Raw genomic sequence first — 144,179 nt, forward strand, 5'->3', positions numbered from 1 at the left:
ATGAGAAATTCTCCCCCAGCCTCCAAAACTTGCAAAGAAAGCAAAACAGCAATAGTATTTCATAAGCGCAAGTTCAAAAGAGCTGTGTCATGATGATAAAGAAATGATTACTGTTTACCATAAGAGATTTCCCTGCAGAGGGTATGCGAAGAGCTATCAAGACCCATCACACAACAAAGCTTAGGCAAGCAAAAATCTGACTTCTTTATGCTTAAATCCCATGCTCAAGTACAAGAAGGAAGACGACTATCACTGAAAGCATCTCCAGGCCAAAGCTACAGCAAAGAAAGAGAGCAAGAGCTGTTTCTGAAGGAGTGTCTGTGTGGGACCCACCATGCTGAGCTGTCTTCTGCAGCGCGCGCAAAAGCACACGTGTAAATAAAGCTTCCTGCTGGATTCATTGCTGGTACATGCAGTACTGAGTGCTAGCAATATACATTCTCAGATACTCATGAACTGTGAATCATATCTAACTTTTTGTGAGTTGTTTTTTGTTGGTTTTTTTTTTTTCCCTTGAGTAGTAGCATTGGATTTTTGATGTTGCTCTATGTGCTCCTAAAGGGCCAAAATCTGAAATACTTTACTTGGGAAACACATCTGCTGTAATCTGTTAGAGCCAAGAATTTACAGCTGAGAGATTGTTTTGACCCCAGAAGAGTGATTGAGAGACAGAGAAATTAATTGTAACTTTAAATTTAGCCTGAATAAAAAAAGCAAGCGAGAGAGAATGTTTCTTTTTTTGGGGAAATGTCATTTCACTAGAGAGTTAAGGCTTAATAAGGTCTGGAACCTGGGCTTGCCCCACAGAAAGGACTATGTCCAATAGAGCAGAGTTGTGCTTAGTGAACGTGGGGCCTCTCAGTAGAAACTTAAGTGCCTGCATTGATTTCCTACAACAAGAAACTGCAGCATTCCCCAAGTTCAAGTTAATTCTGTTTGATATTGTTTATCTGGCTAAGACACATTGACGTGGAACATTTTTCAATATAAGAAGATTTAGACTCCTATTTGTGACCACTGTCAGAGAGGATTCCTGTATCATTTGGCTGAAAGCAGGCAGGGGAAGGCAGCAGCCCGTGAGGATTGCCTACCATTAATAATGCTGTATATTTCCAGCTGTTGTTCCTGAATGTCACTCTGACATATTCCCTAAATAAGTCTCACCATTTAACTGACACAAGCACAGGTGAGATTCATAATAAGGTGCTCAGGAGTCTTAAGAAGGCTTTCTCACTCACTTCCCAGCACTGCATGGGCTTCCACAGGGACAAATCTTTTGATAGACCTCAAAAGCCTCTCATAAAATGTCTTGCATCTTTCATATTTTTAACACAAGTTTTTCCTTGCTTGCTGTGGCAGGCTCAACTATCCCCACCCACTACTACTTCTATTTCAGGGAGCTGTTTTATGACTAATTCCTCTTAAAGACTATGGTGTAATAAAGATGCTAAGAGACTTAAACACAAGGACCACAAAAAACCTTGGCAAGCAGAGAATGGAGCCCTAAACATTTCTGTGCTCAAATTCAGTATAGAGTGCAGGCATGAAAGGCAGAAATTGCCCATCATTCCCCATTCTTATTGCTGTCCTCCGTCCCCAATCCACTTGTGTTTGTTCTGTAAAATCACACTTGACAATCTTCATCCTGGTGAAGTTTTTCTTCTGGATAAAAAAAAAAAAAAAAAAAAAAAAAAAAAATGGTGATAATTACATGTCCTGTTCCAGGCCAAGCAGCTTAAGTATCTTGAATGTCCATTCACATTCACACAAAATCTGCATGCTTCAATATAATGATGTGGATCCTGCTTTTACTTTTGGATCTTGATAAATGATATCAAGTATGAAAAATTTCTTCTGTCCCACATTTTAACACTACTTAGAAGCCTTCTGATGTCCTGTAAGAACAGAATAAGTAATACTTTTATTACAAGCCAAAATACTTTAAAGATTAAAAAATAGTTTGTATTAAACTTGATCTCAGAAAGAAATAATCTATATACTTCCCATGGTATTTTAATGAGAAAAAAGCTGTTTGGGTTCTTAGGTCCTTCAGAATACAGGAGATTTATCAGGTAGCTGTCAGACAACCCTAATTCTGTAATCAACAGGTGAAGAAGCAGTGGAACTGTCACGACGCTTAATTGACTTCTTGGAGTAAGACACTCATCTGTAGGGAAGTTAAAGATGAAAGCCTGGAGCGAGGCCGGAATTTCTTTTTAAGAGTCTGAAATGAACTAGGCATCATTCACTTCACAAACCAAACCACTAATGTCATATCAGTATGTACATGCCAGACCAAATCCCAACAGAAGTCTTCAGTGGAACTATGGATACTAATCAAAATTCCAATAAATGAAGCTCACTCAGCATTTTCATAATTCATACCAGGTCCTCAGAACACTCTGAAATTTAAATGCTTTAATCACAGGCTGCACTGCAGTTCTCTAATTAGCAAGTGTTCATGGAATGTGCTGCTCTGCAATAGGACACATCCTACAACGGCTTATAATATGAGTGGGAAGGTAACAGACACATTTAATAGCACAAATTAACTTGATGGTAATGAGGAAGCCTCTCTGTCAGTAATAACGCAAATTAAATTATCTACTACCTCACTAGTGATGAGCAATAAATAAGAAAGGTACACAATTGCTTACAAATAAAACAGCACAAGATCAGCTTAAAGATGTCGGTCTTGAAATCTCCTTGGCATAGCAGCATTCGTTCCCTTAACTCTGACACCATTTATTTGTAGGTAGACTGGATCTTCAGCATTATCTTAATTAAGCTTTTAAAATTTAATTTCCTTTTTCAAAGGAGAGTATCTTGGGCAATACACAGCGTGTTTTCATTAACAATGCAACAGCTTCAACAGTGTACTTTCAAGATGAGCAGAAAACAACAACAAAAAGCTCTATCAGCAGATGGCCTGAGAGGGGGGATGGGACAGAGGGGCACTGTGCAACACAAGTCTCTGGACAGTCACCTAAAACACAACAGGTTTCCCAAAGGCAGTCAGCCACTAAAAGATCAAGCTGCAAACTATGTTTCAAGGACACATAGTTTATTTAAATTAAACTTTAGGTTTGTAGGCAGATGTTAAAGACTGCAAATATTTGTATCAAGAGTTCTTTTCAGGGTTTTTGACATTTTAAGATTCAGCTGAAATTAGACCCTGCTGGTTTTTTGCTTTGAAAACAACTGAAGAGACTAGCAGATTATTTTCCTGAAATTAGTTGAAACAGAGCAGGGTTATCTACTGCTGTAGCTCATTCAAAGAGATTCGGAGACAACTCTTGGCAATTCAGCAATTAATCGTATTAACTGCAGATGCAATACCCTTACTTGGCACTCACTAGAACTGCAAATTCAAAAAGATCCAAGACAATGAGTGATCCAAATAGGTAAAGCACGATGAATTTTTAAAAACTTTTTTAAAGTGCAATGAATCTTTGGTGTCAACCAAGACTGTAAAATATACTTTTTTCCCCCCCATAACTTCCTTGGACCTTCCACTTAAATGCAGAAGGTATAATATCCCATGAGTCATGACTGGGAAACAAAGATGACCCAGAAGCAACTGACCTTAAAATTTCACAGCTCACACAATACAACACTGATGTACTTTGAACAACTGCAGATAAGGTTTGCTTCTATCATGTGCTAGTGTTTTAGCTTGTGCACTTAACATATTATGCAATCTTTTGCAGTTAACATAATATTGTAACCAAGTATGTAAGTGCAAAACAGTTAAATTAGCAATCTTTCAGCAAGCAGACAATACAAAAACACTGCTAGTAATCTGCCAGTCCTCTGTTAATACAAGTGATGTTAGAATGAAGATACAAAATAATGCTGGTCAGAGCAGTTTCATCAACAAGATAAGCCTAACAATGACAGCAGACAGAAGAGTAGTAGTACATTCTCCTCAATCAGGGTTTTCAAGATTTACTGGAGAAATAATGTTTTAGCAGTCCTAGTCACCTGGAGCATAAAAATAAGTACATATAAATGTATTCAGTAAGAGCAAACATGTTGATGTTACCTTTTTTTACAAGGTGAAAACTCAATAAATAAGGAAACCAAGTAATGCATAGTTCACAATACTATATAAGATAAAAAGAAAAAAGTAATGGCCATAGCAGACATCAATAACTTCACTTAATGGTGGCGGGCAAAGTTGTGTTGCTGTAATTTAGGGAAGATTAGTGTTGTGTTAGATGCAGTAGACTTTAAACAATACACTCCTTACACAAAGTCCATACTTCTCTTCCCCTGATTACCAGAAAGATTCCTGCAATAGTCCTGTTTTTATAGAGCCATATTTCTTTCTATATGAACAGCAAGAGACATCGTCTTAAATACTGGAGTATTTTAAGTTGTTCTTTCCTGTTTAATAAGGACAATGAAACAATTTACAGATTGTTTCTGCTGGAAGGAAAAGCTATTTTGCAATAACTAGTTTGTAAAGTAATGAAACTAGGCAAACACTGGAAGAACATAACAAAAAATATTGGCTGAATAATATAATAGTACTATAATAAGAATATATAATAAACATATTATGAAATAATACAAATATTGGTTACACAATCAACCAATATTATTATAAATATAGTTTAACTTTCATTTAATATTGATATTTGAGTGATCTATCCATAAAACATATTTATTCAATATTTTCAAAATTTCCCACAATATAATGTAAAAATAATATAATGGTTATATGAATATATTATGTAATATGTTGTTATGTAATTAAATAATTATTATATTGGTTCAATCATAGTTCACTGCATGTCATTTTTCTGTGTTTATTAAAGGTGAAAAGAATTCCAAATTATTTATTCATGCTCATAATCAAAAGAGATTTCCCTATCCTGTGATCCTATTTCAGTCACATCAAACTCCTTTCATTGTTTTATGAAACTACAGAACTACAGATCCTTAATTCTGCTAGATTTGGTTTTAGACATATTCCTGGATGTGATGTGGACAATTGAATCACAAGTACTGAAGCTGTTGGTCTTCTATGAATAACAAAATTTCGATTAAAGACTCACCAGTGCTAACAGTTGTTTGTTAGCATACTTGTATAAAATTTAGGTTTTTCAATATCTTGTAGAAAATGGCCTTCATACACCACATTATACTATCTGCAACATCTGACTGGGAAGACAACTTCTAACTCACTCATTTAAGAAATAGCTTGCCAACTCAAGCAGCACTTGAAATAAAAACAGGAAGGGACAGGAGTATGGGACAAAGGACTAAAGTGAACCTGAAGACACTTCTGAAGGAGTACTCTTTGTCACATAATGGAACGAGTGCCTCAAGTAGCAGACATCAAGGGTGTAGCTATCATGTGTACTATTTCCTTTTATTCTCAAAGAGAAAACTGGAGGAAAAGTACTTAATGAAAAAAACCTGGTGAAAAAACATGAGCAAGTATAAATGGAATATCAAAGAGCTATAGCAGAAAACAAGACTGAGTTTCAATCAGTTCAGAAGTTATTAGCATAAATCTCTTTCTTTCCTTCAAATGTGATGAAAAGCAAACTTTTCAGCTATGGTCTGTAGTGAAGCTTCCCTGGTTGTAACACCACTTCTAAGAATTTGAGACATATATTCTAAAACTGCCCACTAATTAAGAGCAACTAGGAAGAAACCTTTTAACATGCTACTTAGAAAAAAAAAAACCAACAACCAAAAAAACAACAAACACCAAAAGTTCCAGAAGAAAGCCTTACCGCCTTATTCTACGTCTTCCTTTACTGCATTTCAGGTTCAATACTAAAGCACATTCTGTTTCAGCTTCTTTGTTTTTCCTGCAGTAGATTTAGCCTAGAAAGGAATAACTTCTCTGGCTGAGTGAATGAAGAAATTGCTTTTTCTAATTTTTACTTTTAATTAGAATAAACAAGCTAGGAGCACAAATGTTCTGCTGCAGAAGATGAAATTGCATGAGGACAGCAGAAGCAATGCTGTTCAACACCAAATCTTCATGCATCTAAAGCTCAGCAGGGTTATGTGGGTGATGTTTTTACCATTCCTTTCAGTACTACCTTAAGCAAATGACTGAGGTCTCTCTGGTATGATAACAGGTCCTGGTCAAAGAAGGAACTTTAATCTGTAAGACTGAGATCAAAGGTTCAGGGAACTGGAAGTAATTTGCCCTCCTGGCCATACAACAAGACCTTACTTGCCATTCCATAGCATTCCAGGATACCGAGGAAAGACAGGTACAACTTGGGCGTTCTTGTAAACAGACATACAAGCACATGGTTAGCATGCCTGACATCTTCAATGAAGTCTGCTGCTTCCCTGTCAATTCTAATCTGCAATTACCATTTTTGCTTTCTACCATGACATTCTCATGGGCTGTGTTGCTCAATGTGGTGTCACTCTGGCTCGTACAGGCAGTAAACTCACAGGTAAAAATATCAAGATTGCATCTTGCTCTGCACAGCAAGGCAAGCAAAAGAAATTGTAAATCCATAAATCCATCCATATTCTAGTCTCCTGAGTTTAGATTATAGATACAGATTTATGAAGTCCTCTTATTCAAAGTTATGGCCTCAATTTTGCAGCTTTTAGTTTCAAGTGTAATCTCATTCCACTTAGATAATTTAACATGGCAAGGTAAACATATGCTGTTATCTATTATCATGTGCCTATTTACAGAAGCAAAGACAGGCCACAGGATACAAATATAATTTCTTCCATAGCTGCCCGCGTCCTCGTCTTCCCCACCCACCCACCCCCATCTATGCACATTCAATTTACAGCCATTATTGTTTATTTTGCTTAGTAATGATCTGATAAGGCAAAAGGTCCATGACCTTGGTGACTCGCTGTTACTCAAACACAGGCCAGTAAGGTGAGTTCACACCAGTACTATTTCTTTCCAAAGAAATAATTTGCCAAAAACCTTTAACTGCCACACAGTTACACAGGCGTTGAGTCTGTAACTTCCTTTTAACATTTCTTAGGCAAACCAGCAGCATATAAAACCCTGCTGCTACACTGAAGAACAGTTAAGTATAGGCCAAGAACAAAGCAATTGTGCTTTCAAGGCTATGCACAGCCTCCTTGCCACAGCCTGTCATCTCCTCTTGATATGAGAAAGAGACTGCACGGCAAAGAAAATGTGCAAACCGGCTATAATAAACAGGCTTTTTATCTAAGAGATGATGATATTCTATTTAAGCTGGAAGGGACCATGACAATGAGAATACATGCACATCTGTTAATGTCCACATGGCTTATTGGTAGTTTAATGTGCTTCAAAGTATCAGGAAAGTATGTATTGGGGATGGATGACCATCAAGTCAGATTTTCTGACTTAACAGGTCACACAGCTTGATTTTAAGGGACTTTTTCATGTATTTTTAAAAAGTTTTTATTTCTGAATCACATACTGACTCTCATAACAAACCCCTGTAATCTAGTCTATCATCACAAGGAAGACTTCAATATTTTATGTTTTCAGATTATTTGACTACAGTATATACAATAGACAGTAAATTTAGCCTTAAATCTTAAATGGCAGATGACTGCCTTCCCTAAGAGACTGCCTGCGGCCTTCAGACTTGTGTTTTCATAACTCAAATACAGGCTAAACTCAAGATTAATCCTTGATTCTTTTTCAAGTAACAAAATAGAAATCTATACTCCCCTTGAGTCCACAGTGGCCGACTGAAGGATTTCTTCCCAAGTCAATTAGCAATATAAATTCCACCCAGATAAATGTATTTAGGTGTGTGTTGAGATCATGAACCTTATTGTTCCACCCTGTCTTGTTTTCAAGCTTCCCACTAATCTGTTGCTAATAGATACAGGTGCCAGAATTGTTGTCTACAAAGGCTTTTCCCTATAATGGAAAGAATTTGTGCTGCTGTCGTTTAGCACTCATGTTCCTAAGGTGCCTCTTATGCTAACATGTGGAAGACATTATAAACATTTTGTACCTTCACAGAGAGAAATGCCAGTGCTTCTGGTTGCCTGCTCATTGCCATCTGTGTACCTGCAGCCAGCCAGGTCGATCTGGCTCACTTCAGAGCCCTGTCGTTTAGGTAGTATCTTGTCACGCAGTAGAGGATCCTGAATTCTGCAGAACTGTAGTTCAGCTACAGGTCCCACGACCTCCTCCAGCGGAAATTCTCTTTCCTTCTCACTAACTTGCCAGCACTATGTTTAAATGTGGAACTTACACCCAGTGCGCAGCCCTGCCTGGAGGGACCTGGTAGCTGTTGTAATTATGCTGCAGGGAGGCTAATGAGGATACTGACCTTGAATGAGACGGCTTCAGTGCCAGCAGGGAACTGCACAGCTGAAGCACTGAGGGAGCCCGCTCCCTCTGAAGGCAGTGCAGATCAGCATCTTGCAGAGCCCGGCTATTCAGGGCTGCTGTCCTTTCTCACACGATGAAGCTTCCAAAGCCTCTCCCCTACCCGAGGCACGCTCCCCGAGCAGTGCCTTACCACTGCCTCCCCTCAAAGCACAATCCAATACTAACTCATTAAGAATGGACGCTTAATGTGGCCTTGTGGCTCTATAACCCACTGTAATTAATTTGTTATTTTCACATCTCTGACGGTTTTGGTACAAGCAGGCAGTATTCTCTGGATACATTGTTTCCTCAAGTCTTGCCACATATGTCTGTTAGCTACTGCTTTGTATTACTAATGAGTCTAAACAACACCTTGAGGCAAATCTTGATTAGCATGTTAATTAGGATATTCCTAGCAGGCACTTTGGGTGATAGCTTACTTCCAAACACCAACAATAAAACGTGTTCAGATTAAGACATCAGGTTGAATTATAAAGATGGACACACTGGAAATGCTCATGAAAAATCAATCTCCTCTCACCATTCCCAGTCCCTTTCCCTAACATCTATAGTGAAAGCCCTTGAAAAGCTAATGCTTGCACAGAACTAGCCAGGCACTGGCTTCCCAAGCAACCTTGGGTGACTATTGGTCTTTCTCATCCTTTACTGTACACGCAAACACAGATACAGAATGGAGAGCTATGGCGAACAAGACTAGTCTGCTGCTCTGAGCTCCTCCCTGCTAGCTGAGACCTGATGCAGCGTGCAAGCTCACAGAAGGCTATGGGAATATTTCCAATGATTCTTGCAGGCTTTGAGTGATGCCCAAAGGCCAGATTATGAAACACAGTCTGCTTTTTTTGCTATACAATACAATATCCTTTATACATGCAACTCCCAGCTATGCAAAGCCTGTGCCATCCACCTATCCCCATATCTCATTGCACGACACCATTGACATACCTGACAGTGAAAGATGCGGAACAAATCGGTACAAAGCAGTGACCTCCCAGCATTGGTTTAAATGAGCAAGATGATCAGATATGACCTCTCACACACAAAAATTCCTCTCCTCTCCTTTCCCCTTCTTTGAAAATAAACATAAGGCAAATAATCCAAGCCCATACTGGTTTAAGTACTGTTTATTTAGCTTTTTTTAAAAAAAAATAAATCCACCTTTACTGTTTCTCATATTGCTGTCATAGTGATAAGGTTCTTTCAGCACACATCCACTACACAAACAACAGTGATGAAACACAGTTGCAATAAGAACTAGTCTCCAGCTGAGTGAAGAATGCTAATTTTTTATTGTACATGGGTTAGTGAGGAAGGGAAAATGCCCATCATTGGTCTCAGTTGAATTATTTTTCTTTTCAGTAAGATATTTTTAATATGGATGAATTCTCAGAGTGTCTCAGTTCTCGCATAATTTCCCATTGAGCAGTGCTTTAATCTGGTATTAGTCTCAGTATTTTCAATGGGGTTACACAGATTACAAGGACTTTTGCAGATAACTATGCACTAAGATTAGGCAAAGCTGTGTGATATTATCCCACATGTCTACCCTAATCAGTGGAGGGAAGTTTCTACCCTGGAAACAATGCCATGTTTGTCAGTGATGTATTACAACATATTTAATTAAACCAGGGCTGGAAATTGTTTACATAACATACCGGACTGTGAAAAAAAAGATTGTTGAAAAGAGAAACAGCACCCATCCTGTCATTTCCACTCCAAGGATGGTAATCCCCAATAGGTCGTAATACTGCAAACATTACCACTGAGTTTACTGGCCGGAGCTCCAGGGCCATTACTCACCACCACTTCACAAAGGGAGATTCATCTCCTTTATCCTAAGGCACCTGTGTACGGACAGCTCCTGCAAACCAGTGGCCCTTCACCTCCATCTCCCTCCACAGCAGACAGTTTGGATGGTCAGCTTTGACCAGACAGATAACATTTAGGAGGCTAACGTTAAGCAAGATCCTACCCTTGGTATGCAAGAATCCAGCTGGTTTTAGCAGAGAATGGATGAAATCAATAAATCCTGAGGTCTTCTTTCATGGTTCAGAACGATTATTTTCACTGTCTCCATTTTGATCAATTTTTCTTTCTATCTGGAGAGACATAGAGTTTATGGAAAGTTTGGAAGTCGGGGGGGGAGGGGGGGAGGGGGAAGCAAAGAAAAATGCAACCACTCCATTTCTATCAGGCTAAGAGAAAGAGGAAGGAAACTGAATTATAAATGTATCTACATTAGTTATTTTCCTCTTTGAAAGTAAGATTTAATTACTCTTTTAAGAGTGCAAAATATATTATGCATGATTTATTTATGAAACAGAAAGTACTGCTGCACAGGTTTATGTAATAAATACCTATATGAAATTTACTTTAGAATAATGACAAATATATGCAATATTTGAGAAGGTGCTGTTCTGCATATTAAGGTATTAACATTTACTGTTTGCCTGTAGACATTTGTAAAGCAAGAAAAAATAGAACAGTGGAAATACAAAACATCAATATTATTGACTTTTTAGCAGAAAGGTATTTACATACTGCTTCTGAGCCCTATCCCACAGTAAAACATAGTGCTTTAATGCATATGCAGAAGAAAAGTATGTTTTGTAGAGGTAAAAACTGGAAAATGAATGTGGCATTCCTACATATTCATTGAAAAGTAGCTCCAGGGGATATAGATATACATAGAGTATAGGCATTGGACCTGTATACTGGTATAAATTTGAAACAGAATCATGTAATTTGAAATCCTAATTAATTTTAGAATGCACCTGGAAGAATTGAAGTGTAACAGTAATATAATTTTCAGTGTTGAGGATTCTTTCAGAACTCATTCAAAATATTTCACAAAAAATCATTTTTCCTCCCTCCAGATTTCCAGATTTTCCATATTTTTCCTCAGGGGAAAAAAAAATTAAACAAACAAAACCAAAATAACAGACACTTTCTCATCTACCATCAAAGCCCAACAAAGCTGCATGATAAAATGAGAAATATGGGTTTGTCCCTGAAGTTTCTTAGTGTTTTCTTGATCTCAGGTCTCTTTACAAAATGTGGGTAATGGGAAGATTACTTTATTGTTTGCTAATGCCTTGTCTTTCATAAGCTTGATGGGAAACTATGAGAGAAAGGCAGGTGGAGCAATGGCTTTCTTGAAGTCAAGGGAAAAGCCTGGAACCTAAATTTTACCCAGGCTATTCATTAATTTATATGTTGCAATTCTTAGCAAAGGTTTTTTCAAGTTGTGCTTCCCATGCTCTTTGTAAGAGCAGCCTATTAGTGTCAAACTGTAATAGCGTCAAATTAGGTGACATGAGCATTCAGGCCCTGAAGCCAAGTATTTTTGCATTACAGCAAAAATGTGCGTGGAAAAGGAACAGTGCAGTCCCAGCATGTTGGTAACTGTGGTTTTATCTGTTCTGTTGTACTGATTTACTAAGAAGAGAAAGGCAAGATAAAGTCCTTAGTATCTATGACCTAGAATCACAAACCATTTAGGTGACTATATCCCTGTCAATGAGATATAGGCTTTTTTAATGTGTTTGTGAATGTGAAACAGCTCAAGTGAGAAGAATCCTGGATACCAGTTCGGTTTCCCAGAAAACATAAAGTATATATTGGTTTCAGAAGCTACTTGGGTCTACTTCAAAACCTACTGAAACAAGTAGGAAGTGTCCTACTGGCTTCAATAAGCACTAGTAAAGATAGTGTTGCCTCCAGCCTAATTGCCTGTTGAGAGTGCAGTGGATTATCCAGTAGTTTAGGATTCCTGAAGATTTCAACTTGTTTCAGTAGTAGTTTTACAAACACAGAAACATGCGGATGAGAACGCTGCCATCACCCACTCAGAGCGGGGATTATTCCTTACATTTTAAGAATCTTAAAACCAGTCTTCTTTCACCAACGAGGACAATAAATACCCATTTTCCACAGATTTCATACTTAAGAGACGCAAATGAAAGAATTATGGTAACACTACATATGCAGTGGCATAAAGCTGCAGCATGTTTAAACACAATATCATCATTTGCTTTTAATTATTAGACGGAGAAGGGAAAAATCCTGATTTCTTGTCGGCACTAGATTATGCATAAGGACAGTCATAACATATATTTATCAAAATATATTTTAATTTACAGCCACTAATGAGCAGTTATTTGAATAGACCTCTATATAAGTATACAATATTAAATAACTGGTTTTCAGCATGAGTGATACTGTGTTATTTTTATGGAATAACTCACTAAAAACATTGAGGATGGAATAAAAAAGGCAGACTTACTTAAAAGTTTAGGAAGGTACTTGTTTTAACTGAAGAGTGCCCAGTGCATAGACAGCCTTGTTGAAAATCTGTAATAAAGAATATTCCTTAATTATCACTGTAACCATTAGTGGTCCTATATAACGAAATGACTTAGACTTCGTTCTGCAGATAATTTAAGAATTATCCTTCATGCTGGTGCAGACCAACTACAAAAGCCTACTGAAGTTCTCTTCCTTGTTGGCATATGTTCTTTCTTCTGTTCTCTATAATTACTATGCCTCTAGTATACACTTGAATACACTAGAGACAAGAAGAGGAAACATAAAATATTTAATACTAAACCTTCAAGATGAGTACACACACATGGATATACATAAATCCGCTACTTCTTATTAAAAACTTGTACCTACTTTGTTATTTTAGACTGAGAACCCTACAAAAGAACGTTTCCTTATACCTTAGCAATGCTACAGGGACCATAAGTGAAAAAAAAAAACAACACCCACCCATGAAACAAACTACCATTAAAGTTACTTTCCAATTTCAACCTTATCCAGAGCAGATGGAGCAGAAAATCATACTTCCCGTGTGGGGGTCTCTCGCCTGTCATTGAAAGGCAGCACAATATTCTAGCAATCTTCAGATAGCATTTGTCTCAGGATATTGTAAGCTACTAACATTGATTAAGAAGCCCCCAACTATATATAATCCATGCCAAGGTTGACACAAAATCAGCTGCCCATTCAGAGCCAAAAATATTTATTTTGAGGCCCTGGTGTTTGCTCTCCCCAGCAGATACTGAATGAACAACTATTAATTACATCATGTATTTATGCCAGTGTTCTTCCCAGTTGGAGTGCAATTCAATGCATTTCTCTTTGCACAGCACACAACAGTTTTCAATCAACTAGAGGGAAAGATAAAGCAAGAAATTGTTACCATTCTCCTCCTCCCGGCACTTCTACTTGAAAAAATACTCTCCAGTGAAAAAAAAACTGTGGAGTGCACGTATTCCAGCAGGCTCACGATGGGCTCCTTCAGTCTTACTAACACAGAGGTACAAAGAAGCTGTTCTATACCAATATCTACAAAAATTAGAGGACTCTTTTTATATTCTTCTCCTTAATTTTCATTCCGGTCTGCCTCTTTCCCATTTGAGATTTGACACATAGCTTTAAACTCAAGCCAGAAAAGGAGGAACAATTACTCAGTATCTTTCCAGGAGGAACTCAAATACCGTGATTTTATGATGGAGTTCATTTTTTGGTTTTGTTCCTCCCTGCTGCCCCTCCCAGCTAGCATTTTCCTATTAATTTGAACAAGCAATCACCTACAAGCTACCACAATACAAACACTCATCAAACATCACCAAACCCCAAATATTCAACTGTTCCTTTCCTCTACATTACTCTGGCTTTTATATGAATGCATGTTTAATCTGATTCCAAACCATAAAACTCCTTCTGTTTCAGTGTTTTCAAACTTCTCTCACTGTAACCAAAGCTGTGTTACGCTTTCTTTATCAGGAAAGCAGACTCTTCCTCTCAGCCAAAGTTCAAATCCCCAATCTCCAGCTGTCACTCAAGTGGCTGCACTCTAAAACTCACGACTCCTGTCATTCAAGCAATCTAGGGGGCACAACATCCTTAATGCTGCTCTCTTGACCCTTGTCAAGCCAGCAGCTGTGTTTCTCAGCACAACAGATTAACCTGCTACTCATGCTCCTTTCTGCCTCTGGCTGCATCTGACTTCTCATCTCCACTACGAAACACGTAAATCTCCAGTCACCGCAAAACTGTGTCAGTCGGCTGCAAGATTTTACCCCCTCCTCCCCCAGAAAGCAACGTGGTTTCAATCTGGGTTCATTTTTACCTGAATTACTGAAGTCGAAGGAGACGAGCTTGGATATCCAACTTCACTCCCACTTAGGTATTCATTGCAATAAGCTTAGCTTCCAAATCAATGACTTTGGCACTCCTGGGGAATGAAATGAAGTTATCACAGTCACTATCTGTGCTGAGAGTGCGGTGACAATCACTCCCACACTGTGGAGTATGGGTACCTCTGGATAGTACATTGGGATGCTCTTCTCAAGTTATTAGAAATATTTTAATGAAAATGTCAATAAATCTCTTTTCCAGGTTACAGCTGCCTTAAGTAGCAGGGAAGTGGTGGCAAAGAAAAAGCTAATTAAGCAAGTATTGAAGGCATCTTTTACTGCCTCCCACATTAATGCTTCATTAAGGAAGTGGAACTGCTTTTGGACTGCAATGATAACAGAATGCACATGTTCAGGAGAGCATAAAGGATAATATGAAGTTCAGGACAATACAAAACACAGGTTTAAATGATAATCAGCCTTAAATATAATCTAAAAGCTGTATTTTATTTCCAAAATATAAATATCGAGAAGGGAAACCCCATATTTTCTTCATCAAAGCCAACTATAGCCTTAAATATAGAGGATTTTTTTTCCTCAGACCATGCAGGGGCAGGTCAAATGGAATAAGACACATGTGAGTAACAGTTTTGCTTCCTTATGATCTTCACACGCAGAAGCTGACAAGATGACTTTACACATGCTTGACATCTTACCAATGTTTGTCACTTTCTCCTGTAACAAATCTTTGACAAATAGCTGAAGTAGCAGTGTTTTCACAAAAGGTGACTTGGTTATCATGGTTTCAAGAGAGTTTTCCATAAAAATGAAACTTGAGTAAAGACATGGTTAGGCTGTACCAGCCCAGGAGACCTACCCCATGAAACTGTTCTTTGCATTTGTCCAACTGGAGAGACTTGTGTGCTATCTGTTCACAGTCCACTAAGGATTTATAATTTTTCAAGGTGACTGTTTTGAGTATAGAGGCTAACATTGCTGGGTAAGAGAGACTACATAGGTCTCTGGTAGATGGAGACCTTTAACCTATCATCAAATCGTGTGCTTTCTCACACAACGAATAAGAAAAGTACTTTCAGGCCTGAAACATCCTTGACGTGAAGCCACACACACGTTCAAATAAAAACTGGCTTCCATGGGTTTTGTAGAGGCATGCAGATCAACCCTAGCCTTTACGGAAATATTTCTTGCAATCTCTTGATCAAAACTGAATCCACAGATTTTACTTACATTTAAAATTCGCCATACTGAATATTTCCTTTTTGTCGATTCCTCACAGTGAAAAAAAAAACAACAAAACCAACCAAACATTAATCTATCAACTATTACCTAAATATTTTTATTAGATTCTGAAACTCAGGAATTTCTCATATAAGATACGAAAGGACCACAAGAATGATCTTTGTGTTCCATAGAGAGCAGGTAACAAAGGTTATGAACACTAGCGGTTTGATGCCCTTACATTTTTCATATTCATTAAAAATAATGTAGGTATGTGTTTACTACACCCCACACCAAGGCAGCGTAACATCCTGTGTAATGTTTTAGTACAAGATTAGCATTCAAAACACAAGACTGACATGACTACCATCTGAAATATCTTAGAACAAAAATTAAAATCCTTATCAAGACCTGTTAATATAGGATAGACAAATGCTAAGCTGTCCTGCCAGTTTTTTACATGTGGTTCCCTTTTCCTTCCTCACTGAAGAGAATGGTTTCCAATGCAATATCATAACAGTATTTTTTTATACATTTGGTAAACATACATGAATGTTAGGATCTCTGCAGCAAAGAAGGGAGAATATTGAAATGAATGAGAGGTCTTTGCCCATGCATACAACCTATATTCAGGGATACTTAATGCAGGAAGGGGGCTGCCAAACCCGGAACCTCTGTAGTCAGTGTTTGCCACCTTCTAGAGTGCAAAGATGAGCTCTGCCTGCAGAGACAGCTGCTGTTCAGTCCCTTCTGTGTTTTAGAGGAGGGGATGTCACCAGGAGAGATCTCATTTCTAGAGGATTTCTAGGCTAGAGGATGTGACCTGAAAGCTTTTACTAAATGAAAATGCAAGGCTCAGAAGCTTGGATCGTGCTAGCATGTAGGCCAACAAAAATGCAAGCAAAAAAAGCCCATTTCTTTTCTGCTTTGGTTGTAAGGTATAGGTTAAGTTTTCACCTTTTACACTCTTAATGTCTCAACTAACCACAAAGCTAACCATCATTATACAACACTGGCACACTGAGGAAATCTGCTGGTGTAAAGGCTCTCGGTTCCACCTGTTCCTGCTAGCTGCACATTTGGCAGAAAAGCCTGAGCAGATCAAGCAGTGCATATTCTGCTGGTGATGAGGCTACGTAATCCTCAACAAAGCAATCAGAACATTCATATGTAAGAATGTACTTTCCATTATTTAATGCAGTAGGCAGTACTACTATTGTTTTTCATCCGAATTATAGCTGTATGAAATGAACTGGACTCATGTACTAAGAACATTTATGTTCTTGTTTCACTGTGGACAGCATACATATGGCAAAATTGGACATGCGTGTTCATACATGGAGAAGCAGGATTGAAACTCCTTTCAAACACTAGTAAGGGGGACTTTTACATACAGATCACAGACATTAATGCATAGAGAGTCCTACAATTTAGCCTTTGCTAAGGATAATAAAATTGGCATTACTGCATTCATTTTATATGAAGAGAACATATATGAAATAATCATGTTCAGGATGGCTTTACTGTGTCTATATTATTAAGGGCATTTGAGAACATAACTAAGAAACTATTTTCTGGATTAAAAATGTCCACTCCCTACGGCATTACATGACAGAGAAACAGGTTCTTGAAACTTACTGACTGTGAACAATTCACTTAAACCACTGCGAAGCCAAAAGTAACAGACCAAATCACTTTCCAGCCAACATGCCACAGTGTCATTGCTTGAGGAACTGAAACCAGCAGGAACACTGCAAGGACAGAAAAGGTAGCAGGCTCATCCCTCCAAGCCCAGCTCTCCTACAGGCAGGGAGATGGATATCGCTTTTGTTCTGCTCTCTGTGAAACCAAATTAGTGCTCTCTGGAGCTGAACTTGCTAGAAAAGGGAAGACTACTCACTAAATGACATACAGGAGCTGAATCTCTTGCTGATGCCAGGTGGTGCAGAAGCTCAGCCGAAGAAAGCTCTGAATCTCTGCTCTAATATTTCATTAGAACATAAACTAAACAAACTTTGAATATAGCAAAAGCTTTGACCTAACAGCTCAGAGAGGAAAAGATAAAACCAGTCCCTCTACTCATGTCCTCACTGGGCAAACCTCCTCCAGGCCTGCTCTTAGATCAAGCAGCTTTCTGTGCCACCTCTGGAGACACCAGCTTTGTGCGATATCACAGGATCCCTATAAAAAAACTCTTTCCTTCCTACCCTCCGGGGCCTGGCAGAATGTCTGCTTCTGACTCTTGTCAACAGTATCCTAGCTTGCCTCTCCACTACAGGGTCTGTGCTGAGCGAATCAGTTCCACACAAGTTGTGTTGTGTGCACCAGAATATCTCCTGTGTGCGATGCACATTTGCGGAAGACATCATCTTGAAGATATGGTCTGAACCAGTGTGCTGAATAAATCCAGGTGAGGCACGCTGGACTATCCTCCCTCTGCGGTCTTCTGCCTTAAAAACCAAACCAACAAACAAATGAACAAACACCAAAAAAAAAACCCTAGCAATAGAAACAAACAGAATGGGTGGTGTCTGCCAGATCTACTTATATCAATACTAACGGCCGTTCAGGACCTTGAGATTTCTGGTGCTCTGTATTCTGTCTGGGTTCTTCCTTTGCCAGCACAGTAAGTTTAATTGGCACACTACTGTGTGCCAGGGGCCATGCTGCTAATCCACAAGAATTCGGCAAAGACGACAAAGTTTTAACACTACAAGCAACAGCTTTTATGCATTAGATGATTTACAGCCAGCGTTGCTTGAGTGAAGGTTTATTTCTCATAGACCTGCAGCATAGTCCTATTGCAGCAGAGAGCTAGCCATCTGACTGGATATAGTCACATATGATCAGAGCAGTGCGTGGCTTAGTATAGACATACACAAGGACTTATATACCAGACAGATCTTTAACACTGGCCAATAACATTACCCAGTTGTTTCTTATCACTGCTGTGAAATCATCTGTAAAGACAGAAGCCCCTGTGGTAGTGGGAATCGTGCCACACAGATGCTGCTCTATGCTGTTTCAATCCTTTTGTCAGTCTTTAATGTGCCTTTGTTCCTCCACACACTGCAGAAGAGAATTGAACAGCTGGTGATTGTCTCCAAGTTTATATCTAGCTTTTATTTAAAAATTTCACAGTGCCTCCAATCTTCCCAGCAGACTGAAACACAGAATGAAAAGCCTTACTTACAATATACATTCCGCCTTTGCTTCTGTACCTGGCATTCTGCGCGCAGGTTGCTGGATTCCCTCTCTCCAGCACTATTCCCCAGTGTCCTTGCTTTCTTGCTAGATGGATTTAGAAAGCATCCAACTGGACCACTAACAGATGGCCTGCTGTGACTTCAGGCACCTGTTGAACCAGGTGTTACCTTATTGAAGCTATTACAGATAATTCAATCCATGCTATGATGCTTTTTGAGATGCTAATGATCACTCTGATTTAAGGCAAAATAGCATGAAGTTTTTAAAAGCCATATGCTATCACTGTTGTATACATAAGGCCAGCTATTCAGATTGGTATAAATAGGCGTAACTCCAAGGAAACCGATAAGAATAAGATGATTTGCATTAATATGACCCATAGTCTGCAAGTAGGTCTTTTACACTGAAATTTATTCCTGATGAATACAAAATTATTAACCTGTGGAAGTGGCTGCTCTTATCACCTGAAGTTCATCTAACTACAAGAGGGGGCCCCTAGCTACAGGGCAATTCTGTATAAAATGTGCTATAAGCAATTTCTAATACTGGATATACTGGAAGGCATCACAACACACTGCACAGACATCTGATACACCACTGCCACTTCTGAGTGACCCAGGAAATATCAGCTTTATTCAGCGTGCCTTGTATGATAAAGCAAACATTCCAGTGAAGGGAAAGAAATCCTAGCTTTTCCCAATGTGCAGATTGTAACTAGCCCTTATATATGATGCCATTAGTAGTCTCTAATAAGCAAATTCCAGCATTTAGCAAATTACTTGGGTGTAAAGGGGACTGGGGAAGAGATCCTGCTGACTTTTCCTCCAGTCCTGCCCTGTCCATTTCCCTGGAAAGTTCCTGGAATTTACCAGCCTCAAGATTCTGCAAGGTCACAGGGATGCAAGAGTTTATCCACATTGGTTTAGACCTTAGCAAGTACAGCTGGTGCTCCACAATCAAACATAACTGAGAAAGGAACAGGACATTCTCTACAATTTTCTTTGCTATTCAGACACAGTTTGCCTATAAACTGATGTATATGCCACAAGGTTTGACAGTGGCGTGAGACTTACATGAGAAGTTGTCTTGGGAACACAGTGATGTGTTGCACTGCACACTGTGTCGCATGGTTTTCCGCTACCTGAACATCATACCCAGCATATAGATTCCCAGCACCATTTGGGAAAGAATTTGGAAACCAGTAGAGATGCCTGCGGCCAGAAGCATTGACAGCAGGTGGTTTTAGCTAGCAGCCAGTGCTTCTAACTACACAATATATTTGCACTACAGCATCAAAGGCTCTGTAACAATGCATCAAATTGGCTCATTACAAGGCAAAGGGGAGACACTGATCTAGCTAAGAAAACAAGGCATTCCAGTTGGTACTTAGTAGCCCCTGTCCATGTTACTAAATATGGAAAATTTTGACTGGTCATGGTGTTGAAGGCCAGAAGTGGAAAAGAAAAATAATCCTCTAAATGCATGATGAAAATAAGAATTTATGAAATTATTCAGACAAAACTTTCAGATTCCAGAGGGTCAATGGGATTCACATCTGCTTGTTTTGTTTTTGCTATGGGATTTTTGTTCATTAGTCCTGCCCTGCTCCCACATGTGCAGAATGTGATGGAGCAGCTTTTCCCAAGCAAGGATGCCTCCAGCCAGCTCTGGTCTGGCACCCATGGGTGCATTACTGGGGTGGCCAGGCTGTCGTTACTGCCAAAGAATGCGACTGACAGGAGCAGGGTCCCCACCACCTCAACATCACTTTTACTCTACAGTGACACAAACTGAAAACCTCTAAACCTCTGTTCCTTCCCATGCCCCTGTCTCTACCTCTCACTCTGTTTCTGCCTGCTTTTGGCTGGACCTTCTGCTTAACTGCAGGTTTAACCCTGGCACATTCTCTCACTTCCCATGCTTTTCAGGCAGAGAATCCAGTGAATCTACAGCATATAACAACCTCCCCCATCCATGTCCCATTATCCCCACTACAAGAATCCTGATGAGCCCCTTTAGGCCAGACTTTGGCCCATTTAGCAGTACTGAAATCACATCAACCAAGCAGAGTCTGTGCTGAAAATTTGGCCCTTTAAAAATATTAATTCGGTTAGAGAAAGGCAATTTTATGGAAAGATATTTCCAATTGTTAATTTTTGCTATAGCTGTGTTATGTTACCTCATTGAAATTTAATTGCTAAAGGGTTATAAGAGCCTAGAAACAGACCTAGCATCTGTCTTTTTTTAATGTCTCAATTATCACCACAGTAATTTAATGGCACCGTGTTAGAGAATCACCATTGACATGCTAATGAATGGCACCATGTTCACTTATATTAGCTCTATTTTTAAGAGGTTATAGGTTGAAGACAGACATTTTATGCTTCAGATATCACTAAGGCAAGCCATATCACATTTATCCCATTTTACTTTTGCAACTGAAATTACATATCTTTAAAATGTTCACTGAACAGTGAACTGCCAATGGGTTAAACTGGTCAATTACAATTATGTACTTGCTTCTTTAGATCAAGATAAGTAACACAAATCCTTTCAACCCATTTATTACTTAATTTGTCTGTCAGCATTTACTGTTGAAATTCCCTTCTGTTTGTTTTGTGGCTTTTTCCACAAATAGATATGCCCTTTACTATTAGCTTTTTAATTGAACAGCCTTGCTTTATCATAAATGTTTTACATTATTCTTCTCCTTTTGCTGAACCACGTTTACCTATCAATATTTTTTCATTTATTCTGCAGAAACTCTGTTGCTAACTAAAAACTCCCAAATCTATTACATCTAAATGATCACAGCGATTTCCATAATAAGAGATGCAATGATGTACACTGAGCTATTTATCTGCGAGCTTTTCAAAACATCTTATATGAATTTCTATAGATAAGTAATAAGGGATTGACTTCATAAACACAATGGAACAGCCTTCTGAGATCAGCTAAGTGCTAGTGTTATCATCAGAATTGATTTTGCATGGAAAGCTGCATCCTGACAATAATGTGAAAGGATTTCTTACTTCAGCAAAATTACCACCAGACTGGAGAATAATCCTGTAATATTTAATACTACAATATATTTAAGAACCTTTTATAATTAGTTTTGTTCTGTCATCATGCACGTTTTCAGCAGTTCCACTGCATAGCTTAGCTCTGCCATGAACAATTACAGAGACGATGCTGCAAACAATTTAGGTGTAGGGATTGACTAGCGTTTCAGAACGTCTCTCACCTCTCCTGGCTTTTCAGTCCCACTCATGTTGCCAGATACTCAGAAGAGTATGCTTGAAGTTACATCATCATCATCATCATCAAAAAAAGTTTCATAAGTGTATTATCACAGAGAGTGTTTCCTCAGAATGATCTCTCCTCCGTTTAACCTACATAGAGAGGATGGGATTGCATCCTGGAGCCCTCAGCGCTGCAGACAGTGGCCATTGCGCCCCCTGGTGTCCACATCTCCCATACCAGCATCGCGAAATAAAATATCATCTCTGCAGTTTTCTCTGATCTCCCTGGCAATGGGTTAAAAAAAAAAAAAAAATCACAAAAGCCTCTAGCCTCTACATCCATGCACAGGTTCTAGGTCCTTTCCCATGTGATTTTTACTTTGTGTTGGGATCGTTGTGTCCACCTCTGGGGGAGAAAGAGAGAATCCAACCCTGGGCTTCTCTGCAGGGGCAAGTCTAAGGGGTCTGGGACAGGCAGCCAAAAGCTGCTCTTAATTTCTCTGGCTCTCACCATCTCTCAAACGATAATATGTGGATCCAATCTTCTCCTGCCTGAGATATTTCCCTGGCCAAGTGCCAGGCTGTCCCTTTGTGGCTGGGCTGCAGTCTTTTAGGAGAGCTGCCACTAAAATGAGCTTTGTAATCACAGTCAGAGAAGCAGTGAAAGTGGAAGGAAAAAATGGTCATGCCATTAACTCTTTCTTATCTGCCACCACAGGAGCTTACAAATTGCCTCACAGGTACAATTATCAATTATCAAGCAGATTAAATTCCATCAGGCAACTTGCGACATCTATCTCAATGGAAATCCTACAGATGCTTTTTTTAAACTCCTCATTTGCAGAAAAGCCCACACTCTGCCTGGACTTTGTTATTCTGGCAAACTGATCCATGAAGAACTTCACAAGGGAATTGTGGTAGACACTTCCTCTCCTCCCTTACGCTGCTTTTGTTAGTCAAAGGACATACACAGCAGAATAAGCTACGACAGAAAAATTAAGGGAAGCCTGCCTAGATGAGCTTAGGGTATAGTCTAGCGAATATTTTTCCCGTAGTACCCTGTTGATTGCTTGAAGGTGAGCTTGTAATACACTCACTGGCTATAACTATGGTTTATATTTGCTCATATTACTCTTTATTAAGCCACTGCAACCGTGAGTAGCTTGATATCAGACATTAGAGGGATTGCAGCCATCTTCACACTATTTAAACCTGAAGGGTGACACATGATCCTTAAAAGAAAAATTAATTATCGCAGGAGGAGTCCAATCTATCTGTAGGTATCTGTAACTGAAGACTTTGAGAGACAGGACAGAGAATAGCAATGAATTAAACTGTGATCCACATAACATTGATCTAAAAAATGATGGATGATACAGCTGACTGCAACTCCTTTAAGGGTCTTCCTACCCATGCTTTGCAGGGTTAGATTTATATTGATACTCACGAGTATTCATTATATTAACCTTCACAGTGACCTGGTCAAAGGTCCTCATACTGATTGACTGATGTCAATGTGCCATTCTAACTAGCTAAGGAACCTCTCACCTAGACTGATCGGGATTTTACATAGGTCAAGAGGAATTGAAAATCAACAAGAACATTCCTAATTCGGATCAATTATCTCATGAGCTAGAAGTAAATCACTGTTGGATAGCTGAACAGTGCCTAGTTAAATGAAGTTCAGGACCTGTTCTTGTTCCAGACGTGGTATACAAAAGGCTAGTTAGGGTATTTGTAAGCAAAACTTTGGCCAAAATTCAGGTAATCTTTTTTCCACTTACTTTTTTTTTTTTTTTTTTAAGTATCTATAGCTTTTGTGAAGCAACCCAACAAATGGAAAATATAAGCCAAATTATCCCAGAAATTGATTTTCATTCCATAGAAGGCAGTTGATAGCTCATACGTTTCTACAGGATTTCTATCAAGCATAGACTACTTTAGCTAAGCACTAGAACGGAGTTTTTCACAGAATCCAAGTTCACAGAAGCTACTTATTTTAAGGAAGGCAGGCAAGACCTTAGACAAGCTCCCAGAGCATACTCAAAATCAGCCTTGTTACAATAGTGCACCACAGATGGTCACAAATCCAAAAACTGATGCATGTAGAAGTTTCTTAAGCCATACCACATATAAAATAACAATGTCGGGGAGATAATCATACTTTCAATGTGAAATTAATTTTTAAAATATTTGATTCTATCAAAGAGCCACAAGTGTTCTTTATTATATTACAGCTAATTTTAAAATTTTCTAACCATATTTTATATTTCATCTTCTATGTCAAGGAGGTTAATTCTCATGTACAAATTCACACAGCTATAAATTTCTTTTTGTTTTTGTAGTAAGCTATTAACGTCTCTAGATCAGAAAACTTGGATGAATTATATATTCAAAGCAGTCATCTTGTGATTTTGTGTTTTACAACCAGGCACAACCAAAAAACTCTCCAGAGTGTTATGATACTACTTTTTTGAAAGGAGAAAAACTCAGAAGTCTTAGAAATAAATAAATAAGCAAAAGAAAACACCACAAAAGTAGCTGTATTTATCAGTGGCAAAAAGAAAAGTGATTTTTAGCTCTCTAAAGATGTCACTTATTTAAAAGACAGAAAGAAACTATTCTAACTTTACATTAAGGCACAGTAAGGTCGTCTTTGGAATACCATGTATTTTCTACTAGTTTGGATTTGAATATTTCTCTTCAGCGGAACTGTACCAGTGTACCCCAAAGGCATTATGCCTGATATCTCCCAGACTTTTCAGAGATGACAAATGCTTACCACTCCTTTCAATTTAGGGGTGAGGACACAGAGGATTAAAGATAAATAGACTTTAAAGTCCTGCAGATCCATGCGCAAACCACACACGCGTTCTATTTCTCAACTTCAAATTTAACAAAGCCTGTTATAAATTTCATGGCCAGAGCTCATTATCATTTGCATAATCAGGCCTACTATGCACATGAGCATATTCAGCTCCCACTAGCTCCAGCAGGAATCGAGCACTCATGTTAAAGTCCCAGATATCTCAATTCATCTGAGTGCTGAAGTCCCAAGTATCACATCAACAGTCAGAAGCTGGAATTCAACTCGACAATCACCCTTTTCCCCTTTCCTTCTGAGAGAATACGTAATGGTTGTAGTAATGTACAGTAGTACGATTCATTTTGCAGCTTCTTGTCTATTCAAGAAAAAATTAGTACAAATTGTCTATTATGACTCTATATGAATCCAGACTGCATATGTCTATGTTCTATAGCTAAATGAAAGTCCAAATCAAACTCCAAAATATTTTCTTCCAAAAGGAAAAAAGTATTACAGTGTGGCAATGACAACTGGAGCAACAGCAGCCCAGCTGCAGGCTTGGGGGTGGGTATGTGTGCTTAGGACTGGTTTCATTTTCCTCTGCAACATAGTGTGTCAGCAGTGCTCTCTGCTCCTCAGGACCAAAACTCTGACACCACAACCTGCTGCTGAGTAAAACCCTCTCCAATTCTTGCAGTTAAAGAAAAGCCTCCTACAAAACAGTTATATGTATCAAACTTCACCTGTGCAGAACTCCTTGCTGTTGACTCCAGTTCTGCAGCTCTGGCTCTTAGGATGTTGATTGTACAACTCCCCTCACTAGAGAAGATTAATGCGTATTTACTTTTATAGTATCTCTGAGAGTAATCTAGTGCCAAAGGGTGAATTTTCCTCACTGTGCAAGTGTTTTAATTAAAACAAGCCATGTAACATTCAAGCGTTTGAAAACAAACCAAACCCAAAGCGTTAAAGCAGAGCAATCATCACCACGAGCGGGTTGGCAGGGGGCTGTAACCCACGGTGCCTGCAAACCACAGTGCCTGCAGCAGCCCTACGAGCTGCACGCTCGCCACTGCCTGCCTGGGCTGTTCGAGTGAGTACCGCAATCTCATGCTTCATGGGGAGCACTTCAGGGGACTGCTCTGACTGAAGCCAAATGCAGTTATCTGGAGGTTCAGAGGTGGATGATTGCTGGACCAGAAAATACAGGAGAGCTCTCAATGACCACAAGCATCCAAGCAGAGGAAACAAAATTTTAGTCTTGCAGACACAAAAGGCTTCAAAACAACACAAGGGTTTAGGGTGCCTGATTTTCTGCACACCAAGGGCTTGTATTGATTTCACTGATAGATTTTCATAAGAAATTTAGACTTGTGTAAACAGGTATCACAAAACAAACACATATTTCTTACTGCTGCCTTCCTGCCTTCTTGGAATTAATTTTGATACTTAAAAGGGAATTTAGACCATGTAATAGCAGAACGAAAACAGAGGTAATGAAGGGCACTACAAAGGAGAAACAATTATGCATGATAAACACTCTCATGTTTTGAGCAGAAGTTCTGGGAACTTGAAAAGATTAGATTAAATCCAGCTCATTTAGTCCAATAACTTACGCAGAGTCAAATTTAATTGTAAGAATAGGTATGTAATTTTCAGCACTTGTTTTGTGTAGTGCAGAATACATTCAAGGATCAGCAGGTTGCAAATTTAAACACTTCAATTAAAACATATTTGTTACAACATTACCACAAAAAGAATTGTGAGTAGTCTGCACAGTGTGTTTTGGACAGAGATTTGAACTCTTCTGAGCAAGGCTCTCAGGCTGCCTTGAAGAAGACTATAATCAATCTCTAGTGTTTGTCCAGTGGGCTTTGGAAGAGAAAGTAAAGCCCGAAGGATGCCAATATTTATATCTGAGAAATTCAATCTTATGTGACAGTGACACTAATCACAAAGAAAATACAAAACAAAACAGAACAAACCAGCATACTTCAGTGGTTGATTTTTCTTTTCCCCTCTGTTGCAACTGCTCTATTAAATTTAATGAAGCTCTCCCTAAGCTTTTCGAAGCGGTGAGCTCTGAAGAAACAAAGAAGGGAAACAGCAACACATAAGGAAGGATTTTCCTAAACAAGCTATTGGGAAATATGCAGAAAAATTCCAGCGTAGACAAGTTCTTGCACTGCAAGTCATACAGAAAAGCCTACATTGTTCTGATCAGATGGTGTTTCTCCAGCAGTCCATCTGGTAGAACACTATGTTTAGGTCCCTTGGGGTAATTCTACCACATGCTCTTTCCTGTGAGACAGTTTATTAATTTTTTCATAATGTATTTATTCTATGAGTTGCATGGTAGCACCTACTGGTAGATACGTGAATGTCACTGTGTCCTTGAATTTATAAAGGCCTCTACATTATAGCCATACTATGAAGCCAAACATTCTGCTTCACCATGGAATCCATCAGTTATTCCATGTAAGACTGCAATTACTGGCATTTTGCTCCTGTATTTGAGAGTTTCATATTACACATGAAAATTCTGTAACAGTCAGACTCCTGGCCATAATAACTCATACTTTCTGTGAAAAGGGGAATTTTCCTTGAGAAGAAATCTCTACAGTGATCTCTTAAAAATAAACAAGCAGTCTCTTTTTCTATCATTTCATTTAATGGTGATCTGTGTTCGTGAATTATTTGACCTACATATATTCTCTGTTCAATAAGGACAGCTTCAGAAAAGCCTGCACCTTTTCTAATAGACATGAATTAAGAAGAAAAAAAAAAAGTATAATGACTACAGAATTCAGTGATCCAAATCGCAGAAACAAGCAAGTGTTGCTCAGACCTTCCACCATCATATCTGTATAAAATATAGGAATTAGTGGAGTTAAACAAGGTTGAACTTACCCCAGTGACATCTCTTAGATCAGCCAACTCTAAAGGGCATTGCTTTGGGACAGCAGGTTTCTTTCACACCAATCCCATGGGTAACTAATAATGTAAAGAATATTACCCGAATATTACCCTATCCGTTCTGTTTCATTACACGTATCTTTCCACCCACATGCAGTAAAATAGCGAAGTGATATATGATCATTGGTTGTCATTAGCAGGCTTCACTCATGCTGTCAGATCATGTCAGAGGAGGGTGCAAAATAAAGGAAATGTGCAGACTCAGTTCACGTAAATGATGCACCACGTCTCTGTCAAGGGTGGGTGCAAATGCAGCTGTTCCATTTGTTTCTTGAAAACTTTTATAAAATACCAATATTTCTGTGATTAAATCCAGTGAACAGAAGTATTGAACATAAAGCGATTATAAGAACACAGCTGAACCCAGCTGAAGCAAATAAATTGGAATGCCAGCAGATTCAAGACAGAAGTACTCACCTAAATCTATACAACTGGTCATTATCTACAGATTAGAATGAAACTGGTTTATCTTTCACCAGGCAGTGGTGGAAAAAGGCAACATTTCCGTGGGTTATGCTTCACTCATTTTGTGGCATGAACTAACAAATTCCATTCCCAGTATTCAAAATATCCTTGTTTGGCTTATGCAAATTACCCTGGAAGGCTAGTACCCCAGACAGCTGTATTTTAGGTGAAAACAGCTGATATTATGTTATGTGAGACAGGCTTATTCCACACAAAAGGTTTTGAATATTCTTAAAATACAGGCATTGCTGTCTCCTTAAAATTTACACAGTGACTTTCAGAAGTTTTATGAAACAGTGAAAGGACTATTGATTTCTGCTGTAATTTGTAATTACAAATATTGTAATTTGTAAATTAGAATAACAATAACAACAGTCTAAAATTTCTTTTGTCTTTATAACAGATTATTTCAATGGAAGTTGAATCCATTCAACAGAACTACATTTAAAGGGACTGCATGTTGGCATATGGATAGTGAGACAGAAGACAGAGGTTATTCTTAAAGTCTTCCCTGACCCAGGTACACTTTGAAAATAATAAAAATATTATGATTTCATCTTGGACCAGCTGATATTTTCACAGAAACACAGACACATTTTGGACACATGAATTATTGCCAGGTCTGAAATAGAAACAGCTATCCAAACTGATGAAGGGCTTATGTGCCAGAAGATGGCCAGCCTTTTTCAACCCATTACATGCTACTTTGTACCTTTATTTGCACCCCTTTTCTACCCTTAGATCATCATAAACAACTCTGTTATAATAGTTTACCTTTGTACTGATGTGGCATCTCAGACATCTAATGAATAAACAGCAGAATACTTGATATATTTACATGAGTTTTCAGGATTATGCAGAACATCTTTTTTCTTTTTCTTTTTCTTTTTTTTTTTTTTTTGTTGTTGTTTTCCCTTTGGAAGGGAGGAGACAGAGGAAATAAACATTTCCAACACGTCATGTTTGGAAAAAGAATATTCCAAATGTAACCCAAGCATTGCTGATCCAGTACTGTCTTCCTCAGTTTGCCAAGAGACAAACAATGCAGACAATGCCACGTTAGCTCTGCCAGTGCTCAGCCTGGTGGATCATGACCCAGCTTCAGCCTGGAAACCGTGCAGCCACATCATTGTGGCTCTCTGCCCACTGAATTTAGCATGGCTTATTAATTCAGACACAGCGCTGTACTGTGCTATGCACAGCAGTTGGTGGGCTCCCAAATCAATGTTAACAAGCAGCATGAATCTGTCCATAACCATCTCTGTAGTCACACCTGGAACATAACAATGTGACTGAGAGCAGCACTAGGTCACAGCACAGTTTAACTTAGCTCAGTACCTTGCCTCCAACGGTGGCTAACTGAGATTGTAAGGGAAGAGGACAGGAGTGGGGCAAGCATATACAACATATCCCTCATAAATGCTCACACCTGCAAGGATATGAACTCTTCAACACCTATTAATCCACCCACTAGTGCCATTTCAAATGACTGATTTATTATTGCTCAGATGGGGTGCTTCAGCAGATACAAACTGGTGTCATTGTGGAAGACTGATTTTTTTCTATAAGCAGCTGTAAAGTTATTAACATACTAAAGGAACTAAAGGCAAGTGCCATTTTTTTTTTTTTCTGACAAAGAGATGAAGCTTGAAATAATTACACTAAAACATACCTCCTGGATGTATATTGACTTCAGACTTTTGCATTAAGGACTTGCCTGTGGGGAGGAAAAAGTCTTCATAGTATGTTCTGGCATCCTGGTCTCATTAAGACAGTATGCACTCCTTTTAAAGGGCAGCACATATCTGAAAAATCCAAAGCAGTTAATCACTCCGCTCTGAGAAAATCTTTCTAGAGTTTAGTCTCTGATTAATTAAACTAGTATAGACAGAAAAATAACAACAAATCTTTAAGCTGTGACCTATACATAAGGAAATAATCAATGTTAAAAAAGAAATTACATTTTTACATGTTAGCCACCAGAATAAAAAAAACCCAAAGCCTAGAAATGAGGAATAAACTGTCTGTAGCTCAAATCATATAAAGCATCATGTGTTTGCCTTATTCACGATATATGACATACCTACTTCTTACATAGTTAAGTGGTTTTCAAAGCTATTCAAAAGGAGAAGTTGTCATTTGTACACCAAGACATATGGGGGACGATCTCTTGCCTGTGTTCACCACTTATATCAGAGACAAATCCTTGGACTGAATCAAAGTTTGCCCTATCATTCAATTCAGTGCTCTTTCCACAAAGTTACATGGTCCACTGTCCATTTACAGGAAATAGTGTGTAAGTTCCCAAAAATTTATAACATACTTGCCCACTAAAAAGGGTGTTTCACAAAGGCCAGGTATTGTGCACAGCTCAGAGTAGCTACCTAGGACTTCCACATTGCTGCAACTGGGATGTGCTGGTTCAGCTGCACGTGAACCTCTTGTAGCATTGCTCACATGGAGTAAAGGTTGCTCTGTGAATAACAGCCAGGCCAGTCTCTCATGTGTCTCTAATTTCTGCAGATTAATTGGGTGAATGCCAGTGAAGAATCAGTAAGCCTAGTCTGGTAGAGAGTCAGTGAAAGCAATTCAGATGAAAAATGTATCTGTGTCTTTTTAAAATCAGCTAAAATTTGTTGCTAGACATTTCATTTTACTCAGCTGTGAGCAGTAAGGTGGTAAATGTTATCTTAATTCATATCGACAGAGCTCTTCGTCCTCTGGCATACTCAGCTGCGGTTGCTGAGCCTTTCGCGGAGCCAGGCCCTGCAATCTGCAGTCAGATGGGTAACTACAGGGAACGGCTGCCTGGCTTTTAAGGATAGAGAATATCCAAAAGCCAAAATAAACCATCCTAATCACCAGAGGCTGGGGGAACACAACAGACCAGTTAACTAAGCTTGGATTATCTCTGCTGGTTAGTTCTTACTCCATACTCGTTGGGCCTCAACTTTAATCTGATCCATGTGCAATGGAACAGAAACAAGGATCACATCCAGATGTGCACATCAGCAGATACCATAAGCATCTAACACATTTGGGTGTTTCTTTCCACAGCGTGGTGCTACCATACAGCCTGATAAATGCCTCTGCCTTTTCCTGTCTTCATGCAAACCCACCACATGCCCCATTTGGAAAGGGAAGAGCAGCCAAGACAGTGGTGATTTCACCCACCTGTGATTGTCCATGGTCTGGCAGAGATGGAGCTGAGGTTCCTGCCCATTCATCCCCCCATTCCTGCACTCTTCTATTGCCCCATGCCTCTGTGCCACTGCTTATGCTCAAGAAAACAAATACAGGGGAATTCCTTATCCCATTACATGGATGCACAGTAACAGAAGTTCTCTATGAAAGATAACAGCTGTTCTTTCTCGCCTGCTCCACAACAATGCTGTCAGATATCCCCAATAAATGTTCTTTATTCTTGTTCATGCCAAAGCTCACACTGCACAAACATTAGTTGTGTGGATGGGAACTGACATAACCATTCAAGTCAAACTACAGTGGCAAATCTTTCAGTGCTTCTGGGTTCGGCAATTGGTAAGTATAAATCTAGAGCTTTTGGTGATACCTCTTTTAGCCGTCTGTTCTGCAAGGGCAGACTCAAATTTATGGAGACATCCAAAGTGCATTTTGTGAAAAGAGGGAAGTATGAGCATGACCTCACCATCTGATAAATGCTCACAAACCTTTCTCCCTTTGGTATTTTGCACTTCTTACCTTTTTGGGCTAAGACAAAAACTTATCTACATACCTGCTTCCCTGTTGCTTTCTTGATTTGGTTGTCCTTATCAAACATGAAAACTGAAAGTAAATTCAATCTGCTTATCTTGTTGACATTTAGACTGCATTAGAGAAAAATTTATGTGATAGTGAGTATGCCAGCCCCATAGACACTGTCTATATCTATCTGCAGGCTGAGCAGAAATAACCCAAAGTATCAAAGACAACTAGCAGTCACAGTAGCGTTGGACAGTTACTCCACAGCGAATACTTCATTCAGTACATATTTTCCAGTTTATATTTCCTGCTTCTATTTGTGCTTAGGAAACGTTTTCCCTTCAAATATCTGGCATTTGTCCTTTTGTACAATATATATTCATCACCTTGGGTGGCTTGCAGCATTTCTTCCAGCATGCCTTTGTAAAGTATTGGACTCAAAATGAAGTCACATGCATTCCCCTCTACAAGCAACCTCTTTTTACTCAGCTGTATCTGCTATACACAATTTGTTTAAATAATTCTTGGTAGAAGTTTATTCCAAATTTCATATACTTCTGATCCTGTATGTAATGTGTCTTCTATGCACTTATCTATCTTTTCTGGTCTTGATCATGAAAGCTCAAAGTAAAAGACTACATAGAAAGAAAAAAATTCTGTACACTTCTTTTAAAAATCAAAAAAATTAGCTTTGACTCTTCATACACAAAATCACATGGAGAACCAGGCAGCAAAACGATCCTGTTTAGCTGCATTAATCCTAGGAAAAAGTCAAAGCAGGTAGTTCCTACACCAGGAACAAATAAAGGAAAGGTTTTGAACTCTTTCCTCGCCTATTTTGCATCCACTGTATAGTCATGAAAGCTATAAGAACATTCAGAGTAGGGTATAAACTACGCTCCTGCTTGAGACTTTTGTGAAGAGAGGCCAGGCTCTGAGGCTGCGTACTGGAGGTACCTTCGGCACACCAGAGAGAGGAGTTCCCTTCTTTTGCACCACAGGGAATGTCCTGGCTCTGTCTTTTATTTTGGTAACTTCAGAAGCTACATGCGATCTCTCAGTGCCACAGTGCCATTTAGGATCTGAAATTTCAAAGCTATTTCTTTTTCTAAAAAACAAAGAGATGAGGATATCTAATCTGTTCAGATTCTGCTCATTGAAAAAACAATGGCTTTTTCAACATGGATCTTTCAAAAAAAAGTCCAAAAATCTAACAAACCAAAAAAGACAAAAGCTCTGTGTAATAAACTAGAAAACAGAAATGTAGTTTTGTCAAATAATCCATATTTTCCTGTTTCCAGGAATCCTGTTAAATGGACTTGTTTTATTGATTTGATCTGTGGTGATAGAACAGATTTCAGCAATGTGAAACGGCTGTTATGTGGGAAGTATAATCTTATCTCTAGAAAAACAAAGGCTCCCTGTCTCCAAAGCTGTCTAATCGACATTTTTCATGGCTTGGCCTTCATTCTGTAATACTACCAGCAGTAATGTTGTCCTGTTCCTAAAATAAAAATTTTAAAAATACCTTATTATTTTATAAAATGTCATTAACTTTTCATTTTAATTTCCAAAATCACGCCAGAACACGAAATGGCAGCTACAAATAAATTAAACCAATGCATACGTCAAAATGGCAGATCTGCATTTCTTTATTTACAGGCTGAACAATCACATTGTGCATGTGGATGGGGGGTGGGGTGGGGAGAGTGGATATGTATATACAAACACACACACACAAAGGCAGATATACATACACAGCATACTGAAGGTTGGAGTAATGTCTCCATTTTACCTAGAAAAAGATCAATATTCTATAAATTACTTTTTATGTATTTGTGTACAGCAATACATCACAAATAGAAATAACTGATTTACACATTGTAAAATACAACTAAGTTTTGAGGTTACAAGTCTGGCAAGCATATATTCTACATCCAAAGTAGTTTTGTCTAAGGTTCCCTGACATGTATCTATCAGAAAATTACCTTTTGTATTCTGCCTCTCAGCACGATAGCTTAGATTTCAGCAGAGGACAACTGGAGGACATTATGCCAGCTTCTAAAACAAATGGAAACACTGAATTACAGTATATGGTACTAAAAAGGAACATTTCACTAGCATGTACTTGTCCAAAAAAAAATTGTGAATGTCAAATCTTTAGCCACAAGGACACCCAAGACATAAAGGAATTAAACAGATGTTCTACATGCTGAGCAGTGAAACACGGCAATGCTAGATTCTTATCTGCTCCTCAAATGAAATGCCTTTCCTATTTGGTCCTTTTATTCTGCCAGCTCCCATTTCCACACTGCCACAAACATGTGAGTTGACTTGTACATACATGTCTAACTGGGTGAGCTCGGAGCACTTGGTATGCCAGCAGTCCCTTCGGCCACACAGGTCTGACAGGACACAAAGGGCATTGAGCTCCACTTGCACTGAAGCTGGCAAGAGTAACTATCTATAAACCTTTGAAAGTCTGGGGCAAATGACTTCCAACCTTTCCTTAAGTTCCTCCACAACCAACGGTGACCTCATCCTGGAATGCCTCATTCGAGACAAATGTTTCATCAGGTCTTGCAGTGTTGACTACCCTGCTTGAAGTAGACAGGCTGGTTTTATTTGTTCAGGCAAAAGTACGATAGTAAGCTTAACAGCTTCTTTCTCTTGTCTTCACCCCCACTTGGAACCACACTACTGCAACATGATCTAGCAATGTTTTTCAGTTGTGTTGCATTTCCAGCAGTTCTCCATTGCTTTCAGCCTCAGGATAAAAAGCCCAAGGTACTTCTATGTCAAAATCTTGGCGGTGCAAGTGGATGTGCAAGATGCAAGACTTGAAGACACAGAAGAGGCAACACAGTGAATCTCTTTACTCAACTACTTCTGAAGCTCCAGTGACTAGAAAGCCTCACTCCACAGAACTTTAACATTCATGTGAATTAGTGTAATTATTGTCTCTCGTCATCTCTTCTGTTGTGAGAGTCTGGAATGGATCGTACTAACTTGGTATATACAGTTGCACTAGTGTGTCTCTGAATCTTTCTATATGAACTTAACAACAATATGAAAAAACCTCCTCTTTGATTAATTTTGTTGTATGTGATGCAAAGGTTTAAAGCAGATATTAAGCAAATTTCAAAATTCCTGTGTTTTAATGAATCAGACTGAGATAAAGCAGCTTCTTTCCACACCTAAATTATACCTTGAGTTCTGCAGAAGTTTGTCTACTAGGATATCCTGTCCAATTAGTCAGAAATGTGTAAGTGGAGCCAACAGAACTAAACCTTGATGAAGGGGAAATATATGTGGTAAAATGTCTCAGATTATCAGACAATTAAGTGATTTCACTGGCTGACAAGAAACAGAACTTTGAGGGGGGTATTCCACAGTTATTTTCAACAAGTGATGAAATAGTTATAAATATAAAATACTATATAGACAGGACAAAATGCTTTTTATTTAATGGTTAGCCACAAAGTAAGTCTGTCTGCAGAGTACACTTCAGGCAGATAACAGCAAACACTCTTCATGTTTCAAAAAGCCCATAGTTCCACTAACCTAACACTGAGATAGTATATGCTGCATCTCAGCAGGAATGGAATGGCTTGAAGTTAAGGACCTGCATGTAAATCTCCAAGCATGTATCAGGGGAACTACAATTTAGGCAAAGAAACATCTGACTTTTTTGTTACACATCCATTTTGCTATTGGATTCTGAAAAGGAGTTTCCTAATCTGCTTCATTTTTCATAAACAGCTAAGGCTCCCTGAATCTTTTAATCAAATAGATTTCCGTAATCATGATATTCTGAGGCTCTGCCACATAGGAAAGTAATTCTTAGTGCCTTGGTTTTACTGCACATAGATTACAATCTTGTAAGAGGTTCATGCGTCTTTTCTAACAAAGTCAGCAGTGCAGTTCAGTTATAAATCTCTAGTCCCTGCTAAGCTTTTGTTGAGATAACAGTTAGTAAAGACTTATCCTCTGAGATTAAGATTCTTTTGGCATGTATTTACCTATGTCACACAAAACAAACTATGCATCTGAGATGGACAGCTGGCTGCCTGCCACCCATGAATAGAAAAGGTCAGCTAACTCTTATGGCTTATAGAAAGGATAGATACAGAGCAAAAGCAGAGCTTTGTTCTGTGATTTCTAGCATACATGTTGTGAAATCACCAAGAGGAAGCCGGGGCTAGGATCAGCTGGGGGCTAGCATGCACAGCTCGTCTAAGCTCCTTGTAATCATTGGGATCTGCATTATGTATGCAGCAACCTGACATCTTTGCTAAGAAAATTCCTCCTTTACTAATTGCTGCAAGCCAGATATAATAATGAATTCAAGTCACCTGAGCTAGGCACAGCTTTATGTCTGTTGTAGGTTCTCAGACTGAGGTGCAGCAAATTCCATTAGGCACTGAGTTACCTTTCACATGGAGAGTTAAACTCCTCAAGCATCCAAAATCCAAAAGTTGGATGTTGTTGGAATTTAGTAAATAAAGAAAGGCTCTTGACAAAAGTGACTGGACAGAGGGTAAGACAGGAGAATAAGGCCTTCATGCAGCGCTACAACAAATAGTACCTTCTCCTTGGAAGCTCTGCCTGTCCTGCCCAATGGGCAAGAACATACATTTTTCTTTCAAAACATCAAGCAAACCTTACTAAATAGAGATCTGTCCTGAGAAGCCATAGTTTTAAATATTCCAGACAAACAAGGTAAACAAATTCAAATCTCCCATTGGTTGGACAAATCCTCTAGCCCTTACACCAGTACATGGAAGAAGAGCAGCAGTTCTTCCTTAGGGTGCAAATTAAAGAATGAGCAGCAGGAGCTCAAGTCTTCCATCCTTTACTAGGAGCATTCTGAGAAGCCCACCAGGAAACCTCCAAGAGGATTTAGAGCAAGACACTGTCTGAGTTTCTGGCTAATCAGCCCCGAAAAATATGAAGTAGTTCTTGGCATGACTGTAGGCATATTACGGACTTAATGGAAAGGTGCTTTAGGCATCTGCAGGGTCAGTTACACCACAGTGTACAGGGCCATGTTTTTGGAATTAAATACACTGATTCTGCCAGAGTCTCTTTGTGGATCTGGCTTAGTCTCCTCTGCACAAAACAGGATAGATGTTGCCATACTGCTGGCTTGGCCAGAGTATTGAAGTGGAGCTTACATTTTAACTAACATTTTTATTCACCAAACTGTGATTCTCAATCTCATAGCATGTGATAAAACTGAATTTTAAAAAGTATCTAATGAATACCATTGAGTTAAATGTAATAATTAAAATAATTAGCATATTATTTACTGCAACTGATTATAAACTTCATTATTTTCTACAGTCTGTATCAGTGTTTCAGTCGCTCATAAGCATAGTCAGGTAGGCTAATTTGACAACATCTTTGCTGTTTTGTTTCACTCATAGCAATTAACCTCTCAACATTCCTCTTATGTAGTTAATGCACATCTAAAGTGTCCAACATGCACTATTTCCCCAAAGTGCTATGTTGCTTCAGCTTGGCCACTGGCCAACTTTTTAACATCCACCTTTACCTTTCGCTTAGCATTTCTGATTGCTACTGCAAGAGAGAAAAGATAGTAAACAACACCTGGGAGAACTAAAAAAAAAGTGACATTGCATAGCCCACCTGGGGATATTTACAAAGGTGTCAAAAATAATAGAGTTTTGAAAATTGTCCATGGAAAATCTAGCCCAGCAAAACTTTTGAAAACCTTGACCTTTTATGTTCTTTAGGAATTGCTATTAAATTATTTCAGTTCTACCTTACATTCTATGCTGTAAAAAAAGGAGAGTCTATTCACCAGATTAAATACTTTATTAGTCAAAAAGCAGTCTAATCCAAAACCCATGTCAAGGCTAAAGGAAACCTTTTTAATTATTTCACTAGTCTTTGGATCAAGTTCACTTACTTTCAGGAGGATTTTAAAATTGAAATGGATTATTTCTCTTTGCCCAGAGGTAGGTTACATGAGAATGAAGCACAGCATGATAACTGATTACTAGAGCAGTCTAGGAGTGAAATATGAAGTGTTAGCTGGATTAGTTGATGAGTTCTTTATTGCTTCTTTTTTATATGAATAAAAAAAGATTTCTCTGTAAAATTATATCCAGTTGGATTTCACAAATTATAATGGTGACAAAAGTTTTTGGTGATCTCGGATGCCTTAATCATCTGCTGATTAGTCAGGGAATAATTATGTTAAATAAAATAATCTAGTAATAAAAGAAATCAGCCTTCCATTCCCCTCAGACTCTACTCCCTACCACACTAGCTTTGCTCCTATGAAGCTTCACCCATCATCAGAGTCCAGGAAGAAAGAAAGGACCTGCTGATTCTTCTAAAAGTTCAAGGCCTTTCCTGTTCCGAAGTTTGAGTACTCACGGATTTACTACTGAAGCTATTACAAAGCAAAAGAGTTTTTATACATTTGAACTGCAATTTAGTATTTTGCTCAGAGGTTTCACTGAAAAGAATCTCTTTCACCTCCCCAAATGTACCACATCATACCTTCCTCTCAGGATGATGCAATTTGACAGGTGCCACTATAATATGTTTCCTAGACCAGTTCATCTTGGTGCACAATGACACGAGGGGAAGAAAATCACCAGAAAAAAGGATCTAAATCATTCTGCATTCCTGTCTAAGAATCAGTGTAAATGAATAATTACGAGGACACACAGAGTGAGAAATGTGCTTATAAACCCAACATTCACAAGCGGTATGCCTCACCTGTGGACAGCACACGACCTTCAGAATGATGTCTGTGCTCTTCCCAAGTACAAGCAGTAACTCTGTAAAGAAACCCACATAAAAATACACACTTAGACTTCAATCCCGTGTCAGTCTCACTGGCACTGAGGACAAAGTTTGGGAGCACAGACCTGTAATGGGTCAGATATCCACTACTAAAAATAAGCAAGTGAACATGTTGCAGGTCATTATTAATAAAGTATGCAGAATTATAGGCATGTAACATATAAACTCTTAGATGCTACCTAAAATTGAGAAATTGACAGTCTAGGAAAAATCTGGGTTTTGAGTGAAGACCTACAAGAGCCTGAATACCGTCGGTTGCACTACTTCCCCCTCCATTCTGCACAAAGTTGCCAATGGATTAACTTTCAGGAGCAGTGAGCATGGTAAACATTCATCAAAGACCATGCAGTGCTATAGATTTTAAGGAACTCATAAATTCAAGACCACAGGGAACTACTATGGTTATATTTGAATTCCTTCTGAAGAGACCATGTCATTTCACCTAGCCACACCTGCACCAAAGAAAATTCTCTGCTTTATATTGAAGCTAGAGACCTTAAACACTAAAACCAAGGCTCTCATACTGAGATTTTTATACCAAGAAATGTGAAGGCTCCACATTTTTCAGCATGGTTTCATTTTTCATGGGGGAAAAGATAAACTTTCAAATTGAGAGGAAAACCTGCAAACCTACCCCTACAGCAATAATTAACAACCTTATGTTCTATAACATGGGAAAGGAAAGAGATATCAGAATCTAATTCCACAACAAAATACAATGCAGGGTTATAGAAAATAAGGATTCTCAGAATCAATTTTAGATGAACATAGGTCTTCTAGACTTAGTTAATGAACTTATTTTGCATTATTTGTAATTATTTTTAAGAAGCTGCCCCGGGGTTACTTTCCCTCCTCATTCTTGTTTCTCTTCCTTAAAGAGAATTTTGGGTGTTTTTTAAGGCAAAAATAGCAGCAACCGCCAGATCTGTCATCCTGTTATGCCCTCACAGGAACAAACCTATATATCCTTCTATGTGCCATTAATCATAAATCTGAGTAGCTGAAGATCAGTTTTCTATGACAGAATGCACTGAACAGGGCAATTTGGGGGGGGGGGGAGTAGGTGTATGTGAGTATAAAAATATATATACACACATATATAGGTATGGGGCCAAGATAGTTCTAGACACTAAACATTTATTCTCTGAGGAGGAATAAATTTGAGTATGACCTTTCATTTTCATCTGGCCTTTCAAAAGACATGATTAAACTCTATCTCCTGGCACTGTAATTGATTTTTCCCAAAGGACCATTTATCAGAGAATAAACTGGGTTTAGACCTTGAAGTGTATATTTTGTGGCTTTTACATATCAATTGGTATTTTAAGAGAAGCCCTCCATTCCAAAAGCACTTCTGAGAATACTGCAGAAAAAAAAAAAAAAAAAAAATAACTCAGCCAGAGTCCCTGGCTTTTTGTCAATACACCATTCCAGCAGAGCTTGTCAGCTGAAAGATTAACTCTTGAGAAGAGCTAGATTCAACTAACAAGCAGAATTAGATACTACTAACAAGTTATCTCAACAAAGAAGAGGCCCAAGAAGATCTCGTTTAAATCACTGCACAAGCAGATGACAGTTCATGTAAAGTTTGGGCTTTAACAACAAAGGCACAAACCCTCCTTCCCCTTTGTCAGAGCAGGTGGAGACACTTCACAGCATCCTACCGAGCTCACTGGTGCATGGAAACCTTTTATTTCCCTCCAACACACAGTACCATAACATGAAGGCATATACAGCCATATTCCAGTTAAAAGTCTATAATAGCACAAAAATCAAATGTTTGATTTTAATTGTTGTCTGGGGATTACCATGCACACCAACCTGGTCTGAAGACACACCTGTTCTTAGCTTCCTGTAACTCCCCGAAAGAGCTGTGGATTCCTTATGTTTGGTTACAGACATCCTGTTTAGGGACAGGAAAAAATGTTCATATATTCCAACTTTGAGCCAGAATTCCTTAACTCTGAATGCTTTCATTAATTCATTTTAACACTGTTTTTAAACAGGGTACTTACAGGAATGGGAATCACATCATTTTCATCAAGCAGTCCAATGCTACAATGTACAGAATCAGACACAGGATTCACTAGTCCTAAAAACAAGACTTAGTACTCTAAATGCATTAAGAATAACTCCACTGTTGCAACTACAAAGTAATTTAAGTTAACCAGAAAGTAATTACCTGTGCAGTGCAGCAGAGGTAAAGTGATATCTAGATTTAAAATTAGTGTTAATTGAATTATACATCTGCTGTGGGAAAAAATAACTCCCTTAAACTCAAATTACGTTCTCCCAAATGTCATTATACATAACACAGTTGCGTATTCTCAGACAATCATAAGACAAATATTATTTCATCAGAAGGTAGAGCTACTAGGAATATTTACGGTAATGAAATACAAGAACATATAGATAGACAAAAGACTGGGGGACAAATACTACCCCTCTGTAGTGACCGTTCCTTGATTCCAAGACTAATAAGAGGACTCAGGAAGGGAGCCAACATGACATTTGAGCACATCCTTAGCCCTAAGCTTGTGAGTTGTCTCTGCGTCATCATGCTTAAGAGTTTTGACAAAGCCAGGCATTGTAGAAGCGGTAGATCCTTTTTTGGAGATAAGTGATATCAAGCTGTCTGTGTTATAAACCATTGAATTAAGAAACTTTCAGGGCGATAATAAATACACCTTTAGTATCTGATCCTCTCTCTTGGAGAGGGCTACTTAAGTCCACTGACTTCGTGTCATGCCTGGACTCCAGATCAGCACCAATGGTTGCCTGTCAGGAGATACTTGTAGCTTCTCGCAATCCTCTCAGATTCATTGTCATGCAAACAGTAGAAAAAATTTGGAGTGCAGAAGGAAAGATATAATGCAGACGGATTTGCAGAGGTGTGTAGCACATCAGATTAGGGAACATTCCATTGTTAAATAACACTTCAGTTTCCTCCAGCCGATCTCACAGCAGTGTCAGCGTTGGTACGCTCATTAACAGGAGGAAAAGCCAAGCTGCTGAAGTAGAAGCGACCCACTGGTGGGATCCGCAGCCATCTGGAGGCAAAGCCTGGAGCAAGGCCTGTGTAAGAGTGCAATAAACTATACCAAATTTCTGACAAGTGCACTAAAGGGGGAAGGTTATAAACTGAGGAGAAAATCCCAAAAGACTCTACTTATGGAACAACATTAGTCTGAGGCAGGTTAGTTCTAAAACCACATAGTAACAGAGATGAAAAACGTACTTTAAAACTTGCTTTGCTTTCCAAATGAATGATGAGTAAAATTTACTGTTTAAATGCACATGGGAAAGGGTTACTTTACTGGGTACGCTGGCCTGCCACTGTACACTTGTAGGGGCCCTTATACCCTGTTCAGAGTTGGGGACAGCTCTGATTTAGCAGTCACCAACTGGCAGTAGGGACTGCTACACCAGAGCTGATTCTCAAGCACAAACAGTTGTGCGGATTAAACTAATTGAGGTTAACTTTTTTTCCTAACTCAATACACAAAAAGCTCTATCTTGCCTGGATTCAGCCAGGAGATATCATGACAACACCTACTGCAGTAACTGCCCAGTATCCTACTTAAAATATATTTTTATAATTATGTTCATAAAACATGAACGAAAGATCAGAAACATATAAGACATTGGGGATGAGTAGGGTTTTCAGGATCTAGGAATATTTTGTTGACACTAAAATCAAGCAAAAGGAATTAATTGGGTGGAAGATAGGATGACAAGATGATTCGATCCCTAGAGACGTACAAATAAATTTGAAAGAATGTTAAAAAAATACTGATTTGAAGGCTATGTTTTTTAGGAGACCCATGTTCCAAGAAGTCCAAACCTTAACTCTTCCTCCATCTAGCACAGTAATTTACAGGGTTATTTGAGAATTAATGTGAAGATCTTTTTTTTTAGAAAAGTCAAAATTTCAACATAAAGACTTTTCATCTAACTATAACTGAACTGGATCTTTAGTATAATTAAATGTTCCTGATCAAAGGAAAACATAAAACCCCATCTTCAAAGTCAGAATGATAAGAGGTTTTCAGTAATGTGCACCGTATCTTTCTAGTCTGGATGAGAACAGCAGTTTTGACTAGGTACTCCGTGGCCTATTACATAAAACAAACTGACATCAACTATTTCTCCAAAGAAGGAAGTACGCTTCAAACCGTGTCTTCACAGATGTTCGTATCACTATTCTCACTATGCACACCCACCAAAACGGAATATGAAATAATTGCCAGAAAATTAAAAATTACTGTAGAAGTATGACAGAAGCACTGACAGGATACAACACTGTGAATCTCACGCTTGCAGTGCAGTAAGGAACTCAGAAGAAATAGGATATGATCAGTAGCTGCTCTGTATTGAGGTTGGATTATGAGTGAATTGAGGTTGTTCATTCTAACAGGTGTGCTAAATTCAGCGAGTACAAGTATGCAAAACTATACTACTTCTTAGAGAAAAAATTAACCAGATTGCAAATCTGATGGGAGAGAGAGTAATGTCTAAAAAGAGGACCACATATTCAGTTCAGGTTAGTTGAGTCCTGACAGATCCAGTGCAGCTGTGTTGATTTATACCAGCTGAGCATCAGCCTAGCATATCATCTAAAACAGGACCTTGAATCTCTGCAGAGAGCCACCAGCATTTCAAGACTGATGACACGTTTTCTACACCTCAAAGCAGACATTCCTGAGAGTATAGGCACTAGATGATACTAGAGACCTTGAAATACAAGGGACAGGATGAAGCCAAAGGCCTCCGGCATCTAAATACAAATGGTCAATTACTAAAAGAATGTAACCCTGGGAGTTGGCTAGAACTGTTTTTAGGACACAACAAAGAGGGGAAAAAAAAGTGGTATCCAGCATATATAAAATGACTTATACAGTGAAAATGCAAATGTCATAACAGGAAAGCATAAATGTGAATCACAACCTTCATAAGAACAGAAGTGAAGTATTCCAGCACTGACCCCCAGGGTTAAGGGCACTACAACAGTTCAATGCAGCTGCTTATCTGCAGAAGGCTCTTGCACAACTTTGGTGGAGAAAATTGTGCTTTTTGATTTTCCAATTACCATATTTTCCTACTTCAGCTTTTCATATGTAGTGTATTATATTTATTTACTAAGTAATTAGGTAGAGTAAATTAGAATTTTAGAGAGTGGTGTGTGTATAGATACATGTGTTTTCTGCTCCAATCTTACCACATGACAACGTGATTAATATCAGCACACCAAGTAAGAGTAAACCTTATAAATATTTAATCTTTGTCCTTATAAATGCATTAATAAAGTAGCATTAATAGATGTAAGAATGCTGCAACACTCCACCTCTTAGCCATTATTTTTTTTATATATATAGAGTAAAATCATATTGCATAAAATATTTTTAGCACATCTTGTAAAGAAAGCAAATAATGCTAGATAAAATGTGGAAACATTTAGAGCAGCTAGAAGCAACCTTATCATCTCATAGGATTGCCCTACATCAGAGGTCAGGAATCTGAACTCAATGATCTGTGAAGTTCTGCATGTGCAGACAATCTTTTATAAAGTTAGAATTTTAATTTAAAGTTCCCTTTTCTAATCCTCCACAGATTTTTATTTCCACTCTTAATTAGTATGCTGCTGTTCGACATGTGAGCAAGGATGTTTAGCTGGTGGGCTAAGGTGAGAACAGACTGCCACTGACAAAAGAATCCTGGACCACAGTGAGAAAAGCGTGTTTCAATTATTTAAGTGTAGAGATGTACAGCCAACATCTTCAGCAGTGTTATGACTTTTAACTCATTTTAGCTAAACTGGCTTCAAAGGCAGTTGTGCTTCTAAACACTTTTGTGCACCTGGGCTGTTCTCTGGGGCTGCAGTTGTCTCTACCAAGATCCTCAGCTGGTCAGCAGCAGGGAGCCGGTGTAGACTGCCCTGATCAGCCAGCAAACCTGTAGAACGTAACCAGCTGTTCTTCCTCCCTTATCCCAAAGGCAAACTGCCAGAAAAACCTTTCATTGTGTTTCTGAGCTGTTCGTTGCAGCCATTCAGTACCTGAGAACACCTTCTCGCCTTTCAAACTTAAAAACAGACTATCTTTTGTTAGCCTATTATCATTTGGCATATGTCATACTTCAGCGAAATTGGTTTAGTCTTATAGAGGCTGATGGCACACAGCAAGCCTGTTGATTGCAATACCAACATAAAGATGACAGCAATACAAGCAGGAATATCTCTAGAAGTTTGTTGGTGCTTGTTCTAGACGTTAAGACGTGCAAGTTAGCTGTTCACTGCAGCATTTTGATATCTGATTTAAAAAAAAAATACTCTTCTGCATCAGATACTCTTCTCAGGAGAAACACACGGGGGCTGGGCGGGGGGTGGGGGTGGGAAACCTGCACACTTTGATATTAAGAAGTAGCGGGTAATGTTCAGCTGTTCATACTGCTCACTTGGTTTCACATTTCTGTATTTGCTTCCCCCCAATGACAGAGATTTTTCAGTGCTAGAGGATGTGATACACTGTTCTGCACTGCTGCACTCTGGATAGGGAGGAATGCTTTAAAACTATCGGCTAATGTCCGTAGGCAGCTGGGGAGCCATCCTTCCCTTTACAGAATCTTTGCACACAGATCCCCTTTGGGGAAGATATGTGGCACAACCCTCAAGGCTGCCAGCATGCATAACCCTCCTGTGATGGAAAATCAAAACACCAGTGTCCCCCAGCAAATATTATACGCTGCCTTAGTGTTCCAGACTCTGAAATTCAGCTTTAACTCCGACACCTACTCTCCCCTGAGCTGGCTTGATACAGCACTTGAGTCACAGAGAGGCAGGCAAAATGACCTTGTGAATAAGAATCTACTATTGCAAACTTTCTAGTTAGAAAAACTCCACTGCCATTTGCCTTCCAACCCAAATATCACTCCATGATTTCCCACAGTGGCTGAACTGGCGTCAAAGCTCTTGTCCAGGAGGCAATTTGGTCTGCACAAATTTAGTGGGACTCACCCATGTGCAGCAGGGAAGGGAACTGCCTTCAGGTGCTCGTGGTTCTTCTGGCACCATAAAGCAGCAGCCAAGGAGATTATACCTCTGACCTCAAGAACTTGGTTCCTCACCTTATCTTACCTTCATTCTGTCTGCCATAAAATCACTATCCTCGCTATTGTGCTGAACCAAAAAATAACTACAGTAGGTATAGTGACTATATTGTCATTCTGCAAAATAAGAGTTAAATGTATCCCTCCTAGCAAGCATATGAATTTCTTGTGATGTGAAAAACAGAGAGGCAGGTAATATTGAAAGCATTAGGCACAACAAATGGCACTTTTTTAGAGGATTAAGTCTATTCTTCAAGTATGTTGTCACATGGGACTGAAGGTCAGTTAGCCAGAGGCCTAACTTTTTCAGAGATCAATTCCATACATATAACATCATTAAAATCCAATCAGGAAAGTAAAATATTTCAGCTATTCTGAACATATTCTATCCTGCATTTCAGATATTATTCATATCACTAGGGTAGCACTGTGGATTCGGTTTAGTTGATTACATTAAACCAACATTGTTTAAAAATTCAAAACACTGTAAAACCCTGCATGTTTCTGCTGCCTGTGTGAATAAGTTGGAGGTCACTGCAGTGGAATGACTGCTGAAGTTGACAGTTATGTCTGGAAACTGAAGATACTGTGCCGTGGTCTGCCTTTCATATCCTTGAGGAATACTTTGTAAAGCATACTTGATGCAAGTTAAGGAGATGAGGGATCATTTTTGTGTATGTGAATCTTGTTCTTGCAAGATCAGTCCTGCATGCCCAAGTTATTTTAGTGAAAAATTCTGCTTAACTGAACTTCTGTGGCACAGCAGCTGCACACGATGGAACTGTCCTTCAGGGAAGCTCCCAGTCAGGAGTAACCCTAACTGTCCTACAATACCAGGGCTGAGCAGAGAAAAAATTTGGCTTCTAATCACATGGTAGGCAGACCCAAATCTACTGTGTAAGTATCAGTTAAATCAAAGAGGACACATTTCTTATTGTCTGATGCAAAAATTCCTACAGAATTGCTGTCAGAGCCCCATCATTTTCTATTACATTGCTAAACCACCACCAAGATAAAAAGCACTTGAAGAATCGTGAAGGATGCAACATCCACCTGATAAATTTCTTACAGTTCTTATAAGGCTTTTTTTTTGTTTGCTTTTTTTTCTCAGAACACAAATCAAATAAAAGGAGCACTGAAGTTAGAAAAGAACACTCACCTGGTTTTCTGATTTTCCAAAATCAGCAAAGCAGCTGCAACACCCTCATTGAAAGAGGACAGTGAAAGGCCTGACCCAAATTCACTGAGTTTCTCCAGGGCTTAGACAAGGCCCTAAGAATATGGAGAAGAGAAAGCAAATGGAGTTTCTCGACCTTTGTGCAATTATTTTCAGCAAATCTTCATTTCATTTTTTGATGAAACTCTTTCAATTACTGGGAGCACAAGTACATTAGAAGGTATGGCACATCTATTTAAAATGACGTGTTGCAAGGTATAAACAAGGTGATTCAAATTGAATGGGTTCACATTAACTAACAACTGGCACCATTTGATGATCAAGTTAAAAAAAACAAAACATGTGGAGTCAGTTAAGAAATCAAATTGGAAATACCATCATTTTATGAACCACATTTAACATCTTCTCAGACATACCAAAGAACAATCCAGTTTCCAGAAATACCATTTGTTGGATCTCTATATTCCAGGAATATTACACAGGCAATGCTTCCCATCACATACGGAAACCACTTCAGACAGAGACTCTGCCGTCATTACAAACCAAACCACTCCCAGCTCAGGCAGGCATGACCTTTTAAAAGGGTACCTGCATGTCACCTCACTATTAAGTACTGTATTCATAACCTGCCCACCATTCTCCAATCTAAAAATATTGCCTAAGTCATTTGTTTCCTTTGCTAGTCTCATAATTGCAGTCAGTTTCTGCAGCAGATTCTGACATTCTCTTGTTTGCTGGCTGAACTCATTCTGTCATGAAAGGTCAGAAAGCAAACTGCTTCAGAATGTCAATAGGTGTTTAAAGTATTCCATCCTCCTGAATTTCTCATGTGCTAAACCATCAAGTGTTGATTTAGAGGTCATTAACTTTAAGGTAGGCAACTTGAGCCCATAAAGGGAAAATTTTCTCTTTACCCATTGAGTACCCAATTTGAGTCCAGGTCACATTGACCGTTAACAGCTGTTCAGGGTAAGATGAAGACTATTGCTCTTCTTTAATCCCCCTTAACAGTTCCGTGATGTGTATTTAATGTATTTATGTTTCAGGAGGCTGGCTTGTTTAATACATGAGGATGTTGCACTACAGATCTATTTAATCTTACCTTCCCCTCGTTTTCCACAGTGGTGCAAAGGAACTCTATTACAAGTCAAAATAAATCATATCTAATGCAATATAACATTTGTTATCTGTGTATTTCAAAGACACTTGACAAATACAGTTCAGGATCATTATTTCTAGTAAGAAAAAAGAAACTTGTCAAAAGCTGGCTAGTTCACTAGCACTGAAACCAGGAACATAATGTGGGTCCAGTGCATGGGGTCAGAAAAGCTCAGTTGTCCAAGAGGAGACTAATAGAGGCAAAATGAGTGATGAATGTATAATTGCAACATGGTAGCAAACCAGTGAGTAGCTGTGGTTCTTAGAACTATAACCACAGATTTTGAATGAAAAATAAGTTTCTGCAAATCACACTTTTCCTTATTTGATATAATAAAAATGAAGAGGAAAATTAATGCTAAATTTAGACCATCATGCAAACAATATTTAATAAAAAAAATACTAAACTTAACCATGCATTCCCAAATTCAAATTCCTGGTTTACTGAAATTCCTTAAGCATTTTGTTTGCATTTTTTATTAGGTTTCCTTTTTCCTTTAAAAAGAGAAGAACGATGAGAAACTGTATTATTTTTCTCATAGTTTTAGACTAGCTATAGTGTTGTCTTTAACATTTCTTTGAAGTTAAATAATCTTTGATGGAATTGAGTTTTGAGAGCTCATTTTGAATTCACTCTATTCATCAGAATAGCTGAAAAAAACCCAACAAAACAAACAAAAAAACCCCCACCATGTAGAAGATCACCTATAAAACCCATACATTTAAAAATTTGGTTTGATAAAAGAAACCTACCAGAAAAATCCCACTGACAATATAATGAGATAGTGGGGAGCTGAACACATATTTTAAAGCTTGTGAGCTTATTTTCCTTTTTTCTCTCTAAAAAAAGTGAGCTCTCTATGTTGATTTTCTTCCTTTTTCCAGTATGAACGAATAACAAAATGAAACATTTGTTTTCATGTTCTTAATCACTTAGTGCATGTTTGTTTTAAAAACACTAGCTTCAAAAAGGCTGAATAAGACCCAGTTTTGCAGAAACAAACAAGCACCAAAATGTCATGATCAAATAGAGGAAATTTCAACTCAAGAGGGCTCCTTGTTTGCAAAGTGAGGAGCAACTGAAAATGGAGTTTACAGTGAGGCAGCATTTTCAGCACAACTTTCTATTTGATAAATAAATGATAGATCTCTCAATGTACACTACAGTGGTGTAATTGAAAACAAACCAAAAAAAGCTAGCTAGTCTCTGAAAAACAAACCGGAGATTGAATAACGAAGTAATCGCTGAATACTACTTCAGTTTGCCATGCAGTGTCTGTTGCTTTTATCCAGCAGCATGCAATTTAAACATTTTTGCTTATTTCCTGTTTCTTTTCTTTGCAAGAACAGATAAACAGAACTGGCTATTAGCCTCCTTCTCTATTAGTATGCCATATGCACGCTGTGCTCCAGCTGTCATGTTAAAAATGCATAAGGCTAAATTAAAATCTGCTGCAAAGACTTCTGCTGGTAATCAGATAACTCTCTATGTAATATCTGATTTAAAATGATAATATTTTTCACATATTTTATATCAGTAATATAGCTGAAGGATAAAAGAATACTACATTTTGATAATTATCCTTTATGGACATTCTGTGTCATGTTATAAATGAACTGTATTTCTCAATAGCATTTAAAAGTGCGAGTACTGAGTCATAGCTTCAGCTGGTACAAGCAGTAGTGAATCCAGCAATTTTCACCAGCTTGAGTGTCATGATCAAAAGAGAACAGCTTTTCTCTTTGGAAGGAAAACAAACCTTTGAAAAATAGTTATCAGACTCCTCAGTAAATGTGGTGAAATGAACTATGATGTTCAGCCAAAATCAGACCAATTACCAAGTGGAAACAGTGGACTAACACCCTCTGTTTTTTGGGAGATGATGATGCCAGGATGGATTGTTGCTTTGGTCATCAGGAGGGAAGAGCGGAAGGAAAAGGAAGCTGCTAATTTAAAATGCACATGGTATTTGATAAGGTTATGAATTCCAGAAAGTTTTTCAGTCCAAGAGTAGGATTTCTGAAAGCTAGTTGACCCGAGAGGGAAGATGAATCTTACAGCTGAGGCAGCATAACAAGACTCCCTTATACGTGATACACATCTTCAGACAAACACAGTTTAACTGGCTTAGTCACAACCTTGCCTACCCTCTTGTCCACAGCAGGGGGACAATGAAAGAAGTGTGTCATCGTTGTTGGACTCCTTTTTCCATCTCTCCCCAATGTCCCACAGAGGGCACATGTGGTTGCCTCACTTTCTGCATGTGGCCTCGTCTGAATTATCCCATATGCTTCTCAGCATCCCTAAGATGTTTGCTGGGAATGTCCTAGCAGCAGTGTTAGTGACGGTAGAGATTATTTTTTTCAGGTAACATAACACTAGAAGTGGTGTTCTTCTTCCACAGCCAGTCATGGAAGTTTTCCAAGCACCACTATGTCACAGTGCTGCAGAAGCAAGGAAGAGCAGCAGCAAGGATCGGACCCTGTGCACTCAGACCTGCTGCTGTGCCCAGCAATGGCTGCAGCGCTGAGCTCTCCGTAGCCTGGCTTCACTGACGGTACAGGGCTCTGTGACTGGCAATCCGCAGGCACTGGGGACCATTTGCTTACCGTTACTGGGTCCCCACAGTCCAATAGCAGACTTGGGACAACAGGTCTCGTAAAATAGTGCTTTTTGAGGGATTTATAGAATCCTTCCTTTGCAGACAAGGAGGCTATAACCTAATCCATCACCCCAGGTGTTCTTTGGCTTTGTTTTTACACGTGGGAAAGAAACCCATCAAAACTACTGTTCAGCTGAACAGATTTAGTTTTTTTAAGCAAAATATTATTATTATGGGCCATCTGTATATCTGCACAGAGGCTAATAATTATCAAGTCAGAAAATACTGGGCATATCTAGATAATAATTCTAATTAAAAAAAAATCCTTGGAATACTGCATAGCAAAGTCTAACAATTCTCCCCTCCAAGTACAGGAAGTAAATCGCTAAATACATGATTATTCCATTTATTGTAAGAAAAGATAAGTACAGTGCATCAAGCAGTTATCAGAAATGGATTAAAATCAAGAAATTCCTGTGCTGTGCATAATGAAACATTATTATCTCGTTTTAAAAATACATATGAAATTAATTTTATATTGAGTAATAGGCTAGCTTCATTATGCATTTTATAAAACCAGGTATTTTAATATCTACCTTATCTATATCTACAAGCTGTAGCTTCTGACTCAAGAAAAATGTCCACATCAATCTGAGAACTGCACATAATAACACAAATAGAAACTAAACCATAGGTGATTTAAATATGTCAGTGTAATAAAGCAGTGTTGGAACATCCATCATTTCTGAGACACAAATGCACCGATAACTTAAAACTACTCTCGATTACTGAAACTAATCACACCTGAAAACTCCATCTAGACACATTTCACCAATGCAGGAAAAATTGTCATCAGCCTTTCCTTGATAATTTAAATGTGTGGCAACTCAATGACACAAAAGTTATTTTCTATTGTCATGGTGTATCTAACCTAGGGTACAGCACTGGTGCAAAAGAATGAACTGAACAGCGCATTGCCAAGAAAAATATATAAAATACCTCTATTACACATAATACCATGGGAATCTTCTGCTATTGCTATCCAATGCTTTAGATGCCACTATAAATAGGATGAGCCCTAAACATACCCGATTTAAAACAAGCGATACAGTGTTGACCCTGCTGCCCTCTCAGTAACAGGCAGTACAGTGACATGAGCTTCCTCGGTACCTGCTTTTCCTTTTCGTATTGAACCCTGTGATCAAGAATGAAATTTTAAATCCTTTTACTTTGATGTATTGATTGAATACATGGTGATAAATTCTAGAAGTCTCAAGTTAAGCCTTCAGTGCCAATGCAGACAGAATTTGTACTGTATGGGATGGGTAGCTGGCAGACCTGAGAAACGTAGCTAGTGTACTGTGGAATTGCAACATATGCAGATGTGGACAACATATATACTCAATAGCCATTTAGCAAAAGGCTCAAGACTTTTCAAAAATCACTGGCACAGCACAGAAAGCAATAGACTACCTCTCTATTGCTAAATCATTAAACACAGTTCGTTAATGAATCTGTAATGAAACAGAAGACCAGGATTTTACATTAAAGCAAAAGCATTTAAATTTGCCTTGAAAGCAACAGACAGGAGTATGTGGGACAGAAAATCGGTACTTCACAGTAATTTTAGCCCAAGAAATTGATCTGGACAAACACAACTCCAACAGCCAGACCTGAAAATTTCAAATTGGTCAGACAGTCTTTTATGTCATCTAATAGTTAAACTAACCTTGCTAAGTGTTTGGAGGAATTACTATGTGTCTGTTACATAGGGAAAACTTGCTTCTAAATTATGTTAAAAATAAGTATGTCATCTCCTTGACATGATTGACTTTGACAGCTTTTTTTCAGAGGAAAGACCAATTTAGGGAAGTCTCCTGAGCAAAGAAACACTGCCACTTTTTGTAATAGGAACTGAGATGGAATAGTAACATGGCATCAATCCTACAAGCAAACCTGTCCCTTTCACATCAGTGACTGACACGCCAATTTCCAGGTCCTGAGGGACTCTACGATTTGCTCCCTTGTAGCCTTGTGGTTGGCTTTGTCTAGGTTTTGGGTTATTTTGACATTTCTATTCACCAGAAGATTAAATCAATCATTGCAATAATAAGCTTCTTTTTTTCACTGGGTGCACTTCTACGTTTCTTTCTGCAGTATGTCCTGGAATCATCCTATTGTTACACTTCTAAAAGAAGTTTCACTTTCTTATTCACCTGTATAATATAACATGCAGCCTAACACAGCCATCTACCTTATACATCTTGCACATTGGCTTTCCATGGTATCTGAAGTAGTCCAGTCTAGGAACATTTGCCTTGCAACTTAACCAGATCCTAAACTGTCTGCAGTCCCCTAGCTCTTTTTTCCCCATGAGAACGAAGCTCAGACCTGTTCTTTCAGATGCATCAAGGTTTCTTGCCTTTTTTCGTTACAAAGAAGGAAAAAAAAAAAAAAAACCCACAACCCAAAACCAACCTGAGAATTCTAGGAGCAATGATACCTTTACCTCCTCACCCAGGAATCTACATTTGATGAGATGACAAGAGCAAGCTGGAAGCTGCTGCGTACTTGGTGGTTAGTCAAGGCATCTACATCAACACAAAAAGGCAAGAGTTCCTAGAACCTCAAACTGCCTTTCCTTGTAGAGCCGAAGTAGGAATTACCTCAAACCAAAATATCAGCAGAAAGAAGCTTCAGAACAAATCAAGAAAATGAACAATAATGTATAGCTTTCACTGATTCAATAGTTCTATTTTCTAAACTCCTGTGAATTCACTGATGTTTGCTACATATGGCAACTACCTTTTATTTTAGTTCCCTTTCTACACCCAGTAACTCTTTCTAACACAAACATCAGACCTTCTTCCTGTCTCCTATCATTCTCTCTGATGTTCTGTATCTTGTTTCATTCTCTGAAACTGCTTGTCATTTTCAGCCTTCAATTAGTCACGTAAGTAGTAGCAGCAACTATTTTATTCATTTTGTTTGAAAAGAAAAATCATGGAATGTAATGATGCTGATTTATCTTTTCAAATTAAAAATAAGAAGCTTGGGAAACAGTGCCTAGCCATAGTATTGCAGTATTGAAAAATGTAAGCAATTTAATTTTTCCTACTGTTTGTTCTACTGTTGCTACACAAGTATTCTTTTAAGTTATCAGCTCTCATGTCTAAATTCTAATTCCAGTGGTATAATTAGAAGCCATAGAAATGCAGTTGAATTACTTAGTCTCTAGGAAAAGATAAGTAATGTGATTACACTGTATGTATGTATGATTATTAAGTGAACATTTGTATGGTATAAGACCAAGAACCAGAAAAATAGCCAAAAAATCTCATTACACAGTATAATTTCTCCAGATGTCCACCCAATTCAAAGTCCATAAAATGTTGTCCATTTTCTAGGTCTTAGAATACGTTTCATGTACAGGTTGTTATTAAGTGAATAAACAAGTTTAGCTGTGTTACTTCTTCACTGTCTCTTCACTGTTATATGCAAACTTATCAATATACTAAATTTCTATTTTTAAAACTTGTGCTTTGTTGAACAAAGACTTACATTGCAGATCTTAATTTCATCTTTTTTCTTTGCAATATGTCAGAGGATTGCAAGTAAATCAGTAGCTCTACTGCTTTTTTAAAACTTGGAAAACACACAGAAATAAAAATGTTTGCACTTCAATAGAACTTGATGAAGACTTCTAAAAGATGTGACTGACATAGCTGCATGCAAGAAATCCACAAAATAATTATATATGGATAACATAAGTAATGGGAAATAGAGGAAAATCATTATATAGGTCGCAAAGAAACAAATTGAAATATTCTACATAGCTTACAATGGAAACAATGACAGAGAAAGAAATACTTTGTTGCATTTCACTAAACCCTCATTTCAGGGAATTTTATTAAATCCATACAAAATCAACAAAACCTATATTTAATTATTTCAGAAAAATGATTGTTTTCTAGCAAGTAGAGAGTGTGTTGAATAAAATTTAAAATAAAAAAGACATACTAAAATGAAGATGTGAATTTCTACTGTAATCTTACATATTTTTTACCCCCCAAAAAGTGTTAATGCTTCTGACAAAGAAATTTCTAGCCAGTAACTTGCTTTTCCCAAGGCTGTACTAACTATGTCACGTTATTTTTAGCAATTTAATGGAAAGGTTTTTTTTCCTGGATGGAAGAGAACCAACAATAACATTGTCAGAGCTTCATCCTGGTGTCTAACTCATGACCTCGTGCACCATGACAGATTCAGGTTTGAGCACAAGTAGTTCCATTTAGCTTAATAACTTCTTGTATAAGAGCCCAATGCCAACGTTAAAGAATATTTCTGACTTTTTCAGTTAAACATCATAGAATGACTTCATATCAGAGTAATGCATACATTTTTGGAACAAGTACTAGATCCTTGGTTTCAGTAAAGTATATCTTATTCCTACTAAGTAAAACTATTAAAAACTATAAAGCTATAACCTCTGTCACAATAAGACCACAATACAAGATGACCCATTTCCAAAGAGCAGACCGGATGGCAAACAAATTTATGTCGTCGTTACGTAGGCATATCAATTTCCCAATATTATGTAGTCTCAACTGTCATTAATCATCTGACATTCTCCTTAATCATTGGCTAATTCTTTATGAGCATTTTGCAGGAACTTTTTTTTTTAAAAAAAATGTTCATAAGAGGGGCCTCCTATGGTCATCACATTCTTTGTATTGGGGAACTGCACAGAGAATAACATGGTAATTAATAAACAGGAACAGATATTTTTAAAATCAACATCATCAAACATCAGACACAGAACAAAGTGTTTGTTTTTTGAGGTTCTGCTTTAAGGGATTCTTCACAATGACAAAAATATATGACAGACTGTAAAATACTCACTCAGTACTTCAGTTTCTCAAAGTCAAAAGGATGTGAAACCGAACAGTCATGCACACATCAATAATCATAGTATCCGTGAGATACTGCTGAGCCTCTCTAATGTTAAGGATTATGCATTTTAAATTTGCTGGTAGTGAATTAATTACATTTCTTGTAATTAATGCATCTTGTTAATTCATAACTTGTGTAAAGATTTCTTTAGCCAGCTTGTGAATTTAGCTGTTCTGACACAAAGGTAACTCAAACAAAATACAGAAAGAAACCCAGGCAACTAGAACACATAAATAAATATGGTGGGGGAAGAATTCTCACCAGTTTGCAGCATGCTTGAGTTACTGCTTTGGTGCTCAGCATGTGATGCTGAAATATGAGATTTAACAATTCACTGAGATAAAAGGGCGATTCACAGTTCCTAGAATTACCTCCATTAAAACCCCCACCAGCACCACCAGCACCACTTATTTCTGAGCATAATCTCTTCTTCAGGTTTGCTACCAACATGATAGGTATTTATGCCTTCCTGTAGATAGATAATACTCAGCTGACAAAAGGGTGAAGCATTACTGAGTTTCCTCATAAACAGCTATAATTCTGTTAAATGGGCCTTATGGCTGTTGTGGACAGACCAATAATTCTAATAATTTTCTTATTACCAGCTGCTTCTTGCCTTCAGTAACATTCATTTTCAGCCTTCAGAAGTGACAAAGAGGAAAGTCTATATTGAAAACTGACAGAAATGAACATGAGAGTAAGGGTAAATTAATATATTAGCTAAAATAACAGCACTACCGTTATTGATGTGATAAATTTTGTTACTTTAAATAACAAGATGGATGCCATTCTGAGAGCACTCTGGGCAACCAGAACATTAACAGGTATAGACAGGAGGTTGCAGGGTTCTGACATTTTTATTTCTAATCTTATTTCATGGGCTGACATTAGGATTTTGTTACACTCATTCAGAATCTTACTTGAAAACAGCCCTATTTTAAAGAAAGAGTTGGATAATTTACAAGGCAGAAGTGGAAAATGTGGGATGTGGGATCTGAATTAATCTTGAACAAACCTTGGGATGTCAGATATATCAATTGGCCTGTACCTTGACCTACTAAATGCTAAGCCTAAAGCTGATTTAAGCCAAAAAAATATAGTCAGTGAGTATACAGACAGCATTCCAACACAGACAGAGGAAACAAGAAAAGCTTAACACCATCTTTTAGAGACCCGCTGTCAAATTATCAGTATAGTACTACAAAAAAAAATAAAAAATGAGCCAATAGATGAGGAATTGCTTCATACAGGCAGAAATTTTAGATGGGACATATTGGATACACAGGCAAGAGAAAAACCATGGCCTGGAAACCATCCCCAGTGCACTAAAAAAGGACACTACAATCAGTTCTCCCCATTGCTATTAGCAGCATGGGAACCTCTGCGATCTTTTCCTCATCCATAGTAGTCTGTGTGTCTCCTAAATGGCAAAAAATATTTCTCTAATGAGGCCCCATTCATAACTTAGTGACACCAGTAGAAAATTTCCAGTTGAATGCAACAGCCTTCAGATGCAGCCCTGTCTGTAGAAAGGCTTGTTCTGAACTGAGTGTGCCAAAACAGAGACTCATCGTGATTATCCTTCATCTTGCCAAGGCTTCAGATTTCCTGTAACGGGCCCAAGCAGGCCTTGAAGTCAACTCTGACCGCCCAAATCCCCTTCCCATTTGGAACAGTAAGAAAAAAAAGCATGAACAGCTACAGCTAGTTTATACCTCTCGTCCCACCAACAGTAACAATTTCAGCTGCAGAGGGATTTTTTTCTAATGTCATGCTGCTACTGAGGGCACATGCATAATGTTTTGTTTTATTTTGGTTAATGCTTATTACTAATGTATGTAACGTGGTAGCTCATTATAAATTCAATTAAATGTTAATGTAAACATCTGCTCAACTTCACTTGTATACTGATATATCAGACCAAGAACTAAAATCGTTACCCTGTGAGTTGCTTTTACATTATGCACCCCTCCAAGGAGAAAGGGACAAGGGAAAGGAACCTGTTATGTTGACACTGGGTAACTACAAACTTCTCTAAATCATTAACACTATAAAAGATAGCTGCTTCAAAGCAACTGAAATTAAAGGTACAACAGTTGAAACACTTCTTGTTTGACTTGGGAGTACCAATGGCTAGTAAAAGCAGAAATAACAGCCTCAAAGAGACTGCAATGGGAAGTATCACAGCATGTGGAAACAGGAAAGTGAAGCCACTTACACAGGCAGGAATGGTTACACGCACTGAACATGTTCAACTTGTCAAAAAATGACATAATTCTCAGACACAGTTACAGGTCAGTTATAGAGGAGTCACCCTCAGGAAGCAGCATCTGAGTAAGGCACATAAATAATAGTTTCAGCTGTTCTAGCACATATAAGCAGCAACAGAGATGGCCAAACAAGCAACAGTACTCTTGGACTGTGCAGCGTTTTTTAAATATGTCCCTCAGTTTGAGAGATGCTAGGAATTATTAAAGCAAATGTGCTGTATTCTACCATACACCACAGCAATTATCATCTTCCTCTGAATGTAATTGCAATGCTTGATTTCAGCCAAACTATCTAAAATTTACACAGACCTTTATAAAGCAGAAAAATATTCACCTGAACTGGTCATGGATGATAGTACCATTCATCACATCAAACACAAGGGCCATCCACAGCTATCTGGTGTGCTGGAAAGCAAAAAGGGCTTCCACTATACAGTAGTCTGTGAAAGCAACAATTTCAAAATTAAATTACTGACAGGTGCTGACAGATGCATACGCACTGGCTGACTTACATGAGCAATGTAACCTTCTAGCTCCCATGGAGGCACCACCCTTCTGTCAGGTGAGCAGCTGTGGGGCACGGACTTACCGGGCTCCCTAACAGTTCTGGACTGAACAACGCAACACTGCCCCAGAGGTCCTCGTGCTAGCTCAGAGGCAGCTGCATACCTGCATCACACTGTAAAGAATCACTAACACACCCCAGAAGCATTATATCCACATGCATTGTAACAGTGTGTTGAACTTTAAAGCTCCAAAAGTCTTGATATCAAAAAGCTATGTGTGAGGTTTGTTTCTCCCAGCTACCCAACTAAGTGGCTGGAAGGTCTGACAGCAAAACTCTGCTCAGAGGTTCAATCCTATTTTTCCCCTCCTTCTCCAGTACTGTGCCTTTGATTGGCAATCTCCATCAGAAGTGGTGCCATGCAGTTCTACTAGTTGTTGCTCTGCCTAATTCTTGTTAAGTCTGAGGCAAGTTAAGATTGGAGAGAAGTCGGTGTATCAGAAGAACATGTGGGTTTTCATGGTATCTACTGACCTACTGTCACTGTAGCATGTAGACTAACAAGATGGAAATGGTCAGGATAGATAGTAAACTAATGGTAATGGATAGTAAACTAAAAGAAGCATTTTAGGTTTCACAGGGTATAACATTTAGAACACTGTCATAACTGTACTAATTGTGTCCCTCTTGGGAAGCTAAAATGGAGCATCAGTGGTCTCTAATGGCAATGCTGTGAAGGTTGGTGAAAATGTTAGTGGAATGATTTGAGGACTTCTAAATTAATTAAATTAGTGCTTATATAATTAATAGGATTACTCTGACTCTGCACGTTAATAGGATTTTTCCTTATCAATTCCAAGCTTAAGCGTTATGAAACTGCATGTGTCTATAAACCTCCCCCAAGAACTACGTGAATCATGACAGTAGTCTAGTCATAATCACGAGGTGGTTTCTCTGAAAACCCCCTTCTGAATATATTTATCTGGTGTTTTGTAACATCCTCTGAATAAAGATATACACCCAAAACACATAAATGTTTTCCAGCGTTTTCTGTACACCTTTACCCACTCTAAACTGAACTATCCAACCATATGCATTCTTTACTGAAACAGGGCTGGCACTGAACACATAATACCAAGTTGTGTCCAAGGCTACATTTAAGATTACTCTCTCTCTTTTATTTTCCTTTTTTTTTTTTTTTTCTTCCCTTCAACCAATTTCCAATCCATTAAACTGCTCTAATTTTCTCTTTTCTGCAACTATTTAACTTGGATATTAACCTTTGTGGCTGGCCACAATCTCTTAAACACATTTCTTTGCAATATACTTTCCTAGGTTGTCAGAAACATTTTTCTTAGAAAAATATGGAGAAAAAACTAATAAACCTTAGTATAGCATCTTTGCTCCCATTTTTAGCTTTTCATCAACCATGAAGCTCTCATATGAAATCTCTGATAAAATAAAAATATATTTTGGTCCAAGTACATTATTAAATCAAAGGAGAAAAAACCCCACAGCTGTTCATTATTTACAGCATTTACTTAGATCTCAAGTACGATCTTGAGACCAAGCAGACCAACACAAACATCCCTGATGTGGTACAGTAACTCTGCCTCTATTTCCTCAGCGGAATCATCACCAAAATCTTTCATACGGATGTCTGCTTTAGGAACTTATGTCCTCTGCCAGTGTGTCCAGGAAAAAGCAAAACCATCACTATCGGGCTACTCTTTTTACACCAGATTGGAGTCTGTGCACCTCATCCACTCCCCATCCTACCTGTAGAATCTTCTAGAAACAGTTCCAATGGACCAACCAAGTCTGCTCTCCTTTTCAGTCATTCCATACCCAAGCAGAAATTTCCAATTATCTCTTCATTATAAAGGTGCATGATCTACTATGGGAGTTGGTAATTAATTAACCCACAGATTGTGCAAAATATGTAAAATTTAAGAAAGGATGAACATCACACAAATCCTTTGGAACAGAGGGTGCTCTTTTTTTCCCTAAAAAAACCAAACCCAAACCCAATTGCTGAAATACCCTGTTACGCCTTCTTGATCATAACTGTGGAGGTGAAAACAAATGTTCCAAAATGTTAAAGGCAGGTTGGTTCAACATATGGCCTCTATTTATTTATTTATTGTTAATTTAAATCACATGAATTATTCACACATTGTTAACTTCACAATTCTGCACTTCTTCCTGTTGTCTAAACCAATAATAATGGATATTCAGACAAAATCACCTTAGTTAATGTCATGGCTGTTACTAATATTTCTGATTTTTCACGTAGAATTGTTTTCTGCTAGAAGTTTCATATATTGAAATATTCCTCTGCAGAAAGAAAAAAAAAAGAAAAAAAGAAAAAGAAAAACCCCAAAACAACCAAAAAACAAACCAGAAACCCAAAACAAAGCCACCTTAGCTGGGTAAGCTATGTTATACTGAGAACACTATCAACCAAACAGAAAATTCCAGGCTATGTAAATCATTCCATCTCCAGTATACTGAAGTGTTTCAGCCAGTTTATCTTATTTCACAGTCTTGCACTTTTCATTGACTGCAAACTTGGCACCCAGTTTCAGTAAGTTTGAAATCCTACCACTGGTGCTCAAATACAACTCTGTGAAGGAGTTTGGGGGCTTCGGTCTCTCCCAAATCTAGTACATGCAAAAAGTGGATTTGTTGACATTCATAAGAATGCAAGTTTCACTTTCAGTGATGAAAACTATTGTGCAGATGTTGGATTGCAAATGAGTAGTTTACCTGTAACCACAGAGACTGCTTATGTGAACCTGATTCACTTTTTTTTCCTGGTTAGAACAGACCTTGTTAAAAAATTAAATTTAGAATTCAAATTAGAATCATATTACTGGTGATACATGTTGTTAGGTATTTAATCAAATTGATTATGAATATTAGCTAGGAGTCTGAAACAGCAGAAATGTCAAACTAGTTCTACAAAGCTCAAACTGATGACAGAAAATATTTCAGACTGATTTAGTGCATTTTCCTCTATAACATTTGTTTAAAAAGCATAGCTGCACTCCTGGGAAAAATAGAAAAAAGTTAATTAGCCCACACTTATCATTTCAAATCCACTTCAAGCAGGCCAAAAGCTGAAGTGCCAGGGAATTAAGCCATCTCATCTTAGAACCATTGCATAGAATCATAAAATGGTTTGGGTTGGAAGGGACCTTAAACATCACCAAGTTCCCACCCCCCTGCCATGGGCAGGGACACCTTCCACTAGACCAGGCTGCTCCCAGTCGCATCCAGCCTGGCCTTGAACACTGCCAGGGATGGGGCATCCACAGCTGCTCTGGGCAATCTGTACTAGTATCTCACCACCCTCACAGTATAGAATTTATTCCTAAATCTACCCTCTTTCAGTTTGAAGCCATTACCCCTTGTCCTATCACTGCATGTCCTTGTAGAAAGTCCCTCCCCAGCTCTCGTCGGCCCCTTTATGTACTGGCAGGCTGCTGTAAGGTCTCCCTGGAGCCTTCTCCAGGCTGAACCCCAACCCTCCCAGCCTGTCTTCACAGCAGAGGTGCTCCAGCCTCTTATCATCTTTGTGACCCTCCTCTGGACTGACTCCAACAGGTCTGTGTCCTTATGCTGGGGGCCCTAGAGTTGAACACTGCATATTCACATAGAATAGGTCTTGCTAATTGTGTAGAAGAGCTGTTATAGTAACGAGGGAAGTATCTTTTTTTTTTTTTTTTTTTTTTTTTTACCTCTGTCAATAATAGCATCGATTCTTCCAAACTCTGAACAATATTTGTGAGATTCTCATAAGGACAAATCACATACAGCAACTCATCCATGCTTCTTCTTAAACTATGCACTCTTCTTTAACCTGATCCTTACACCTTTTATATTGCTCTTTGGTAGCTGAGTACTTTTAATCACACAGACCCAAGCATGATCATGAAGTTAACTCATGAAGATTTTTCCACCTCAATCATTTGCCATTGAAGTGATTCCTAATTTCTTGCCCTGTAGTAACATAGGGATGTGGCGATGTGGAAGATCACGTGTTGTGACAGAAACGTAGGAACTAAGTAGAGAACCGCCCATGAAGGAGCTGGCTCTGCTACTAGTATATAAGTGCCTGTGTCTTTCAATAAACTGCCATTTTGCTTTCCTCTCCATGAGAGTCTGAGAGCTGATGGTCCCTCAGGTGCTGCGCTGAGGTTTGGACATGTCATAAGCTACTACACTTGCCCCTTCTTTTTTCTGCTCTTGTGCCCTTTTGCAGAAATATTTACATCTGACCTCTACACACTCTTTCAGAAACAACCCTTCTTCAATTTGCAAGGTTGTGCAGTCACTCTTCCTAGTGGAAGGGAGAAGTAGAAATAATTTTTTAAAGGATGCTTGACCTCAGCAATCAGACCACATAGAAATTAATTAGCTTGCTGGCAGAGCTGAGTGGCATAGGACTATATTTACTATAGTTTTGTTGTGGTCTTAAAAGCAAAAAAAAAAAAAAAAAAAGATTAAATCATTCAAATTACATAAACAGAAGCTGAAGTTTGTTTGATATTTTCTTCTTTGGCATAATTAGGCTTCAAAGCTCATAATTTATGCTGTAGATCCACAATGCAGTGCTATGAACATTTGATGTGAAATTAATGAACGAATAAGGAAAATCCTAACCTGAAGATCTCAGCACAGCACAGTCCCTGGAGTTTTTCTTTGTTAAGCACCAATGAGGCATAAATCTCAACTTAAGTTTTTTCCTGTGCTCTTTGTGTTCCTTGGGTTTCATCATAGTGTAATTTAAGACTTGAGTAAAGAGCATGTGGAGAGCTTTAGAGGCTGCTGCTCACGTTAGCAAAGGCTGAGCAGATGCCCAGATTCAATTCAGCAGGGGTCGTTCATATGCTTTGCACTAAGCAGATATTCTTTTTTTTCATTTCAGAGTATCTGAACGAGACACAAGAATTGCTAGTTGGAAAAATACACTACCCCATAGAAAGGGATAAAGGAAAAAGGAAATACTTTAGTTCGGTCCACGAAGATGAGGTGACTACCCAAAAATTCAGAAAGAAAAACCAAGTCAACTTTGGGGAGAAATTTTACAACTTGTTCCTTGCAAATCATGAAATCATGCTTCCAGGTAGCTTTTTTTTTTTTTTTTTTTTTTTTTTATCCAGCTGTTCACACAGTTTAGGGGATTGCAGATTTATTGAAAATAGGCAATTAGCAGCTCTGGCTTTTATGTTGACTCAGGGGTCTGGCTTGCTCCTCTGCTTCCTGGACAGTTCACAGTGACTGTACATTGGATATAATCAGGTGCAAGGCAACAAACTCTCCAGTCAGAAAGCTCAGGCTTAGTAAGACTTGCTTACATTCAGTTTCCACTGTTATGTGTAGACCGGGGCACGTGGCTTGAGCATCTTGGCTCTGTGAACGTGAACCAGCAGCTGAGCAGTTACCACAGGCAATACAGGAACAGCCTCCAAGGGAGAACGGGCTGCCAGGAACCAGAGCTGACAAGCCTGCTTGTCGGATCTGTAAGAAACAAGGTTTCAGTTCAAACAATATGTCCCATAATAATCCTCCAAATTCAGCACACTTTTCAGGAGAACCCCACTGAGAAAAAGCCTCGATCAGCTCCAGCTCTTAACGTTCAATATTTAGAAGTAAAACAGCTTTTCCTGTGTCTTAGGAACAGCGTTCCCAGACAAGCAGGTTTATAGCTTATAGACAATACAAAGCAGCAAACATCTGAATTGCACGTCCTACCACTTAAAGACTGTCAAATATTGCCTGCTGAAATCCATAAAGGACCTGGGTTGGAACATAGCCTGTACCACTCACTGGCAGGGCAAAGCCCTTTCTAGAGGCTGCTGCCATTTTCCAGCCAGACTACATTTCTCAGTGAGTGAAAAAAGGCACGTTCTAGCACGGCAAAACAGTTTGCAAGTGCGATGCACTGTAAGTTAAAGTGCCTGCAGGAAGAGGCTTACACTATTCCTATCCCTATAACCAACTTACTATCTCAAATCTTCTCATAATTCTACAGTCAAAGTAATTCTTCCAGGCAACAGTGTACAAAAGGAGCATATTATTCAAAGCATGCGTTCAAAGACAGGCATGAAGAACCTGCTCTCATTTATGAGAGAAGGCAAAGACAGCCCCACGCAGCTTCCCTGTGTTGCCCCACCGGTTTTTCATTTTTTCAATGTGCATTTTCAATGCATCTCTTTAGTACCATTGTGGCCACAGATAAAACCTCCTCTGCTTGTATGTGCTTGGTAAAAAAGAAAACAACATGAAGCCAAGTGTATTACTGGCACATTAAATTTTCCCTTTTAATGTATATTTTATCATATGTCTGTAAATAAAGACATTTTAAAATTAATTTATTGTTCTTCTCATGTGTTTCTGATTCAAAAAATCTGACTTGAAAATTGAGGTTTCCAGTTTATTTTTAAGTAGATCCAAAGCAAATCGGTGCTGTTTCATGCATTTTGTCTACTGAGAAATTGAATCAACTTGAGCAGAAACACACCAAAAAGTAACATGAGAAGAATACAGGAAAAGGGAAAAAATGGTGTGATAATTACCACAGATATATATTGACCCTATTATTAATCTCTGATGTTATTCACAAGACAGAGTAGCAAGCTTATTAGCAAAAATGTAACCTTATTTTTATTTGTAATAATTATTTTGCACTTATTTGCAGTGAAGACATGACAAAGTAACATGGATTTTGTACATCTGTCTTATGGTTTAGGTGATTAAACACTGGGAAAGCACCAAGCACAGATGGATTACAAGCAGTTATACAAACGCATATTTGATCTTGTATTAAATTGGAAGTTCTAAAATTTGAACCTCAAGTGCTAATTACATATTTCATCTCACTACAAACTGGAAACAAAACATCACCATCTGGAAAAAATCCATGATCTGTAACTTTGCATGATATTCTGGTTTCATTATTATTACTTCTGGTGCCGCTTCATAGATTCAGGTAACAATGTTTAGTAATAGCAGTAAAGTCTTCAGAAAAAAATTATCCCAACAATCATTTCTCAACTCATTTCCTTTCATTCCCTGTCCTGGCAGAATCCAGTGATCTCATTAATTTTGAAAACTCATATTCTTGTGTCCTTTTTTGTTTCTGGTGGAGCACTGAACCATTCTAAAGAACAAGCCATTTGAGAATTTCACCAAATAATAGATTTGATTAACAAGAGAAAACAATAAATGAAATTCAACATAGAAATTACTTGTTTCAAAGTAGCCATTTTAAAAAGTTCCTTGGGCACTGCCTAAGACAAATTCAGTGGACAGCTTAAACATCTCCACTAGTGACTTTTATGTGTATTTCAACACATACCTGGTAAGTACCAAAGGTCATTGGTATGGTCACAATTTCTATTTTAAATGATTCTATTAAATCCTACTGTTTAGGTTAAATAGTTTAGCTAACTTGTACTATCTTCAGGTAGAAGAAATTAATGGATCCATGATTCCACTCTCTAATTATGCTGAAAAGTAGGTTGACTGACTTATTTTAAGGAAAGCATGCTGAAAGTAAACTGTTTGTCCTGAACTGAAGATCATGCACTTGAGATGAAAAGAAATGTTATACCTTATTATTTTTTTTTAGATTTTCTATATTTGAGGTGAGTCACTTAAAATTTAAATTAATCCACTTTTCAGTTTCTCTGTCATACAGCAGAGCTCCTGAGTCTAGATCTGTGCAGTAAGGAATGGTGTTAAGTTCCTGGGAACCATTTTGAAGTTTTTTCATGTTGCAAATTGACATGACAATGACAAAGCAGTATTATCGTGGAAATAAATGTAAAAAAATATAAAATGTGTAAAGATATATATTGTAACACCTACACTCCTCATATACTGAGGAAATACAGAATTTTTACATAAGATATGTAAAGATATATGTATACATATACATAAGATATATGTATATGCCACATAAGTGGCATATCTAAATAATGAATAAAATTAGAAACTTTTTAAAACTAGAATTCTACAAAATAACAGAGATAGCCTACAATATATAGGTTTAATTTTTCTCCCTTAGATTCTACACAACAGCGTATTCTTGGCATAGTGCCATCACTTAAAATCAAACACATGATGTGTAGACTGAATGCTCTTAAAAACATTTCTAAAGGAACACAAATTAAAGGATTCCACATCTTCTCTTCTGTACAAATGAAAAGACTTTACAGTATAGTAGAGCAGGGTTAAAAGCAATACAAGGATGCTGCTGGAGCTATAAGCAATAATAAGATACACAGTATAACCGTCACATAGACAAATTGTTTACATGCAGCAGAAACGAAAGCTGCCAGAAAATCCTTTAATATTCCTAGCTACTTTTTTTTAACCAGCTCTCACCTGGTTTTGATCATGTTCAAACATCTGTTCTTGGCATGAAGTAGCAGATGATAATTCAAACCTCTGTCATATAAAATAAGTTTGCCATAATAAATTCCTAATTAGTCCTTTTTATGTTTTAATTGTCAATTTGCCCCTCAGGCCTCGAGGACCACAATTTACGCTAAACTTCATAACAGTTTTTAACACACAGCCTTATATTATTTTTTTCTTTCATTTAAAATCAACAGCATTTTAATTCAGTTCTCAGAGCACAACATTTTTTAAAATGTTACTTAATTTCCTATCTGGTCATTCATACTTCAATAACAAACAACTGTCGTGTATGACACATTTTTGCTAGCTCATTATTTTAATCTTTGAAAGTAATTTTATTATTGAAAAATTACAATTTCTGTATTTTATTTCCACTTGCAGATAATATTGATCTAAATTTTGTTTCATGCTGAAGATACTTTCTGTGACTACCTGCAAAACCAAAGAGGAAGAAAGCTCTTCAAAGAGAAGAATAATTGCACATATAGATTATATTCTGCTTCTCCAAAAACCTCTTGATAGGCTATCTCAGGAGTCATGTCTTTACTAATTTCCTTTTGTCCCCTGTCCTGGAAGGACCTCACTTACAGAAAATGCATGTTTCTGTGGCATTTATGACCAAGTTTGGTTTGGAGCACTGAAGGCCAGTTATCAGCTAGGTCAGCTAGATTCAATGGCATGTAATCAATTTGTAATGTATTACATTACAAAATTACATAACAGAGGACAAGACCTCAGCTGCTTGATGCTAGGCATGATTCTGGATCCTTGCATGGAAGTTCTTTCTCTTCATGGCTAACTTTGCCGTAGGCTGATAAGCCACTCGGGTTTCAAATTCAGTAGATATCCCCACGTCAGAAGAAGAAATATATGGAAATACAGAAGAAAAAACGTTCCCTCTCCAAATCTCAAACTCAAAACATGGTAATCATAAAAACTTCCTCTGTTCCAGAATCCTTATGATGAAGGCCAACCTTCAAGCACTTGGAATTCAGCTGATGTGGTGAAATATATGTTTAGCATAAAGTACACAGGCTGTGTTGTATTCAGAGTGTTAAATACTTTGGAATGACCCCAGGAATACATTAGCAGAGAATGTAAGATAAAGAATGTTACTGTGATGTAGGAGTGGCTCTGGAAAAGGAAATCATAACACACTCTGAATTTGAACGAGCTGTAACTGCTGAGAGGCCATGAGAATCCCTTCCAGCTAGACCACAATGCAACAGTATAGGCTTCAGAAGAAGAACAAGGTGGGTGCCGCTACATCTCCAACTACAATGAATGTATCTGACATCCCATCTGAGGCTAACAAAAGCACAGGTTTCAATTTCTATAACTTGCAAACTCAAAAATAGCATAATTAAATATTTTAATTTACAGCTATTATCTGCCACAGTTGCACCATTTGCCTTTGCAGTGCTTTTAAGATTTTGAGCAGCACACTAGTCGCTAGAGACTGCAGGTGTGTTTCAAATAAAATTGTGTTGTTTTGTGGGTTCCAGGACACACATTCCAGTGCTACTCCTTGGCATTTTTATTTACAGAACCAAATTTTCTTACTTTTCTTAAACTGTCTTTTAACCCAGATATTCTGCAAAGTATATATGAATGCCTGAGTTTACAAGTGCAAAACTGTAGCTTGAGTATTTGTGGTGTATTTACCTCATCACAGGATAATGCTGCCAAGTGAGTCGGTAGATTCAGTACAATCCCTTCAAGGGGAACAGCCAATCCAAGCAGTGTTTTCCACCAAGTAAAAACTAGTAATCATCAACAAAAATGGAATATGCATTTGGTCTGGCCGAAATTATCTCTGTACATACCTACACCGGCTAAATTCCCTTTCTGTATCCTGATAAGCACCACAGTTATATATCTAATGAATGCTGTAGTAAACCAGAACGATCTGGCACCAGACTTGCTTCTCATGGCTATTGGACATCCACTATCTTTAAGAGGATGTTTATTATGAAATTCAAAGGCATAATGACAATTTATGTAGACATACTGTTGCTGACTTTAAATTAGCTGTCTTTGCGGCAGACGGCAGTGTTGCTATGGCAGCATTGCAGGCCACAAAACCGGCCTAAGTTCAGGTTTCTAGTGTCCCTTAAATTCTTTGTTGCCATGGCTGCACTGCTACAAGTACTAGCTAATTTAGCAAGTTATAATCTGACTTTATGAATTGCAATCTGTTTTTTAAATTGCTCTATAAGCCTATTCCAAGACTGTGAGGACAAATTCTAGGAAGTAGTTCTGCCTACTATTCCCCAGTCTTCCTAAATGAGATGCTGGCTGAGAAACCAGATCAGCACGAGCTCCTGAAAAATAAACAAATGCCATTCATACAACTCACATGCTTAGTTTACCATATTTCTTAGTAGAAACGCTATCTGACCATATGTAGGAAAAGCCACTGGTGTTTACTTCCCTCTGTCTGCATTTCATCTAGTTCATGCGTTCACCGTAACAATTGGTATTACCATGTGTGAAACAATGTGTTTCAGTGAAACAAGTATCAGATCTAGTGTGTAGGAAAAGGGGAAAGTTTTCTTTGCTTTAAATATCCAAATAATCAAATAACTCTATAGGGAAGTCAGGAAGAAGATATGCCACAGTCCACAGGATCAAACAAAATAAGGCTAAACTCTGGAAACTAATTTTTGGTTTGTTTGCTTTTAGTTAGTAAACCTCAAACTTGACATGCCACCTAATAAATGCAATTTATCATCAAATTCAGAATATCAAAACATCCAAACTGATATAAAGCAGATAAGATCTGTAGCTTTTCAAACTGTAGACTGCAGGAAAAAGAGGGAAAATGAGAACATCATCAATATTCCACCTTACCAGAAGATTATGATAATATTAGCCAGATAAGATTCAGAGGTATTACAAGATATAAGAGCATCAAATTGGTTTAATTTTCCCTCAGTTTTTACTTCCCAAGTGTTCACAACATTACTGTCGCTATTAGTAGCATTACTGACTCCTGAGTGCACTGAGTGACTTTGATTTTGGACTGAGACAAGATTAGTATTTTCTTTGATAATTTCTAGCAAAGTTTAGGATGCAATACACCATGCTTATACAGTCCCATATCTGTTTAGGGTGTCAAAAAATGGATCTGCTGCTAGAAAAATCTTCATGAATAATGGGAGTCTCAGTCTTTCTAATTGATGAGATTTGAGTTTGAGATTAAATTACTTTCCATAATTATTCCAAAATTACTCCACTAAAAATAGTTTGTAACAAAACTTTTATCCTTTTGTCTACTTTTTCTTTCCTCTCCCTAAAAGATCATAGTTCTAAATCTGAGGAAAATCATTCCTAATCTAAATGTTTACACAATATTTTTTGTTTAAAAATAATGTGCAATTGTTTTTAAACATTACTTTTTAATGGATATCAAGATAACCAGCTTTAAAATACATGTGTTCATAGCATTGCCTATGTTGTAGAGAATATAATATAAACTACTAATAAATTATCTTTTTTTGCTAAAGTTATGTCAAAAATTCTGCATGACAAATCACTGCAGAACTGCCACTTCCATTTCTAAGTAAAAATAAAGGTTAATCCTTTTAGAAGAGAGCTGATCAGTATTTGTTGCTCATATCATAAATGCGCTTGTTTCCATTAATTATGCTTTCTCCCTTGCTTAAGCATCATGACTATAACTTTGCTATACACAGTATGCTTAACAAGCATGAAATGTCTTTGTAGGGCACCATGAAGGTCGCTTCCCCACTTGTACAGTTCAGCGTGTGCTTAGGTGTAAAATAATTAGCGTACAGTAGTGTCTTAAGACACAGTCTTCTAAGGAAAGGGAAACCTCATATTTGACCCAGACTCCCTCTTTCCCTTTAGGATAATTATACCTTTTCTTTTTACAGTTTATCTTTCTGATGCCTCTCGTTCACTGGACCATATGCTATGTCAGGGTTTTATATGTGTTTCTTCTGTTGTGCAAGAAAAGTTTCAGCTTCCTTCCTCTAAGATTGAATCTCAAAATCAAGAAAACTTATTCACTGTTGTCTATATTTATAACCTAATGCTGCAGACTATAACCTTGGAAAAATAAAACAAATGCAGCATTATAAAACACATAATTTTATTCTTCCCACTAAACAATATGAAATTTCTTTTTCTTTACCAACGCTGGCAGATAGAAAATTTACTTAGATCTAACATTCCTTCATGTATCCACAGAGGCCAAAGCAACCAAAATAATTATAGAGAAATAGATCAGTATTTAAAATAAGAGATATAAAGGTGAGTTTACTTCAATTTTGAGGTAGAAATATTTTGAGGCTAGTTCAATAGGAACTGAGAATAAGGATATCCACATCATGAAATGGTTTATGTTGGAAGGGACCTTAACATCACCTAGTTCCACCCACCTGCCATGGGCAGGGACGCCTTCTACTAGACCAGGCTGTCCAAAGCCCATCCAACCTGGCCTTGAGCACTTCCAGGGATGAGGCATCCACAGCTCCTCTGGGCAACCTGTTCCAGTGCCTCACTACCAACACAGTGAAGAATTTCTTCCTAATATCTCACCCAAATTTACCCTTTCAGTTTGCAGCCATTCCCCCTTGTCCTATCACTACAGGCCCTTCTAAAAAGTCTCTCTCTAGCTTTCTTGTTGGCCCCTTTAGGTGCTGGAAGGCTGCTATAAGGTCTTCCTGGAGCCTTCTCTTCTCCAGGCTGAACCAGCCCAAGTCTCTCAGACTGTGTTCATAGGAGAGGTGCTCCAGCCCTCTGGTCATCTTTGTGACCCTCCTCTGGACCTGCTTTAACAGGTCTGTGTCCTTTTTATGCTGGGAACTCCAGAGCTGAACACTGCATACTCCAGGTCGGTTCTCACAAGAATGGAGTAGGCAAAGCCAGCTGGCCATGCTTCTTTTCATGCAGCCCAAGATTTGGTCAACTTTCTGGGCTACAAGTGCACATTGCTGGGCCATGTTGAGCTTCTCATCCACCACCACCAAGTCCTTTTCCTCAGGGCTGCTCTCAATCCATTCTCCACCCAGCCTGTATCGATACTAGAGGTTGCCCTGAACCATGTGCAGGACCTTGCACTTGGCCTTGTTGAGCTTCATGACGTTTGCACAGGTCCACCTCTCAAAACAGTCAAGGTCCCTCTGGATGTATCTTAATTCTTATTCTGCTACTGCTTGAAAAATGGTAAGAGAAGGCTGACTCTTCATGTGTTTCTCTAATTCCCCGCATGTCATACTCTCCACTTTCAAAGCTACATCTAAGATACTGATTTCCTCGACAAAGCCTATCTAATTAAAAAAAAAAAAAAAGAAGTTGTAAAAAAGAAGATTTGTTTCTTAAGAATTTCCTAGAATGACATCTAAGAGCTTCCCGTTTCTTATACTGTGCTGGTCTTGGCTGGGATAGAGTTAATTTTCTTCATAGTAGCTCATATGGTGCTATGGTTTGGATTTGTGCTGGAAACAGGGTTGATAATACAGAGATTATTATTTTTTTGTTATTGCTGAGCAGGGCTTGCACAGAGCCAAGGCATTTCTGGCTCCTCACACTACCCCACCAGTGGGTAAGCTGGGGGTGCACAAGAAGTTGGGAGGGGACACTGCTGGGTCAGTTAACATCAGCTGACCCAAGGCATATTCCATACCATATGAGATTATGCTCAATATATGAAGCTGGGGGAAGAAGGAGGAAGGGGGGGTTGGGGGTGGGGACACACACAACACATTCAGAGTTATTCTCGAGTCACCATTATGTGTGATGGAGCCCTGCTCTCCTGGGGACAGCTAAACACCTGCCTGCCCATGGGAGGTGGTGAATGAATTCCTTGTCTTGCTTTCTTTGCATGCACGGCTTTTGCTTTACCTGTTAAACTGTCTTTATCTCAACCCACAAGTTTTCTCACTTTTACCCTTCCAATTCTCTCCCCCATCCCACTGCGGGGGGAGCAAGCGAGCGTGGGGTTTAGCTGCCAGCTGGGGTTAGACCATGATATACAGAAACATATATTGGAATTAATGACTACTAGTAATCTAAGTGAATGCAGCAAAAAGAAACTGAATGTAGTTAATAAAGAACAATCTCTGAATCTATCCACTTCTGAAGTGGAAAGGCTTATTCTGAGGGCATCAGGAAAGCCCAGACAAAGGATAAGCAGTAGCAGAGCAAATGGTAAAGGTAAACGGGAGCTCAGCAAAACCATTTCACCCTATAAATGTAACCACTGTCAAAAAACAAGAGTTCTCTATCATGTTTTCCAAGTCCATTATGAGCTTAAAATAATCAGGAACAGTGGATAGAATTAAATTAGTGAAAGACTATGCAGAAAGACATATTATTCCTTTTTGCTATTTCAGAAAAGATATTGCTAAGCAAGTTGAGTCAGAATTTCTACCCTGATTTACTGATTTCACCTTAATTTGGCTAAGTTACAATAACAGACACACAAAAATAAAGAAATATAGCTCTCCTCCTGCTTTATGTCATGTGTATAGGTAAGTATCAGGGTAGAAAAATACATGCTTACTTCCGAGACATTTACTTTTGGTTGTCCTTACATTAATGACTAAAATAAATTAGGTGACAATAGCCCTCCTGTCCTTTTGTAAAATGAGAAGGAAGCCCACATTTGTTAATTCTTCTGTTAAAAGAGCTGTTAGGTCTCTCATATCAGATCTAGTGAAAGCTGGCCCAGCAAAGCATTCCTGATTTCCATCTGTGGGAAGATTTTTTCCTCACAAAAGTTGCTTCCCAACGAGACAGTTTGATTGTATATTGAAGGTCTTAAAAAGGTCAGCTTCCAAACAAGTGTCTGATGAGAAAACCCAGGGTACAGAAAGGAAGGAAAAAAAAATCCTGACTACTGTACTAATCTCGCTGTCTCTGCTCCTGACTCACCACTGAACTGCTGGTAGAAGGTTTCACATTATATATGTGACCTCCTGGTAGGTCCAGTCCCCTGCTGTGCTCAGCAGGGATGAAGACAGATTTGGCATCCACCCTGCCCTTTGAGGCTCCGAGGATCTTTCTCACCCCTGCAATACAGAAACCCAGTTCTTCTGCTGGGAATGGAAAATAACAGGAATACAACCATCCCTACCCTCTTCTCTAAAGTCAGTCTTGGAATCCTAGTGGTGGCCCAGGGATGTTATTGAAATGAGATCTCTGTAACTTTTCTCATGCAAATCCAGTACGTGAAAGCTGTATACAAAGCAATGAGATATAAAAATGTAAATATTATGTGATATAAATAAATTACAACAAGATAGTGGGCAACATTTATCACACCCTCAACTTGCATAAAGACTGTGATTGTGCCACTTCCCAGTGAACATCGCCTACCCAAACCTTGTGGAAAATAGAAGGCAGTTTATGGAATGAAACTGAAAATCTTCCTGACAGTGACATGTAAGAGGCCCCCCAGTTCAGTGTGACTTTTCAAGTTTGCACTTATTATCCAGCTACATATCCTCTGTACAGAGAGGTAGAGAGAATCAATGAGCTACAAGATTTATCTCAATCCAGTCATTTATGGATTAAACAGGACTACTGGAACAAAGATTGCCTCATTTTCAAGCTTTTTTCTAATAGTAAACCTAAGCAAACCTGAATTAGACTTCCCCAAAGTAAAGCTGCAGAGATACACTTTTTCACATTCTCCTTTGTTCCTTCAAAGCATACCTGGATTTTATTATTTAACAGAGTATTGAAGATAACCTAATAAAAACTTAATGTAATTATTTTGCTGGTTTTATCCTTCATGGTAAAGTTTCTGATACATATTTTATGCGATGTATTCCTAAAGTTCTTTTGAAGAGTTCCAGTCTGTAATCACCATGACACAGGGGACTGATATCTCCATTACAGGTTACTGGCTCTGCCATAGGTAATCTGGCAAAGCAAAAGCGCATAAAGCAGCCTTAGCTGGCCTGCCTGACTTCCTGCTACCGGGCAGAATTAATCCTTGCTGAAAGTAGTTAGTTCTTAGTCAGAGTCAATGAGCGCTCTAAATACTGGACTCAGATAACAATAGGACAAATGTGTAAATGCAGCAAACTGTAAAAAGATCTAGAACACAGCAACAGAGCCTTATTATCTAGCCTTATTCCTCATGATAGCCCATTCTTTCACTTCCTTGCTTAATTAACAGGATCTATTTATGCTAGCTCATGGAAATGTAATATACCTGGCTATGAGTGTCTTTTCTTAATTACGCCATTGTAGTTCTCCCTCACAAGATGCATTGTTCTCTTGTTTTGGCACCCAGAACAAAGGCTACTTAAGACAAATAGAAAGACTGCCACAGATGTCAGTATGTTCTGTATCAGGCCATTAGTAAAGCCACCTTTTTGGGAAAATGGGAAAACAAATGTATCCTTTTTCCGATATTTGTATCTATTGTTAAGCATTGTGTAATTACTTGCACCAACACTTGTCACAAAAATTAAGACAACAGATGTGACAAATTATACTGTGAGAACAATAATATCTTCTATCCCAAGAGCTGAGGAATGTTGTAGAACACGTTTAAATTTAATTGAGAAAAGAACTGTTAATGGTGATGGATGTGGATGTTCATTCACATTAAATTATTAGAATGAAAGAAAAAAAGTGAAATTTAGTTTTGAAGGAGCTACTCAATATAGTGAGAGAATCAGAATCACAAAGCACATTGTGCCCAGTACAATGGTGCAGAGGAGTACAAAACTTGACTGTAAATTCAGATGTGCAAGGATCAACTCTGGGTTTATAAAGTGCTTAGCAAAGGGATCTCTGTATGTGAAGAATCTCTTAGGGTGTCATTATACAAACGATTATCTGTAGGTGATGGAAAAGGAAACTAGCAGCCACAGACACCACACACCCTTCTACACGTACTAGCAGAAACTGGGCGATTATGTTAGCCAAACTGTAGATTTACGCCTGTCAGAAGTGAAGTTTTTCTGTTCTCTGTACAGACTCGTTACAGGTCCTGTATTACTGGCATGGCCAACTGAGGAGCCAGAGAGTGACTTGCTGTCACAGTGCAATCCCATGCCCATTACTGCTGCTGAGTCACTGGTTAGCATCAATTTGTTCCTCTCTGCCAGCCAGGTATGGGAGTTTATAAATAGATAATTAAGCCTCACAGGTGAGACTTTGAGATTAACATGTTGAGGTGCTGTAGCATCAAGTAACCTTACTGCTCCTTCCTGAAAGATAAAAATCAAACTATACGAGAATCTTGCACTTCAATAAAGAAAATTCCTAGAGAGCAGTGAGATGCATATAAACACATAACAGTGAACATTTTAGGGAGTTAAAAAGCTATCTGAATTGGATAATGTTCACCAGTTCATTGATGTGTTTCCTCTTTTGCATTTTCATGTGACAATACTCCAGGATTAAAGTTATCTTGCAAAAAGATGACAACTCCAGCTTGCTTTTACCTTGTTTAAAAATAACTATTCCATTTCTTCATAAGCTGGCATGTAGCCTGCAAACTCATATCTCACATTTCACCAGAAAGTGAATGTTTATTGCCATTGCCTTTCACTTGCATAAGTGTTTCTTACCCAGTATGTGCAGTCTTCTCATTACACTACTGCACTGGTCAAAAGCCATCCTATATAAAGAAATCCATAGGTGCAGGGCTGTTTAAACCAAAGCAAAAGAAGGAATTATCATAAATTCCACAATTCATTACCTCAAAAAAACCAAACCCACACTACTGTGGAAGAACTGATGCTCTAAATTCTCATTAGGTTTGGTCAAAGGAAGTAGTTTTTATAAAAAAAAAAATATTTTCTTTTCTAAACTTTTAATAGATCTTAGGTGCAGCTAGATCCAATCTTAATCTCAGACTTGGTCAACTGTTTATATGTAAAGGAATATAAGGAATATTCACAGTTTAAGGCTGATCATAGGATTTTAACAGCACTTAATCATTGACCAATTTATCATTTACAAAGTGAATCAAATAAGAATTACTTAAATTATTAAAGTGGTTTAACTATGGATTCAAAATGGTAATACTATACTTATTAGAAAGTTACTAAATTAATTCACACACACATGCACACAGACACATAGAAACAGAAATATAGAGATACATATGTATAAAGATATATACCTGCTAAAAGTTCCACTCGAGCTCAGTGAAATACTCATGTCAAATGCTTTTGCATTTTTCAACAGGCAAAAGGTTGCGCCTAGAGAAGCAGGAAAATCAGCCCAGGCTCCACTGTCAGCTCTCAGCAACAATCCCACTAGTATCACAAACTGGGGAGTTCCCGGGCTCCGAGGGGCATCCCAGTCAGGGAGATGCTGCTCTGCGGTCCAGAAGAGCTCGGAGGGCCTCACATAGGACTGCTGCTTACAGGTTCAGAGATGATTGGCTTTAGTCATCAGTAATTTTCCATCCTGGCTGCAATCCGAGTCAGTAATTAGTGGATTATTTTTTTTTTTTTCAAATATGACTGTGCTATTGTACCACTCGGAGTCCTAGTAAAGTGTTCCCAGGCTTGTTAAGGGATGTTACGGTCCAGAAGGAACACTCCAAGGCTAGCAGGTGGTGATGGTGTTCAGATAAGGGATGTTTCTGGTACAGCTAGTGCACTTTCCCACCTCAGCCGTGCAAGAGTTGCTCGTACAGTCAAGGGACACTTAACTGCCCAACTCCTTACACAGAGGCCAACGCCTAACAGGGAGTCCCAAGATCACACAGCAGCCCAGGGAGGAGGAGACATACATTACCACACTCATCTGGTTTTCTGATTTCACATATGTAATTACTGTAGGTTAGCACTACGATAGCAAGCAGTAAATTCGATGTTGATTCCCTAAACAGGAGAAAAATATGGCTTTATAACCTCTCATGGCACAAGGCCTGGGTATGTGGATGCGTATGTTGTGGGGTTCCTACTCAAACCCTGGTACTAATGGGAGGCATTTGCAGATGATAAAGTCTTACTCATTTTGCTCAGGCTCTTCTGTTGCATATTATGTACTATGAAGCATACATTTTTAAATGATCAGCTATTATGAAGACAAAAATTGGTCAAGATTTAGCTTTCTTACTGCTTTCTTTTAGCAATATATTACTATTAACTAAAAGCTCTATCAACATTTGATCCCAGTGGTAGCAAGTTTTCCTCCAGAACAGGAGTTTATTCATTAAAAGCACCTAATAATTAGTACAGACATTATTAGGAAGAAAATAATGTCGGTTTCCACAAAAGACTGCATATAGCATGGCTTATAAACTGTCTCCATAAAAACAAGTTTATAACATGAAGAATTTTTCATCAATACTGCAGAAATCCTGAAATACTTAGGCAAGATTGACCAGCTATCCCTTCCAAAACCAAAGAGCACACTGTTATGACCACTTCTAGTTTGTTGCAGCGTTGACATTTCTATTAAGGAATTCCATTTTACCAGAACACTCTAAATACTTGCTAGTGTTCAAAATTCAGGAAGTCGACTACAGGATGGTTCTTTCCCACTAAACAATTTTGAATCAATAATGCACATTTGAGCATAAACTAAACATTTCATAAGTTACTTACTGATAAAGGAAATTTCCCTCTTATGCATTCTTTTCTCCTCCAGGAGAAGAGTATCAAAAAAATGCTTTAGTAGTGCGCTCATCATGACCATTCTGCCTTAAGCAGAAGTCTAACATTTCAAATTATGGTCAGGATGCTTTCTTGGCTGAAAAACAGAAGCATAAAATATTGAATTGTTAACATTTTTGATGGGGTATGATGTGAAACCTCTCTCTCTCTCTCTCAAGGAAAAACATCGTTGTATATTTAAATACTGGTATTCTTTTTGAGGCAATGTTTTCCTTTGAGGACTTCTAAGCAAATATTTCGTCTTTTGTTGCTCCTATAACACAGGCATAATCTGCTTCCCATCTTAACATGGAGATGTAGCAAGTTTCCCTTTAAAGAATTCATCTGGGTAATTCTCATCCGAGTTTCCAGGTAGCAAAGCCAAACTAGCCACAACAGTATTAGCCTTGGACTAACACACAATTGTAACTCACAGCACATTCTATGTCTGTCTGCCTCTCCATTTATCTTTCTGGCAAAATAAAATATATACTGTACCACCAGTGCGCTTGAACATATGGCTTGATGATGGATACTCTGCAGCATGCAGTTGTATGATGTATACTGTCCTGTGCTGGAAAGAGGAGCTCTGCCACCAGAGCCACAGCACTTAACTTTATTGTTTGATTTTGTGGAAACACTTCAGTTTTAGTACCTGTATGCAGGACTGTAGAAATCTTTTGGCAAAAACATGAGGTATATTTCCAAACCTTGAAAAAGAAGAAATGTTTTTTTTTTTCTCCTGAACTTTCTGAAAACTCTTGTTCGCCCTTTCAGACTTCCAGGTTATTAGCTGCTACTGCTACATGCTCTGATGTAGCCCAACCATACCGGATCCATCAACATCCTGAACTTGAAGACAAATGAGAAAGAAAACAGGCTAATTGCAAAACAGCTGTAGGTCAAAACCCTTCAGTTATGATCCTTATTCACTGGAACTGACAAGCACAACTCCATCAACTTTTTCTTCAGGACTTGAACAGTATGTTTAGTTTTGTGTATGAACTTTTGTTGATGTGTGATATTTTAGGGAAGTAAGCACAGCAAGGTACAGCAAGTCACGTTTGACTTCTCATACACATGTCCTTTTAGCATTTCTCCTTTTTCACCAATAAATTTTCATGTCATGATTTCAAATAAAATTTCAGTGCTTTAGTGGCCACAGACTCTTGAGGTGCATTACTGAAGAATTATTAGTATGCAATGAATGACCTTTACAGGATTTCAAATATAGGTTATATCTGCTCCCTCCTGTAAGAAAAGTATCTGTCTACAAGAGCAACAGGTGACAGGGTATTTGCTTTGCAAAGATCATACTTCAAGAAAAGTTTTCTATATATTCTACGTCATTACCAAGGAATATCTCAAAGTTCAGTGCATCAGCAACACAAGATGTTCTTTTTATTTATAGGCATGTGATTGTATACTTTAATTCCAGATATGATCAATCTCACTGTAAAGGAAGTACACTATGTTTTATTAAGGACCCTGGAGAACATAATTCTCACATTAAGTGAAAGTATAAATAAATATTCTTGCAAGTGATATAAAAATTATTCTACGTGAGCAGCAGCATGTCAGTCAAGGTTGAACAGATTCTTTACAACATAGCTTTATGAAAAGAAAAATGTTAGATTTGGGTCCAATATGGAGACTTTCATGACTGACATTTGTGGCACTTTTGGGATCAACGAACCCTTTGTCAAAACTTGAAACAAAATTTTCACTGCAAGACAGGGAAGCTTTTTTTTTAGAAAATTGGGTTTGTTCATGTTATCAGTCTGAATTATATTAGTACCTGGAAAACCCAACTTAAATCAGTCCTCACTGTTACAGATGCTATATTTATACATAACTAGAGATGCACAACTCCATTATCTTACTATCAAAATTGTCCAAGTCCTAAAGGGAGGAGAAGTAGTAAATGACAGTATGGGCATGTGTTATTCCAGGCTGAGATGCTGACTTGACAGTTGGTTAACATCTCTTCCTATACTGTGCTCTGGCAGCTAAAACCATTTGAAGAAAGATGGCATCACAAACCGAATCTATGCAAGTGTATATTCTTCTAGGACAGTCTTCTAACTTCAAGGGTGCAGAACTCTGCTCCCCCATTCCCCCTTCCTCCCCCCCCCCCCCCCCCCCCCCCCCCCACTTCCCCTAGCAGCAAGCTCAACAATATATGGTCTTCAAAGCATAAAATAGTAAGGAAACAGCATGTTTCCAATTCTTATCAAGATACATTAAAATGTATATGCAGGGTATATATGTGAAACACACCAGTAATGAACATCTGAATACTGTAAAGAAAATTACCTGATGATTCATTCTCCATTCCTCTCAGATCCGGTAAAGCAGCTCTTAAAGAGACAGGCAGGCATTACTGCCTATTATTTTCAGTGAAAGTTAGGAGTCTGTACACTTTCAGACAGATTCTTGGAAAAAGTTTGTTACCAGTTGTAACAGTTTAAATCCAAAGTAACTAAACTGGTATCTACAGAGCTGTTCAAATTTACACAGATGCCATTAAGAAGAATTTCATTCTGTGTTCCACATATACTGATTTAACAGTTTTCCTCTGTAAAGCACAGTATAGGTGACTACAAGTATTTCAGGGGCACTCGTATATTACTGTGTGGCAATTCCATCTAACTTGAAATAAAGTAATTAAATGCACTCTAGCATGTTGCTGCAAAATTGATCACCACTTTCTTGAGAATAGCCACGCATTTATATATAAAGATGAATGTTCCTTTCTAGAAATGGATCATTTCCAGATTGATGGGTGAATTACTGTTCCTTGGAAATTAATACAATTAGGTCTATTTCTGCAGGAACTTAAATATTCACAAATGAAATCAAAATGCTTGCATTTTTTCTCTGCCCATTGCCTTCCTCCTCTGATAAAAAAAAAAATAAAATCTGCTGTCACTTTTGTGGGAAAAGAAAGTAACTTATAAAGTTACTATGTGATGTTGTAAACCCCAACATTAAAACTGTATTAAAAAAATAATCATTTATTAATCCGCCCATATTTTTAACAAACAGTATCAAGCAGGCTACTTTCATTACCCTCTAAAGCTGAATTCCTTCAACATTCTTCCAAGAAGCATATGGGCTAGGACCTTCAAAGAAAAAGCTGATGTTTTCATATAATCACAGAGTGGGACTACAACAGAAAACTAGATATAGCAAGAATTTCAATAGTAGGTTGAAGTCAGGGCTAGGTCTGACCTGAAGGTAGTAGTTTGCCATTTCATCAATCATGGGCACTATTTATATAGAGTTTACCTCCACTCTGCGCCCCCCCCCCCCCCCCCCCCCTTTGAAACATGTTTTGAAAGCTTGACAGGAAAAGTGTTCCCTAAGTTGGTCCCAAAATTTTCTGGGACAGAAATACTGGGTAAGAATGCAGGTCTTACCCACAACCTTTTACAAGTCTTAAGTACTATTATTTTATACAGTTTACATAAGTAAAGATTGCCTATTTAGACAGCAAATTTTTTTTCATTAGCTGGTAAAAAACAATTCCTTTTTTTAAAATATTTTTTTTCTCCTATTACTTAGGTTTGTTATGAAGTACCATGGAATCTCAGCATCAATATGGTGCAGTGCTTGCAAGGTTCTACAGGTTTAACAGGAAAAATTGACAATTAAAGGGAATCTGTGAACCTTGCTGTGTTTCTCTGGTATGTGAGTTTTATTACATAAAATTTCTGGATCATTAAACAATTAATCTACTCTTCCTGTTCTAATTGAGGAAATTACTAATGATTTATTTAGTTTCAGAAGCTAGAAAGGAGGGGAAGGAAAGACTGTTTTTAAAGGCCAAGGAAATGTGACAGTTGGGAATCAATAAAGAAATGAGAAAAAGCTCAATGGACCCTGGTAGCTCACCAGGACAGTATGATAAAGCTGCCTCGGTTTCTATAGCCAGCTATATACAAGTGCTGCGTGTGAGTAGTGATAAGACGTGCCATATTTAACTCCCCAACCTCAGTGGTCAGTCCTCATATGGATACAGACGGAATGGAAAATATCATAAGTCTTAAGCAGAACTTGAATTAATACTTGTGGACCTAAGTGACTTAAAGTAGCTGATAATCTCTATTAAATAATAAATCACTGAATCTATTTCTGTGATTCTTTTACCAAGAGACACAGTTATGCTAGGCAAAGGCATATGCAATTACTTCTCATGTGACCAGAACAAATATGCGATTACAAAGCCTCTTCCCAGAGAGTTCAGCAACAAGTATCACCTCACCAAAAATCTGGCATAGCAAGGAAGCGCAAACACTTTGTGGTACGTTGTCAATCTTGGGAAAAAAGTTACAAGAAAAAGCAGTGGTATATTGGCACACTACCAATTCCCTCTTGAACAATTGCAACTCTGATCTTTCTTAATTTGTAGGCTTCCTGCCAAGGCTATCATTTCTGGTACTGAAAATATACCTGATCCCATAACGGCACATGATGATTACCAGTGAATATATAGTTTCATCAGGAACTAAGAAAAAAAAATGTATACAGCAGACTCATTCCACCTATGAAAACACGATTAAACTGGTATTGCAGAGTGAGACACTCGTAACAGTTATTCACTACATAAACAAGGCTTCATCCACCAATATCAAAGGCAATGCTTTTAATTGCAGTATCTACATAATTCTGCTGATTTTGCAAATTCCTGAAACATTTTATCATAGAATCACAGATAAATATAGATTGCAAGGGACCCTGTCATGGTTTAACTCCAGCTGGCAACCAAGCACCACGCAGCCGCTCTTTCACTCCCCACACAGTTGATGGGGGAGAGAATCGGAAGAATAAAAGTAAGAAAACTTGTGGGTTGAGATAAAGACAGAATGCATGGGATTACAGAGGCTTGAAATTTTGATAAATCAACTGAGATACGAGATTAGTTCATTTAAAAAAACAACAGTGGCCAGATAACCACATGGTAAGACAGAAGATTTTGGTCTTAATCATACAATGTTCATATAAGGTATGAGTCTCCTTTGCACAGAGAATTTCTTTAAATTTTAAGAAATTGCTGATATAGACATGTTGGTTAGTAGAAATTTTATTTTAAGTGAGTAAAAAAGAAAAATATTTAAAAATATAGCTGAAATCAGTTCCCTGCATTAAATAATCTATATAGCACAAGGACTTATTATATTATTACCCATCTACCTACATCTACATTGGGTATTTGCAGCAAATTTATTATGTTTTTTGTACATTTGCTACAGTGCACTACTAACAATTCAGTGTAGACAAAGACTAATGTCACCTTCTACTGCTTTTATAGTAGGAAGGTGATATGAATGTAATTTGTACCATCTCCAAGAGAAGAAAATCTTGTTACAACATTACAGTAAATGGGGTTGGCCTACTCTGCCTGAAAAAAGACAATTCAAGAAAAGGATGGTCTATTAGTTCTGAAGAACTTGCACTCTGCACACAAGACAAAAAAAATCATATTTAATGTAATGGATTTTTTTCCCAAAATCAGATCAATAACCTTATTCATAAATTTAGAATCCAATCTTTGAAACAAAAGAAGGGAAAAAAAAGCAATAGGTTTTGGTTTTTTTGTTGTTAGATTATATTTTTTTTAATTAAGAGAATCCAAAAAAGTGTATTTTTGGAATTCAGTGTTGGGAAAACTAATATGTTTTGTGTGATCAATTAGTGCCACATTTATTTAAAATGATTTAACATTATTTATTTAAAATTACTAAGGACTACAAATAACTTTTACCAAGCTATGAGCTATAGAATCCAAACCTTTCCAAATAAAATGGAAACATTCATCACCTAAATTAAAAAGCAATAATTCGTCAGGCCTTAGTTAGAAGATGCTTTTATTACTTTCTCCTCCTCATTTTCTATATTATTCTGCAATTGCTTTGTCATCTGAGCTCTCAATGTAGATAGATACTATTTAAATTAATAGAGCTCACATTATTCCTCTACTTTCATTTTTCATAATATAGAGAAACTATGGAGAACACATACAAATTAAAAACTGCCAGCAAAGGTGCACTACTTTGCTTTTATAAAAGCCCTTTAGAGTGCAATATAACTAATGAGGTGTTGCTCTGAAATATAATGCAGATTACCATGTAGCAGATTGATTTTGCTGTGATTTCCCACTAACTGCAAAGTGCCTACTAATTAAATCAAGGCAGAGCTCAGTCTTGCCCTCCAGCATTTACAGCACAGGTCACCTGTTCTAAGAACCAGTATAGCTCAGAGACTTTTTCTGTAACCCTAATTTAAGAAAAACATTTGTACAGGTCCTGACTTACTGTTGAGTAAGTTAATGAATGAAGGCTGGGATCCAGTGATGCTTTTTTTTAGATCAACAATTGCAAAATTTACAGGTTATACAACTGATTTTGAACTTTCAGGTTAGAAGGAAGGTTGAACTTTTTGCAGTTTGTGGAACACAAATGTATTTGCTTTTATTTCTGCTTTTGGTGAGCTGTATGCTCACACCAGGAAAGCTTTTTCTATGTAAAATGCAATGGCTTATTGTATCTTTATTTGATGCACATACATTGAAAATTGAAAAAAGAAATTGAATTCACCTCAAGAATTTTCTTTCCTCTCTTCTCAAAATAAAAGTTGGTGAATATCTTAAGTATTGTGCAGAGCAACCAACTGACAAGAAGCCTTTCAGTGAGCTTCCCTGCAACAAGAAGAAAAAAAGTAATCCATGGGAAAGGAAGACATTCTTTTTCTCAACAGAGATATTCAAATACTGCCTGAAAATATGTCCTTTCAATTGGAAAACACTGAATTTGGGTCAGAGCAACCAATTCCTGTGAAGGCAATGCCTTCTCTGATTCGCACGCTAATTTTAGGAAAAGAGTATTAATCAAAAAGGAACACAACACATCTGTTTCCATTACTAATTTTTATAAACTTCCTCCACTGAATCGATTATAGCTATTTGAGATCAGTCCTTCCGCTTCTGAATTTTGCCTGTAACTCCAAATCTCAGTTTTTAGGCAGCCTTTCTCAAAGAAGGAAAGATCTATACAGCCATACCCAGCGCATCTGACTGCCTCTGCTTGCCACCTTCTCCCCCCGCACCCCCAGTCTCCATAATGACTTTCAAATATGTCCATCAATTTAGATCCAACCAGGAGATGGTAAAGATCTCGGAGATGTTATACTACAGAAAGTTGTCCTGTCACACTCCAAGAAAACCCCTAAAACAGCTGAGTATAACAACGAGCTCCAGCTTGGTGTCCCCTTAAGGAAAATGATGCAGCATACTTCGAACTGTAGCAGATACCACAGAATCAAAACAGGATAGATGTATTACGAACTCTTCAGGAAAAGCACTGATAAAAAATTACTGTATGAGGAATGGGGAAAACGATAAAAAAAAAAAAAAAAAAGCGTAATTTTTCTGTCACTCACAAATGACCAGGCTTTTTTTGTCTGTTTGTGTTTGGTATCTTCTGCATTTCCAAAAGGTTTATGAAACTCCTCTACAATTTTAGGAGACACAATGTTTATCAAAGACAGAAAGAAGGCTTTTGTAGTAAATATGTTACTGATGTAGCACAGCACTGACAAGTTTTTTATGTAGAAATCTTTAAATAGATATTTGCTTTAAACAAAAGCTCTTTTTAAATGCACATTAAGGTGTGCTATGGGAAAACACAAAGAAGGGAGTGTTGTCCTTTATTTTTCCGTCTCCCGATATAAAGCAATGTTTGCATTGCAACCAAAGCCCTTCAAAAGACACAGAGGTCTCCTCACCTTGTAGCACAGTGCAGTGTTTCACAAAGCCTTGACCAAAAGCAAATCTAACTCCAGACATCTTTATTTAGGCCATCTATCCAGGCTCTATGGAAAGCTACCCTGTACAATAAGAGACGTGCTGAACCTTTGACATTTCCAGATATACATCAGCACCTTAGAGATTTATGTGAACATTTCTATTCCACTAGAGTAAACACATCATTCTTATTGATTTTAACTTATCTGAACAGATTGAGACCACTTCATAATGTCTAGTTTAATGGTTGGCCAGGTGATCTTATGAACCACACTTACAGTCCCAGCAATGAACCTAATCCTCTAAAATGCATGATATTTTCAAGGAATAAAATGAAACTTAATAGCTCTTCCAACTCAAATACACCCCTCCCAAGCAAACTTCTTGATGTGCAGATTTCAGAAAAAGAGGAATACAGAAGCATAGAAGAAACTGCTCAAGAGAACGCTGGTTTCTTTTGACAAACCCCTTGAATTCTGATGAAGAATTAAACAATACCAATCATGAATGACTGAAATATCAAAGCTTGCAAAGACAAAATGAATATATTTCACATAGCAAAATAAGATATAGATTTCACCATTCTTACAAAGTAACTATAATTCAAATTGCAGTTTTGGGTTTTTTTTACTTTTTTACTGGTTGAGAATTTTTAAGGCACAGAGTGATCTGACAGAAGGATAATCAATACTTTCCAAAGTTCACTACTTGAAAGAAATACTCAGTGAGAGAAAAGACTAATACAGTTTAAAACTTTCCCATCTAGTGCTGTTCCCAGTGGAACGTGCGCAAAACAGCAGCAACAAACAATTCATCCTAATCAACTTTGGGTGAGATGGATGGTTGATGGTTTTTAAGTAGCTTGGATTTCAATTAAGGCTTTCAGGCAAATCTCCTTGAGGCTGTTTTGTGATGCTTGAGGCACAAGGTCATGATGAATTGCTCTACCATTTCCTTCCAGAAGAACTACATCCAGTTTGATTCTACTTAATTTTTGGCACCTACTACGATGCCTAAAATAGAGAACAGCTCTCCTTCAGTCCTCATTTGGTCAGGACAGAAAAACAATCATCTCTGAAAAACAATTCTATTTTTTTTTAACGCAGTTGTTTTCTAGAGCGTCTTTTCTGTTTCTTTTCTAAAGCATGCATCAGTACTGTTGCCTGACATGATAAGCACTTTGTATAAACACGCACCTTGATCTCACAGAGACGGAAATGACTGAAAGGCATTTGTAACATACTTCTTGATAAATTTTAGGCCATCGTTAGAAACTCTCTCCCCTTTTAAATCATATCGTCAAAAGTGAACTCAACCATTTAGAATGCTCAGAGTTACTGCAGATACGTGAGGAGCAGTAAATGACTTTCTTCGGAAGGAAATGCAGACCTTTCTCTCTGTTTAAGCCATACAGTGCTATTTCATTGCATTACTTATTTACTTCGAGGCGCTAAGGAACAAGACTTAACTATTGCTTTAAAAATCTTTAGCAGTGCTCTCAGCTACATTATTACCAGCTTTCACCACACTGAAGTGAGCGATAATGGCTAACATGTATGATTCATGAGCCAAAGTGCCATCACACCCGTAAGGGGGTTCATTTACAAGAAAGAGCAGTCAGAAACCATCAGTCTTGCACATGATGATCAGCAAGAACATGATCCAGCTCCCATTGGAAATCACCGTGAATGTTTCCATTTGATTTAGCAAGTTTTGAAACAGAGAATGCTCTGCTGGAGTAATGCTAACTCTAAAACCACTTAACTAACAGTGACTACTATATCACTGGTGAGCCTGCCAAAAGCATTTCTTGGTAAGGTTTTGGTAACTCTTGTTAACCAAACTTTTGTGAGCTGAGTTCTTATCTGGGCTCTAAGGAAAACCAGAAGAGTTTAAATACCGTCTCCAGCACCTCTTAATCACCCATACTTCTTATGCAAGAACAATATGTAAAATCAATGTTTTCTCTGTATAGAAAGTCTGGCACAGAAAGTAAGTGGTGATCGGGTTGCCACTGGTTTTACAGAATTTAGGCCAAAAACCTCAGCAGGGGCGGGTTTGTTGCATATATCTACTTTACCAGTGCAATACAGATCTTTCATAAACTAAACTACTATTAATCCTACCAACATTTTAGAGGAATAATACCATCTACAATGGAGATAAGTGACTCCAATGGTCCTGTGCAATTACAGCTCCACTTAGACTTAGACAGGGGTACAAAGAATTAAAACAACGGAATAGAACTGGAGAGGTAGCTGTAGGTTAAACTAGTAACAGCATCTGTGTTATCCATATTATAATACAAGAAAATTCTCTGTTATCCAGAATGAAATGTCAGACAAGAACACAAAATAAAAAAGTAAACGCTAAACATGAAAAGTGGAGAAGGAGCTTACATGTGGAAAGCATGCCCTTAGAAACAGGAATTTATAACAGATGAATATAAGACATTTGTAGAGATGGATGCAGTAAAGTGACAACAAGAAGCCCTGGTGAAATCTCCCATCAATTTTGTCATGTAAGGAATCAGACCCTTTGGTTTTGTACACAAGATTTTTTTTGCAGGACATCAGGTTTAAACGTACGCTGAAAGCCAGAGGACATAAAATGGTATCTAGCTCATCTAACTGCTGAAATGCTGTTGGATTACTGACGTTGTGTCAGTAGACAGGAGAATTAAAAGAAAGGATGAAAAAGGGTGTATTAAGGGGAAAAGAGAATGATTATTTAGTTCTCAATCCAAACTTTTATTATATAGCAGCATGATCATAACAAACCATAGTAAGGAAAAGTCTTGTGTTTGCCCTATTAAATTGTATTTAACTGAATAAAACTCATGTAGAAGTAATAAGAAAATACTAATGAGGAAAGAATATTTGCTAGTCTAGTATCTTATTGCCAACAGACGCCATGCCATCAGCTTCAGAAGGAATTAGAAAGTGAAAGCATTAGTATGGAAAAGAAACATGAATAAGAAAAGCTGCTTTTTAGCTTCAGAGGTTGGCTTATGCCTTGGAGTATGAGGGGTTTGACTTCCTAGCCTTTCTGAAATTGTTTAATCCTTTGTAAAACAGCTGTGAATATAGGCTAGACACAGAAATTCATAATCTATTCTGCACATTTACTCAAAATTACTTTGATCACACAATCATAGAAATTACAAGGCTGACAGAAACTTCCTGAGATTCAGCTACATTTACTCCTTTCACTGAGAAGAAATCAAATACAATCATTCTCAAACAGTGTCTTACTTGTCTAAGTTTTCCACAAAATCCTTAATGGTCTGTTCCAATGGTTCTCTATTCACATGGATGGAAACTTTTTTCTAATATTTAAAGGAAAATAATGTTTGCTGCAGATGAAGATGCCTTTTTGCTCTTCTGCTATGAACCAGGTTTACCTAATTATCTTATGAACATTTCTTTCCCTCAAAAGAATCAGCTACAAACGTCAAAGAGAATAAAAATCCAATTGTTAAGAACCAGTTCTAGCATGACACTGGTTTATCCCTTTTACATAGTGATTTGTTCTAGCTCTCTTTAATAATGGCTCTCTCTAATTGGCTATTAAACTATTTTGATTCATCTACCTTTTGTATATGCTTGCTATGTACTAATCAACACTTTCACTGCCTTATTTGGTTAACTTTGTATGCCATATGAAGAAGAAGATAACAACTCTAAGCAAAGTTGGACTCAAATCAACAGAAGGGTACTTCTATATCAAAGAACCCTGAAGAACTGAGCCACAGAAAATTGGCAGCAGTTGGTTTCCTTGAAGCAAAGTACTATTTTATTTTGCCATGAAATTCACTTAAGAATTCTGTTCAATATTCTGTGTTCAAAAAATCCCCAAAAAGCATTATTTTAATGCTCTGGAAATTTTAAAGTAATGTTGCTCTTTTTCTGACTATGTTGTACCAAATATTGATTTAAATAATTGGTATAGGCATACAAGACTCTGATCGGTTAGCAGTTAATATTGCTTTGGAGTGAATATCCCACTATTTTAGTCCAGGAAACAAAGAAGTTGAGGGATGACTGAGTTAGAGAATGGCAATCTCTCTTTGGATCCAATGACTGGATACACAACTCATTTTCCCAACTCCATAGAAAAAGGAAGTTATATGTTTAATAGAAATGTATAGGATATTTTTTTCTCTGTGGTGTAAGAAATACATAAAGGCAGTTGCTTTGCCTTAATTCCAGACAGCAAGTCATATACATGTCTTCATTTACTCAAAATTCATTGTCAACATGTGATAGCAATTAAGGTCCATGCTGTAGTAAGATAACAAGTGTGATAAATCTGCCGAAGAGCAACATTTCATTTGAACAAAATAAATAGGGATAACATAATTTAGTCAAATGTATGACAAGCTAGAAATATTCACCCTTAAGTTATTACGATGATTTTCTAATCAGAATGTAACTAGATTCTTTCCAAATTCCGAATGTGGCTACCCCTAATGCAGAGGAGAACACTGCATTATAAAAAGAAGAATGTTACACTTGCTACACTGGAAAAGTCTAAGAACCTCCTCCCTCTTAATTACTGCATATATAGCTTCTACTTTTGTATTGCCTTAATCGATTGCTAATTTACTGTCTACTTTGCATCTCAATGAAGAGTAGTTTTCTTGACTGTAGATAGGCATGTTGTAGGTTTTGTTCCAGAAACTCCAAACTTCTAAAAGATCTTCACTACAAAAACAAAAACAAAAAAGTAGAACAGCAGCAACAAGCACGTATTTACCAAGTTCAATTGTGTGCACAATCTTAAAAACCAGATAAGGTGTTGCACAGATCAAACCTTTGTGATTCTCTGTGCCACTAATCACTGTGCTTAGATTCATTTTGTGGTCCTCACCTTCCAGTATTAAGCTGAAAGATCTCTTTGAAAATCCTTTAAGAGAACCAGCAGAACTTTTTCCAGATTCTTTAATAATTTTTCACCCCTAAACTTCTAGAAACCTTTTCAAAGTCAGGGAATATTTGTAGCTGAAGAGTTTATTTGTCGAGTCTTGTTGATGATGGACAACATCACTTACACCTTTTCATTACATTTTCTATTCTATACAAAACCATCCTGTATCTTGTTTGTCTCAATGTGGTGAGCAACTGTTCAAGCTTACATCGCATCTTTAGAATCAGGCTTTTTCCTGTACTTAACTCTCCAGTTGCATTCATTTAATAGTCCTTCATGGGTATATCCTTTAAAACTCTTGTCTGCTGCAAGACGTATTTGGCATGGCAAGCAGATTGCACCCTGCTGTGCTGTGTAAGATATTGTATTGCAGTGATAATTTTCAGTGGCATATCTGCAGTACGGCAACTAGCAGAGGACCATAAGGGATAAAATATTTTTTATTCCATATTTCAAAGCAGTTAGTTTCTTTTTCTTTTTAAAGAAGCTACTTTATTTTTAATAATGTAGTATAGAAATACAATAAGGACTTGAAATGAAATGAAGAGACAAGAAAAAGAGAATTGCTAATTAAACCCAGGTAAGCATTAGTGTGGCACATTGACAAATCTGGTTTAGAACTAAAAAAGTGCCTTCATGCTAGCACTGCTTTCTTAGAACACCTCATGAGATATACACAGAAACTAGATGAATGGATTGCTCAGTACATCCAGAACTCAGTATGCAACAAGGGGTTTGGACTGAAATTCCTGGAATGAACTATGTTATAATTATATTGTAATTAAAAACTATGTTGCTGTTTAAGTGTTGCCCAAAATCTCAGCAGGATACAGATTCACCAGACTTCCATTAAAAATTTGAAGGACCCTCCAATAGGATTTCAAGGCTAAAAAATATTCCACTAGATGTTATTTAGTTTATAATAATGGCTAGAGACATTAATATAATTATTCCCCATAACTGTACAATAGAACAGCCAGTCCCTTTGCCAAAGACCTTTTTAACTAGAGATGATAAACTGCTGGGAAAGAAACAGAGACAGTTAAAGGAGAGAACTTTCTTGAGGTTACAAGGCAAACTAATGGTAAGTGTCTCAAAGCATGACTGGGGCCACCTGAATCCCTACCCACTGCTCTATCCTCTGGGAACATATCAGTCACACTCATGGTATCACAGCTTTTTCTCTTTTTTCTTTTCTTTTTATTCAAATAATTCAAACATCATATGAATATAATTTAATGTCTGTACTGAGACGTTGGTCAAATACTGGAGCAGGCTTCCTAGAGAGGTGGTCGATGCCCCAAGCCTGTCAGTGTTTAAGAGGCATTTGGACAATGTTCTTAATAACATGCTTTAACTTGGTCAGCCTTGAACTTGTCAGGCAGTTGGACTAGATGACTGTTGTAGGTCCCTTCCAACTGAAATAGTGCATATTATTCTATTCTATATCACATAACACATTTTGCAAGAAAAGTAACATAGCACTGAGAAGGGAAATCAAAGTATTGTGTTAATTTACATCATATATTCTACAACGTACAAATTCTTTACAACCGCCACTTTCCCTTTGTTTCTCTGGCCAGAGCTCTTCTGGGCTGTACAGGAAGTTCTGTACCCTTGACGGAAATTAAATAAATATATTTCAGAGAACAAAAAGGTCTGCCATAATTGTGAACCAACCAATGCACAATTCAGCTCTCTCTTTTACAAGAGCACAATATACTAGTGATATGAGAGATCAACAAAGATGCTGCTAAGAACTGACATAATGATCATCTATTTACTCGTAGCCACTATCTGACTGGTACAATTTCTTGCAGCTCATATCTTTATTGCAAGAGCAGAGATCAGACGTAACACTCCCACAGCTCACCAGAACCCTTGGACACACTCCTCTAGGTGAATGTTATGTGAAGTAATGATAGGGACAATAGGGACAATGATAGAGGACAAGCAGGAAACACCAACACCCCCAAACCAATCAAAAAAACACCTAAAAACCAAAAGTCACCATTCCTACAAAACTACATTCTTACTGGCTATAACAAAATCTCCTTTTTGCTGCTCAGGTGATATTAATTTATGATACAGACAATATTTACAGAACTCAAAGGATAAAACCATTTGTAAAGAAATAATTAGCAATAGAAAGTTTCCTAAGTAGCCCACTGAATGGCTTTAAAATGCATTTTTATCCACCTTGGTTTCCAATCGTGAACCTCCATCTTTCAGGCTCCTGCAGCATTAACACCTCCACCTTCTAGTCACTGATGCTAAAGAACTTTCTTTTGGACAGTTGAAAGCCACATTTTTTGCTTACACACACCAGCATGCATATACACACAAAGGCATCATGATCGTATACACCATATTCATGTGGGATACCCATCCAGGCTTGGGAGAGTTTCCCCACTGACCATGCATATTCCAAACAAAAAGATATTCTTTCTGTTGCTGATCAAAGAAAAAAAAAAATCTTTCTAATCGTTAAATGGCATGAAAGGAGAAAAAAAAAATACCAGAATAATTCTATCTTCTATGTCCTGGTAATAGGAAACAAGTAGACAGAAAGAAAATAGTTTGGTATCATGCCAACATGAAGACCTTGGACTCAAAGAAAACACTGACGACTTCTTTGTAAGAGAACAGAAGTCACTGCTCACTTGACAGAATCTAAATAAACACCCTCTGTCAGACACTATTAGGAGATTCAGTTCCTTTATGCATGGATATTTTAAGCTCAGTACCTTGGTACTGCACTGGCATTGCTGGAACATGAACCTTTTGCTTAGCAACACCTTCTGGGAACTCTCCTTCCAGCAGTCCTTGCACCTTTCTCTGGGGTCTTTGTGTTTCAGCCTTTCACCCTAATCCTGCCAAAGGTTTGAGTTTTCTGCTTTGACTCAGCAAGAAGGATGATAAACATGGTTCAACATGATGGATACCGTGCTATGAGGAACTTTGGTTTGTCCTTCCATGGCATGAAATGAAAGTACATTCAAAATCATTGCACAAGGCTTATGAATAAATATTACTTTTTATCTTAGAAGATAAAATCCAGAAGAATCCCTACTGTTACAGAAGGATGTAACTTCATGTCATCTATTTAATATTTTCTGTTACTTGCTTCATACTGTCCTCACGTGATTCTAGGAAAATGTCTTGTCAACCCTGCCTACTCCATTTTTTTCTCTCTTTAGGGAAAAAGAAAAAAACCCTACATTTTTCTTTTATTCCTCCTCTCAGTTATGGCCAATAATCAACAGTCCTAAGATTAAATGAGAGTCGGGCATGAATGTATTCTAATGGTGAAAATTATTCTGAGTCTGACAAGACAAGAGCTAATTTGACAGTCTTTTATGAACATATACAGGCAGCAATTTTCATAATACCAAAGATTATTCAAAAATTATATAGATAAATTCCACAAATATCACAGTTAGTTTTCAGTATTAAAGAAACATACTTCCACTTTCATCTCCAAGTGCATCTTATTAAGATGTTGAAATCAATAGAATTACCTTTTATTTTGCAAGTAAATAGTAAGTAGAGGTCAGGAAGCATCCTCCAGATTCCTTAGATATAGGAAATGTTCAAAGAAATAATTTTTATGTAGCCTCTACAAATAAAAGCATTTAAATTAAAGTTAAAAGTACTATCACAGTATGTTTTGGTCAAACCGATAATCATAAAACATAAAATCATAAAAAAAAATAATTAAAACATAAGGTATTGAAAAGGTACTTGTTGGGAAACAATCCACACAGGTAGGAGAAGGAGATCTGCTTTGTTGTTACCAAACTGTATCAATTTCTGTGAGTTCATAAAAGTGACTGCACCTAAAGTAAAAACATTTTGAACGTGCTGTTCAATGCTTATGACTTTAATGCATTTCTTAGAAAACCCCTAAAAATGCCCTGGCTTCCCAGGATTGAAACAATCAGGCTAAGTAGATGGCAAACAGCTCCATCCAAGAACTGTACATGTAATGGATAAAAAGGTGAAGTATATGAATTAGACAAAAGCAAACCAAATAAACAATGTTCATTGTTTATCCTAGCCGTTTCAAAGTAACAGAAATCTATAAGGTATCTTTCAGTGCTTTGACGGGAACACCTGAAATGTGTTCTGTACAGTTACAAGTAATCCACCAAGCTGCTTTTCAAAAGAGGTACCACAGGTTATTTAATATTTATTTAGTCTTTGATACATATCTGAAACATTTAACATTTGCCTTGTGTACAGCCAGCATGACTACCATTCTCAGCACATGATTTCCAGGAAATGTCAAAAAAGTCACCTTAATATTATTCTCCAAACCTACAGAAGGAAAACTGTCTGGAATAGCTATAACAATCAGACATAGCAGCAGGGAAGCATGCACACAGACAAAAGCAAAAGGAGGAAGCAGAGTCAGAAAAGAATTTTTGAGAAGTTAAAAAACCCCAACCATATTAATTAAGAGGATTAATTAGGTAACATTTTACAAAATGTTATTTAATGTGAGTATATCACTTTGACCCAAATATAAAGTGGTCTCATTCCTTTTGATGTTGAATAAAGCAACAATTGCAGAGAACAATTGTTTTAAGGTATTAAATATATTTTATAAAATCAAATTTAATTAAAATGCAGTGTGCAAATACAAGACATTCCTGATGAGTCACTGCAGTATTGATACCATATGCTGCCATCAGTGCTGCTCTTGTAGTTGATTTTGCCACTGTCTTTAGCAAATTCCTCCATTCCCTAACTGACAAACAACTTCAGGTCTCAAGGACATTTATGTATACTTTCAGGCAGCTGTAATTCTGTTATCCGTTATTTTCACACACACATGATGGTATGGAACAAATTGTAGATATCAGCAATTATAGGAATACAAAGGCTAGAGTGTAGATATTATGCAAAACACTGTACAAGGAGATTGCTAATTTATAATCCATCCTTAGCGAATCCCCCCTCTACTGCCCCCTTACATCTTTGCCAAAGGAGGTGCATGGCAGATAAGAGCATTGCTTAATGTGCACCTGAAAGCAAATACTACATTGTTACAGAGTTTGTTCCATTCCCCTGCTGATTTTGCTGAGACAGAAAGCCTAGTAGTGTCACCAGAGGAAAGCAAATGAGAGTTTGACATCAATTACAGAATTAATATAGGTAAGCAACAACTGAGAATAAGTTTCTTTGTAACTACCCCTTATCCACAGGTTCACCAACCACGTGTAGCATTTATCGGGCTGTGATACATTCTGATGGTTACTATAAGTACTATGGTACCACTATAAGCATCTCTGGTAGATGGCAATCTATGTAAACTGACCTGAAAAGATGCTAGCCATTTGCTGTGAATATGCAGCTGAATTAACTTTTCTTCAAATTTACCCTGAGGTTCTTCTATGTTGCACTAACTACAGGTACAATCAGAGAACAAAAAGAGAACAGAAAATAAAAGATTAAAGCCTTTAACCTCTTTTTACTTCTTCTTACAAATTCACAACTGCTGTCCTATTTCTATTCCCTACCCTTGGCACCTGTGGTACCCATATCCTCACATACCCTTTTCTATATGCGGTTTTCCCATCCTTAACCCTTCACAAACGTTGTCTGTTCCACAGCTGTGCCTAGATCTCTGCCTTTGTGAGGGGTACAGTGAGAGAGAGTTGCTGACTCATCAAGGTCACAATTGCAGGGAAGGGAGGTCATTACCTCAATATAAACCACCTGATTGAGTAGGGCAAAGTGCCTGTCCCTAGTTAGACAACAGCCCACCAGTAGAGTCAAAAATAAAAACCAGATCTCTGAAGGCCAGAGCTTTATCTATTTGCAATCTACATTCTAAGTCATGTTTAGATAATTTCTTCTTTTTTTCTTTTTTCTTCTTTTGTTGTTTTTTTGTTTGTTTGTTTGTTTGTGTTTGTTTGGTTTTTTTCTCTACCTTATGAATCTACAATTAAAGACGCTTAAGTATGTCGGGCAATTTAACATTAACCTTATTTTTTATAACAGTTAATAGAAAAGCAGATGTGATGCTCAAACATAAGTTTAATGTCTGGAGTACAACAAGCAAGTCAGACTCAATCTGCCATAATGAGTAACTTTATTGCTGCCTAAAGGCTTTTGGGATCTTAATATGGAGCAGATGTTGAGGACTTCCCTAGTAATTATGGGAAGAACTAATTCTGTCCTCCCCAACAGAGCTGCTTTATTGCATTTGTGGTTACTTGACCTGTTTATTCACACTTTTCACAAACTGGCCACATTCACAACCTTTTAAATTAAATATTATACAGACAACATTTAATCTATATTTTACCTATATAAACAGGATTGTTCATGTACCTAAAGTTAAGCACCAATGGAATAATCAAATGTTTACCTTAATCTCTTCTAACAAATCAATAAAATTAAAGTGCTGACAGAAACTGTAAGTTTGATCACATTGAACTTCCTAACTACGGTACAGAGGCTCACCACCTAGGAAAGGAAAGGAACATGGAAATGAAACTCACAATTGAGTGAAGAAGTGTGAAGGTGTCTCAGCTGAGAACGAGGATTTATTAGGAAGGTGGCGTTGTCTTAAAGAGACAAGTTAGAATATCAAGAAATGGTGAAAGCAGCAGTGTGGCAAACGACAGCCAGCACCAGCCAAATTAACAAATTTCAAAATCTGCCCAGCAAGGACCATTTGAGTTCTAACTGGCAAGGCTCAATCCTCAACATGAACAACAGTTTTACACAAAAAATGAGTTACTGTCACATGCCTTTAATATCAAAACAGCACAATGTAGACAGCCTGTCAAACTCAAACCAACTGCACCATTAAAAAAAGAAAACAGGATTGTGGACAAGATTGTGGGATTTTAATGGACTGCAAAACACAACTACATCTACGTCAGACTTTAGCAAGAAAAAGCATCAAAAATAGAAAAATCTGATGTCTTCTTACCTAAACCTCTGGGAGGAAGCAGCTAATTTTTATTTTTGTCAGAGTACCTTACTCGGAATAAAATTTATTAATATTCTAGCAGAAAACTGCATAAGAAATAGATACTGAGCATTGTATCTATGCAACTAATGTAATCACAATGAAAGATTTTTTTCTGCTGATTTTAATGGGTGCGGATCTTAAGTGAGGTTATAAAATCAGGTGAAGCAGCACGTCCTTTTTTAGAGGCTTAACACAGAAATTATAGGATGTCAGCAGATAGAGGCGCCCTGATTCCTTAATGACAACAATCAATGAAATGCCAGCACTTTTAACAAGGGCCTGGCACAGAATTCCCTTTACCCTCATCTGTCATAAATGATAACAAATGTATAGGCTTGCTATAAGAAAACACGAACTGAGGAGTCCGTTTATTTCCATTTAAAGCCTATGCACATTCATTGATCTTTAAACTATTTTAGAAGCAAGACAGTAACTTCTTAAAGTGTGTGTAGTTTGTAATTATATTTAGTTAACACAAACCAAAGACCTGAGGGATTGGATACTATTATTCAGTGGTTATATAAACAAATGTGTCCAGGCATATGAAAGACTAATATACCAAATTAAATCTCATTTTACCTATATAATGTCTAGTTGCTCCTTTTAGTACTATGCAACATAAGCCATAAAATAAAATGCAAGTTTTAATGAACCTTTATTTTTATAAGTGGAAATATTACTTGGCTCACTATTCTTCCAACAATTTTTTATCTGCAGACAGTAAGAAATGAAAGGCTAATAATATATTAATCTTTTGTAAGCTTTCAATAGCAAATATTTAAAACATATAATCTTAAATTGATTGTTTCTATCATATTTGGAAAACATGTATATATTCTAGACTAAGGAAGAGAACTGTAGCTTTAAAATTTCCAGCTAAGCCAGGATGAAATAAAACTGTTATCTTTATTATATGCAAAGACTCATTATTTTTTTTTCACTGTGAATGATTATTTTATATAAAACCAGTTAAAATTTCATGCCTGGCAATTGCACACCATCCAACAGCACTTTCAGTGTTTCCATGAAGCATTACAACCAGCTCATCTCTGATAGGTATCAGTAGCAACAAATATTAGTGTAATTCTAACAGAAAGATTATATTCATTGCAGACTTAGTATCTATAATTCTTGGAAAAAAAATACAGTAAAATTAGCACTTATACCGATCACTACTGCCACCTCTAATTTTCTGCTATGAAACTGTGAAACACACCAGCCTGTATATTTAAAACACTCCCCATCAGTTTTGTTCACATTGCAAAATTTCTCTTACACAAGCAGTTTCAGAGTTCATATGAAAAAACATATCTTGTTTCTGGAAAATCCAAATCAGTTATTTATTGTAGTGCTCCATATAAGAACTACATTTTTTTAAAATCATTTATCAGTGACCTGGCTGAAACTCTATTCAATAAGGGTCTCCTAAATGAGCAAATATAAGGCTCCTGAAGTTATCAGATATCAAGTCTTTCTTGACCCCAAAAAGCCTTTGCTGCTAACTCCCTACCAGTACTGTAATCATCCCTTTTTGTGAAACAATCTAAAATTATTTTGGGGCATTTTTCATTTTGCTTTCTTTGCCAATAAACAATAAACTGTGCCACTTGATCAAATTCAGCATTATTTGGTTTTAGCTTAGCACAAACACTTGATAAAGCTGTTTACCAACATCAAGACCTCTGACAACCAACCTGGCAAGCATGCAAGAGCTACCTGAGATCTGAAACTAGTACTGCTTGGGCAGTAGTCTTTGCTTCCTGCTACACAGCAACAGAGGACTGGACTCCAGTTGGAGTACTCCAATTGACAGACATACAGCTCTAAATGATCATGCTTCTCACACCACTATCAATTCGCATCTATACTCTCGCTGCCAATGCTGAACGATATGGATCTGCTGTGTGTTCTCTATTAACTGCTTCATCTCTATCTCATGGTCAAAAGCTTTCCTGAACTTTGAAGGGTACAGATATCTTTAGCTTCCTCTGAACTATTTTGCTGCTTTAACTTGCCACTAAATGATTGAACCCTATGGACTATCCACTTTCTTGTTGTCCTGTCATTCAGCAGCCAAATCCATCATGCCATTTCTAAATGTTTCTCAGTTTCACACTGGAATGAAGGGCAATGCTAACAGATGTAGCAAAGGTTGTTTTTTTAAACAACTAAAGCGTCAGATGTGGCCAGACAATGAATCAGATATGAAGGACTACTCATTTCATGGGGTTGAAGCACACTGGATTTATGGTGAATGCTTTAGCTTAGCAAAATCTGCAAATACTGTAGATAATAGTATAATATCAGTTACTCTGATCTTGTCTGAGATCAAGTGCAGCCACTTTAGCAGTCTTTTATACTGTCCTTATAAGGGAAGTGAGTTGTTGCTCTGTAGCCTGCTTGAAGACATAAAAACCCATTAAGGCAATTTTATTTGTCATGTAAGGCTGAAAATCCAAATTTGTAACGTAATCTTATCTGTGCTATGAGGCCAAATCCCACTAAATTCCCAACATATTCATCAACTGACGGTAGGTAACAAAAGTAGATCAACAATTTGGGGGGTGGGGTGGGAAATGACAAGCTTAATATTTTATGCTAATAATTTAACTTGATTAAAACAAGTTGTTGGTATTTTTTTAAAACTGTCACTGATATTATATATGCATCGAATATTTTAACAGAAAATATATTATAGTGTCAATTAATCACCTACTTTCTGCACGTGAAGTATTCAGTCAGTTAAATTCATCTAGAGATAAAAACACACCCCAAATCTACAAATATCAGAGTAGGGTGGTTTTCTTATGTTAGCCATTTTAAATAGCTGAAACTTTGTTTTTCCTCTTTTGACCATAAAGGAAATGCTGGCAAATGTATTGCCATGTTGAATTTAAACCCTGTGAAGTGGAAACTCAGACTCAATTTATTACATAGTGCTTTTACTTTATTGTGTAGGTGAACTCAATAAATTAAAATGTTCATTAAATTGAATGGAACTTGTGGCATCATCTACCTTCAGGCTTTGAGCCAAATTCTACCCTTCTGTAAAAGTTCCTATGGACCTTTAGCTTCAGAGGATGTATGTATGGTTCAAACAAGGCACAGACATGCTCCACATACTATTGATGCTTGTTCTTTACCTATGTGATATATGTATCTGGGGGGAGATTCATGAGTTTCATGGAGTATTTATGAGATTAGCTTTTTTTCAACTTTACATTTTGACCTAAGAAATTGTTTTTCTTCTGTTTATTATAGCACGTGGGCTTTCAGTGGGGCTTATAAAAAGAGAATTTGGATAACTATTTCTTTATGAACACCAGCAAATCCCACTGTGGTGATATATAGCTCATTCTGGGGTCTCACAATAGATGGTCTTCTATGGCAGGAAGCTGAAATAGTAGTGCATTTCCTATCTCTGTATGCATTTGGCTAGTGCAAGAACCTGAGTTTGTAGGAGAAACACAATGACTATACCACATATTTCTGTTTTGTCAACAGCATGCACTACAGAGATCTAAGAAAAAAAATCTGTGGTCCAAAACTTTTCTCATTGGACCCAGATGCTCAAACCTCTGAGTTATACAAAGCTGTGACAAGATAGTGGGAGACATGAGGTTGTATGAAAGAAAAGAAAAGGTACATCCAGGTCTCACTTTCTTGCAGCTTTCTCAATTTAAGTGTTTTCTTCTGCAGATTTTGCAAATGATGGCAACCTCTTTTCCCAAGGCTGACCCGTACTACCAAGGCTTAGGCTATCTGCAGGCACGTGGAGTCACAGCGCAAAGAATAAATGGTCTTTCACTACCTTTTCAGCAATCCATCTAAGGAGAGCAAAGGATATCTTAGAGTTGCTTCTCCTACTGTCTTTTAAAAGGATAACACATAGGTAATTTAATAGTTTCAGACCACTATCCAGAAACATCTCACTGCATATACCAAGAATTGTGAACATTGTTGTAGCTCAGTTTGTCATAATGCTGGCTAAACAAGTTTCTTAGTTAAATCACTTAAAGAAAACACTTGTAGCAACCAACCATTTCTTCAAAAGATTCCAGACCATTACTGCTTCTGCCGCAGTTACAGCTGCTATTACTTACTGCAGTCTTATGAATACTTACCCCTTCACATCTTCCTCTGCTTTCACATCTTGTCCTTCTAGTAATTGCCTGAGAGAATCTGTGGAACCAGTGATTTATCCTACTATTTTTAATGTCACTTTCAAATTTCCTCTTACAGCATAAAAAAAATAGTGGTGTTTTAGTGATGCAGCTACTTTAAATTGACTTTTCCCTGAATGCTGTGCTCTTCTGTGCACCTGTGTCTCTCTGTGTAGGGCAAGGCATTAGAGAGCATTTTAAAGCATTAATCTGTTTGGTTCTAACTAGTCAATCCTGCTTTTCTCTACAAACAAAAACAGAGAGCCCTCATGCAAGTTACTGTAAGAGAACTATATAATTTTAGGAAGCTACAGATCTACCTGCAGCCAAACTAAATTTATCTCCTAGAAAGGGCATAATCCAAAGTCCTTTCACTACTTTGACAGGAAAGCCAAGATTTTTAAAAGCTTATTACTTCCCTGTATCTTTTGGCTCAATTATCTGATTACTAAATTGATTTTGTAACAGAAGCAAGGTACTACATTTTTCTTTTTTCATTTTTGGACAGTCAGTCCATGTAGGATCATGCTGTGATCACAAATGATTTTTTTCTTCTGCTGCTACAGCTATTAGGGTTAATGATTTTCAATTATTAACCTTGTGACTGTATCAGCTTCAGAAGAACTATGCTGGGAAAACTTTAATCAAAAAAAATCAACATATAAACCCCTACGAGATCCAAGTAAAACACTGTTACTGTGGATCTGCATGTTTATTTATCTGCTTACTCACATTAACAAAGACAAGATTTCAGGAAAGGAAAAACCAAACTAACCACCAACCCAAAATGGAAAAACATTGAGCTTTTTCTTTTATAAAAGTCTCAAAACTCTTCATGTTTTCAGTTAGTATCTTTTCAAAATCCAGATTAATTTTTCACAATACAGGTCTTTCCAAAGATTTATTTGCACTCTGGTTCCATATCCTAAACTAACATATTAAGGTGCTTACATATACACTAATAATTTGTTTTCTGCATAGTAGAGACTACAAAACAATGCAGTTAATTATGTAACTCTAATATGTGTTACCATGCATTGAATCTCTTATTGTAATCTTTTGAAATTAATGGCTCAATTACATGATATGCCAGGCACTGTTTTGTGGGCTTTGATATTATTTTTTTTTTTTTTTTTCAATTAGGCTTCCATTGGGGTTTGATATACAGGAATTTCACAAGTTTTTTAGAACATTTTTTTGTGAATGAGTATGCGCTAGTTATCACACTATTTTGGTATCAAAAACTTGGTTTCTATCATTAGTAATATAAATAGCATATAGAATAAAAAAAATATTAAATGTTTCTCTTTTCTTTAATGTTATTAGCAAGGCACAATTTGAGTTCATATTTTTCTTTTATAAAATTATTTCTACAAATGTTTTCATGTGGCATTAAATATTACCATTACAATAATCTTCCGTTGATTTTGACTTCCATAGGTATAAATGCATTGCAATAATAAAAGTCAGCTGTCAGTGCTTCCACATTTTCATTTTAACTTTTTAATGAATAGCTCAATAAACATGTAAATGCCTGCCATATTATTTACATTTATAGTAAACATACCAATCCTATTTGAAGTCTAGCCTTATACTCAAAATTTATTCATCCGTATAGGAGAATTCTTCATATAGGCTGATTATAGTTATGGCTGTACCCATTTACAGTAGAGAATCATTCTCCCAGGCAGTTTTATACAAAACCACTTGCACCAATACGGAGGTGGTTCATGAGGTTTTGCATTCTGCAAAAATAATTGACAGTGAACTTCAGTCTTTGTGAGATGCATATTATGCTGCCACAGCTGAAAACAGTTCAATAACAATGTCATTCGTTCATTGATCAAATATTACAGTGAGATACCTCCTTTGCAAAAATACAGAAATACCAGTAACTTGCATGGAATGACATTCACAATATCAAAACAGTCATGGCAGAGGAAGGTTTATAAGGATGTAAAATATTGGCTAGCTCCATACAAGATACAGATAAGTTAAATTTACAGCTTCATTCTGAAATATTTTGACTTGTTGCCGTCTATAGATAAAGAATCTTCTATTTTGCCTGTGCTGGCAAAAAAAAAAAGTGAAGCTTTCCACTGCTCTGAACAAAGCCATTATGTGTGTCCATGAAAGGCAAGATCTCCCATTTAGTGCTATTTAGTGCTTAAAAATATAGATGGATTTTATAGTTATACGGACACTTGTATCTCGTAGATATTGACAAGATGGACACATATCTCAGAGATATTGACAAACTTTTTGCTCAGATAACATGCCATACAAGATTCAATATTCATAGTTCTCTGAGAACACAGCTTCTTATTCTGAAACACATAAACAAGTTATCCTTTCTCAGCTGGAGCTGCTACTGAAATAGCATTTCCCCCAAATATCACAATCTTATATGTGAAGAGCAGCTAAAATCTACAGTGTGTCATCTGAAAAGCCTGTAAAACAGAAAGCTGTTTACCTTACTCATGAGAATCACCACACTACCAAGAAGGGAAGATTCATACTTGTGCACCACATACTCTTACATATGAAACATTAATGTCAGCTGCAAATTGGCTCTGAGTTTTGGTGTTGCTTCTGTTTGTGTTCCACTGTTGATATTTATTAACAGTACCAATTTTTTTACTGTAAGTCACATCAGCTTATATTAAGGGTTTCCGCAAGAACATAGGCTATACACTTTGTTATAGTGACATTTATTGTCAGTTTTATTTGCAGTTTTATGGACGTCATTTCAAATGCTTGGTGTATTTCTATTTTTTTTCTGACACAATATGTTTATGTGATGGCATGCTTGCCAAAACAATTCCTATTCTAAAAATGGGAATTTGTTCTATCTGATTTATGCCAGTCAGATGTGACTGATGGAGGCTCTAATGACAGGTAATATTTCATATGATGTGGTACATCTCTTATAAACACAGCACACGTTGCCTACACATTACATACTGTCAAAAGTGCCAAATAAAATTTTCTAGACTTGTCAGTGAAGAATGAAATAAAATTCCTCAGTGATGGAAGTACAGATATTCTACTCAGGTAGTAAGCACTACTTATTTGGGAGGAATTTAGCCACATTTGCTTGTGACATCAAGCAGAAATCAAGAACGTTTGAAGGTATATGTTAGCTTCACAGTAACATACACAAAGAAAGAACTAGGAGGCCTAATCAAGCAAGGCGTTATGGGAGGTAAACAGCTAAGCATCTTCCAGTATTCAGGCTGCAGTGTTCCCTTTTTCACCAATCAATAAGTATTCTCCACTAGCAGCAGTAGTTAAGCATTGGCAACAGCTAGTACCGTATTTATAAATTCTTCACATTTCTTCATTATGTAGTCAATGAACTGAGTGAGAGCTGGAAGTCTTGAGAACATGAGCCTAAATACTTGATACGACCCTCAGAAAAGGTTGTCCAACATTATTTAGCCACGCTGTACTTGAACAAGAGAGGAGGTTTGCCCTGAGCAGACTGGTTTTGTTCCAGGAACTCCATGAGTGCTGATATTTGTTTCCTAAGATTTAAAAATTGTAACTGTTTAAACAAAGCTGTACTTAAAATGGAGCAGGTATTTATTAAACTTGAAAGATTTAGAAAAAGAGGTAAATAGAAGTGTGATGGCATTCACTGATGATATTAAAGTATTCAGAGAACTGAAAATGAAAGCTGCCTGAAAAAAACCTGTGAAATTACCTCAACATACTGAGCAATCACGTGGCAAAATACCAGGTGAACTTGAATGGTGATAAATAATAAAAATAGTGCACTGAAGGGGAAGAGAGTCCTACCTACCCATAGGCAGTGATAAACTCAGGAAAGAAGAAATAATTGTAACTTCAAAAATACTCAGTAGTACTCAAAAACCCAATGAATCCAATATTTCAGGAAAGGAACAGGAAAACAAACAGAAACCTTGCGATGGTTCTGTACAGACCCTCAGCAAGCCTGCAATTAAAGCTATAGAAAAGGAGAACAGACTAGGACTTTCTGGCATTAAAAAGAAATGACTGCAGAGATATATGATAGATGTATTCATAAGGAACAATGTGAAACAGCTAAATTAAAATCTCAGATGGCAGGTTCAAAATAAAGAAATGGTGAAACTCAGTCACACTCGCTGTAGTTAAATGTTGGAATTAATTGTCTCAGGAGTGGTGCAGATATCAACAGTTTACCTAGTTTCAAAAAGCGATTAGACAGACTCACATCAGAGAAACTTCCCCTTGGGTTTATTCAACTCAAACATAACACATCTGGTTGAGAAAACTCATTTAACAAAGTTTCCATCAAACTCCCTTTAGCCTGAGGAAAATCAGAGAAAATAATGATAGCATGGAAAGGAAGTATAAAATCTATGCAAAATAATATAAGAACTATGATCTTAAAGGGAATGCAGTCCTAAGAAATTAAAGAAAAAAAGGAGAAAAAAAAAGAAAAAAAGAAAAAAAAAAGACACTAACACTAGAACACATGAAAATATATTAAAGACATTATAAGAGAAGCATATTCATACCCTGTATCTGTTTTCAAGATGATCAACTCCATCAAGAAAGCTGGGTTTTTTCTGAAGAAAGCTTTCAGTAGTATTTTGTTAGTGAGATAAGATATTCGCTACCTCAATTTGCTGTGCTTTGACAACTGTAACTGCTGCAACAATGTAATGAAACATAGATTATACTCTGTAATTTCCCAAATTTTGTAAACAATAGTTACAGCTAAATGTCAGGAATTTGAAAGAACTTTAAGAGAATTTAACAGAAAGCTGTTTGAAAAATGGATCATTTTATCATTTCCTACTTATTTATTCCATTAGGCTATTTAGGAATAGCTGTCAGTTGTTCTCATCAGTTCAGGAAGGCTGTCAGAACGCTCTCAGATGAACACTTTACAATACTCAAAGAAAACCACACATCACCTTCTTAAAGCCTTATCCCATTAAAGGCAACAGGTACCCTTGCAGGGTTCAAGGCATGGAGAGTTGGTACCTAAATAATCTTATAATCTCGGGTGGTTTTTTTCTTTTTTTTGAAGCATACCGTACCTGTTCTGTGCAATGGAGAACGGAAACGTGTCACACGTCCAAGTGCTAAACTGCCATCTGCCAGCTACAATTCCCCTCACCTTTTAAATATAAAGCGGGGGGGGGGGGGGGGGGGGGGGGGGGACGGGGACGGGGACGGGACTTCTCCTTTATGTTTATAGTAAGGCACTGGCTGACAATCCATTGTTACGGTGAACATGACTGTCTTGTCAGTATTTATCAACTGATTTTGTACTCTCCTGAAGCCAGATACTACTGGAAAATTACAGTAGACTATAAACCTGCAATTATTATAACATATTAAGTTCCCCAGTGACAACTTGCCTTACTTGTGATATAAAGACGTTACTTAACCCCAAAGACTATTAGTTGCTTGAACATCAGGGTGTGGGGTTTTTTTTTCTTTCTGATAGACTTTGAGGGTTAGATTCAACAGTGCTTTTACGGGTGTTCAGAAAGGAAGATGGGCAGCATGACCACTATTCTGTCACATAGATAGGAGCACAGATCTAAAAAAAATAACAAAACAAAACCCAAAAAAACCCCAAAGAGGAATGGCAACTAGAGAAAACGGATTGTTTTCCCATCTTAATATTTGATTTACTTCACGACTTCATTAAGAAAAGCCTATATCTGAAAGCCTCTGTTAGGAGGAAAACAGATCTTTTTGTTGTTTGTTAAAAAGTTCTTCGTCTGTCAATAATTAGCACTGAAATAAGAAAACATAGACATCAAGTAGCATCCCTGACCTAAGTAGAAACAGATGTGTTACGTATTATGTATTCATCTGCATTTTGGACTGAAAACAGCAGCAGAATTGCATCTAAAACTAGAGGGTTTTACTTTGTCCACCAAAAAAAAATCCACTGGCCTGTAAGTTAAGTTCTAGCAGCCTCTGTTTTTGGGTTTGGTGGTTTTTTGGTTTTTTTTGGCTGGCTAGTTCACTGTCCAAGAAATCAAATCTCTGGAGCAGGTGACAGCACGGAGGGCTTCATTTCTTGCTTGCCATGTATCTATAGCTATTTCATTAGCAGTAAGGGTGTTCCTGCTGGCAAACTGTGCTCCAGATGACATGTTTTATACAGGTCTAATTTTTTTTATTTTTAGGGTGGTCTGCTGGTGATGGCTCCAAGTTGACGTCACCTTGATATGCAGACATATCCATTACACCCAGCTCTCTTCAGCTGTCACTTTTGTGGTCAGAGACCATGAAGATTACAGTATCTTTCTTAATAATGACTTGTACCTTGGCTTTAAGAAGCTATCACATTGCTGTAGTTATTCATTGCAGTTATTCACTTTGAATAGCTCATCTAGTAAAGTTTATACTTTCTCCTTTTCTCCTCTACAGATTGTCTCTTTGCAGTTACACATTCATCTGTTCCATAGAACAATTTATAGTTTCTAGATTGTCTGGGAAGTGATTGACATTCCCTAATCTTTTACATCTTCTCAGAGACACTGAGAAGGGTGAGTCTCAGAGACAGGACACCGCATCAGACTGATCTTTGGTGTGGTCCAGCACAGTACTCTCATACTGCCTAGTCAGGTTCCAGTTTTACATAACCTTCCTGCACAGTCTGTGCTGATAAATTTTAGTCTTTACACTAACAAGCAAACACCACCACTCCACCCCCACATTATTCATGAAATTACTTTGCAAGGATAATATTTCAGCCAATAGCAGTTAAAAGAAATAAATGGAGGAGGGAGGAATTTTATTTTCCTTAAAACCAGATTGTGGTTAAATATTCCTGTAAGTGATTTTATTGTTAATATTATGTTCCTTCTTTCTTACTTCTTTAAGTCTCCTTTAAACCCCTTTTTCTGATCTCCCAGGGCTCTGTGAACAGGATTTCTGTACCTGCTATGGGCAGTGAAACTGAACCAGGTAAGGCATGCAAGGTACTTGTTTGTTTTTCATATCTGAGGGGATGGTCAGGCCATTAAAGCCAGTGGGTAATACTGTTTTTCTGTGTAAAATATAAAAGTGGGTGAAGATTAATCAGTGTCATGACATGACTCCTAATGAACACTCATTAGTAAAATTAGCAAGTGCTTTAGAAACATTATGCAATGTAAATGGAGCACAGCAGACTATCCAAAGGATACCAAAAGGCTATGGGACTGTCATTCAACTGCCCTGCATGCAGTATTTTACACTTACTAGTAAAGGACTACACTGTAAATCACTAACTGTTTATTGGAGTTCAGTATTCCCATTCTACTATTTTGTATACGTACATATGTGGGCATTGTAGACAATGAATCAAAGAGAACTCTTACATTGGTTTTCCTAATGGGTAAGGTAAGGCAGTGAAATTATCCAATAGTACAGATGATCTTTTCAAATATAATACAGTTACATATTCTGGTGCTCTGCAACGGGTCCAAATATATACACTTATTGAAATTAAAGTAATTCATCACATTGATCTAAATGACAGTGATATCTCAAAGGAAAAAGAAATCTTTACATCCTCCTGGAAAAAGAAACAAAGCAAAACAGAAACTATTCCTAAAGATAAAACATTGATCAATATCATTTGTGGGAGGCTAATATACCTAAGTTCCTAGCCTAGATTTCCATATGTATTAAAAAGGAAGTTTTTGTGGCTTGCATGTATACAAACTGTGTATATAGGTAAGAGGCTTTCATCACAGAGCAAACAATGTTAGCATTCAAGTACCTTTTAAAGTGAAAAAAAGTGTTTCTATTTAAGCCTATTTCCAACAAGCCACACATATTACAACCCATTCTGTATTTAAACGAAACTCAATTTCAAATGTGCTAGTCAGTGGCAAACCATGACTTGTTAGGAGTAGAAAAGCTATCATCCAGCTTGAAGGGTATGAGAATCTGTGTCTGTGATTGTTGTTAAACCCACTAAATACATGGTAACAACTACTTTAAGAACCATTTTAATGATATACTCCCAGGGCGGGTGCTAATCACCTTTTCAAAAAGGTCAGGGAGGTCATGGACTAGCCTATCCTTCTGGTAGCAGTCAATACATTTTTATCCTTCATATTCAGATTATATTCTTGACACTTCAGAAATCTGCCTTGAGCACTTCTCACCCTCCTACTGAGACAGCAGACACATAAAAAATTTTGATCTCAGACACACAAGCTTCATCAATGCCCAGTGCATTTCCTTGTGGTGAATTTTATTCTTCTTAATGATAAAACCTGGGTAACAAGTCTTCTTTTCTGTGCATACATGCATACAAAATATGCACAGACAGTACCTGGACCAGCTTGGATATCTGTGGAACCATAGTACTATTAGTCTACAGAATAGATAGTCAATTGATTAATATGACAGGAATGATGTATGTTAATGCTGTATGAATGAAGTTATGACACAGATAGATAGCCATAATCACAAGCTGACAATAGACTTTCATCAAATTCTGTAGTGTAAATAATGTCCACTGAAATTCCCCCATTATTAATTAAAAGTAAGGCAATTATTCATTACAGATTTAGGGAACAATTTTATTTTTAGATAACATATTTAATGAAACATTAATTTCTTCTGTCTAACTGAACAATGTTATCAACACATAAGAAAGCTGTGCTAGCTAAAATCTAAGACAAAATCTGTGCTTTGCATTTAACAAGAGTGAAGAAAATAAATCCCTTTTTACTGTGAATCAAATCTCATTAAGAGTTATTAAACCTTTTACACCTGGAAACTAAACAGGTAATTTATAACATATCCATACAGCTCATAGTATGGAAACATTACTGTACCAATGAGACAATAAAGTAGATGGTACAAAGACGTAAAGAATCTTCTTCACATTCATCTGTTATCCACTTTGGTATGTTTAAGTGTTCATAAATGTATACTGTTCTTCACTGGCATAAACAGAATGTAGATACCTGAGAAACATCTGTGTATGAATCATGGAATAATTAAGGTTGGAAAAGACCTTTATGATCATTGAGTTCAGCCATAAACCTAATACTGCCAAGCCCACCACTAAACCAGTCCCTCAGTTCCATCTACACATCTTTTAAATACCTGCAGGGATGGTGACTCAACAACTTCCCTGGGAAGGCTGTACCAGTGCTTGATAACCCTTTTGATGAAGAAATTTTTTTTAATACCCAATCTAAACCTCCCTGGTGCAACTTCAGGCTATTTCCTCGTGTCCTACCACTTGCTACCAGGGAAAAGAGACTGACACCCACCTTGCTACAACCTCCTTTCAGATATGAAAACCTTCCCTTCTCTGTAAGTCTTCTATAAACCACATTATATGAGATGTTTACAGTTTAGCACACACAAAAAAAAGCTTTTTAGCATCTTGACTTTCAAAAATTAGAGAATTAATCACATACCTAATTTGAATCCAGGTGTATGGTAACATTGCAAACATTCAACATCGAAACAGCAATCTCTGGGGTTTTCTCCCAGATAAAGCCTCAGTGCCTACTAAGTTGTTACTGTCATACCTACTTCTCATCCAAACCACATTTAATATTTCTCAATCACCTATTAGAATTTTGATGCAGATTACCTAGGATTTGCCAAAAAATTGAAGGTGAACTATAACTTTGTAGTTGTTACTACAGTCTCTGTGTTGCTTCTGTAAGGCAAGGGGAACTTAGCACCATAGTTCTCAAAAGTTTTACTTCATTTGTGATTTGACTAGAAATCTTGAATCATTCACTTCCCTTCCCTCCTTTTTTTTTTTTTTTAATTATTGCAGATAGATTAGTAGAAGGAAAATGTGTGTGTGTGTGTGTGATTTAAGGAAATTACACTGGCAATGCATGTAATATAAAAGATTTTGCAATATCTAGTCTCTCCTTTCAGCGTTAAGTGTAATGTATTGGTTTCAGAAGTGCCTACAACATTGGTAGGTTATTTAAAAATGAATTTTAGCAGTATAGTATGTTGCAGTTAATAAGCAAACCTATGTTATTGACCTTTGTTGCTGAAACTTTGTATTGCTAGCTAATAAAGACTTAAACGAGATAGGTTAAAAAAAAAATCTTTTATTACTTGAAACAAAAATATCTATTTGACTTTTCACTGTCTTTCAGACCAAGATTCAACTGCTAATAATAAAAAGGAAATAAATTAGAATTATCTTAGAACCTGGTAGCTTTAGTGTGACTTGGGGTTTCCTGGAATCTCTTTGGGCACTGTATCTTGGCTTGTAAGAAGCTGATATTTTATTCACTGCCTTATCAGAAGTAAATATTCCTATGCATGCTCTTCCACTTTTAAATATTTATACATATGTTTCTTCTTAAAAACTTGGAATATTTCTGTCAATGACAGCAGTGAGACTACTGACATATGGTTAGAGAACAGTTGCTTATTTTTTTAACTCAAGGTACTAGCTAGTCAACAAGTTTTAGTTATAAATGATTACTAACAGCAGATTAGATTACCACATCTTGAGAATAAAATCATTGCCATTCACATACCCTATAAACTCCAAAAGAATGCTGTGACATAACCCTTGTGCTGTGAATAATACAGAAGATTTATTGTCTCTCTGTGAATTCCCAGATGAATAGTAGACCAGTGGCATGTGAAGAGCTCATCACTTTGTGTCTTTCAGTTATTTTACAGCAGAAATTGTCAAAAAGAGTAGTCCCCTTTCACAATCTTTTGTGTGACACTGGAAATGCTGAGGGTACTGGATTTCCACTGATTTGCCAATCCATTAAAAGACTATAATCTATCATAATTCTATTTCATACAGTGGTTGTCAGATTCAAAGAACCCCACAGAGAAGTTTGGGGGTTTTATGTACTCTTCAAATCCCTGTGCTGTGGTTAGTGGAGAATAGAAAAGGCCCTATCCACCCTTGTACTGTGGCAGAGAAGGATGTAATGAGATATATTTTCATGTTGTCCTTCCCGGAGATAACGTTGAAGCTAATAGCTACATTTTACAATCTACATTTCGAAATACCCCCTCAAAAGCAAACATTCAAGCACGACCTTTAATTCTCCTTGTGTCAGCAACAATGGACCTCACCAGAAATATTTAGCCCAATGGCACTCATTTTGTATTAGTCCTTGCTCATTGAAGCTTCTTGAACACATCTGTAGGGTCCTTAAACAATTTTTTTGACACTATTGATGGACCCTTTCCAATACCTCATTAGGCAAATGGCAGAGAATTCATGAGCTTTTCCAAACATGCCTAGAGATTCGTGTTCATCAGAGCTCAGTGCTAGCTAACAGATTGCTGCAGTTCTAATTAAAATGTAAAGCAATTCTAAGCACACAACCTTTGGTAAATCAAATGCACCAACTGATTAAAAAAAATGTTTCAATTGTAATGGTAGTTTACCAAAAAAGAATATTATGCTTGCACTTAATGAAAATGAGCAAATTTATATCACAGAGTATCTAAAAGCCGAGTGGAAAAAGACCATTTTAAGCAAGTGACAGCATATGGAAGAGACTCCTTGTTGTGATGAAGAGATTATTAAGACGCATTTTTAAAGCAAACTGCCATGATCTATGGATGGAATTTATAATGAAGCACACATCATACCCTTCTGATAATATTACTGTTGTTACAAGACCCAAAGGATGGGTTATTAAATTATATATATGTAAATGATATATAAAATTTACAATGCTTCACAGGGAAATTATTTTCCAAATCAAGGTCAAAGGCCAACAACATTCCCATTAATAACAAAACCTTCACTTGATATGATTTCAATATAACCTATATCTTTACATTCCATATCCAATATAAGCAGAGGGTGTAACTTCACCATACATGAACTTAGATTGGGATAGTTGTTTTGTAAATGTTTGTTGCCCCAGAAAGGTTGAAAGAAGCAAAGAAAATACTGACAGAATTCTCAGGAAAGGTTTATACATTGCAGAATAGGACAATGTTGTTATTATTGAAAGCAATTATAAACTCATGCTCACACCTTGAACAACAGGTTTACTTGCATTCCCCCAATCACATGCTGTGAGACTAATATGGCAACAGTGAATAACAGTGTAGAACTCTATATGAGTACTTCTCTGTAACGTAAATATCAAGAGCTTTCACATTTAAAACACCCCACCAACTATATTTTGTGTATGTATATATATATAAACAGGCATAACAGAGAATAAAATTATGAGCCATAAATAAAAATATTGCAAGATTCTCTTTAGAGGCTCTGCAGAAAAGCATAGAAATATATCTGTCTCAGAGGCTACCTTTAAAACAGCATGAACTTAAAGTCTGTCTCAAACACCAACTTAGCCATTGAGGAATTACATGCACATGACTGATTAATTCTTGCAAAGTACAAGTCTTATTAAGAAAGTAAATACATCATTGCAAACTCCCACTTTGCTAGGAAAAGTGCAAAAATACACCACATATTTTAGAACACTCAAACTTTTGTTTCTAGTGTGAGAATAACTTATAGTCTATGATCTTCCTTCACTGTTTCTCAGTTTCTTTCCTCCTCCTCCGACAACAGAGACTAACAAGACTGGTGCTGTCAAGCAAGCAGCAGAATTTAGTTGCTTTCTGCACCAATGGCTCCCTCTCTTGAGGACTCAATTAGGGCCTCATCAACTCACAAATATGAAGTTACAGAGGGTGACCAGTGATGCATCTCCTAAAGGCCTGCAGCGGCATTTATTAGCAGCTGATGTGGAGAACAGTTTTGCCTTATCACATTAGTAATAAATTTTACAGAATTAGACTTCTGTGTGTCTCCCATGCAAAGCTTCACAGCCAAACCTCTCTCTCGTACGTATGTGTCAATGAACACAATGTAAAGCACATTTTCCCTTCCGAAAACTCATGACACAGCAACTTCCATACAGAGAGCTGCTGTTGTACAGCTAATGCATGGCACAAACACCAGCTGCTCTGCAGCATGTGCTTCAACTAACTAGCAAAAAAATCCGTATTCTTAGTCTTACATTCAGTGAACAAGCTGACAAAGATATTATGGCTGATTTAAGGGCCTCGCTCTCTCAGAATTGATGGTTTGAAACACATTGATCCTCAGACTGTTAAGCACATGCTTAACTTTCAATGTGGCATTAAAATACATCAACTTCAACGGGACATAACTGAGGCTGTAGCCAGGCAAACTGCCCTGCTGCTACACATCTTTGAGCAAGCAAAGGGAACCGGTCCTGGAAGTGGTAAGCACAACAACATTCACCAGCATGAACACAACACCAGCTGCATTCCTAACCATACTCTCTAGCTAACTCCCTTGTTAACCAGCTTGTATAAACAAGAAGGAGAAATATCTCTTCTCAAGAAAAAATGTGTAAGTCAGAATTTCTGCATGGGGAAAAACAGGGTTGAGACACATCATGACTGACTCTTAGCACCTAAAGATGTGACTAGTGGTCTGTCCCAGCCCTGACTACTGTCAGTGCCTTTCACAGACAGCTAATACCTGCTGTTTGTGTTACAGTTACACACAAAAGAACAAATCCTTCTCTTAAAAAGTAAACAAAAAAGAAAACTCCATAAATTTTCTGGTAGCGTTAACATTCTCTCCTCTGTCTGCCTTTCCTCCTTTTTTTAAGATCTCCCACAAAAATGCAAACCCGTGTATAACTGTGGATTCTGAAAATACGCTCCACTGGGTGTTTAACCATCCTACCTTTGCAGCCCTGAAATTGTGTGACTCGTCAGCATATTCTTTCAGTGTTGAACTCAGCGATGTTCCTCAGCTCAGCAAATATTTTATTTTTCACCAGTGTCAGAAAAAAGGTGAGCATGACAAGAAGTTGAAAAGCTTTTCAGAATAAGTAGCTTTTTTTCTCCTACCTCTTTTCCTGTATTTTTTCAGTGTGTTATGTAATGAGACAAAGTCTTATACCCCTCTAAATAAACATTTCTGCATTTGTGTTTCTGAAGGTGCTTTTCAGAGTCTCATACTGGTTTTGCTGGATTTGTATTTCAATTAAACTTTGTGAATGCTATCAAAAATTGAAACTTGTTTTTGAGATGGTAGATTTATTTTCATTCCTGTATTGTCCTTCACTTCTTTAGGAGTTTTTGTATGTTCAAATAGCATGGGGAGGGTCTAAGAGGGTAAAATTCCATTCAGGCAGATGATGATGGAGGATGGTTGATAAGTTGCATGACAATGAAATCACTGTATCTTTCCTGCATCTCTTGCCTTTCTGCTCCACTGATCTCAAAGGCTCTTCTTGTGTTGCTCTTATATAATCCATGGCTTGTTTTTCTGACATATTTTACTTATTTACTTATCTCCTTTTGGCAAATCACAGGGATGGGAGGGTAGTAAAGACTCAGATCCAGACTCATTTGCTTCACCTACCATCAGAGAAAGTTCTCCATTGCTATCAGAAAGATTTGTTAGGAGTCAGGTGTATAAGACAAGAAGGAAATGGAATTTCAGTGCATGCCACTGAGAAAGAATATTCAGTGCTGGGAGAAACTAGATGGACTTGAGGGAAAGGTTGGATAATATATAGAAGAGCCATGTATAACTACAGCTCCTCACTGCTGCCAGGGACCCAGCTGAGGACTTGGATACCTTCATGCATTCCATGTATTTGGGACCACAGGTCTTCCTGAAGCTACTATATGCCAGATCCAAAAGCAGCCCAGTGGCTTAGGAGGTCTGCTTCTGTGCCTTTATAAGCATAAAGGGCTGGGCAAGAGGAAAATTACACTTAATGACTCAGACCTCTAAAGAAAGCTATAGCTGGAAATTATAAGAGGCTAATTACCTGGCCTTTGTTTGTTTTTCAGCTCTTCAACATTACCTCACAAACTGAAATTAATTAGGGCAGGATTATGGCACTTCTTAACTCATTCTACTCTTTTTATGTATAAAAAAAAAAAAAAAAGAAAGAAAGAAAGAAAGAAAGGAAAGAAAGCAAGCCTGAACTTTCTCTTTTAAAACACCTTGCAAAAGATCCTCTTTTTCAGGCTCTTGGTGTGCTGCCTTCATCACCGCAACAGGATTGAAAAAGTCTCAAACATGGTATACTACTAGAAAATTCCTTGCTGATACACAGTATCAGTTAATTCCTGCTTTATAGAGCAGTCCCTGGGCACGTCTAACCTTAGTTTAGGATGAGAGCTAGGCCAGGGAATCCAGTAAACCACATGTAATAGAGTACCTAACCCTTAGAGCTGCGTACGCTTTCATTCCTTTTCCTCCCTTCTTTTATTTTTAGAAAGTTCATGGGAACATTTATTCCAGCCTCTGAACATAATCACTGAATTTCATAAAGAACAAGATCCCCACAAGGCCTCATAATAGTTATTCTTGGTGCTACAGCTCTACTTCAAAGGGGGGAAAAGAAAGCCATTTTACAATAACCTCGCTGTCATAGAGTGGTTACAGCCAGGGTGTTCACTGGAAATAATCCATAATAAAAAGGAACCCTTTGGGACTATCTGTCCAATTGCCATGTATAAAACAAAGCAGAAAATAAAGTGTTGGATGCTTAGCTGTACATTAAGCTACTGATACCTGCAGAGTCAAAAATAAAGGAATAAAAAGATAGGCTAATTAGATGACAATATTTGAAGTGCTGCTCTTTGCGGGTTTTATTTTGCTTTACATCACATCTTTTAGTTCCAACTTCTCCTTTTTTCCTCCCCCCCCCCTTTTAAATCTTTAGCTCAAGCTCTCATTACTTCCAATGGACTCTGAACAACTTTGCACTAATACAGGTGCTTTGAACTCCATGTGGACTACAATTTGGTGCATGCAAATGTGGTTGAGGGGTTGCGACCTTAAATACTGAAGTGATGGGGCCCAAATTAAACCCTACAGTTCTAACCCTCTAAAATGTAATGGATGTTGTACCCCTGAAGAGAAATATCATGTCATTTTACATATATTATGTGCTTTTTAAAAGCATGTAGATATCTAAAGACCTGGGTGGTCAAGATTTGAATCTTCAAAAAGCCAGATCCATAGAGGATACAAAGGAAAAGTCCATTAAAAAATACTTTTACATCAGCTGGCAGCCTCATCTTAGGTCCACCTCACTCTGACACTGAATTTTGCTCTTAAAACCAGGTACTTTTATTAATTTACATAATGGGAAGCCTCTATCCTGAGGATATATGTCCTGCCTCCTTTGAACTTTTATGACCTGCCCTCTTTTACCTTCTCTGTGAGCACATCCACAGTAAAAAGCTACTGTTGCATCTGGCTAAACCACATTCTATTAATCATCATATTTCAAAAATTTCTTCCAGCATCAGTTACACGTTAGCTGCACAGTCAGAAACCTCTATGCTCTAGGAACTCCTAAGCAAGCAGCTGGTCCATCGAGGATCAGTCTGATGCCAGAGTAACTAGCAATAAACCTAACTTTATTCTTTTCTTCTTCACACACCCAGAAATCTTGAGAACAAGCCTAAGGTATGCAATTCAACAAGGATTATGTACCATGACTATTTTAGGAAAGGTCTGTTAATAAAAAAGGATGGTAGTGCTAGTAATATAGGAAGAAATATAAACATAAACAGAGCCTTTGAAAGATGTGAAATGTACATATCTGTAACTCTTAACACATTTATATTCCTTACATGGAGGTTTTGTTTCATCACTTCATTGTGAAAAGGCCACCAGTTCAGAGAGAGGTTCTTTATACAGTACATTGTTTAAATGAAAGATGGAGATTATTTTTCATTTAGAAGACTTGCATTGTGATTATACAATTGCCACATTTCAAATTTAGAGCCTCAGTGCATTCAGTCAGTTTACGTGCGTGTTTTTTCCAAGCAGTTTCAGCTAAGTCAAAAAGATTATTTTTTTGTTCGAGTTCTATTCTTACTTTTACTTAAAATTAATAGCCTAGATCAGTAATATTTATCTCTCAGCACTTTTATGAAGGGAGAGAAATTTATGCAAGAAGCAAACATGTCACAAAATGAAAACTTTTGATCAAAGTCATGCACCACACATTAGTTTGATGAGTAGCCTTGACCAAAATAGAGATCTCCTACTACAAGAACTCCTGTTCCAGCCTCTTTTATCTACCGTCTCTTTCATCATCTCTTTTTTTTTTTTTTTTTTTTAAATAAAGTTCCCTACCGCTTTATTAAATCTGTATTTTCTAAGGATTAGTAAGAATTCCTTAATACCCTCCTTCTCTTCTTCCTTCTTGTACGCTGAAAGTAGAAGACTTTCTACTTGTTTCACTTTATCAGCAAACAAAATCTTTAAAGTGAAATCACAGTTTCAGTGAAACCAGTGTGGCAAGGATTATCTATCTTCCGATTACTCAAAGTTTGACTACAAGTGCTGCATATTAACCATAACACCTGCAGTCTAAATACCCCTATCACTTAGGCTAGAGCCTCCCCTACAGATAATATATGTAAGTGCATATGAATAATCTTATTTAATTTTTGTAGACACACGCACATGTCAAGGATTCCAATTCTAATTACAAAACAAATAAGAACTATGTAATTGAACTGACTGCAGAAAAGTTATTTGTCATTTATGTGCTTGCTTTGTCATCATTGCAGTTATTACTCAATACAATTGCAAGAAGAAAACTTCTCAGTTAAGATCTTCCATCATCTCTTAGTTTAAAAGATGTGCAAGATGCCATGAACCAACAGCAATTATCATATGTTGTAAGGTCATAAATTTGCTGGAGATATTTTTTTCCTTGACATATCTAGGCCCTGTCGGTAATATTCCTTTTAGTGGTTTTAAAAATCTCCACCAGACACACCCTCATTTAACACAGGTCAGCTTGAAGTTGGCATCTGGTAGTTATTGTACCAAGTAAAAAGGAAAATTCACTGATATTTCCTACCTTTATTTTTCAGGCTCTTCCTGAAGTAGGGCTGAGTTAATGCCTATTTCAAACAGTAGAAGCAATCTTAGCTTCTTTGGAATGGTTTGAAAAATGTTTTGAACCCACCAACAAAAGCAAATGCACAGGAGATTCACTGCTCCTTAAATCAAAGGGAGGATGATTGAATTTTCATTCACTTCTGGGTGAACAGAATCTAGCTCGGGATGCATAAAGGAGGAAGATGGCACAACTCAAAGTGGCTTGCTATTAGCACCTGGACCAGTGAATCAAAAGGAACACTTGAGAGCCATAAAGAGGGATCACATCAGTAGAAAAGAGTGTTTCCTAACCTAACCAGGAAAGAAACAAAAGAAAACGTATTGAGACAAAAGAAATACACAATGAGTTTTAAGGAACTTTTTAAAAAAATGTCTGAAGCGTCTTAACAAAGACATTTGCTGTCACAGAAAATGTAATACCATTGTATTGTTATTTCAGAGCAAAATCTATAGGCCCTGCCTCAGTTAATGACAAAAGGGATAAAGTTTAGGCTGAGGTGAATGAAAATTTTCAGTTCTCTGAGCCCTACGATGGAATTGGTCACTTCTTGAACAGCTCTGGTGAAAACCACTGAAGTACTTTTAAACAACAGTTTGAAAAAAAATTTGTAACAGATGTCCATGCTTATTCATATACAGATTTGCTTCGATATTTCTCTGTAATAACAGTATAATTTGTTGTTTTATTGTCCTTGGGTCTATCTGCTTATTACCACTAATGAGCCACTACTAAAATATAGAAGTTATGATGCTTGCAAAATTTTTCATTCTTTATTCAAATTCTGAAACTTTTTCTATCTCATTTTTTCTTATTAAAAATAACTGAACAAAACTTGTCTAAATGGAAAATAACCATGTGAGCTGGTGATTTCCAGAAATGCAGAAATTCCTTAAGCACTGTGTAATTTAATATTCAGAAATAGAAATAAACTTTATTTCCATAGTGTAAGATGATGTAGTAGAACGCATATTTCCATGCACATTATTTTTTTAAAAGAAACTAATTACATTGATGAATATGCTTTTCATTCTTTTTTATAATCATATTATGAGCACACAAGTGGCTTCAGAGTTTGAGTGACGATGTAGTAATTCAGCCATGGCACTGTCAAGACATTTAGCTTTTGGCCTCGTGCTTAAACCATGTTAGCTATAAATTATTATTTTATAATTCATGCCTTGTTGCTTGGGAAAAAGATGATTAGAGCATAATAACTGCAAGGCTTTTATTCAACCAGTTAAGTATTTTCAGCACACTTTAGATTAATGTTTGGATTAAAAAATGAATAAAGGTGGTGATATGTACTTGAGAATTTGGGATAACGGCTACCATTCCTTCTTAGAGAGCAGAGGACCATAGAATAAAGAGAAGTAGAATGAGACAGGATTTATGGAAGTGCTACACCCATCACTATCTAGAAGAGATACTTCTAAGCACACGAATAAACATCTACTATAAAAGATGGTATTTAACAGTTTGTTGCGACCTGCTATAGGAAGTTGGGTTTCTCTATTGTTTGGGAAATGAAGACTGTCAGCAAACTGTTAACATTATGTCTGACCATACCAAGAAAGAAAACAAAGGAACAAAACTTTATGTGAAAACATTTATATTTGAGCAGTCTTGTGAACTAATTTAAGTTGCCTGACTTAAGTAAACTACTCCAAATCACTATCAGCAACAATTTTATGCCTGTGAAACATGCTAACAGACAACTGAAGTCTATGGCTCAATTCGCCATTTGGAAAAATTCTACACTAGAAACAAAGCCTCACAGATTAGTACATTATGCTACACGACCTTTTTGGAAGCTAGCTCAAATCATCACTTGTATAATCTGAAACAAATGATTGATTTGTCTCTTAAAGACCAGGTAAGTGTTCATAGAGTTATGTATACTTGCTATGTCTCAGTGGTTAATTTTAGACAAAAATTCTAACAGCACAGGCCACAAAATAAAAGAGCAGACTAGAACCCAGTCATCACAATTAATAAGCTAGCAATATGCTCCTAATGGAGACTACAGACTGTCACAGCCTGATACAACGGTCATTGAAGAAATTGCTGTGGGTATTAGGTCAACTCTCAGGAAGCATGTTGAAGAAAAGGGAAAATTAGAATTTCAAGAGGTGTTATTGGCAGCTGCATACTTCATTTATACATTTAATTTTGTGTTTTCAGATAAGTGGGGGTCTTGTTCTTGAAGATTCTTGGTGACACTGTCAACAACCCAAAACACACTTTTCCCGTATCTTCCCACAGGGTTGCAAGTGGGCAATTACAACCAACTTATTTGCTGTATGATACCCGAATACTGCATATAAAGCCTTGAAAGGTAACAGGATGTTTTTAAAACAAACATAGGGGGGGTGGTTGTTTGTTTTTTTATTGCCAAACAAATCCTAATACTAGTGACCGTTTCTTTATACTAGACCTTGTTTGGACTGGAACAGTAACAAAGTATCAAACTGCCATGCCTAGGCTTTAAGCACATGAGAAGAGGATGCAAAATACAGCACTGACTGTCCCCTGCTATCATCTACATTTTTGCTGCAACACACACAAAGACAGAATGGAAAACCTTCCCTTAAGCTACAGGAAAAGACAGAAAAGAAAAAAGCCATCATCAAAAAGTGGCAAAATATAAGCAGAAAGTTTACAAGCTGCACAAATACACAAGGAACAAGAAATGATCCCTGTCCCTATTTTGAATGCTCTGAAGCGCCTATTTGGGTGTGAGGGTGACTTGAAACCATGTTTCTCCAAGTATCCCTTCATCACTACGAAACACTGTCCCCTTCATTTAAGAGGCACAAAATACAGAGGATCTTTTCCAGACACTGATGACCAGATCAGTCTGCTCTTCTTGGCTTCTTACTTTGGGAATTAAGCAGAAGAGACTAGCAGATTGCCTTCAAACCTGTATACTTCAGAGAATTTTTCCTCTTGGAAGACATAATCCTGCTTGTGGCATTTTTGCTTTTCAAGGCATGCCATCATTCTTTTGTTTTTCAGCAGGAGTTGAAAATGTTTATCATTTAAAGCTGCCTGTAAAATATTTCTTCCTTAATCATATTATCAAGTTATTGCAGCTATCAGAAGAGATAAGAAACTGTGAAATAAAAATAACTCTGTTGTCCTGCACATATACATTGAAAATTAAAAATGCAAAGGACAAACAATGTTCTCAAAACACAGTTTGCAGCAGTATCTCTATTATATTTTTTATACCTGTCTAGGAAATCCATTGCTACAGTCTGCAAGTGACAGTGGTAATATTGAACCTGGGAATTTGCAAAGATAAAAATGAAAGTGAAAATGAGGGAGAAAAAGGCAGAATTGCAATTGCAAGCAAAGCAGAAATCATTTGTCCAGTGTCTGACTAAAGTCTTCTTGATATCTAGCCATATTAACATGATTTATTAATGCAGCTAAACACTTAGGGGTAAACTCTGTAGAACCAGGCGACACCTTTTCCATTCAGTGTCTGGATTAATAAACCTCCTTCTCCAAATCTGAACTGGAACAGAACCTAAACAAAATTAAGTGATTCTGTATAAAAGTAGGTTGTGTTGTTTAGGTGGCAAGGAAGAACTCCAAGACTGAATCAATAATTTATTTACCAAAATCAGAATTTAACATCAATGATTAAACAAAGATCAGAAGAACACAGTACAGAGAGTAGAACCACCCTGCCTCTGTGTCTGGGACTGATCACAAACTAACCTAAAAAATTCACAAGTACGTCATATTCTGCTCCAAACCTCTTACAGGGTTGATTACACCCTTACAGACGTTCATCTTTATTCCTTACAGTGTTGACATATCAAATAAAAAGCTTAGAAAAATATAAACACTTTTTTTAAAAAAAAATCCATTTGCATTTAAGCCGGAAAAAAATCCAAACCATCCAACAGAAAAACCTCCAACAAAACTGAAACCAAAAAGAAAACCACAAACTTTGATGTTGGAGAGTAATAAAAGGCAAAATTTATTCTCTTAAAGCAATCAAGTATTTTTATTAGAGAAACTGAGAAATGCTCTTTGGGTAAAAAAATCTTTCAAGCTAAGTTAAAGGATTTAGGTAGAAGATATCTATATAGAAGATATTTAATCCTATAATTAATGTAAATAGACTCATGTAATGTTTCATGTCTCAGACAATGATATGTCAAATAAGTTCCTATTATTCCAGTATCACTTGTTATTCTGTAGAATGTTGTGGTTTCATTAATCACGCTGAAGTGCAGCTATTATTTTTGAAATGTTTCCTATGCAGTAAAATTGTTTTTACTGTATCTTGGTATTTTCTCCTCTTATGCTTAAACTATTTTCTGTTTTCATACTTGAAGCTCTTGCCTTCATTCTCACAGCCTTTGCCAGCCTTTATTCACAATTGCAAAGCAGTCTAATCATTTCCCCAGTTACAGCTCTGACACCGAGTGATCATTCATGTCACAGTGTATTGAGTTTATTTACACATAATTGTCCCACACCAAGCTTTCCATTATACTGCACCAGTGGTCTCAATAGAATCACACACAGTTGATAATGATGCTATCCAGAAGGTTTCCTCCCTTATTTCACAGCACAAAATTCCTTTTTGTCGCATACTACAACCATTCAAGGCAATATCAAGGTTTCTGCTTCACACATAAGTAGTGTCTTGATTCCTCCTCTCATCAAAGCATGAAAGAAAATTCTGTCTATGCAGCCTATCACCATTAAGTGCTAGCAACTGACTCACAAGAGATGATGTTAGAAATAGTATTTCCAAAGTATTTTACTTTGCTTGAAAGTGACAAATATCAGATGATCCCCAGGAAATGACTTGCATTATAACACAAGGATATCTTAGAGTCCTACATCCACAGCTAGACCACTGACTTCACTAAGGGTATCTTCTTTTTTTTGCTCTATTTGTTCAATTCACATAACAGTATGATGAGAACTGACTCAGAAAACTACTTTGGGAAAATTGAAAGCCTGAACTGAACAGCACCTCTACATCAGAAAAGATTAACTGCAACTCTGACTGTAGAAGGTTGTGCTAGTAGTGTAGAAAAATACAGACAGCAAGGGTTTCGAATTTGGATAGGCAATAGGAGAGTCCCAGGAGAGTTTGAAGAACAAGGTCATTCTGGCAGATCACCCAGCAGAACAGCAGAAAACATAAAAATTTGACCTAAACTCACTTGGATTACAGAACTTCTCAGGGGTGATCACCCCCACCACACACTTTCCCCTGTGGCTTGTCTGGATTCAGGGACATGGGGCAAGTTAGATAATATATTTCATCCAAGAGTAAACAGCTGGAGAACAGGAAAGAGAAACAAGCTTTAGTAGGCTAAGGTGACTAAAGCAGAAATGTGTGACCCAACTAGTAAGATACAACTCCCCTATCTTGAGGATCAATGAAGAAGCAAGATAAAAGCTTTCAGAGCTTCAGTATTCCAGAAGAGTCACAGATTTGTCTTCAGGGTTCATGTATTTTGCAAGCTAGGATGGATGTGTCTACATTTAAGACAAAGTAAGTTGAAACAGACCAAGAACAAATTAGCTTTGTGGGGGTACACACAGCTTATGCATATAGCCCTCTTCTACCACCTTTTGGGATGTAGTTTACATTGAAAAAAAAATCCATTCAAAGAAAGCTGTAGTCTACCTATTAGGAAGGTTGCACCAAGAATCACTTCCATCTAGGAGTCAGTTCAGCTGTCTTGCTCTAGCATGACCCTTCTGATTTCCTGCAGAGTGCAGGATTCCTGTGGCAGGCACTGAGCACATGACTCCTTTTGTGCCTTCCATCTCTGAACAGAAGCCTACCAAGAGAAACCTACATAAAAATGGAGAAAAACATTGTGCTTATGGTTGCACGTCTCCGTTAACACATGGTTTAAACCTGTAGGCTTTCACCCTATAAATTTCCAGACAAAATGGAACTCCTACGTAATTTGTGTTTTTAAAATTTTGTAGTTTTAAGGGAGTGTGAAAGATCATTCATCGCCACTAACCTCCCCACCACCAGCCTCCCCAAACCAATCTAACTGAAGTAAATTTTTGATAATTATCATGGAAAAGAGCAGCACACAACAATCGCATCAGTAGTATCTGACTGTCAACGCCATTATAAAATTACTTTGTCCTTTTAAGCTACAAAATGCCTGCAGCAGTGTACAAGACACAAATGAAGTCAGCAATAACTTTCTCTATGCCACTGTAGGTTCATTGAACCTCCAAGCACCTCCTGAACACTGAACCAGCAACTACTTTTTTTCCCCCCTCTTTTTTATTAATTTGCACATATGTATGTCATTACCATTTCTTGACTGTTACATGAATTAGCTCAGTAACATGTTACAGAATTTTTCTAGTGGGGGAACTGTCCTTCCTTTACATGGGAACCAAACACAACCACAATTTCTGCCTCAGACAGAAAACTTTTGTGTATGCTTTACATTAAACATGTAGCAAATGAGATGATAATCAGAACAATATCACCTTTTTAAATATATCCAGAGATATTCCTTAGTGATTTATTGCATCATTCTTCTTTTCAGTGTATTCTGCTTTCCAAATAACTCATTATTATTCTTTGAGAGTTACAGGAATTGCATCCAACTGTCTTTATGAATTTCTAAAGTCCTCAGGCATAAGGGTTGCATTTTTATGGGACCTGCAAGAAGTTATAAAATAAAAGTCCAATTTAAAAATCACTTAATTTATGCAGATATTAAAGTGTAAATGCATTCCTTAATCTAAAACCATGCAAAAAATAGAAATCTGAGAAATACAAAGTCAGTAACAAATAAAGATAAGGATTGGTCATTGGTCTAAAGAGAGTAGGGTATAAAGTGTGTTTGGCCTGTTAACGAGACTGGTTGATAAAGTCCCTTGGGAAGTAGTTATGAAGGGCCAAGAGGTCCAGGGAGGCTGGATATTCTTCAAGAAGGAAATCTGAAAGGCACAGGGGCAGGCTGTCCCTACGTGCCAAAAGATGAGCTGATGGGGGGAAGACTGGCCTGGCTGAGCAGAGCTTTGGCTGGAACTCAGGGAAAAAAAGGAGAGTTTACCACCTTTGGAAGAAGGGGCAGGCAAGTCCGGAGGGCTATTAGGCTGTTGCAGCATTATGTAAGGAGAGAATTAGAGAAGAAAAAGACCAGATACAACTAAGGCTGGCCACTGCTATAAAAGAAAAGAAAAAATGTTTTTACAAACCCATTAGAAACAAAAGGAGGGACAAGGAACAGGCTGCCCAAGGACTTGATGGAATGTCCATCCCTGGAGATGTTTAAAAAAGACATAGATTTGGTGCTTAGGGGCATGGTTTAGTGGTGGACATGGCAATTGTGTGTTAACAGTTGGACCTGATGACCTTAAAGGTCTTTTCCAACCTAAATGATTCTATGATTCTATGTTCTTCATGTAAAAATGCATCAGAGGAAACAGGAATTTGAGCTGTGGTGTGAAGGAAAAAGCTACCGCATTTAATAAGGTTATCCAAGTAATTGAGTTTATACTACTAAGAAGGGTGATTCTGCTAGAGAGTGTAGGGATACTTATTTAGGAAGATTAAAAGGAATTTCAGGAAGATAATGAATAAGGGTTTTTTGGTGTTGCCTTGCATTGGTGGACACACAGTGGCTCTATTGCAAGAAGGACACTGCGCCAGCATTATATCCCTACACACACCCTGCTTCCGAGTCCTATGCTGGAGCAAGAAAGCTCAAATTTACCCGTCCCCCACATCTCACCCCTCCATGCATCCATTTTTGCCCTTTTCAAAAATATCAATTATAGCTGGTAAGCCTCATTTCTTACACTATCTAACAATGTACCAATCAAAAGAAGATCAAAAGTGACTTAAAAACATTAAACAGGTTTTTTTAAAATATGTTGAAAAAAGAAGCAATCCTCATTGCATTATTTCTGGCACTACATCACAATTCCCTCCTCCATCCTTTTTCTGATATTTCTGTCATCTTCTCTATATGAATGTATACATTGCCAAACAAATCAAAATCCACCATTGCAGCTTGACTGAAGTTAGACTTATAGAAGAGTTTTTACAGCATTTTATTTGTGCCATTATTGCCATTGACCCAGGAATTCTCTGCTCCCATTTTTTTCAGCTTATCTACCTTCCAGAGCACAGATTAAGCCAAGCTCTGTCTTCTGTGACCAAAGTGCAATAAAAAGCAACAAATGAATTTGAAATATTTATTAGAAGTGTAGAGAATGAGAAGAGAAAAGCAACCAAGGGAAAAGAAGCAGCAAAAGAGCATTGGACAAGGTTACTTTAACTGCCAATTAATGTTCAAAAATAACCTCAGCAACAAGCATAAACATGACAGTCATGAAAAAGAATAAGGCTGCAGTGTTAATAAATACTTGATATCTTGCAGCAGCCGGAAAGTAGGGGTTTTTTCCCAGGATTTGTTATATCGAACAATGCATTTTCCCTCACTTCTCCTGAACAGACACTAAATGTCCCAGGCAAAGTTTCAAAGCTCAAAGGACCCATCAATTCTGAATTCCCAGCCAATGCACTCAGAGCAAGGCGTGTATTGGGCAGCCTGCGTCTGTCAGTATGGTAACAAAATAAACAAAGCAGTATATATACTAGCTGCCGAGATGACTGATAAGAGGTTCTATCTACTGCCTGAAGTTTACAACTCACTTTGCCACTGCTCTGCTGCATCCTGTTGCCCCCTTGTGCCCCTTCAGCATCTTGTGTGTTTAGATGGGAAGTTCTCTGAACAAGTATTTTACAAACACACAACAATAAAAAGTACCTAGCCCAACAGGGCCTAGGGGACCCAAAGGTAGAAAAATCTATAAAAACAACAGAAACATCAGCTCTTCTGTGAGACTGTTTCTTTACCATTATTGTGTTGAACTGTTCTGAAATGACTCACACACCCTGTGGTTTTCATATACTGCACTCCTCTCCAAACAGAGTAAGAAGGAACCAGTGCTTCCATTGCCAAACTTTTACACAGTCAACTTTAGATAGGAGTTTTCTTTTAATTGTCTGCCTTCTCCTAGATCACCTGGTTAATTACATGCCTTTTTCTCCATCAGCATCATGTGTTTGAACACTGGGTTAAATTGTGACTTTATCTAATGAGCCATAAATTCTGTCTTTTTTAATATATCAGCTTCTGCCTTTGGGCTTCTGTTACCTAACACAAACTTGTCCTGTTATTCTTCCTCTGAAGTCCTTCACAGTTTATAGTGCTCTTTCAACAATATTTCAGTAACCGTCTCCTATTTTCAGTAGCTGACTTCCCTAAGAGTCATATGCATAATTTAAATTCCATTTCTTAAAGTTTCAAGTACAATTCTGTTGAAATCTTTGCTATATAAAAAGAGAAAATACTTCAACACCAAATTGAGTTAATTAGTAGATATTTGTGCTTTCAAAAGAAGGACTATAGTTCAAATATTAAAAAGAAAACAGTAGTTTAGAAAAGTACCGAGTGATTTAGGATCTTTGTATTAACTTTTTAATTAATTAAACTAATTTACTTTATTTAACTTAATTAACTTAAATTAATGTTTTCCATGTTCTTTTTCACCTAAAGATATAGCAAGACTTTCAAAAACCTTAGAGACTTGTCTCTCTTTGAAATCAATATTGGAAAAATCTTGCCCTAGGGCTCCTAAGTCACTTTTGAGACAGTATTGAAAAGAATACAAATTGCTTATTAAAGAGCTTGAAGTTGTAGTGGATATAGACTTGCAATTAAAGATAAAGAGGTTAATGAAATTTAATCTGTGTCTATGAGTTTGTTACTTGGCAGACAGATAATTTCTTGCCTAAGGAGCTTGCTAAAAAGACAGGAGTAAGTGGGTGGAGGTGATTAAAACAATGGAGGAACACGTTTTGTTTGAAACACAATTTCATGCATATGAGCCTTCCCCCCTCACTCAGAAATATACTATTGCATCACTTTTATCATGCATTTTGGGCAATAATCCTTACTTCTTGTTCTTCACATATGTCTCCCAAGATGGTTATGGAGGAGTCACAGGCTAGAAAAAACCATGAATTTTCAGAGGCTGCTCCCCTTTGCTTTCCACGCAGATGAAAAGAATTTTCTAATTTCAGGAAGAAATGGGAGTTTTCCAGAGCTGCATGTCCTTGAAACTTTGCTCCCAGTGAATTTTTCAGCTGTTATTTTCTTACTGTAATACCCATTATGTGGCATATGTTAAAAATTATATTTAATAAAATATTAGCTTTTAAGTGTTAAATATAAGAATTTCGATATAAAAGGTTTATATTTGTAAAATGTATCATAAAGTCATAGTAACTCAATTTGGAATTATGTTCTGTATAATATTTAGCTTATATAATTTTTTGCTCTCCATTAACCCTTGCAAAAAGGCACAGCAGCCCTGTCTCCTGACATCTTACCCAACAATCCTCTACATAATCAATGTGGCAGAATGAGACCAACACTCAACAGTCACTCATGTTACATATCCAAAAATGAACTATGAACTTCTAATTAGTTGAGAAAGGTCAATATTGCCTTTGTCTTGGTATAAGATAGTCTCCCTAAATTAAGATTTATCCCTACTCTTTCATGGGAGGGGAAAGAGATCAGGTTTTTTGAACAAAGTAATTGAATATTCAAGTTAACACTTGAGACAAGCAAGACTAAAATAAGAATCTTTTCTCCATCTCTTTTGAGCTGCAGCTGAATGTTAGCAGAAGGAAAAAACTGTGGCACAAAAAGACAACATTAAGGAAGAGAAAAAGAAGTAATTTGATTTTAATCTAATATCACAAATCCTCATATTGCACTAAAGGCTGGTGTCCAGTTTTAGGAAAGAAAATATTTAAGAAAAAATACATGGGAAAGGGTCAACCTTGATGGCTGAATTTAGCAGTAGCATTCAGTTTTCTCTCCCTGCATGCTCCTAAGCCTGTGTGTTTATAGCAGCCACCCACTGTTTTTCAAAGAAAGCATTCCTAAACATGGTAGACAGCCTTGGTGTATGTACAAATACCAGATACATGCAATTGACCTAACTGTATTAATATTTATTTCAGCTCCAGCTTATTTGCAGCAGATAAAGGTGAAAGCAGAACTGGCATGGAAAGCATGCCAAGAATTTTATCTAATTGTATTTTCTGAGTATGCAATGTTAGACAAGTGTCTCAATGTTGCGTATGAACCAATAACAAAACATACTGACTTTTTCAAGGTTCGATGATTAAAAAAAAGAATAAAACAAGGGATATCTAATCTAAACACATAAGTTTTAGGTAATTCTCTTAGGCAATTTTAGGTAGTACTCCTCTTACCACTCCATTCCCCTGCTACTCGTGACCCATGACTGGTTTAAATGGATTTGATACACTATTTTTGCACATAGGCTACAAGGTAAACCTATAATCTTGACTACTAATACAACTGGAAATGAACAACATGGCAATAATGATGAAAATTTGAATTACTACAGAGGGATAACAAGGATAACTATTCAAACACAACTTTCTGCTTATTTTTCAGAGACTAAATGGGTGAATGTGAAGAAGTCTACCTCTAGTAAGAATAAGCTCAGCAAGTTGCAACTAAATAATGACATATTGAGAGGTAAAGGTACACTTTTAAAAAGCATATTGGACTGGACCAGAGACTTATTATAGAATCACGTATGTCACTTCCACGTTCTGAGTTACAGAATTAAGTGAAGATGTCATACACACTGTGAGTTTCCTGGATTCACACATTTAAACTTGTATTGACTTTGCTGCTTTCCCAATCAATATAGGTGGTCAAGACAGTATTTTTCTTACTGACTTCAAAACAACATGGTGTGTTTTTTAGGTGAATATACAGCAAGGTGAAAGACCCACTATATTTAAATCTGCCATGCTGGAAGTTGGATCAGCACTCCAACTATGCAGAACAAGTGAACTGATCTTTAGAAGTACACAGATAGCAAAAGGTATGCCAGAGTTTCTTTTCTAAATGGGGAAGAGGCTGTCCATGGACAGGGAAGGAAACCACTGCGTATGAAACAGAAAAAAAAAAATCCCTTAGTGATAATGTCACTTAAGACAACTGTATCACTTATAAGTACTTATAACTGTATCACTTATAACTGCTTACCTTTTAAGTAGAATATGAAACAATATTTTCTTGAAATTCAGTATGTAAGCAAAAAATCTTTTAGCTTAAAAGACTATTATTTCAATAGAAATTCAGCTATTCATAGTCTCACTCTTTTTGCAAACACATCCCTAATCATTAGTGATTCCCAGTGTTTTAGTGGTCTCTAACTCAGGACTTGAGCGTACAAAACTGACTGCCAGACTTTTCAGTAAAGCTGTAAACCAGAAAGCAGTAAGAGCCTAACAATGACTGCAGTATCCCATCAGTTGCTCAGTGCTTCTTTAGCTAGGATCCCCCACAGAATGCAGGGCTGCTGATAGATAAAGAGGAAATACTGACAGAACCATTTCTGCCACAGTGAAGCTAAAACATTTCTATTTCAATAGCACATACGGTTTACTGGGCAAAAATAGAAGACAGACACTACAAAAGGTAAAACACAGCCTAGACTGCTTGAAAGCCAGGTTCAGGTTCCTTATTTATAATGATTTAGAATGACACAGATTAAATACCCTGCTGTATCTCAGCCAGAGTAGCCCATTCCAGATCTTTCTGAGTCAAGACTTGAATATGAATCTCTCACAGCCACAGCCAGTCAGTACCCACAGCTTTCTTCAGCCAGCCACCCTTTGCACAGCAAAACATTCAGAAACTTTTTCCTAGTATAGCACGAATGAAAACAAAACTGCAAATCTCCAGAACATGCTGCAAAGCAAAATAACTCAGCTCTCTCAGGAAGATATGCATGCTGACATAACTAGCCAAAAAACTGAAAGTTGAACAGATCTACCAGATGAACAACTTGGATTCACAGTACAGAGGGTTCAGGCTAACCAATGCCCTTTGCTGAATCAGTCTGGAGCATACAGAAGGCATGGTAAAAATTGCAAGTGTAGTCACAGTCAGGTTTATGTGGTCCAAAACAAATACAGAACAGGCATTAAATATACTGAAGTGTGATGTTATGTTAATATTGTTATTTGCATCTAAGTAGTTGCTGATGGCAAAAAAGTCCTTCAAAAGTCTTGAGATAATTTCTCTTCTAAAATATTACCTCTAAACCTAGCAACGCTATGGTTAATCTGTCCGCGGTTTGGGTAACATTGTGCTGTTGGGTTTTCTACCACCGAAAGACAAAATGCAGTGAGGAGAGCAACGGTTGCATTGGTTTCTCTTCTCATGGGCCTTTCTGAGTTGTAATAAACTCCTACTTCTCAAACAAATACACTGTATGGGTACTCCAGAGTCAATCCAGAGCAGGTACCTTTCACCTATAAACACACATACAAGCATCACTTTTAAACCAGTTGTCAAAGTAACAGGGCCTAAATTCATACATAAATCCTGCATCCCAGCTACGTAACTGTTTTGAAAACTTTAGATAACACCACAAAACAAAAGATGTTCTCACTAAATTGTGTTGCCTTTGCAAGCTATTGTGCAAACAATTGTGCTCAAAATAGACAGTGATTACATACACTTTTAAGAGATGCTTTGAACTCTGCTGAGTCAGTATTGGCTGCACGCTAGTTGTCCTTGAGGATTTTGATTGTTCCATAAAGTGTCTCTGGGACTGTTAGGAACACTACACACTCTGCTTGCTATCATTAAATGAAATGATGCATTGCATACTGGATGAGAAATGCTGAAAAAATTGGCTTGGTTTGAAGGAGGAGATTCTTGCACAAGTCTGGAAAATTGAGCAATTTTGAAAATCCATAGTAACAAATGGTTTGTCTGAATTGAGCAATACAGAATGCATCTGAACTAAAGACCCACACAGAGATAAAAATCCCTTCTGCATATAGAAAACAAAGAAAAAAAAATCCCACAAAATAACACATTACAAAGCACTCACCACTATGTGTTCTTCAAAAGTGAAAACTGTACCAAAATTTTGAAATTTCTCTAAGTACTGCTTGGAGTTAAAAAGCAAAAATAAAACCTCAAAACAAACAACCCACCAAACAGAAAAAAAACCAACCCAAACCCAAAACAAAATCGAATACACACCACAAAAATATAGTTAAAACTTAAATCCAAATGGTCAAAATTTTACTAAGGTTCAAAGAGAATCCATCTTTACAACTGACAGAATAAAAAGCGGACATTTAAAAGCAAAGGGTTTGGGTTTTGATTAAAAAAATATCATGCTCAGAATTAAATTTACTTCTCAGTTGTTCATTAAAAAGCATTGGGGATGGAGGGTATCTCATCTCTCTGCTTGCACTTCTGTTTAAAATGTATTGTCAACTAGTATTAGATCACAGATTAATTTCGGTAACTGAAATGTCCCCAGTAATGCAATTTCTTTGTTCCTGAAGGTAACTGTAAGATTTGAAAACCATCTTGAGGGTTAAATGGGATATACATTAATAACAGATATAAAATGGGATGTACATGTAAAATGTTTATAATACATGTATGTAAACCTCTAAAGGAATATATCAGTAATTCATTTTAAAAATCTGTGCATTTGAGCAGAATAGATGATGATTAGGTCACAGTGCTGAAAAAAGGAGGAAAAAAAAAAAAGAAGCAGTGAAAATATATTTGGATAAATTAAATGCATCCAAGTTGACAGGACCTGATACAGTTCACCCTAGGGTACGCAGGAAACTAGCCAACGCAATCTATGAGTCATTAATGCTTATTTTTGAGAATTTGTTGAAGATATAAAGAGAAGTTTCTAAAGGACTTGTGAAGGGCAAACTTCACGGGTATTTCCAAAATGAGGAAAAGGGTCTGGAAAATTATATATCAGCCAGCCTAACTTCAATGTTCAGAAAGATGCTAGAACAAATCACTTAAGAGTCAATTTAAAAGCACCTACAGGATAATAAAGGTGATAAAAAGCAGCCAACATGGATCTGTCAAGAAAAAAATCACATCAAAATGATCCAATTTCCTTCTGTGATAAGATAATGGGCCTGGCAGATAAGGGGGAGGCATTAGAGACAATCTGTCTTGACTTTAGTAATGCGCTTGGTGCTGTCCCTCAGGACACTCTCATGAGTAAACTAGGAAATTTGGTTTTGATGAAGAAAACAGAAGATGGGCACAAAACTTCATATAAAGGCAGTGATCCACAGTTTGCTGCCAACCAGAAATGCATTTTAAGCAGAATTCTAGAGAAGTCTATCCCAGGCCCAGGTCTACACATATTTTCAATCATGACTTGAATGATAAGATGTTCGCTCATGCAAACTGAGAGATTACATAACTGAATAATGAGATAGAATGCCAAATGGATTAAAGATATATTATAATAATCAGTTGCAGTAATTTCACAAACCACTATCATTATGAAGATGTCCAAAGCATTATTTTGCAGCAAAACATCAATATAGAATAATTTTCTATAACCTTTGAGAATGCAAAAGCAGTCTGAGGACCATCAAGTCCTGCTTTATGCCTTCAGGCACAAGTCTGCGTGAAACTTTGGACAACTTCTTACATGTTCATATTAAATTAACCAATTTTGTTCAATGTTTATTAAACGTTTCTACTGTCCTCAAGTAACAGGAAAAGGACTTGGAAGACAACTTGTTTTATTTTAGAACCTTTCATATAACCTTTCCTTCATTTCATGACTTCTTTCAGCAATATCCTAGACTGAAATGCATTTAAATCTTTTCTGAAGTGTAATTTTTTTAAATTTTGAAGTAGCAGCTGTGTCATACTGAAGCATAAGGCTGAAATTTTCCAATAGAGCAAAAGCAGAAAATAGAATAAATCAATAATTTTAAGTTATCATTTATACGATAAACCTGTACTTGCATAGCCTAAACATCATATAAAAATTAATCTGGTCTATACAGTAATTTTTGCACTAGGTGCTCAAGGATTTGAATACAGAAAGCATTTGTGCTTCATAGGTAGTCAAGTAAAATGATGCTGGCATTGTAATGAGAAATACATTTATGAAGACTATCTTGATATATTAATTTACTGAAATACATTGTGTCATGAAAGGAATTATAAGCTTATTTCTAAAAAAAAAAAAATAAATGTTGCAAGTCCTCCATCTACTTTTACTCCAGCTCGTTATAGAGCTTGAGTGAGCTGCTTCAGCTTTCATTCTATTTAAAAACAAATGATAATTCTTCCTCCATTTACCTCCCTGTGATGAATAATTAGTTAATCTCTGTGCAATTATTTCAAACTGCATAAACGTGCTAAATATTGTTATTAGCATAACCCAAGCTGGGTAAGATACAGAAAAAATACTGTTGCATATATTCTATTATATCAAATTGTTATGCATCCAGTAAAAAAACTAGCTGGCTTAAAGTGGAGTGGAACAGTGAAAGGAGAAGCTTAATTAAATTCTAAAAAAAAAAAAGAAACCAGAAAGTGACTAAATAGACACATCAACACAGAACTGACAGCTTGTCAGGACAGAGGGGGAAAATAGGCATGACCCAGTCAGCAAGACAACCACACCTCCAAGCCAAAGGCAGCTCAGCTGGAAACAGATCAAAACCCTCAACAAATGTTCAGAGCGATCTCAGTCATTCATTTAAACAGGGAATCCCTAAACCCACAATCTTATGCTATTTGTAGCAAGTAAGAAACTTGAAAGAAACTTGGAATTTGCGGAACTATAGATTCCTCTAAACTGCTGCAGAAGGGATGATGGAGGCACAGAGTGTAAAAGATGAAAGCAAAAATCCATGCACCACAATGTAAGGGTAAGACAAACATAATATTTCTGCAGCTAACATCACTCTTTATAACGTCCAGCAGGTCACCTACCTCGGCCATTCTTTACTTTTCACTGTCAAAGATGAATAGAAAGATAGGCCAAGAGATAAAGGCAAATAAAATATCAAATATTTCTGAAAATGAAAAGTACTACAGATTTCCATGCAACTTTAAAATCTCATTACTTAAAAAACAGTATGCCAAAAAGCTGCTCCTGGCACACATTGGAGGGTGAATGGCGACTTATACACTGCATATGCAGTCCCCATGTTTGTTGCCACAGGTTATTTTTTTTTCTCTGTAACAGCACTTCAAAACTGAGACCCCCTGTGTTCAGGGAGACAGGGAACACATATTTTGATTTACAAAGGCATACTAATGTGCTCTGCTACAAAGTCTTATGGCCCCACCTAGAGCAAGAAAGCATCCTGCTGCTCAAGTTAAAAAGATCAGTAATTGTCCAGCCAGCCATGGGATGAAGAATGGTCAATCATCAGAAAGAGGATAGGGGTTTGGAGATTATATTGCACTACAGAAAAAAAAAAACAAAAACCATTAGCAAGACCTTTCTGTTTAGCATTGCCAAAGGTGGGGTGTTTTTTCTTTTTGTGATCAATACACTGCTAGTGACGTTTGTCTTTTTTATCACCTTAAGTAAGCTAATTTTAAGGTATTTGTTTATAATAAACAGAACTTCTATAGAGGCTGTAGATTTTTCACTGCTTTAATCATCAATTTGACAACTTGTGTAGGGAGAATCAGTATGGGTAAGCTTGAAAAATCCTGTTCTCCAAGGGCACACATGAGTGACAGAAGTAGAGATTCAGAAAAAAATCAGCTAAAAAGGGCCTGTGGGTGATCCAAGAATAGTTAGTTTATTCAGATACATACACACTGTATATTCACCCCAGGCTAGGGTTCCAGAAGACTTCAGCAGGCCAAGAGAGTGAGCATTTAAACACAGATTTTAGTTTTTAATATCCATGGAAAATCCATTCAGATTTGTGTCTAAGTGTTCTGCATTCCTGCTTTTTCTTCCTCTCGTGACTAGCCTTGGTCTTTCCCCCCATGCATCCTGTTAGAAGGTTTTGAGCAGCACTGTAATTTGAGCAATCTCTAACTGTTTAAGCATGTAAGCAGAAACAGGTTTATCTTTTGTTTATTGCTTATCAAGTAAGGGACCATCTTCCCTGGAGAAAAATATCTGTGTAAGAAATTACAAGGTTGGTACAGTCTACAGGTGCAAATTGCCTCCTTTTTGCCCCCATAGCATAAGCTAGATACTCAAATCCCAACCTATTCCATTTACAACATCCTTTAAGATGAGAAAAAACCTGCTTTCTTCTGCTGCCTGATTAGTCACTGAAAGTATTTTCACTCACGTCTTCTAACTTTAAATGTTTTATTTACAGCATAGTTATGACTTTAACTCCCTTCAGAGCTCACTATTTCATTTCCAACTAGTTCCTGGGCTAAACAACAAACAGACTTCAGAAAGTAAAAGCCTCCATGAACAAAACCCTAATCCTTTCTTATATTAAAAAACAAACAAACAAACAAAAAAAATGAGTTTTCATTTCAAGGACCACAGGTCTGTCTGGGAAGGCACTCCCAGCAGTCATGGAGTTAATAGGATGGGTTGACATGTTCCTACTGACATGCAGAGTCATTGGCTGAGCCACTGAAGCAAGAAAAGGACCACTGATTCATGCCAGTCACTCTTCTGTGTTCAGAAGAAAAGGCTGAAAACAGATTGGAAAACTTTCTCTCTAACTTTGCTCAAAGATTTCAATTTAAAAGTCATAAGGTAAACAGAACCACTTTTCAACTTGAACACATGGATTTTCTTCTAAATTTTCTGTTAAATTCCAATGCACTGTTTATCTAAACAGAACAGAACAGGTTTCTGTAATAAACTGGTGCAGCTGATACCACAAAAGACCAATAGCATGAGAGGTTCACATCTAGGACAGCTAGTAATTTATTCCTAAACCCATTTAGGGGTGCACAGCAAATGCCTAAAGAACAGGTGGTTAAGTCAGCAAGATCAAGGAATCTTTCCATTGCAGTCTAATTCCAAGCTGATTTACGCTGACTCTATTGAGGTGACATCAGAATTAGACTATTCATCTCCAGTATAAAAATAACCTTTTAAGCAATAATACACCATATCAAAAATGATAATATAAACTGCTTAATAAATACAGAAATAAGAAAAAAAATATGAATATCCAAGGGAAGAGGTACAAGAAGAATCACAAACAAATCCGCTTATCATCCCTGCAGTGATTTTTTAATTTTTTTTTTTTCATAAGATAGCTAGACCAAATGCAGTTGGGCGACCATTAGTTTCCAGTACACATTGATAGTAACATTAGAAGAAGAGAGGTGGACCAAAATTCTGGGCATGGTAAGGTAAAGTTAAAACTTTTATTTATTAAAAAGAATGCAGAGCCAAGGCAGATTTTATTAAATGCATCTATCTGGATACCCATACCCAGCAGAAATCATAAAGGAAAATGTGGAGCAAAGCGGCTGCTTTACAAAAGGCACTGCTGAATGACCAAAATCAGTGGGTTAGATAGGTCACAGAAATACCATTGTACCATAAGAGTCTGTAGAAACTAATAAGATCAATTTTCTAAGAAGGGATAAATTCATGACAATTTCTGTAGATGTAATTTGGGAATTAGACTAGCACTGTCTAGTACTGTTAGCACAAATAGACTAATGCTGTTATACAAGTAGATTCCTGATTAGGAAAAGGATACTTAGTGCACATTGTTGAGAGAGACAAAAAAAAGACAGAAGTTATATGAAACAGGGTTTGCAGAAACAATACTTTCACAGAATACAACTGAAACACAATGGAACTGACTGGATGTCTGTCATTTTACAGGAAAATAATGTAGAGATATATGTTCTTCAATATTGTTTCCTTTTTACCCATCTATATATAATAAGCTTAAATTCTTTTAATTTAAACATTAGTTTTAAATTTCCTTACACTGTGATGTTTATTTTCAGAAGTAACAATATGACTATGGCACAGTTTTATACATTCCATACACATTCTCAGGTTAGTGGGATTTTTTTAAAATTCAAGAAATAAAGGCAGGAATTCAACCACTAGTATCTAGATCATAAGTAGACACTGAGTTAAAAGGAGTATGAACAGCATAGCATTTTGTACCTTTTTATTTTATTTTTTTTTTAATAAGTCTTGGCCTTAGTAATAATCGGCATGCTATAGAAAGGCAAGCAGACATAATTCTTGTTTTCTATTTCCTAGCATGCAAGGACATAATCTGAGGCAAGTAAGCCTTACTTTAGTACTTTTAGAGGTTTTATATGTATATGACAGCATAGTAGTCCCATGACCAGACACTAGAGCTCCTACGTATCGTGGCATTTTAACAGTACAGTGTTTTCAAACTTGTAGCATAAAATTTCTGAAGTTTCACTGCAAAAGTTCCAGTAGGACTAAACCAAAATATTTTGAACATAGGACTGATCAAAGCAGAGCAGCTGAAAGATTCATCTCATTCAGCCTGGTCCATGGCCTCTGACAGTACCAAAGCACGTAAGATACAGCAATGTAAGGATAGTATGGCCCTATGTGATACTTTGTCCAAGTATTCCCAGATCTCTGTTTGCAGCTCAGGGACTGCCTGACCTAAAGTTGTTTCCATGGATTTAGTAACTATTAAGAAATTTCTTTTCCATGCACTTCTGCATTTTTTCACTGAACCTCTGAAAATTGTTCTCATCCACAGCATTCTACAGAAAGCAATTCCACAAAGGATTAATCATACAATAAGAAACTAAAAACTTTTTTTTCTTGTTTTGAAACTGTCACCTCCTAGTGTTGCTTAGTAAAAGCAGAGCAATATGTAGGGCATACATAACAAACATATTCAATTACAAATACATGCAAATTAAAAAACCCACAACTTTTTCTACTGGATGTTTAAAAAAAACCTAGATACATGTTACCTAGCTTTATATTGGAGTAATTTATCCAAGGCACACTATTTGATTATTTAAAAAATAATATTCCTTTAAAAAAAGGAAGGGCAGGTGGAGAAGCTAGTTCTACCAGCTCTACTCTGTTTCTAGTTAGGCACATCTGTTGGGTATCATGTTCTGCCAGTGAAGTGTAAAGTTATAATGCAAGGGGAAAAAAAAAGTGCCATTTTGGAGTGTGAAAAATACAAGTTTTATGTCTTTAGATAATAGCTCCTCTACTTAAACCAACAATAACTCAAGTTCCAATTATGTCTGTGTTTGTTTTCCAGGAAAATGAAACATTTGGTGTCTTGTTGTTACATAATGAATTACACAACATATCTAAGTATATATGCAGCAGAGTCCTAACAGTTAATTTTCTGCCTGTGAAAACCTGCTGGTATTTAACAAAATAACAGCTTTTAATCAACCTTTAAGTGTAATGGCCTGTTTGCATTTTGATAACAAATTCACTGGTAAAGATCATAAACACATCAATGTTTCTACAAATAAATAACTTAATACTGAAATGATACAATATTGTTCTCTATAAAGTGAAAGATTAAATGACATATCATTAACTGTAAAATTAATCATTTGACTCTGATTGACACGAACAGCAGTTAAGTGATAAAAATCAGCCTGGAAGATTTCAGCTAACAGCAATGGAGTTGAATGGAAAGATCCTCCCATATTTTAGGATTTACTTGCTAATGAATATGGAAGTAGGATGACCTGGTTAATTCTTTTTACTCTAGAGAACTAATCATAATTTGTAGACATAAAACATTACATAAAAATCACTGTTGAAGGCAGAAGTGGTTTTGAACAAGAAATTACCAGAAAACATGTAATGAAGGAAATTTCTTCTTCTCTCACTCTCCTAAATTATTATATTGTTTTTTGTTTTGTTTTTTTTTTTTAAAAAAAGAGATAATTTTAAGGTTGTACCATGAATCCACCTTGTAAGAAAAAAAGAGTGAACTTTGGAGTAAATATTTTTTGAAAAATTGTGAACATATTTGAAGCTGTTATGAGATTCTGATCCTCACTCCTGTACAGCTATCACACAACACACAACGTCCTTTTCCTCTCTGCCTTTATATGCCAATTTTTCCAATTTCTTCCCTGATTTTTTATACCTATAATATTTTTGCTGTCCTGTCCTTCAGCTTTTACTCTTTCAGAACTTCTGGAGCATTGTACAGTTTGTTTTGTCCCTCTGAAATAACAAAATCTAAATTATATAATTACCAGGAAAGAAAATATCAGTTTAAACTGAGATGTTAAAGGATAAGGCACAAAACAATCTGTTTCCTTCTTAAACAGAGTTCAGCATTTTATTTTCTGTTGCTGTGATCATAGCTGAAATCTGTATTAATCTCTCCATAATGATCCTTAAATGTCCTGAGGAAAACACATCCATTCCGAAAACATCCATGTAAAGGAGGAAATCAGATCTCTCCTTTCTCTTTGACCATGTCGTGTTTACATTCTGTACTGATTTTTGCTGCTCAGCTACCCAGATCTCCTGAGCTGATGGTGCTGCCTGAGACAGGCTTCTGCCCCACTCGCAGGCCCCAGGCACTAGAGAAGAGACAACTGCAGAATTCAGACTGCAGTCTAGAAAACATTTGGAAAGACTGGTCTCTGATCAACTGCCTTGATTCAGTTCCCTCTTTTCCCCACAGATACCTGCTACCTCTCAGGCATCCCTTTTTTTCAGAAGTATTTCTTCATCCCAGGAGCATAAGATTGGGTCCTCTCCCTGTTCTATAAGAAATCTACCTTCTGTTTCTTCTATGAAGTGGGGAGAACAAGAATATAGGTGTGAAGAGGTTTTTGTGAGAGGGTTTGGTTTGGGGTTTTGGGTGGGGGTTTTTGGGGGTGGAGTGGGGGAAAGTTTTGGTTTGTTTGCTTGTGTTGTTTTAAAAAAAGATAATTGCACATAATTGTTCCACAGGAAATCTGTTTCCTCACCTGTTATAGTTCTTATCTCCTCACAGTATTAACACTAAGATCCCTATACAACTGAAAATGAGAGAAAACAACAAAATCCCAAATTGTATTTTCCAAAGCATTACTTTTAGGTGCTAAGAACAGAACTCAGATTATCTTAAAGTCAATAACAAAGTTCAAGAGTCTCTTCAAGCAAAGCAAATCAAGACACTTCGAAAATAAAAGTGGAGTAGGAACAAAACTCTTTACAGTCACTACTCCTTAACCTTAGTTATTTTAATTAATATTTTATGGGTTACAAATGCAAGGCTGTTTATGCTTTGCCACTTCTGTGCAATCAAGTTTGTTTCACTATTTGCTGATTAATCTTTGCTTTCTTTTTAGACAATTTAGTTTTTTCAAAGTCAGAGTTCAATTCAAAATGATACATTGTAAGAATAACCTACCAGAAAAGCTAATCTGTGTTGGTAACTGACTGTAATGACTTCTAAAGGGAAAAAGCAGCAGCAAGTGAGGGGGGAAAAAAAGAACTGTTTCGTTCTTTTTTTCTTCACAGTATTTATGTCTTAAAGATATACCACATTCACCCCAAAAGTTACTGGCTTATTTATAAAATCACAAGCGGACTGTTGTCAATATGAGATTTAAAATACTGAATATCCATATCACTGGTGACATCTGAATTTCTGAAATTAAGAAACCATAATCTGGCTACATTTAAAATTTTTAAGCTTATCAGTTGCTGCTCTGCCCACTAAATTTATTCTCCGTATCTTTGTGAGCATGGAGAAAC

At 37.2% G+C, this 144,179-nt stretch overlaps 1 long non-coding RNA gene across 1 annotated transcript; it reads right to left on the reverse strand.

The window, feature by feature from the left end:
* Positions 1-30,111: 30,111 nt before the first annotated feature.
* LOC114016061 (uncharacterized) lies at positions 30,112-77,461 on the reverse strand. The gene is made up of 6 exons (XR_003560336.2): positions 77,315-77,461; positions 64,128-64,290; positions 47,258-47,370; positions 40,816-40,897; positions 38,908-38,969; positions 30,112-30,236 (listed from the first exon to the last, which is right to left on the reverse strand). It is a non-coding gene; the product is annotated as an uncharacterized LOC114016061 (long non-coding RNA).
* Positions 77,462-144,179: the final 66,718 nt, after the last annotated feature.

Source organism: Falco cherrug, chromosome 15, assembly GCF_023634085.1.
Source record: "Falco cherrug isolate bFalChe1 chromosome 15, bFalChe1.pri, whole genome shotgun sequence".
NCBI lineage: Eukaryota > Metazoa > Chordata > Aves > Falconiformes > Falconidae > Falco > Falco cherrug.